The sequence below is a fragment of the Apium graveolens genome, chromosome 11 (assembly GCF_009905375.1).
Source record: "Apium graveolens cultivar Ventura chromosome 11, ASM990537v1, whole genome shotgun sequence".
Classification (NCBI taxonomy): domain Eukaryota; kingdom Viridiplantae; phylum Streptophyta; class Magnoliopsida; order Apiales; family Apiaceae; genus Apium; species Apium graveolens.
The window spans coordinates 126,683,096-126,827,274 of NC_133657.1; the positions used below are offsets into that span (position 1 = coordinate 126,683,096).

The 144,179-nt window shown below is 38.0% G+C and overlaps 3 protein-coding genes and 2 long non-coding RNA genes across 11 annotated transcripts; 2 read left to right on the top strand and 3 right to left on the bottom strand.

Annotated features, from left to right (window-relative positions):
* Positions 1 to 12,978: 12,978 nt before the first annotated feature.
* LOC141698548 (uncharacterized) lies at positions 12,979 to 29,600 on the bottom strand. Its single transcript, XR_012565152.1, has 3 exons — positions 28,938 to 29,600; positions 13,655 to 13,747; positions 12,979 to 13,449 (listed from the first exon to the last, which is right to left on the bottom strand). It is a non-coding gene; the product is annotated as an uncharacterized LOC141698548 (long non-coding RNA).
* LOC141698547 (uncharacterized) lies at positions 29,524 to 60,347 on the top strand. 2 transcript variants are annotated; one of them, XR_012565151.1, is made up of 4 exons: positions 29,524 to 29,652; positions 29,811 to 31,023; positions 58,973 to 59,507; positions 59,660 to 60,347. It is a non-coding gene; the product is annotated as an uncharacterized LOC141698547 (long non-coding RNA). The 2 variants fall into 2 exon arrangements; XR_012565150.1 differs by lacking the exon at positions 29,524 to 29,652 and having other exon boundaries at positions 29,678 to 31,023.
* Positions 60,348 to 61,684: 1,337 nt separating this feature from the next.
* LOC141695870 (uncharacterized) lies at positions 61,685 to 62,401 on the bottom strand. The gene has a single exon (XM_074500079.1). It carries the CDS (start codon positions 62,399 to 62,401, stop codon positions 61,685 to 61,687), a length of 717 nt encoding a protein of 238 aa, XP_074356180.1.
* A 38,216-nt stretch (positions 62,402 to 100,617) lies between these two features.
* LOC141697530 (beta-glucosidase 22-like) lies at positions 100,618 to 102,594 on the top strand. 3 transcript variants are annotated; one of them, XM_074501948.1, is made up of 6 exons: positions 100,618 to 100,755; positions 100,894 to 101,146; positions 101,238 to 101,353; positions 101,573 to 101,947; positions 102,041 to 102,110; positions 102,201 to 102,594. In XM_074501948.1, exons 2-6 carry the CDS (start codon positions 100,979 to 100,981, stop codon positions 102,228 to 102,230), a joined length of 759 nt encoding a protein of 252 aa, XP_074358049.1. In that variant the 5' UTR covers positions 100,618 to 100,755; positions 100,894 to 100,978; the 3' UTR covers positions 102,231 to 102,594. The 3 variants fall into 3 exon arrangements, with proteins under 3 accessions (XP_074358049.1, XP_074358050.1, XP_074358048.1); XM_074501949.1 differs by lacking the exon at positions 100,618 to 100,755 and having other exon boundaries at positions 100,773 to 101,146; positions 101,573 to 101,793; positions 101,919 to 101,947; XM_074501947.1 differs by lacking the exon at positions 100,618 to 100,755 and having other exon boundaries at positions 100,773 to 101,146.
* Positions 102,595 to 102,636: 42 nt separating this feature from the next.
* On the bottom strand, positions 102,637 to 109,099 carry LOC141697529 (E3 ubiquitin-protein ligase RFI2-like). 4 transcript variants are annotated; one of them, XM_074501944.1, is made up of 6 exons: positions 106,537 to 106,669; positions 104,850 to 105,099; positions 103,828 to 103,853; positions 103,648 to 103,758; positions 103,383 to 103,557; positions 102,637 to 103,274 (listed from the first exon to the last, which is right to left on the bottom strand). In XM_074501944.1, exons 1-6 carry the CDS (start codon positions 106,652 to 106,654, stop codon positions 102,887 to 102,889), a joined length of 1,068 nt encoding a protein of 355 aa, XP_074358045.1. In that variant the 5' UTR covers positions 106,655 to 106,669; the 3' UTR covers positions 102,637 to 102,886. The 4 variants fall into 4 exon arrangements, with proteins under 4 accessions (XP_074358045.1, XP_074358046.1, XP_074358044.1 ...); XM_074501945.1 differs by lacking the exon at positions 106,537 to 106,669 and adding an exon at positions 108,906 to 109,099 and having other exon boundaries at positions 103,383 to 103,758; XM_074501943.1 differs by having other exon boundaries at positions 103,383 to 103,758; positions 106,537 to 106,671.
* Between the last annotated feature and the right edge of the window lie 35,080 nt (positions 109,100 to 144,179).

The following is a 144,179-nucleotide window of genomic DNA, read 5'->3' on the forward strand; positions in this document are numbered from 1 at the left end:
TGATGAACTCATTACGGGAGTTTGCCGCACCAGGAAGACCACTTACGATGATCAGTCGTATTAGTGCAATCCCACCATTTTCTACATGTAGAGGAGAACCTGTCGGATTTACTTGTCAACCGAACACTGAACTCCTAAGGAATGGACCGCCTTAGCGGAACTTCCAGGCCATTTGGGCCAATATAATAAGGCTGGGCCGGCGCTACTCGACCACTTACGCCACTCCTAGTTCAGATGAAATCCATGACTCTGAAACGTAAAGCTCGTTCCCCCTTTCCCCAAGTAGAAACTTGTTGATACGGATCCACCAAGAAGTCGTATCTAGTTGGAAAGGAAAACTCACCGATATTTCCCAGGCGATGCCTGTTAATGGATTAACTTGTTCCAAGAATTTTACTTCCCGAGTATTGGGTAAATAATCAAAAACTCTTTTATCAACACAGCTACCTTGTTGCGAATATAAAACACACCACAGAGCCGGATCCCTCAGGTTTTGAGCGAGTATTTAAATCCCCTTCTAAAGGAGGATCTTAAATAAAAAATGAGTTTTGGGATCCGCTCTAACTTTTAAAAATCATTTTGAAGACTCGCAAAACATTTTAAAGAGTGTTTGGAATAATGCTGATTTAATAAAGTAAATCAGTCTCAATATAAAAGAAATATCTGAATATTATTATTTAAATAATATTCCCATAAAGAATAATTGAGGAAGAAGTTGGAAAACTTATACTTGAAATGAATAGTAAATAATCAAAGATATACTTATACGAAAGTAATATCTTATTTGAATAAAAAGTAAGTTTGATTTTCGACACATTATTCTTTAATAAAATAAAGAATATTATTAAGTAATAAGCGGAGTCATAATATCTCGAATGAATATTATAAAGAATATTCATTAAATAAAATAAAGAAGTCATACATCCTCAAATGAATATCCAAGTAATATTCAATAAATAATATAAAGGAGTCATAAGTCCTCGAATGAATATTCAAGATAATATTCATTAATAAAATAAAGTTATCGAATAAACCTTATTGGATTAATAGTTTTGAAAACTATAACCATATATATATATATATATATATATATTTATAAAATCTACTCGGGATCCTCGACTCCCGGTTTTAGAAAATATTTTCACCTTTGGGTCCCTATACTAAGGGTATATGCAAATTACCGCTATTCTCTAGCATAGGTATTATCAACTGAACCAACAGATATATATGGCAAGAATACGAAACAGGCATGCATATGTACCATATCACATGCTACAATATATCGCAAGAATTTGCTAATATAACCATCATGCATCTATTACAAGATAATGCATATACAAGTGTATACATCACAACAACAGTATAACGGGTAGAAAACTTGCCTGAGTGCTCCCGGATAGACTTAAGCTTAGAGTGGGTCCGATAACCTATGAACAAGAACATAAGTCGGAATTAAACCCCCGGTCGCTTAAGAAACCAGACTTTAACCATTTAGAGTCCTAACGTTCGCTTTCGCGCTTAACGATTTACTTAAGTCGCTCGAGTACCCTCGGCTCCACCATTTTTAATAAATTAACCATTACGAGTTTTAAGGAGATTCTTTCGCAAGTGTCTTACCAAATGCCTATTACACCTTACATAAATATTTCTTACCTCAATTAGTCATTTAAGGTCCTTAACTAAGGTTTCAAAGTAAGGCGAGGGGTAATGGTTCGGTCGCGAAACGCCGTTACTTAAAACGGTCGTTTCTCCTAAACCGTACATCGGAATCAAACGAACTACATATCAAAATGAAGCTCGTGACATGAACTATCTAAACATGGCAATGGTAAAAACCTAACATTGATTTCAAGGGTTCTGATGTTATGAACAAAAGCAGTCTAAAGTAAATCGGACATTACGACGGCTATGTTTACGCGATTTCCCAAATTTAAACCATTCCAAAACAACCACAATTCAACCACAAATCAATCATACAACCAACATCCATCCAAAACACACTCCAACAGCCCCAACACCTCAAGTTCTTCCTATTTATGTTATTCTCGTCATGAATTTAAACTATACTTAATTCCTTTAACAAATCAACAAGATTCAACATTCATACCACTACCACTACAACCCAAACTCTAAACAAACAAGCTTCATGCTTTATATATACTATACTACTCATAATCATTCCTAAATACTCAAAACTAAAGCTAGGGTTTAGAGTTTATACCTTCCTTGAAGCTTTTAATCCATGAAAGATCCTTGGAATGCCCATGGAAGCCTTAATCTAACCTCCTACAAGCTTGTTTTTTCAAAGAAATCAAGAACACAAAAATTAATTTCAAGAAAGTACTATTCACCATCTTCTTCCTTGATTTATAGAAAAAGATTGGCTTGGAATTAGAAGCTTAAACTTATAGGAAGTATGTAACTATCCATGGGGAAGCTTAGATAAATACCTTGCCAAATAGTAAGTGGTGGAGCTTGGATCTTCATTTTTGAAAAAGAGAAGCCGAGAGCTTCCTTGAAAATGGAGGAGTTTTTGTGTTTTGTTTGGTAAAAATGAAATGTTTGCTTGGTTGGTTGAATTTTGAATTTTTTTAGGTTAATTACCTAATTAACCTTGATTTTGTGTGGTTATAATTCAACCACACTTCCTTCCCTCCTATGTCATGCTTATGTCATCATGTGGTGTCATCCTTCCCTCTTTGTCCTCTTCCCATTGGTTGGATGACATCATCCCCTCTAATCTCTTTGATTAACTTCCTAATTGTTTGCCTAATGACCGCTGATCTGTTATACGGTTCGCTTAACTTTCGTTTTCGTTTATCGTTTGAGGGATCATACCCGGGATCTTATTACTTAGGTTCCCTTAACCTTTCTCAATATATTATATTCCTTTTATGATCCTCTCTTATAATCCTTTAATTTAAATCCTTCTTATCTTGTTACCTTATACTCAATTCTTTTCGTATCTAGTGGATTTCCGGGAAAAATCAAAGTGTTCGGAATTGGATTCTGACGATCTTTACATACACTTATATGCCATATAGAGTACTAATAAAATCTCAGAATATCCATAACAGAACCCCTACATAGTGTGGCATGAAAAGTTTTCCCATTCAGCAAAAACACTATTCATAAGGGTTTCAAAAATTTCCAAAAATTAGGGTTATTACATCGAATGATACTCGAGATCGATACACTACGTGATGACCTAAACTGTGTTTATATACTACACAGCTACAACAAATCAATCTAAGATATGCATTATCAAAAACTAACTGAAACTGATACATATCTTCAACTAAATAGATAAAGTCCTATAACTCAGACATAAAAGATATCTACTCCATAATACAAGGAACATAACAAATCTTCTAAGCTGACTGTCTTCAAATACTGATGACATCCAAATGCTGATGATATGTCAAATCCTGACGACACATCAGATACTGATGACACCCGAACAACCAGATCCTGAGATTCTTCTGATCATTGAGAATTCAATATGTAACATGGCTAAGTCGAGAATCATGATCTGTCTAACAATAATGATATGATCAACCGTTAGGATATGTTTATCCGTTGGAAGCGTCATTATCATCCGTTGATAATCTGTTCCATCATCCGTTGATACTTACATACGATATCCGTCGAAGCTATAACATATATCTGTTGATCAGCTTATCCATTGATGATGACTTGAATGACAAGTCAGAGCTGCGAGATAAATTAGAAGGTGTTGATTTATAGGATCATAGTTGATTTAAATATGTATAGAAAGTAGAAGAGTTATACTGTAACATATCTTGTAATTGATAGAGATTGATCGTAGCTGTGTAATATATAAACACTGAATAGGTTATCACAAAAGTGTGGAACTCGAGTATTCGTATAACCTAGCAGCTCTTAAGAATATTATTCTTGAGAGAGTTTTATAACAGTATATTAAAGATCAATATAAAATGTTCTTTGATCATCTGTGTTTACTTTACTTCCATAATACATCATTTTTTAAGTAATTATATCCAACCCCCCTTAAACAATTACTTTATTAGGCAACAAATGGTATCGGAGCGGTCAAATTAACTGATTAATTTAAAAAGGTCAAGATGTCTGGAAGTAAGTATGAAAGCATGAAAATTCCCATCCTGAAGAAAGCTGACTGCTCTACATGGATAGTAAATATGTTGATGTTCCTGGAAGCAATTGATGATGCAAATTTTGATATCATTAAATTGGGACCTCCTTATCCTATGGAAACTGTGGCTCTGACCCCAAATAGTCTCGAACACTATGTTAGAAAGCAAAAGTCAAAGTGGTCAGATGCTGAGAAAGCGTCAATGCTTAAGGATGCAAAAGTCAGGAATATTCTGCACAATAGTTTGGATAATATGATGTCCAAAATGGTGATTGCATGCAAGACTGCAAAAGAGATATATGATGCCTTGAAAATAAAGTGCCAAGGTACGATGGCAATAAAAAAGAATAGAAGAGCTGTTCTTGTGCAAGAATATGAGCAATTTAATGCCAAGGCTGATTAGTCAATTACTGACATCTATAATAGATTTCTGACGCTACCGAATGATCTATCATTGGGTAGAAAAGAGTATGATAGAGAAGACTTAAACACCAAGTTTCTGAAAACCCTTCCAGATGATTGGGATACACAAGCCTCAATAATCAGGCATCAATATGATCTTGATTCACTGACTTTGGATGAAGTGTATGGGATGCTGAAAAATCATGACTTGGAGCTTCAGCAAAGGAAGAATAAAAAGGGTCAGGATATGAAGGTTGTGGCTCTTAATGCTGAGACTCGTAAAGAAAGAAAAGATAAGTGAGAGGTTAAGAAGAAGAAGGAACATAGTGGAAGAGTCAGATACTGATGAATCATCGGATCCTGACATATATACTGATGAAGATTCTGAGATTGAACTGGATGATCCTCAAGTTGTTGAAATGGCTGCAATTCTGGTTAAAGGCTTTAAAAGGACGAGGTTTGCAAAACCATAAAGAAAAGGTGGTTTCAATAAAAAATTCTCTGGAGATGGATAAAGCAAATTCATAAAGAATGATGGACAGTACACCAAGGGAAGAAAGTTTGACAAGACCAAGGTGACATGTTACAACTGCAATGAAAGGGGGCATCTGGCTACTGAGTGCCCCAAGTCAACTAGAAAAGCTTTGGTCATAACAAACTCCAACATGGACTTGATGGACTCATCAGGAACTGATAATGATGATGAATGCTATGCACTCATGGCAACTCATGGAGAGGATACTTCAGGAACTGATAAGGTACCTTCAGTTGTATTCCCTGTTGATACTAATAATTTGTCTGAACTGAAAATTTTCTTATACTCTCTGCATGTCACTTTTAAATGTAAGACTATTGAATGTGATAGTTTGATTGCTGATAATTAAAAGCTTAGAGAAAGAAATGATTTCCTGGAAGCTGAGTTAGTATGCATGCATGAGAATGAAAAAGTATGTAAAAAGGCCCAACATAATGAAATTCAGATAAACATCAAATATGCTAGACTAGAGAAAGTTCATGAGAAAGAAAGAGAAGTGTTTAAAACATGGATGACTTCAGGAAGAAAAGTTCATAGTTTCATCAATGATAAGAATTGGAAAGAATGCCTAGATTATAATAAATTTACTGATAGGAATATCAATAAGGCTATTAGTAACACTACTCCTGTTAAGTTTGTAAGAACTAATGAAAATGGAGTGAAGTCTGTTTATGAAGTTGGTTCTACCTCTAAGAATCTTGATAAAAAGAAAGTTGAATCTAGAGTCTATGATAAAAAGAAAGAAGAGCCTAAAATACGAGAAATGAAAAGCAAAAATATAAGACTTCTTTCTAAAAGTCAGTTAGACAAGAAAATTTGTGAGGTAACTACTAAGACTCACAAATCTAGGTCCAAGAGAGGTAGAAATGGTAACCAAGGAAATAAGGAAAACAATTATAAGTACATTCCTGATGCTCTTTGGAAAGCTTGTTTTAACTGTGGTAATACTAATCATATTCTATTGATTGCAGTAAGCCTAAAAAGAAAGTCACTAAGATTCCTGAATCTAATATTAGTGGTATATCAGTACTTTATAAACCACAAAACCCTTGTTTTCATTATGATAGCAGTTGGCATTCTATTTACACTTGTAAAGATTATCATAGTTTGTATCACAATAATTATGATCCTTTACCTAAATTCAATAAAATTATTATTTTAAATAGAACTGCTAAATATAATGTGCATACATCTTATAGAGTTAAAAATGTTAAGATAAATTTTAATGGAGCAACTCCTGATAGATTAAATCCGGACAAGAAGTTTTCTACTGCAAGAATACATAAGATGTCCAAAAGGACCCAACAAGGGTGGGCACTTAAAAATTCTAATTGATTTTCATATTTCTAATTACAGGGAAATAAGAAGAATGTGCTTGTTTTGGCCAGTGGTTGTTCTGCACATATGACTGGAACTAAATCTCTGTTGTCAAAATATAAGGAGAAGGTTGGCCCAATGATTTTCTATGGTGATGGAAATGTAGGAAAAACACTAGGATATGGCAATATAATCATTGGAAATATCATCATCTCAAACATAGCTGTGGTAGATGGACTGATGCACAATTTGTTGAGTATCAGTCAAATTAGTGACAGAGGTTTCTATGTTGTGTTCTATGATGCTCACCGTGAAGTAATTTATAAGATCACAAAAAAGGTTGTTTTCAAAGCCTACAAATATGGAAACATTTATGAAGCCAAACTTTATGCAAATACTGATGGTCCTGAAACTTGCTTGGTCACTAAAGAATCAGTGAATAAAAGTTGGAAAAGAATGCACTCATGAAAAGGTTGCACTTGTAGTTTAAATAAGAAAAGAAGGAATATTATGATGATCTACAGTCAAGTTTGTGATAATGCACAAGTTGATGGGGAGCAACATAAATCAATTCAATCAGGAATGACAACACTGTTACAGGGGGAGTTCTGCATGGAACTAATGTTGTAGTTTAAATACTAATGATTTGTCAATTGTTGACAGTTTGATCAATGCTGGCGAGATTCTTGATTCAACCATGCAAATGCTGACGAGATTCTTGATTCAGCTTGTGATGGACAAGACATGACTTTTCTTAAAAAGGACGGTAACATTATTTCTTTCGTGATTTTAATTGTTACAATTTTGTTTTATTCTTTTTGGATAATCATGCTAAATTTGTCATCAGTATTCGTTTTATATTGGGAATAAAAGTATATAAAGAGATTTTTCTTTTGTTTGCTTAGATACGCGTAAGATCATGCATGTTATCTTTAACTTCCCAAGTCTTGTTTAATTATAAAATCACACTACCAATTTCTTTGATACTTCACATATTACTCAACACTTCATCTTTCTACACCAAAACTTTAAATCTTCCTTCATCACATACATTCAAATGGCTCAACCTCAATTCTATACCCGTAATAATAAAGTATATCTTCTGGTTTTTAATATGATGGAATGGAGGCTATACTTCGACTCTATTGCACTAAAAGTCCAGATCAGTGGTCAAGTTTTTCACCCGACTATAGTTCTAGAATCAGTTTATGATCATCTCTCCTAGGATAATCAGATGTAACTTCAATTCTTTACGATAGAAACCATCCTTGAAGAAGAACGAAGAGTAGAAGAGGCGGAACGATACCGCCGTGCAGCTCTAGAGCTGCAAGAGAATATTATTTCTCTTGTAGTCTCTATGTCTCGCATCTACCATAGGCGAGAGATGAGGAACAAGGAGGCAAACAAGAAGGCAAAGAAGGATTAGTTCTAGCTTCTAGGAGTTATGATTAGTTTCGTCTTTAAAATTTCTTGTACTTAAAATTTGATTATCAATGAAAATCTTTTGCTATTTATTCTGATGTTCAAATTACTATGAATGTTCATCTTAACTTTGTTGTTTGCATATGTGTTGATTGTTTAAATTCATACATGTTTTCTAAACATTACATACTTCTCATGTGCACAACTAAATATCATCAAGTTATTTCAATGTTAAAGAACAATTACAGAATACAGGCTTCAAGAAGAAATTAGATAACTTCAATCAAACAGTGATTTTATGACAACATAAATGGTACAGTTGTCCAAATCCTGAAACTATGGAACAAGGCACATCTAACCTTATTCCTAACCAAAGTGTTTCTTTTTCATCACTTAAATCTAAACACAATATCACCTCTGGTTCCTCCAAAAAGGATTCAGTTGTCAAAACAAAACCAATATCTAGGACTAATGTGTCTCAGAGACAATCAGGTTCAAAGATTAGTTCATATTCACCTAAATCATTGGAGAAACAAGGTGGAGAAAGGAAGAAAAAATGTTTCATCATTAACAAGCATAAATGAGAATGTAGCTAGAAAGAGAAGGACAACTACAACCTGTGTTAAGCTGGTAGATCAGTCATCAGACACTGAGAGTGACAGTGGTGGACCAATTGTGTTCAAGATGCTTTCTAGACCAGTGGAGGTTACTGGTGCTATTTCAGAAGAAGGCCAAATTTTATTTGCAGCTGATAAGCCTAAGAAAAGGAGACTATTCAAGGCAGCAGAAAGAGTTCAAAAGCAAATAAATGGTCTTAATGTATTGGCTGACATTGCTTTAGATCAGGTATCTCAAAATCCTGACAAGACATCATCAAATCCTGGCAGGCCTCAAGCAATTCCTAACAAAATAGTGTCAATTCTTGATCAGACAATTACTGATTTTCAAACAGCTAAAACTGTTGAAATTGTTATGGAAGTTGGTCTGCAGAAGTATGTAAAGAGAAAGGCAAAGACTTCAACAGTTTATGTCAGCAAAAAGACGAAACTTCAATCACCACAGAAGGGGTACAATACATAAGAACCATCTTCTTAATGTGAAGATGCACCTATTAATACCCCAACTTCACAAGAACCACCTGCTCAAAGTGTAGGTGCAAGCACTAAATCACAACTAACTATTCCTGACTTTGCTCAAGGAAGTCATAATTCGGTTGCTGATGATATTCATAAGACAGTACATGACAGGGAAGCTCATCAGAAGTACATTGCTATATTGGATGCTGTAATCAATGGTCCTATCTTTGAGGAAAGCACACAAGAACCTTCAGTTCAAAGGATTGAAGAAGCTTCTACACCTCAAGTCTCACAAGAACCAATAGTTCAAAGTACTGTTGTAGACTTAGTATCTAATCCTGACATAGGATCAATTCCTGATGAAGCTGTTCCCGAGTTTGTCAATCCTAATATACTTATCACATCTAAGGATGCTGCTAAAGCCATTTTGGTGTAACCACTCAAGGCCATACCAATGGTTTCTCCTGCTCAAGGTACAAATTCTTTACACTCTACTTTATCTTATAGAATGATTATAAATAGACCTATTACTAGGGATACCTCTATTTATATGACTACAAAACACTCCTCTTTTCCACCATTTATTTCTTCTTTTTCTAGAGAGTTGAGTATTTCTAGTGAGTTGGTGAGAAAAGATTTAGAGAAAAACGGAATTATTGAAAGGTAGTCTCCTGAACTGGAAAAATGAGAGGTAGAAAAGAGTGAAAACAGTGAGCTGCATATTACTATTGAAAGTAATATATGTGTGAGAAGTAATTAGACCACTTTAAAGCCCGGCAAAAAGCAGAATTTTTGATGGAAGAATGGGTGAACAGTAAGAACTAGCATTCTTATTGAGACGGAAACTAAGCTCCCACTCACGACCCATATAACAAGCTACAAGCATGAAACGTATGCTTGCAGAACTACCTCCCAGGATCTATAATTGCCTCAAAAGGTCCAAAGAGAGATATAGGTACTTATGGTTCTTTTCTTTCAGCATCTTCACAGGAATTTAATCCTTTTAAGTCAAATCTTATTTCAAAACTCAAAGTCATTTTCCGGTTCTGATAATGAGTTTGGAGATTCTGATGATAATCCTGATGATGCTACTCTAAAAGCTGGAATATAAGCATCAAAATTGTCCAATTTTGGTTCATCATTTGGTCATGCTTCTACTCTTATTGCTCATAGAACTCATGATTGGAATTATTCTTGGAGCTTACCCACTGAGAAGATTTCTCTAGAATCAGCTCAAACTTTAGCTGCTCATGCTGTTCATTTGGTTTCCAATCCTGATATGAAAGCCTCTATCAAGACCACAATAGTTTTAGTCAAAGGATTGCATTCTTCTGTTTCTATACTCAAACAAGAAAATGTTGTTCTTAGAGAAGAGAATGTTGATCTTTATGTGACTATTAAAGGTATAAACAAACACAATGGCTTGATAAAGAGGATGTTTAGCATGGAAACTAAGCAAGATCAAATGTCTGAGAAGTTGACAGCTCTGGAAGCTGGTCAGAATGTACCAAAGACAAAATGTCAACCTGAACCAGTTTTGAGGAAAAATGTCAATCCTGATGATGATCGTGATAAGCAAGCTAAGAAGACCTGATGTTATGATAGTTCAAACTGGATTTTAAGATGTTGTGATAGTTCAAACTGGATTTGGAATTCAAAATCAAACTAAACAGTCAACTCAAGTCTCTGAGGGTAGATCACATGTATCTAAACTAAAATTTTCTTTTGTTACTCCAAGTTCAATTCCTGACAACACAGATACAAGTTCTGATTATTTTCCTGACACTAACAGAGTGATAGTTATTCATGATTCTGTTAAAACTGGAGAGGAAGAAATTCTATTTCAGGTGGATTTACAGATTCTCTCTGCTTATGTTGAAGCTTTTAATACTGAAAATTTCAAGGAAGAAGAAATGGTTTTTGATAGAGAAGAAAGTGCACAGGAAGGAAAAATTAGAATTATTGTTGACAAAGCAAATCCGGCATACAGGAATATTCTTAGAAGATTAGAAAGGAATAGATGGAGGAGTACAGATATAAAGATGTTACATGAAAGAGCAGAAATGAGAGCTCAAATATTTCCAAAGATCAAGAACAGATAAAAATGGAGAAAAATTGATGATATCATTTATAGTATTAAATTGAGCTTTACTCCTTGAGGAATAAGGATAGATGGTTTACCTGGTTTTAATACCCTGATAAGCAGTCTTTTTTTGTTATCGTGGGTAACCCACAACCGCTACCCTTTGGGTGCGCACTGGGTAAACCCCACGAGCTCACACAATAGCCTGCAAACCATATGAACTAAGATAAACCGCATTTAAGCGACATGCTCTGACTCAGGAAGCATAATCATAAATTCTTCTCCCGTGGGATTTGAACCTGTGACCAAAAGGATAATCATCCCCTCTTTAACCAACTGAGCCAACCCTTGTGGGCGAGATAAGAAGACTTGGTTAGTACAAGAAAAGAATCCAAAGTTGATTGAACCATTCATAAGAGCTAGAATAGGACATCATGAAGCTAAACTTGTCAATTTAAAGTTGTCGAACTTCACTCTTGCTGATAGTCCTGGTCAGGAAGTAACTGCTGATCACTTGGATAGACTTGAAGCTGTGAAGATTATACTTGACAAACATGATGGTTCTGAACCTAAACATAAAATATTACTCTTATTATAAAATGATCAAGTTCAAGTTCTTTCACTTGATGAACTGATGATCATGTCAACTAAGGAACTGTAATACATATACTATTTTCTAAGAGTCGAAGATAGAACTTTAAGGGAATGGTCAAATATGATTCTTGCCAATATCAGAAAAAGGATACTACATGGTGGTCAATATTACTTTGGTTCATATATTCCTACATACATAAATTTCAGAGGGCAAGAATTCAACATGAAGATAGAAGGAGCTGTCATTGAAAATGTTCTTACACAAAGGCATATGACCATGAATCCTGATGGAAGAAGAACTTGTTATGTGTCACTGAAAAATATGATGACAGAAAGAGCTCAAATCAGAAATCTAAGAGCTGCTATCTATGAATTATCTGATAAAACAAAGTATGAGAAGAATTTGAAGATCAAGCTAGAAGATATTCTGTTGAAAAAGATTGATAAAAGAGTTAAAGTTTTTTTTCGGAGATATTGCAGAATTTATCAAGAAAAATGAAGATGAAAGTCTGAAATAGAGTATGCTTTACACTACCTATTTTGTCTATCTGGTTTTTCGCACTAGACAATTCTATTAGAATTTATGGTTATTCCGCAAAACATAAAATTGGGGGGGGGGGTTGTTGAGAATTGGCTAAGTTGAGAATCTGGATCTGTCTAAGAATCAGGATATGATCAACCGTCAGGATATGTTTATCCGTTGGAAACTTCATTATTATCCGTTGAAAATCTGTGAGTCATCCGTTGATACTTACATATGATATCCGTCGAAACTACATCATATATCCGTTGATCAGCTTATCCGTTGATAATGACTTGAATGACAAGTCAGAGCTGCAAGATAAATCAAAAAATGTTGATTTATAGGATCGTGGTTGATTAAGATATGTATAGAAAGTAGAAGAGTTATATTATAACATATCATGTAATTGATAGAGATTAATTGTAACTGTGTACTATATAAATACAAAATAGGTTATCACAAAAGTGTGGAACTCGAGTATTCGTATAACCTAGCCGCTCTTAAAAATATTGTTTTTGAGAGAGTTTTGTGACAGTTTATTAAAAATCAATATAAACTCTGATTTGATCATCTGTGTTTATTTTACTTCAATAATACATCAATTTATTAAATAATTTTATCCAACCTCCCCTTAAACAATTACTTTACTGGGAAACAGTATCAATAACTACAAATAGTAAGTGTAGTATATTATAAATTTGTTGGCTTTTGTTTAATGGCCAATTTTAAATTGAAATGAAGAAAAAAAACTTTTGGACGCTGATTACTTGATCCTCAATGAGGACATATAGTTTTATATGAATGACAATATTATTAGGAAAGGCAGTAGAATAAAAATCCAGATTAGTAAGAAAAGATCAATGATATTGAAGATTTTAAGTATACTGTACAAGAAAGTTATCTCTGCCCCAGGCCGGTGACTTATATTTAGTGTACACGAGTCTTGAACAATCAAAACATTAAAAATACACTAGGTCTGCTAGAAAAGTTTCTGAGAGCCAAAACTCTTACTATGTGGATGCAAGAAATGCAATAGGCTCAAGATGCTGGTGGCATTGCCATACTAGGTGGAGGGGAAAATTGTGTTTAATGGAACGATTTGATGATTTCTACTTCCCTGGTACAAAAGGTTTGCATATGCATGTTGTTCTCAACCTATGGTGTAACCATCCTTCTGATCTCCAAAGATGCATTGCCTAAAGTTGGATACCATTAGTGGAAGACCTTTGGTAAGAGGCACCTTGGGCTCCCAACCGAGAAGATCTTTTGCCTTTTTGATATCAGGTTTTCTCATGTGAGGGTCGTCCTCTGTGTTTGGCCTGAATTCTATCTTTGCTTTGGGTCTATTATTTCCTGGACCACCTGCATTTCCATAGGCAGTGCATTGCATTTATTATACTATACTATAACACGATTATTCTATAACTGTAAGGATTCTTTTTTAAAGATGTAAATCGACATGCCTAGACTATATCCATTATGAAAAAAATGTTATAGTCTAATAGCAATAGTAACATAAGCCTAAGTTTTTGTAAGTGTAAACTGTAAAAAGTCAAAGATAAGACACCTGAGCAAGTTCAAGCATGGTAAATTCTCCATGGTTTCCAAGATTGAAAGGTCCCGCATGTTCTCCTTCCATTAGGTGCATCAGACCCTCCACCTACGTGATTAAAAGTAGGGCTCCTAATTAACAGAGCTGTTCGTGAACAAAACTCGGGATTGACTCATTTAAGTGAACTCAGTTCAGTTTAAACGAGCCCGTCTTGAACATAAAAATGAACTCGGATAAATAAACGAGTCGAGCCGAACTTTTTGCCTGTTCGGCTCAGACTCGGCTCGTTTAGTTCGGACTCGGCTCGGACTCGGCTCGAACTCGGTAACTCGACTCGGCTCAGATAAAGTTTATATATTATAAATAATAAATTATTACTAATCACTTAAATATTTTTAATCGTACATTTTTTCATCATTTATTAATAATTTAATTATTTTAGAGATTCTGTTTATTTTTCTAATTTTAACACTTACTTTTTTCGTAAGTAAACTATCAAATTGTTAACATGATACATTCATATTCAATTATTCATATTTCATAAATATCATTAAATAAATTGTAATTTACATAAACCAAATTTAATTAAAATAATAAAATAAATAAAATTTGACATCGTCATTTTAAAATGTAATGAACACTTTATAAAGTTATGAATATCTCAATAATTTTAAATAAAGTTGGATATATTTTAAAAATCATCTTGAGAAATAAAATGATATAGCTAGATTAAGAAATAAGTGTAAAGTGTGAGTGTGCATATATAATTTTAAGGAAAAACTAGTAGTTGATCTCGATACAACTTGTAAAATTATAAATTATAATTTAAGGTTATTTGATTGAAAAATATATTCAAAATATTAGTGGAAAACTCGACTCCGCTCGAGTTCGGCTTAGTTCAGTTGTTCGTGAACAAACTTGTGTTCGGCTCGGGCTCGACTCATTTATAAACGTGTCGAGCTTGAACATCACTTTCCGCTCGTTTATTAAACTCGGCTCAGGTCGTTTTAAAAATAAATTAAGCTCCGCTCGGCTCGGACGAAATGCGGCTCAACTTTGTTCGTTTGCGGCTTTAATTAAAACTAAATCTTAGATAATAACGGTGTTCCTTAACCTTAAAGGACAACTAGATTTAGATTCTTAATCATTTGACGGAACTTGGCTACTAAATTAATCAAAAAGATTGGATTTTAAATGGTTATAGAGTCACATTTAGGACTCTAGGTAATGTTCTCTTAGTTTTGATAAATGACTTAAGAAAGTTCAGTTGCCCTGCCCTGTTGCTCCGCTCTAAATTTCTTCTCTTAATAATTGATCGTTACCATGACAATACTTTCTTGTGTGCTATTCATTCTTGTTCGGGCAGAGTTCAAATACTAAGACATCTGAGGGAGCATGAAACTTAAACATTTGACCATCATTCATAAAACATATATGACCCTTTACCATAAAAATTTGTCAGAGGGACCTCCGGAACAAACTTGGTTTTAGATGTTCTCCTTAATCTGATTATTACCAGATCGCTTAAGAAGTTCATCAGGTAATTCACTTAGGGAAACAATTACTATAGACAATATTAGAGGTAAGATCAATATATACTTCTCACCCTCTCTGAATCCTATCTCGAAGTGAGACATACTCTGTAGGTTCATAAGGTATTTGACATGTTCGGTGACAGTTTAATAACTAACATTGCTGAAAACACATAGGTGAAATGTGTCATAACTCATAACAACCATTCAATGCTAGTGAGGGTCTAAAAATGAAAATGTTTTGGGGTTTAAAAGAAATGAAGTTACGTATTCATTTACATGTGCACTACAATTTCTGAATGCAAATCACTATCTCACCTACTTGTGTTGGCACATTCATGTTCAAACTAAACTGCGACTAACATACCACTGCATAATCTTAACTAAGGACACTTACCAAATCAGAAACATATTGGAAACTTCTTGTTTGCTTCCCATCCCCATAAACTGTTAATGGCTCATTCCTCAGTGCTTGTAATTTCCAAAAAGTGATAGTAAGTGCAACTTCAGCGTGCCTGGCCAACTTTTCATATTATTAACCCCATAGTCCAGGCAAGTAAAATGAGGCCACAAATAAAAACTGGCCAATTTCTTCCAACCCTTCTCCCTAACTTTTCTTTTTTTTTTTTTAAATTTACTTTTTGCATTTTATAGGTACCATGTTCATTTAGATGCCAAAAGAAACGTAAATATATCATTTATTTCAGATTGGTATTCGTGCAATACAGTTGGGCTATGACCACCAAAGAGTCCACTGCCCTACTTTTTTATTCTCCTCCAGCACTAATAGAGAGGCCAAGTCCAGATTGCTCTAAACGAGGGGGGACTTGGGCAACAAAAACTGCACCGCTGCGGATGCTCTAAATGCTACAAATGTCGATAAAATGAACTTAAAAGAGTACTTAGGATAGAAATGATTAACTGCGCAACAAAATTGCTGACCACACGACCATCATCGATGTACATCCTAGGCCCATACATGTTAAATAACCTTGCAATTCTCACTGAAAGGCATATGTCATAGCCTACTCGTTTATTCGAGTATTTAACTCAACTCAAATAAGAATGTAATAAGTAAATAGTGGATCAATCATCAGAGAGATCTCACAAAGTAACATCTGTCAAAGAATAAAGAAACATTGTTCATCTGCAGACTTGAAGATTCACTGGAAGAAGTTCAAGAATTTGATCATGCCTCAGTGATTGTTATGGATAAAAAACCAAGGTTATTACTTGCTGTATTTAATACTAAGATTCGGGAGCTCAAGGCCTTTAATGGCTACTCTCGTACTTCGTGACTCAATCTGCCTTTACGAGATGCCTACGTATCTCTGTGAATTAGAGAATCAAGCCAAAAAACGTAGTTCTGATTGGTGGGGGTGAGACCCCTTATATAGATGTGGGAGTCCTTGAATTGGACTTGGTATAGGAGACTTGGTGGACAAGCCTCTGAATTAGGATAGACTTAGGAGTCCTAGGAAGTAGGAAGCTGATTCCTTATCCTTTTAGGTCCCCTTGAGGCTAATCTATAAGGATTTATATCCTTATCGGGACTCTTCTCAATAGCTGATTTTTCCCTTATTAATTAATTACGAAATTAATTAATAATTAGGGCTTTTGGGCCTTTTTTATTCCACCAGACATGATCTGGTCCATCAGGCTCAACCTTTCTGGTCTGAATACCATACACCTTCTTATTGGGTCCAGCAGCCCATTATTAATAAAATCAGGACTTATTTATCCCTATCATTTGCCCCCCAACTTTTGGGAAACATTGATTAGGTTTCACAGAAGTTAAATCTATTCGTTCCCTTACAGGGTTTCGTTTTTCCGTAAAGTGTGGAGCGACCTACACATTTACAGTGAATTTTCCTTTTATTCAGGAATTACCTTAATTTCCAGGAATTTTTCCCTTATTTCCGGGATTTTTCCCCAATTTTCTGGGATTTTTCCCTAATTTTCTGGGATTTTCCCTTAACTTCTGGGATTTATCCGTAATTTTCTGGATTTATCCGCAATTTTCTGGATTTATCCGCAATTTTCTGGATTTATCCGTAATTTTCTGGATTTATCCGCAATTTTCTGGATTTATCCGTAATTTCTGGTTTAAAATGCATACAAAATTGATTAGGATGCAGAAGAAATTGATCAGGATTCAGCCAAATCGATCAGAATTCCTGCTCAATTTCGATCAGGATCCTGATCGAATTAACTCAGGATCTTACACTCTGGTCGACAGGATTCCTGATCGATTTCGATCAGGGCTCTGATCGAATTGATCTTCAAAGTGACACCCTAGTCGACTGTTACACGTGCTTAATCGATCAGGATTCCTGATCGATTTCGATCAGGACTCTGATCGAATTAAGTGATTTTCTATCATTCTGATCGAATGGAATATCGATCAGGATTTTCTTCTGTGTCGATTAGGACTCTGATCGATCTTAGGGGATTTCTTCCCTCCTGTTCGAATAATATATCGACCAGGATTCTCTTTTGTATCGATCAGGACTCTGATCGATCTTAGGGGATTTCTTCCCTCCTGTTCGAATAATATATCGACCAGGATTCTCTTTTGTATCGATCAGGACTCTGATCGGATTTAGGGGATTTCTTCCCTTCTGTTCGAATAATATATCGATCAGGATTCTCTTTTGTATCGATCAGGACTCTGATCGATCTTAGGGGATTTCTTCCCTTCTGTTCGAATAATATATCGACCAGGATTCTCTTTTGTATCGATCAGGACTCTGATCGGATTTAGGGGATTTCTTCCCTTCTGTTCGAATAATATATCGATCAGGATTCTCTTTTGTATCGATCAGGACTCTGATCGGATTTAGGGGATTTCTTCCCTTCTGTTCGAATAATATATCGATCAGGATTCTCTTTTTGTATCGATCAGGACTCTGATCGATCCAGTTTAAAACTCTGGTCGATTTTTGACCATTCATTTTCCATATGAGCTTCTAGATTATTCCTGATATTTCTAGTAGACGGGCTTTTAGGTTGGGCCTGGCTAAATGGGCCTAGAAATGCCTCGTATTCCGAGCTTTTCGCCTATATAAGTGTAGTGTGAAGTGAGAATCCTCACTTCACTTCTCATTTCTCATTTTCTTCTACAAACTTCTCTAGAGTTCTCCCTTTGAGTAGGCGATTTCCGGCGAGCACACAGCCACCGTAGCTCCACCATTCTCAAGTATTTCTGGGTTTCAAGCTTTTAAACGAAGTATATCAATGGCGGACCGCGACTTGGCTCGTTTGCAGAAGATGAATGTCTCTAAAAGAGGTACAAACATTCAAATTCAATCTCCATATACTTCTCTCATTGACATGATTAACTCGAGAGGTGATGAATATCCTTCTCTATCTGAGTTAGATTCGTATAATCATGGTAACACTTTTCATGAGTTAGATGGTAGAATAGAGTCTATGAACACCCTGTACAGACTTCCACCCCACCTTAGGATCACTCCAGCCGCCCCTGGGGATAGGACTTGTAATTGGGAGGGGGATACCCTGTTCATTTATCGAGGAGCCCTGACCGCAGGTCTTAGGTTCCCATTCCACGAATTTATTCCTCGTTTATTAGCCGATATACAAATCAACCCTTGTCAACTCCCTCCCAACGCCTGGAGGAATATTATCTGTTTTATGGTCCTTTGTCTCAGGAATAACTTCCCTCTTTCCGTAGCTGTCTTTAGGAAAGTTTTCCAATTCTATAATAGCTCCATGAGTCAACCGGGATGGGTTTTAATTCGCCAACGACCCAAAGTTCCCCATATCTTTGATAGTAACTCTATAGTCGAGAACAACCCTAAATGGAGGGATGAGTTTGTGAGGCTGACCTGGGCTGGGGGTGATTGGGCCACACTCTTCCGTAGGCCATTTTGCAAGGTATCAGATGGTAGTCTTGGTAGTATCAGATTGACTGATGAGGAGGAGGTGGCCTACCAGGCCTTAATTTCAGATGATGGGAAAACGGATACCTGGACCCTTTTAGAGGAGTTTTCTTTGAAGAAAGTTGGTCTCTCCCAGGCCAGTGATAAGGGTAAATTTATACCTGCGTAATTATTTTTCCTTCTCTTTAATCGCACTTTTTCTTTTTTTTCTGGATTTTAATGTTCCTTCTACTTTTCCTTTCAGCTTGCGAGGCCATCAATAATGTTAACAGGCCTAAGGAGGGGGAGTCAGGCCGTCAGAAAAGGGCCAAGCTAAACAGGGACCCTAGGAGCAAACCTGACGGTCCTTCTTTTCTTAAGCCCCACGTCCCGGTGGTCGAGCTGGGGGACGATGTGGATCCTCCACTTAAGGCACATTCCTTCAGGCCTAACTGGGGCTTCAGGAGGAGTGATACGGTGGTTGGATCCACCAAACATGCTAAAGATTGGTCTTATCACTCCGTCACTCCCCATGACTTTACTGACATTGTTACGGGGAATGATATTGAGACTATTGAGCTTCTGGGTTCTCAAGCCCAAGCTGCGGTAATTTTCTTTCTCTCCTTCTTTGAATCCCAACTTTTTTGTATTCCAAAGAACTTGTGCTAACTCATACATATTTCTTTGCAGAGTAATACCTACTTCCAGGCGGCCCTCCATCAGGCTAGGTCCTGGAAGGGTAACTCAGATGTGTTTGAGAAAGAGATGAAGAAATGGGAGGAGAGAGCCAAGGTCCTGGAGAAGAAGCTGGACACGAAGAAAGAGGAGCTGGCTCAGGCTCATTCCGAGCTGGTGAAACTTAGGAGCGATAAGGATAAGCTCATCGATGACTACATGGATTCTGACAAGTTTAAGAATCTCATGGAGATTCATGATGAGGGTCTTTATTCCCTACAGTTTACTCAGGGATGGGACGCGGCCGTGAAGGCGGTTTCTGAGAAGTACCCGGGCTTAGTCGACCCTAAGGACTTTATAAGTCCTGAGCAGGCTGAGTCGGAGGACAGCATAGATGCCCTCTTTAACTCCCCTCAGCCAGATGATCGCATCTTGGATCCTAACACTGCTTCTCCTCCCGCTTCTCCTGCGAAGGACGCTGAAGGCGCTGATAAGGAGAAAGAGAATGAAGGCTCCCACATGGAGGAGTAGTTTTTCTATTCTGTAATTTGATCCTTAATTTATGTCTGGACTTTTGTTTGTATCAGATCTTATTACCCTCTGGGGTTATTTTATATGCTTCTTTCCTTATTCGTATTTTTCTCCTTTATCTTTCCGATACTTTAATATGCATTCAAGCTTGAACTAATTGGCCACACCAGTGTTATCACAACTCAAACATCCATAGGTTGAAATAATTTCGATTTCTTCAGTTTGAAGTCTGGTTTTTCAAAACCTTACATAGCATGGGTTCGACCCTAATCAATAATAACTAGACAATGTAAATTCTACTGGAATATAAAATCCTATGCAAGCAAAGCTTCCAGGTGCTTTTAAACCTACTTGTCACAATGACTAGTGAGAATCGTACTTCGCCTATCTTACACGTAGTAAACCTTCAGGTTTTGTGCGTGCCAGGTCCTCGGGACTTCAAAACCATCCATAGTCTCGAGCTTGTAGGTTCCTCTACCTTGAACACTCTTGACTCTGTACGGCCCTTCCCAATTTGGGGCAAGCTTCCCTTTTTGTCCTACACCAGATGCTTCTATCTTCCTCAAGACTAGATCGCCTTGTTTAAAAAACCTTTCTTTAACCCTTAAGTTGTAGTAGAATGAAGCTTTTTTCTGATATTCTACTATCTTTGCATGTGCTTTATCTCGCACTTCATCAATTAAATCCAGGGCTAATCTCTGCCCTTCCTCATTTTCTTTCTCATCGAAAGCCTGAATCCTTGGAGAGGAATGTGATATCTCCACAGGAACTACTGCTTCCGCCCCATATGCCAACATGAAAAGAGTTGCATCTGTCGTGACTCTACAGGTAGTCCTATAAGCCCATAATATGGGAAGTATCTCATCTACCCAATTATTTCTCGACTTTTCGATCCTCTTCTTTAGTCCATCCAGGATTATCCGATTTGCTACCTCTGCTTGTCCATTGGCTTGCGGGTGAGCCACAGAGGTGAATCGTAACTCGATTTCATTTTCTTCACAATACTTCTTGAATTCCTCATTGTTGAATTGTGTTCCATTGTCAGTGACGAGGATACGGGGAATTCCATATCGGCACATAATGTTTTCCCACAGGAATTGTGCAACGTGCTTAGTTGTGATTTTGGCCAAGGGCTTGGCTTCAATCCACTTGGTGAAATAATCAATGGCTACAATCAGAAATTTCCTTTGTGCCGTGGCCATAGGAAAAGGCCCTAGAATATCCATCCCCCACATGGCAAAGGGAATAGGCGAGTTGATAGAGGTCAGCATCTCGGGGGGTTGTCTAACAACTGGTGCATGCTTCTGACAGCGGTCACACTTCTTTACATATTCTTTGGCATCAGCCATCATTTCTGGCCAATAGAAGCCTAAACGAGTTATCTTATGAGCCAAGGCCCTGCCCCCCAAGTGTTGTCCACAAATACCTTCATGCACTTCTTCAAGAGCCAAGCGTGCCTCATCGGGCCTGAGACACCTCAAGTAAGGAACCACGAAAGATCTCTTATACAGAATTCCATCTATCAAGGAGTACCTTAGTGCTCGAACAATTAATTTTCGTGCTTCAGTTGCATCGCTTGGCAACCATCCAGTTTGAATGTGAGCCTTAATGGGATCGATCCATGACGCCCCCAGGCCTATGGGAGCCACAAGCTTAACATCTATGCTTCGTGTCTTCAAAACACGGAAGTACACACTTCCTGAACTTTCTTCAATCTCAGATGAAGCAAACTTTGATAGCGCATCTGCTTTAGCATTTTCTTCCCTTGGAATGTGTTCAACATGGCATTCATTAAATTGGGTCATCACAGCCCTTACTAGGCGAACATATTTAGCCATCGTATCATCTCTTGCCTCAAATTCTCCCTTTACCTGGGATATGATCAGCTTCGAGTCTCCACGGACCTTTAAGTTTTTGACTTTAAGTGTCCCAGCTAGACCAAGGCCAGCAATCAGGGCTTCATACTCTGCCTCATTATTTGTGGTTGGGAAGTCTAGCTTCATAGCATACTCAATTAAGAATCCATCAGGGCTTTGCAAAACCAATCCTGCTCCACTGGAGTTTGTTTTTGATGCCCCATCAAAATAGAGAACCCAATATTCTTTATCATCCTTCTCTTTGTGCCCATTGTCGACTCCCTTGTCTTGAGGTATGATATCTTCCTGCCCCCTGACTTCTTGGTTGGGTATGGTACATTCCACCACGAAGTCAGCTAGTGCCTGGGCTTTAATGGCCGTACGTGGCTTATACTTGAGATCGAACTCTCCCAACTCTATTGCCCACTTAATCAGTCTCCCACTTGCCTTGGGACTGTGAATGATATTTCTCAGTGGCTGATTTGTTAGCACTTCAATTTGGTGAGCTTGAAAATAAGGACGCAGCTTTCTTGAAGCCATTACCAAGGCTAAAGCGAATTTCTCAATGGCTGAATAATTTAACTCAGCACCATGCAAAATTTTGCTGACATAGTATACGGGTTTCTGGACTTTCAATTCCTCCTTAACCAACACCGCGCTCAAGGCGCTTCCTGAAACAGCCAAGTACAAGAATAAAACTTCACCCAGAACTGGCTTGGCCAACAACGGGGCCTGGCCCATATACTTCTTTAACTCTTCAAATGCCTTCTGATTTTCCTCACTCCATACAAAGTCCTTAATGTTCTTTAATGACTTGAAGAATGATAAGCACTTGTCTCCTGACTTGGAGATGAATCGTCCTAGCGCAGCAACCCTTCCTGTGAGTTTCTGAACATCCTTGACAGTTTTTGGGGGTTCCATGTCCAGGATTGCCTTTATTTTATCGGGGTTAGCCTCAATTCCCCTCTTTGAGACCATCAATCCCAAGAATTTTCCAGATCCTACTCCGAAAGCACACTTCGTAGGATTCAACATCATCTCGTGGTACCTCAGGACCTCAAAAGCTTCCCTCAAATGGGTTATATGATCAGTCTTTACTAGACTCTTGACTAGCATGTCATCAACATAGACTTCCATAGTCTTCCCAATAAGATCCTTAAAAATTTTATTCACCAACCTTTGATAGGTGGCTCCTGCATTCTTGAGACCAAACGCCATAACAAGATAACAATAAACACCAAAGTCAGTGATAAATGATACCTTTGGAATGTCATCCTTATGCATTTTGATCTGGTTGTATCCGCTAAACCCATCCATGAAACTCAGCATCTCATGTCCAGCGGTGGCATCAATCAAAGTATCAATTCTAGGCAGCGGAAAACAGTCTTTGGGGCATGCATCATTCAGATTGGTGAAGTCTATACACATCCTCCACTTTCCATTAGCCTTCTTCACCATTACAGGATTTGCTAACCACTCCGGAAATTGAATCTCCTCAATGAAACCAGCCTCTAAGAGCTTTTCCACTTCCTGCTTTATAGCCTCTTGTCTTTCCGGGGCAAAATTTCTTTTCTTTTGTTTCACTGTCTTCCGGCTTGGATCCACGTTTAACTTGTGAGTAATTAACTCCGGGTCTATGCCTGGCATATCAGCTGCTGACCATGCAAACACATCACTATTTTCTTGTAAAAATTTCACTAACTTCCCTCTAAGGGGCTCCTCTAATGTGGCTCCAATGAAAGTCATCCTCTCAGGATTCTTGGGATCTAAAGGAACCGAAACCAATTCTTCTGCTGGCCTTCCTCTATTCTCATCATTTTCTCGAACATCCATATCTTCAATAGGAAGAACCTGCCCCCCGACTCCATCTGCCCTCAAAGAGGCCACATAACAGCTTCTAGCCATTTTTTGATCTCCTCTCTCTTCTCCAATCCCGTTTCGGGTGGGAAACTTCATGACTGAATGGTATGAAGAGGGGACTGCCTTGAAGGCATGTATCCCTGTTCTCCCCACGATAGCATTATAAGTTGAACTAGCCTTTACCACCACAAAATCCAGCATCTGCGTTGCTTGCCTTGGCTCCGTACCTATGGTGGTTGGCAATTTAATTATCCCTTCCACAGGACATTCTACTCCAGCAAATCCATATATCGGCATGTCGGTTGGTGTCAACTGGGAGTCGTTATACCCCATCCTTAGAAAGGTGTCGTGGAGCAAGATATCCACAGAAGCACCATTATCCACAAGGACCCTCTTAACCGGGCTATTTCCTATTATCGGTGTTATGACCAGCGGGTCGTCATGGGGAAACTTCACACCCTCTAGGTCGGAATCATCAAAAGCCAATGTTACTTCTGTCCTGGCCCTCTTCGGGGCTTCTCCAACAATATGCATAACCTCCCTAGTATATGCCTTTCTGGAATTTTTGGACAATCCAGCAGCAGTTGGACCTCCAAAGATCGTGTTTATCACTGGCCCTCGAGGTCTCGGCCCTCCATAAATGGTGTTTATAACTGGTCCTCTAGGCTGGGGGTTTCGCCCCTGATCGTCTTGGTCCCTCCTACGATCTTCAAAGTTCTTCCTTTCATTATTATTTCTGTCCCCTCCATCTCCAGTATACTTGTTCAATCTTCCTTTTCGAATCAAAAATTCAATTTCATCTTTCAATTGCCTACACTCATCGGTGCCATGGCCAACATCTTTGTGAAACCTGCAATACTTGCCCTTATCTAGCTTGGCGGGATCAGCCTTCAAGGGCTTAGGCCAGCGAATATCTCTGTCTTTCTCAATCTCCATCAAAATTTGACTTCTGGGAGCATTCAGCTTAGCGTATTCAGTGAACTTTTGCCCAGGTCCTCCCTTCTTGGGGTTTGAATCAGGGTTTTGTTCGGTTCTAGGATATTTGTCCTTAGCAATATACTCCAAATCAGTTTTTCGTTTCTTGCCTCCAGTGGGCTCATTACTTACTACGGTCTTTCTCATACTTTCTTCAACCTTGATATACTTCCCTGCCCTCTCTTGGAGCTGCAACATGCTCTCAGGGGGTCGTTTGGCCAAAGACATCTTGAAAAACTCATCCCTAATTCCTTGTTGCAGTGCTATCATGGCTACCTTATCATCAAGGTCTGGGACTTTTAAAGCCTCCTTTGTAAAACGATTTAGGTAATCTCTTAAGGATTCCTTAGCTCCCTGCACAAGACTCATAAGAGATGCTGAACTTTTCTCATGGACTCTTCCACTGATGAATTGCTTAATAAAAGCCTGACTTAATTCTCTGAATGATCCAATAGAATTTGGGGGTAGGCGACTGTACCATCTTTGAGCCATACCCGACAGGGTTTGAGGGAAGGCCCGACATTTTATAGCATCATTCACGGGTTGCAGCAGCAGTGCATTAGAGAATGTCCTAACATGATTAGCGGGGTCTCCCGTGCCATCATAGGCTTTGATAGTGGGCATCTTGAATTTCCTTGAGATATGGGCATTCATTATCTCTTCTGTGAAGGGTGGAGTTGGATCATCAGGATCTCCAAGGGGAAGGAGATTGCTCGGATCAGTTCTTGGGACAGCAGCCCTTCTTCTTACCGGACCATCCAGGTCTATGATAGGAGGAGGATTTCTCCCCCTAGGAGGTATGTGGGGTCTGGTGGCTTGGTGAGCCTCCAAATCACGCCTCAGCCTTTGGATTTCAGCCTCATGAGCCCTGATCTTTTCCTGCACTTCTTGGGGATTCGCCCCTGGGGTGCTTTGGGGGCGTTGCCTTCCATCGGCTATTGGCTCTTTTCCAGGACGCCTCCTTCTCGGGGCCACTTCATCATCCGAAGATTCGGAGTCTCTCTCAGTGTATGGACCAGAAAATTCCCGATCCTCAGGGATAGGATCCAAACCTCGTATATAGGGGGGCGACCGCCCTCGTGCTTCGCTTCGCCCAGCATATCCGCTTCCTCCAACCTCAGGGTGAAGGGGCATCCCATAAGGGGGGTTAGTAGTAACAACAGTTGAATATTCATACCCGACGGGTCGAGAATTCACAGGTATATGTACTTGCTGAACTTGAGGATTCGTACCTTGAATAGTCGTGGGAGTTGTCCCTTGTGGCTGAGGTTGAGTTGCCCCTGTCTGGGCTTCCCCCTGAGTAGATGCATAAGTTGAATGGGGAGGAACCTCCACGGTTGATGAAATCACCTGGGTTGTCCCTGATGGTGTTCCCTCCTCCAGAGTGCTGGTTGTTCTCCGTGTTCTCGCCATGGTTGTTGTTCCTTCCCACAGACGGCGCCAAATGTTATGGATAAAAAACCAAGGTTATTACTTGTTGTATTTAATACTAAGATTCGGGAGCTCAAGGCCTTTAATGGCTGCTCTCGTACTTCGTGACTCAATCTGCCTTTACGAGATGCCTACGTATCTCTGTGAATTAGAGAATCAAGCCAAAAAACGTAGTTCTGATTGGTGGGGGTGAGACCCCTTATATAGATGTGGGAGTCCTTGAATTGGACTTGGTATAGGAGACTTGGTGGACAAGCCTCTGAATTAGGATAGACTTAGGAGTCCTAGGAAGTAGGAAGCTGATTCCTTATCCTTTTAGGTCCCCTTGAGGCTAATCTATAAGGATTTATATCCTTATCGGGACTCTTCTCAATAGCTGATTTTTCCCTTATTAATTAATTACGAAATTAATTAATAATTAGGGCTTTTGGGCCTTTTTTATTCCACCAGACATGATCTGGTCCATCAGGCTCAACCTTTCTGGTCTGAATACCATACACCTTCTTATTGGGTCCAGCAGCCCATTATTAATAAAATCAGGACTTATTTATCCCTATCAGTGATATAAATCAAGATCGTGGATTTAATCAAATGACAGAGATCTCGTCAAGGTATCATTTATTACAAGGATTCAATCAGAACAACAAAGTCAAGACATGAAGAAACGTCACGAAAGTTAGTCACTCATGAACCAGACAGTACATCGAGTGTCAGCATTGAAGTGGCGGAATTGATTCATAAGTCTCAGTGACTTTCAGAAGATTGTCAGAAGAATGGATGCTGCTCAGGGTTAGTATTAATTCTCTATTAATTAATTAAGTCATATAATTTAATTAAGAAAATAAATTATATCTGCAAGGATTAATTTATTGATTAATTGAATTAAATTGATTAATTAATTTAGAATTAATATTAAGGATTTACAGAATTTTAATTGGTTAAAATCTGTTTTAATTCTAAAAAGACAACTGATTGTACTAGTATGACAATCGGTATGACAATTGATAGTCATACCGAAAGTCATGCTAATTCAGTTGATTGTCTTGATAGAATTATTATTTAGATTAAAATCACTTATTAATTCAGTAAGACAATTTCATTTGAACTAATATGACAATCGGTATGACAATCAATAGTCATACCGAAAGTCTTGCTAGTTCATTTTAATTGTCTTGCTAGCTCTAAAAGATTGTCACACCGAAAGTATTATTGGACAAAGGATTGTCATACCAGTTCATTAATCTCGGCTGTGTTGATTAAAAAGCAGCAGAAGCATCCAATTAAAAAACACACATACAGAGAGCAATCAAACAGAAGCCAAGAACAAAAAGAGAACAAGCAGCCAAATATTTTATCTTATCTGCTAATTCAAGATTACAATTTCTAGCTTGTAAAGTTAAATCCAATCAACTAGAAATCACTCTCTTGTTCTTGTGTATCAATCTAGCGGATTAAAATCCCTAGAACTTAATCTCAAATCGCATTTAGCATTTGATCTTTTAATTACAAAAATAGAAAAAGTTCATGTCGAATTTATTCTAGATTTGTAATAATTGATTTGAGATTAATCCCTTGTAACCGATACCGTAGTTGTAACACCTTTCAAGTTTAATAAAAGTTTTATTTAACTTGAATTTTGTTTCACAATTTTATTCCGCATTTTATTCGACTAAACGGTATTGTTTGCATTCAACCCCCCTTCTACAAACAAATTGGGACCTAACACTCACCTATAAACAGTTAGAGATTTCGATTTATACACCAATGATACATCAGTATAAAAGACTCTTGACCATGCAGAGTAGGTTTGTCAAATAAGAAACATATACCTCAACTTTAACACCTCTATGGTAGTCCATTGTCAATATTTCAGTTGTCCTTTTACCTACATCATAACAACTCCTCACACCTAATAATTTTAAGTTTTAATTTAATACAACATCAAAGAAATTTTACAAATGATGTAATAAAAACTTGTACAACAGACCGTTAAATTAACATGTCAAGTTCAGTAATATATTAACCAGACACACTTACTATTATACAATTTAACCTAGTACAATCAAATAAATGCAAAATGGGCAAATAAATGACTCGATCACAGCCGTCCAGTTGCTGATGAATGAAGGATTTATCTGACAAGTAAAAGACACCGACTAGATCTACTTCAGCAAAGTCATAACCTTCACTAGGGACCACAATCATTCCACACGTGGCCTACCTGACTAGCGACTCACCAAACAAAGTGAAATACTACCCCAGATCCCAGTTCAAAAATTGTATGTTCAACCTCACGTTAGCCTAACCCCTTCTATACGCTTACAATGTGGCATTTTTCGATTCAGATTTCAGATTTTGAGTTTTGATGTTAATTTTGTGTGATAATTAAAATTTGATAAGATAAATTTAAGAAGTAAATCATAAAATATGGAACTAGATTTCAAATGATACAAGAGTTCGAAATTATTCAAAAGCACGTAAGGTGTGTGTGCATGAGTGTGTTTATTTAGTGTAAAAAATAAATAATAAGAAAAAAAATTGAAGCTTGTAAACGTACCAACAGGATTGACATTGCACCAATAAGTCTCAACCTGTGGATGTTGCAAAGGATCACCATAGACTTCACTAGTACTTGTTAACAATCATATTAAGAGTCCCAACCACATTCGTCTTGATCGTCTTAACCGGATTAAACTTATAATGAACCGGAGAAGTCGGACATGCAAGATGATAAATCTAATCAACTTCCAACAACAACGGCTCGACCACATCATGTTGAATAAGCTCAAACCTAGGGTTTCCAAAATGATGCATCACATTTTCTTTTCTCCCTGTAAAGAAATTATCAACCACAATCACATTGTCTCCTCTTGCCATCAAACGGTCCACTAAATGACTTCCAACAAAACCGGCCCCACCCGTGACAACAATTCTGAGGCCTTTAGTTTTGAGGCCTAAGGGTATTTTTCCACCGGAGTTAATAAATGGCGTGGCGGAGAATTAGTTCGTGGAGACGTAGTTTGTAAAAGTAGTAGGGTAAGTGTAATTGCTAGTTGAGGGTAGCTGTTGAAATTATGACACTCTCAAAATTATTGCAAGATTATTCTAGAAGTATTAAATATACTTACTTTGAATCTGGTTTATAAGTTCTATGTATCCGACTTTTAGTATTCTGCAGACTTAGTAAAATGTAAAGTCTGGACAATTTTGTAGAACTCTCTGGAAGATCATACACCGTACTATAAAATGGAAAACCATGTAATGCATCAAAGGTGAGCAATCAGTTTTATAAATCTCCTCTCCTTCCATAAACAAATATTACAACAAGTGGTATCAGAGCACAATCCATTTCGGCACAAACATTCTCTGCACTATAACAACATTCAGCACTATCTCTGTACTATAACATTATTTTATTTTTTCATGGCAGGTGTAAGCACAAATCTTATTCATGTATTCAAAGGAGAGAATTACGAGTTCTGGATTATAAAAATGAAAACTATCTTACGAGCTTATGAATTGTGGGATATTATCGAGAACGGAGTTCCAAAATCTACAGATCCTCAAGCTTCCCCACAATCATCCGGGTCATCAATAATTTCAGTAAATGAATCGCTAAAAAGGGATGCTGATGCACTAGCCAAAATACATCAAGCTGTTGCTGATTATATATTCCCCAGAATCATGAACACTACTTCTGCAAAATAAGCTTGGGACACATTGCAAGATGAATTTCAAGGTACTGTAAAAGTTCGAACAATCAAACTTCAAAGCTTACGAAGAGAATTCAAAAATCTATGTGATAGGGTACAAGATACCCGGATAGGCGTCGACCTGGACTAAAGGGAGACATGCTCAACCGATCTGCTAAGACCCCCCTCTCCCAGGCCAATCAAGCATAGGAGCCCAGGCCCGGGTCTACCCTGCCTCCCGGATCCGGATCTGCCTGCATACCCGGATCCGGATCGGGGCCAAAACCACAGTTAGGGAGGTCTCAGCAGAAACATCACATCCCACAACCCGCCAAGGAGGGGTACGTGGGCACGTGACTATGACAGCTATCAATAACCAACACCCCAGACAAGCACGGCGCGTGTCAGAGGCCGTTAGGACACTCTGGAGGTGGTCCTCCCATGCACACGTGTAAGCAATCTGCCCAAGGCAGGCGTCCTCCGCTCCCAAGATCCAACGACCCAGATTTAGAGGTAACTACCCTTAAACCCTACCTTGGGGCTATATATACCCCCAAGATGAAGGGTTTAGGGGTTGGAAAATAATTTCTCTTGCACTCACACATTCTCATACACTCAAAACACACAGCAGCCATCACATATAGACACACATACAGAGCAGCCTCTAAATTACATAAACATATATACTCTCATCTTCTCCAAAGCATGTTCTTATTCTCATACCGGAGGCGCCGTGGGAGTCAAACCCCCCTTCCGGTGTTGTTTTGCAGGCGCCCAACCAGCAGCTACACCTCACCCCCGCACAGAAGATCCAGGAATGCCGTCGGACGGAGCCGCCCGCTCACCGGAGTTATCATTTGGCGCTAGAAGGAGGGGGCTCCATCCTTGGGTCTCGGTGCCCCTGGATTCATCTTCATCAGCAAACTCTTGAGAGAGTCCACTTTCAAACCTGTAAGAACATAAACAACCAAACCCTTTCTTGAATATGAGTTTTCATTTTAACCACGTTTGTATGAGCTTCTTGCTTTAGGTCGTGTTTGTGTGAGCCCGCTCTTGTTTGTTAAGTTTTATTTGTTTAGGGTTTGATAATCTTGGTAATCTCGAAGCCTGGGGTTTAATAGTTTTGGTGGTTTAAAACCCAGAACTGTTTTGGCTTACGTATTTTCTTTTGTGTTCAAGAGCCTGCTGTTCTTGTTTGGTATTATTTTTAGCAAAACCCAGAAAGTTTGCTTGCTGTTATTCTGGAAAATTTTTGTAATATTCAAAAAAGCAACCTCAGATCCACATTTGTAGCCTCAAATCTTGGTCAGTTGTTTGTACAATTGTGGTAATGGCAAGAGCAGGAAAAAGTACAGCTGGTAGGCCCTCCGCCAGTACCCACATTCAGGATCAAGACCCCTCTCAAGTTCAAGAACCTGGGGGAGACAGGGAGACCTTCCAGGAGCAACCACTGACACAGCATACTCCAATCAGGGATGCTAGAAATGTCATAGAGCTAAATCAGTACAAGTACACCAATGTTCCAGTTGCAGAGGAGCATATGGCTAACTTAATAAGACATGAACTTGCTGAAGCAATCAGGCTCTACAGAGATGAACAAGCCCGGGCTCAGATGGAATTTGAGCAAGATGATGAGCAAGAAGAGTCCGGGGACTCTCAGCAATCCAGGAGATCTGTCTTCGACCGAATTGGGGCTAAGGCAAAAAAGAATCAAAAGGAGCCTAGCAAGAAGGAGACAGAAGCAACCAGAAAGAAAAAGCTAGAAGAAATCAGAGAAAAGATAAGAAAAGAGGAGGAGGAAAAGCTGGAGCAAAAAATTCAGAAAATAATGCAGATGGAGGAGGAGAGACTCCTAGCTAAAACAAAAGGAAAAAGAACACGGAGGGACCCTACCCCCGAACTCATTTCCGATGACGAAGAGGAGGGTCAGAAAGACCTCAAGGAAATGATCTACGAGCTCCAGAGAAAAATGGAGAAAGAATCCGGGGTGGAAGTTGGGGAAACCCTCACGCCCTTCAGCCACTCCCTAGAAGCCATCCCCCGACAGAAAAATCTCAAACACTACAACTTCGATTCTTTCGATGGGCTGGGGGATCCGGAAGAGCACCTCAACTATTTCGAACAGATAGCTCAGATATACTATTACAATGACTTGACGAAATCCAGATTCTTCGCCTCGACCCTCAAAGGGGGGGCTCAAAGATGGTTCAGCAGAATCCCATCAAGAAGCATCCACTCCTGGAAAGAATTCAGAGAAGCCTTCCTTAGAAGATTCAGAGCTAATAAAACACATGAAATGCACATGTGCCACCTGGAGACAATCCGCCAGTACGATAACGAAGCACTCTCAGCCTACATGCGGAGGTTTCAGGAAGCCATCAACAAAGTTTCGAATCCTGATGAAAGGGAGGCTCTAAGCATATTTCGAAGAAACCTGGATCCAGAACACAACGAGAGATATATTGTGGAATTGATAAACAAGGAACCCCAAAGCCTGGACGCTGCTTATTCTATGGCAGCCCGGTTCATAAAAGAAACGGATGTTCTCCAGGCAATGAGAATGACTCGGAATGGAGGGAACAGGAATAAATCTCCTGATGACCGACCGAAAGGGGGTTACCATCAGGAGAAAAAGTTCAAACAAAGAAACCAAACCCAGCAAACAAACGTTGTACAAAACACCCCAATATTCCAAAGATTGGGTCCTAAAACAGAATCCAAAAGTGATCCCGGTCCCCCTAGGCAGCAAAGGGAGCCTAGGCAAGAGCCAGAGTGGACACAACTAAACAGGACCCGGGAAGAGATATTGAAGGAGATCAAGGGAAAGCCATTCTACTATCCTCCAAAGCCAATGTAGACTCCCCCAGAGAGCAGGCCTTACAACAGACAGTGCGACTATCATGAAACCCATGGGCACAAGACTGAGAATTGTCTCTCTTTAAAATACTTCATTGAAGATCAAGTCAAGAAAGGCAACCTGAATCAATACATCTCAAGGGAGAAAAATCAGAGAGAGGAAAGGCAAAGAAAAGGTAAGAATGTGGTAAATGTGGTTCTGGGAGGCTCACACTCTCCCCCTAGGAGCCCGGGCTCAGGAGATGAGGTATTCTCAATCCAATCCTACCCGGAGATGATGATCTCATTCAGCAGCAAGGATTATGAAGGGGTCAACCCAAATCACAACGAAGCCTTGGTGGTAACACTTGATATCTTTGACAACGAAGTGAGAAGGATGCTGATTGATAATGGATCTTCAGTAAACATACTCTTCAAGCATACTGTGGACCGGATGAAGCTAGGGAGCGTGCGCTCAAATGAATGCCGAGAGGACCCTCTGTATGGGTTCGGGAACAACTTGGTCCCGATCCAAGGAACTTTGTACTTGCCAGTGATGTTTGGATCGGCCCCAAACCAAGTTACCCATGTGATTAAGTTCTACGTGATCAATACTCCCTCATCTTACAACGGCATAATCGGGCGCTCGGCCTTGACCATGATCTAAGCAATCACCTCGATATCACATTTGAAAATCAAATTCCCAACTCCAACCGGGGTAGGAGAAATCAAGGGAGACTATGAGGTAGCTGAAAGATGTTATAGCCAGGCTCTGGTAATGGCTGAGACCCACCAAGACAACAAGAGAAAGGCTGTCGTGCTCCGGAAATAGCAAAGCATTAAGAAACATCGCCAACAATCAAGGGATGATGGGAGAAAAGAAGTTCAGGTCATAGAGACCCTCTCAGATCCAAAAGCAACCAAACAAGGCTCAGAAGAGCAAGAAAGCAACCAAGTCACAGAAGGGATTGAATTGGGCCTAGGCATTGACCAAACCAACCCTACTGTGCAAGCAACCAACCCAGAAATGACTGAAGAAAGAAACAATAAAGAGATGACAGCCCAGGCTCAGATTTATATGAAAAAGAACACAGAGGCTCGGATCCAAAAGATTGTATCAGATACGGATCAATCCAAGATAGAGGCCGCTGTTGAAACAGAAACAATTCTGATCAGCACAAGCGATCCTTCAAAAAAGATAAAGATAGGATCCGAGCTCGAGGCTAATTTCAGAAAAGACCTGGTGCCACTACTCCAAGGGTACCCTGATATATTCGCTTGGACCCCGAAAGAAATGCCCGGGTTGGATGAATCCATAGCAATGCATAGCTTGGACGTCAACCCAGAGAGGAAGCCAGTCAAGCAAAAGAGAAGAAATTTTGCCCCGGAAAGGCAGAAAGCAATCGATGAAGAAATTGAGAAACTACTGAAAGCTGGAATAATATGCGAAGTCAAATACCCAGAATGGCTGGCAAATGTAGTGATGGTGAGAGGACCCTCTGTATGGGTTCGGGAACAACTTGGTCCCGATCCAAGGAACTTTGTACTTGCCAGTGATGTTTGGATCGGCCCCAAACCAAGTTACCCATGTGATTAAGTTCTACGTGATCAATACTCCCTCATCTTACAACGGCATAATTGGGCGCTCGGCCTTGACCATGATCTAAGCAATCACCTCGATATCACATTTGAAAATCAAATTCCCAACTCCAACCGGGGTAGGAGAAATCAAGGGAGACTATGAGGTAGCTGAAAGATGTTATAGCCAGGCTCTGGTAATGGCTGAGACCCACCAAGACAACAAGAGAAAGGCTGTCGTGCTCCGGAAACAGCAAAGCATTAAGAAACATCGCCAACAATCAAGGGATGATGGGAGAAAAGAAGTTCAGGTCATAGAGACCCTCTCAGATCCAAAAGCAACCAAACAAGGCTCAGAAGAGCAAGAAAGCAACCAAGTCACAGAAGGGATTGAATTGGGCCTAGACATTGACCAAACCAACCCTACTGTGCAAGCAACCAACCCAGAAATAACTGAAGAAAGAAACAATAAAGAGATGACAGCCCAGGCTCAGATTTATATGAAAAAGAACACAGAGGCTCGGATCCAAAAGATTGTATCAAATACGGATCAATCCAAGATAGAGGTCGCTGTTGAAACAGAAACAATTCTGATCAGCACAAGCGATCCTTCAAAAAAGATAAAGATAGGATCCGAGCTCGAGGCTAATTTCAGAAAAGACCTGGTGCCACTACTCCAAGGGTACCCTGATATATTCGCTTGGACCCCGAAAGAAATGCCCGGGTTGGATGAATCCATAGCAATGCATAGCTTGGACGTCAACCCAGAGAGGAAGCCAGTCAAGCAAAAGAGAAGAAATTTTGCCCCGGAAAGGCAGAAAGCAATCGATGAAGAAATTGAGAAACTACTGAAAGCTGGAATAATATGCGAAGTCAAATACCCAGAATGGCTGGCAAATGTAGTGATGGTGAAAAAACCAAACGGAAAGTGGAGAATGTGTATCGATTACACAGACTTGAACAGTGCATGCCCCAAAGACCCCTACCCCTTGCCAAATATTGATCAATTGATCGATGCAACCTCTGGGCACGTGATGCTAAGTTTCATGGACGCCTACTCAGGGTACAACCAGATCAAGATGAATCCCAAAGACATTCTAAAGACAGCCTTCATCACCCACAGGGCGGTCTATGCCTATGTAATGCTGTCGTTCGGATTGACTAATGCGGGAACAACATATCAAAGGGCAATGAATAAAATCTTCAAGGACCAGATTGGAAGGAACCTGGAATCCTATGTGGACGATATGATTGCAAAATCCACAAGCATCCCCGGGCACATAGGAGACCTGAGAGAATGCTTCGACAACTTGAGAAAATACTCACTCAGGCTCGATCCAGAAAAATGCACATTTGGAGTAGGGGCGGGAAAATTCCTTGGATTCATGATAAGCAACCGAGGAATTGAAGCCAACCCAGAAAAGATAAAGGAAATTCAAGAGATGAAGGCTCCCAGAACACAAAAAGATGTGCAGAAGCTAGCAAGATCACTAGCAGCACTCAGAAGATTCATCTTCAAGCTAGCTGAAAGATGCATACCCTTCTTTGACCTGTTAAAAGGAGCAACCAACACGAGAGAAGTTAATTGGAGCCCGGAATGCCAAAGCGCATTTGAAGAAATCAAAAGGTACCTTTCTCAACCCCCTGTGTTAACAAAAGCTCAACCCGGGGAACCCCTATCCCTTTACCTGTCAGCAGGGGCCCTGGCAGTTGGAGCAGCCTTGATCAGGGAAGAGAATGGCAAACAGCAACCAGTTTATTATGTGAGCCAAGCGCTAAAAGATGCAGAGACCCGGTACCCGAGGCTAGAAAAGTTTGCTTATGCCTTAGTCACAACATCCAGGAAACTCATACACTACTTCCAGGGAAGGGAGATACGAGTTGTAATAAATCAACCATTAAGGAAGATAATACACAAGCCAGATGTCTCAGGGAGGTTGGTAAATTGGGCAGTTGAGCTAAGTCAGTTCAATCTAAGTTTCTTTCCTAGAACAACAATCAAAGCCCAGGCTCTAGCTGATTTCATCATAGAATGCAATTTCCCAGAAGAAGAGCCCGTGCCCATGTGCATTGACCCTGAGAGAAACACAGATCAAGAAACAGAAGCCTGGACTCTCAAAGTTGATGGTTCTTCAACCAATGAAAGATCGGGAGCCGGGCTCATCCTAAAGAGCCCAGAAGGGTTCACAATCCAAACAGTAATCTCCTTTGCATTCTCAGCAACAAACAACCAAGCAGAGTACGAGGCCTTGATCGCAGGACTGAAGCTAGCAAGAACACTCAGGATCCAGAATCTCAAAATCTACAGCGACTCCCAGATCGTCGTAAAGCAAACAAATGGCGAGTACATAGCCAAGGATCCAGTTCTAGCCAAGTACCAGGCTCTGGTCCAAAGCTACCTCGCCTTGATACCAAAAATACAAGTCATCCAAATCTGCAGAGAGGAAAATTTAGAAGCTGATACACTATCTAAGCTTGTTCAAAATTCATCAGACCTGGATTGTTCCGTCTACTTCGAAGAATTACAGAAACCAAGCACAGATTCTGAGGAAGTCATGGAAATAGATAACAGTCCAAATTGGATGACCCCATTCATTAACTAATTAGAGAAGGGAGAGCTCTCGGAGGATAATGGGAAGGCGCAAAGGTTAAAGGCAAAAGCTTCAAAATTCTTCATGGAAGAGGGAATACTCTATCGCCGGACCTTCTCCTCCCCCATCCTCAAGTGCATAGGCCCAGGAGAGGCACAGTACTGCCTCATGGAAGTTCACGAAGGAATCTGCGGGGACCACATGTCCGCAAAAGCACTAGCTCATAAAATCATAAGGCAGGGGTACTACTGGCCTACTATCCATCAGGATTCAATAGACTTTGTGAAAAAATGCAAGGAATGCCAACTCTTCAGCAATGTGACACGGATAAGCCCAGTCCTACCTTCTTCAGTCTTGTCACCAATCCCATTTGTCCTATGGGGCATTGATATCATGGGACCCTTTCCCAGGGCCAGAGGAGACCTCAGGTACTTACTAGTCTCAATCGATTATATGACAAAATGGGTAGAGGCAAAGGCAATGAGAACAATAAACCAACAAGACTGCATCAAGTTCATGGACAACATATTGATGAGGTTCGGGATCCCGAGGGTACTGGTCTCAGATAATGGTCCACAGTTCGTTGGTTCAGAATTCGAATCCTACCTTCAAGAAAGGGGCATCCGACACAAGAAGTCATCAGTAGCCTACCCTCAAGGAAACGGCCAAGTTGAAGTAACAAACCGAATACTTCTCAGGGGGATAGAGAAGAGACTCAGGGAAAGCAAAACCAAAAGGCCAGAAGAATTTCCTAATGTACTTTGGGCATACAGAACAAGCCCCAGAACAAGCACAGGAGAAACCCCCTTCAAGCTGGCTTATGGAACTGAAGCCATGCTACCAATTGAAGTAGGATCCCCCTCCTATCGAGCAATCAACTTTGATGAGATAGCAAATGAGGAGGGGCTCAGAACGAATATTGAGCTAATTGATGAAGTCCGAGACCAGGCAGTGGCAAGAATGGAAAAATATAAGCAGAAAACAAGAGAGCACTTCAGCAAGAAGTCCCGGGTCAAAAACTTTCAAGTTGAAGACCTGGTACTTCGAGACACGGAAGCTTCAGACCCCACCAACACTGGAAAGCTAATGCCGAAGTGGGAAGGCCCATACAAAGTCAAGGAAGTTCTAAGGCCAGGGACATACAAGCTCATGAACATGGATGAGTCTGAAGTACCAAATACATGGCATGAACTCAGGCTTAGAAAGTTTTACCAGTAGAAAAAGCAACCAAAAGCAACCAGAACTTGTAGCCTATGGCAAGCAACCAATCTATGATCCTATATTTTGTATGAAAAAATTTGCAAATCAATGAAAAGAAATTTCCTTTCTCAGAAAGTTATTACTTTTAAATTACCAGTTATGGAAGAAAAAAAACCCGGGTACCTTCTCATACCCGGGTTAGAAGCAAAAAAAAAATGAAAGAAACCACTATTCGCTTAGAAAAAAACTAAGTAAATGGAGCAATCACCAATCCGGGTTAGACATACCCGGATTGAAAGCAAATTTCAAAGCAAAAAACAACCCGGATTAGCATTCAAATCCGGGTTGCAAACAACCAATATGTACTTAAATTTTCCAAGTACATAAAGCAGAAAAGCAAAAAACAACCCGGATTAGCATTCAAATCCGGGATGCAAACAAACATTATGTACTTAAATTTTCCAAGTACATAAAGCAAAAAAGCAAACATCAATCCGGGTTCAACATACCCGGATTGAAAGCAAAATTAAAAGCAAGTACATAAAGTAAAAAAGTAAGCATCAACCCGGACACTGTCCCATACCCGGACCAAACCCGATATGGACCCAGTCCAGATTAGGGGCAATAACAAGGATCCGGATTGCTCAAAAAGGAAAAACAACAGATAAGAAAAGCAAACATTTTCTACGACGAAAGAAAATTTCAAAGAAGGATCTGGATTAACATCAATCCGGAACAAATCCAAATATTACATATAGTTCAAATCCAAGTACGAAATCAAGAAATCCTAGAAATGAAATTACATGGGCTGGGCCCGACAAGCTTTGCAAAGCTGGTCCGGATCTAGAGGAAGCTGGGGCTCGGACCATCGTAGGGTTCCGGTTCACCTTGACCCTGCTCAACCGCAGCCTTTGCAGCAAGGAACTCCTGAATAAAGCTCTCCCAGGAAGCAAAGGGGTCAGTTTTGATATGGCGCTCGGCAACTACCCAGGACCTGCGCACCTCGGGAACCCCGGCCTGAGCAACCTCGAAGTCATAAACATCGCTGGCCTTGAACTCAGCAATGATGGCCTCCTTGTTCAGATTCTCTTTAGCAGCAAGCTCGGCCTTGAGCCTCTCAACTTCCTGGGCCAGCCCCTCGGCCCGGGTCTCCGAATTCTTCAGTTTCTCGTTCAACCCGGCCTCCACAACCCGGAACCCCTCCCGGGCCTCCTCCAGCTCACCCCTTAGGGAATCAGAAAGCATCTTCTCAGCTTTAGTCCGGTTGTTAGCCTCCTTGAGCTCCGTGAAGGCAACATCGGAGCAGATAGATATCGCACTCCCGAGCTGAGAAACAAAAAAAAAAGAGATTATAAGCAAAAAGTGGATTGGGGGGCATAATCCGGAACTACGGGATTAAAAATTCAGAAGTTACCTGCCCCCATTGACCTGTGACCCTTTTCAAGGCAGCAGCCATATTATAACCCTCAACCTCCTCCCAATCTTCCTCGGAGGGAATACTGGACATGAACCCGGCTAGGTCGATTAGAGTTTTGGTTCCTATCTTCACGGCCTCCCCATCCAGTCCCTTCCTCTCCGAGTCGCATATGACCCGGTCAACAACAACAGTTTTTCCGCGAGGAGGCTTTCCCGGGGCGGATTTCCTCTTCTTCGAAGGAGGTTCCTCATCAGAGATTTCCTGGACGTCTGGGTCCTTAGCCAGGGGAGCATTACCCGGATCAGCCACATTCTGGGGGGCAGAAGATTCGGCACCACCCTTTGCATCCGCAGATCCGGATCCGGTACCAGGGGCCCCCTTTGTTGTCTTGTATGCCAATCCCAATGAGTTAAAAGCTGCTGCATAAGCTGAAGAAGACATTATGGACCGGGATGCGGGGTTGTAATGCGGCAAACCTGAAAAATGGAAAAGGAAAACTATCACTATAGGATTGATAAAAATGCAAAGACTACCAAATCCGGAAATAGAATACTGCAGTAAGCCCGGACCATGTCAAGACGTTTTATGCAAATTAGCTACAAGTAAAAAACCAAAAGATATGGAAAAGCAGAGGGACCCGGATCAAAGACCAAAATAGACTTTGATCCGGACCAAAAATTACAAGATGCAAGCAAAAGGAAGGTAATCCGGTTCTCTAAGCTGGGATGGGGACCCGGATAAAAAAAACATTAAACAAGAACTTACAGCCAAGTTGGAACAGGAGTTTATGGTTCATGAACGTATCCCGGGTTGGCTGGAACCCGAGACTACCACAAAATTTTCTAATTTGATCTACAGCCTCCCCCTCTAAGATCTCTGGGTTGAACTTCGTCTTAACCTCCCCAGCTGTGAAATAAGGAAGATACTCCAAATCGTACCCCTTCAACATCAATATCTCCCCATTCCAATGTTTCAAAGAAGTCTGGTGCATAACCGGTTTGGACCTACCCGGACCAAATCCACACTCTGCTGCCCGGAATCTCAGCTCATAAAAAGGTTTCTGGCTTGACCTAGAAAGATAAAATATCTGGTGGAACAATTTGAAGGTAGGCATGAGCCCGGCCTTGTTGCAGCAAGCTATGAACCAAGTCATAGACTTTATTCCATTTGGAGTTATCTGCATGGGGGATATCCTATAGACATACTTACACAGGTGCTTGAGAAAAATATGGCAGCGTGGGCTCCACCCGGACCTTAAATGCTCCAGCCAGACCGGGACAAAACCATCTGCAGGACGATGAAAGATCCTCTCATACGGCTCGGGCCACCTCCAAGCGATATCAGGAGTCAACTGAAAAGCAGCCCGAATTGCCTTGTCCATATCACCCGGTTCAGCTTCAGCATAAAAATCCTTCAGCTGGTAATGATCCCGGCTGATCCCAAATGAAGCAAAAGCTGCCTCCAGGGCGCCCTGATCATAAACGCCCGGGTGGCCATCCTCGTGCCTCTCGTATCTGACTCGGGTATAGTATATGCTATCTTCAAACCCGGGTGGCTTTCTAACAAAGTGATATTTAATATCGGACCAGCGGCCATCCGAGGTGAAAATAACAGAGTTTTCTGGAAGCCTCTTGAACCAGAAGCTCGTAATTGTTCCCACGGACCCGGACCCCTTTCTAACCATCTCGCCCCGGATCTGTTCTCTACCAGACGAATCCGGATCACTCTCCTCGTCAGAAAAGTTGGGATAGCAGTTGTATACTTTCCTACCTCGCTCTTTGATCCGGACCATATACCTATTAAAATGAAGGTCAGTTAGTATGGGCCCTATAGATTTTATTTGTCTTCCTAAGTGGTCCGGATCAGGTACGTTATTTTATCATAACCTAATGATCCGGACCACCAATGCAAGTCCAACCCGGAAAAACATCAACGATCCGGATCATGTTAACTACAATCCACAAAAGCAAACCACCATGGACCCGGATCTTGATGGCAAATACCCAGATCCGGATCCATAACAACAAAAAACTTAAAGCAAAGCCCGTATACCCGGATCCCAATGACAAACAACCATGCCCGGATCAAAAGCAACCAAAAATAGATCAAAAAACCTAAGTCATACAATCCTACCATAAACCACCCCCAAATCCGGATCCTACACACCCAACCCGGATCAAAATCAAAACCCTAACCCACAAACAGTTAACCCAAGAATCAGCAAGCAAAATCCCCCCTTTTTACACATATATACACCTATTCAACCGAAGAACATCAAGAACATGTAGTGCAAAACCCAGAAAAATCCAAACAAAAGCAACCAAAATCAAACCAAAAACGCCCAAAAACCCTCAGATCTAAACATGCATAGTGAAAAAAAAAAGTCGTATCAAAAACAAAAAACAACAAAAACACTTATCCACGAAGAATAATACAAATCAAGGCACTTAGAATTCGGTGAAAACCGAAACAACTCTAAGAGAAATACGGTAAATACAAAGACGAAAGGAGAGAGACTTACAATTTGACTGGGAGCGAGAGCAAGAAACGGCAGAACGGCGGTGAAAAACTGAGCACCGAAAACCCAGAAGCTCCAAAACAATCCAAGAAAATTTAGAGAGAAAGAAGACGGAAGATGTGACTTTTCGTTTTTGGGGGAGAATAAAAAAGAAAAGAGAGGGCGGAGGCAGCTTTTTATAGGGGTAGGAGGGAGTTACTTCCCTGCCACGTGGCAACCAATGATTAGCCAACAGAGCAGTTACAATACATATATATGTATAATTACACACATATAAATGCAATTTAAAACCCATAATCATTATAGGCCGAGTTTTTAGGTAATAACTGCCTAAAAATTCAAATTCGTGGGAGGGAATAAACTGAAAGACGTTACAACTCCTCGCCTTTTCAAATTCCACGGCTCTTTACCCGGATCAAGAGCCCTAATCCGGATCATTGTCAGCCGGATACAGATTTGGAAGAGAAAATTACCCGAGATCAATCCGGATATCTCTACTATACCAGATCCGGATTGGGGGGCAACCAGGAGCGGAAATTTTTCTAAGGCATCAACTATTCTACCTTAATCCGGATTGGCATCTACTACACCAGATCCGGATTGGGGGGCAACCAGGAGCGGAAATTTTTCTGAAGCAACTTTTCTACCTAAATCCGGATTGGTATCCACTACACCAGATCCGGATTGGGTGGCAACCAGGAGCGAAAATTTTTCTAAGGCATCAACAATTCTACCTTAATCCAGATTGGCATCTACTACACCAGATCCGGATTGGGGGGCAACCAGGAGCGGAAATTTTTCTGAAGCAACTTTTCTACCTAAATCCGGATTGGTATCCACTACACCAGATCCAGATTGGGTGGCAACCAGGAGCGGAAATTTTTCTTTACTAAGCCAAACATGCAACCCAACTCTACTCCATCATCCAGAAATTCTGCATAAGGGAGTGGGGGGCAAATGATAGGGTACAAGATACCCGAATAGTCGTCGATCTGGACTAAAGGGAGACATGCTCAACCGATCTGCTAAGACCCCCCTCTCCCAGGCCAATCAAGCATAGGAGCCCAGGCCCGGGTCTACCCTGCCTCCCAGATCCGGATCTGCCTGCATACCCGGATCCGGATCGGGGCCAAAACCACAGTTAGGGAGGTCTCAGCAGAAATATCACATCCCACAACCCGCCAAGGAGGGGTACGTGGGCACGTGACTATGACAGCTATCAACAACCAACACCCCAGACAAGCACGGCGCGTGTCAGAGGCCGTTAGGACACTCTGGAGGTGGTCCTCCCATGGACACGTGTAAGCAATCTGCCCAAGCCAGGCGTCCTCCGCTCCCAAGATCCAACGACCCAGATTTAGAGGTAACTACCCCTAAACCCTACCTTGGGGATATATATACCCCCAAGTCTGAAGGGTTTAGGGGTTGGAAAATAATTTCTCTTGCACTCACACATTCTCATACACTCAAAACACACAGCAGCCATCACATATAGACACACATACAGAGCAGCCTCTAAATTACATAAACATATATACCCTCATCTTCTCCAAAGCCTGTTCTTATTTTCACACCGGAGGCGCCGTGGGAGCCAAACCCCCCTTCCGGTGTTGTTTTGCAGGCGCCCATCTAGCAGCTACACCTCACCCCCGCACAGAAGATCCAGGAACGCCGTCGGACGGAGCTGCCCGTTCACCGGAGTTATCAAGCTGCGTGATAGGCATAGAATAGTTGATCATCTTCTTCTTTTGTTTCCGTCACACTTGCTTGATGATTCTGTTTGAACCTGCATATTTGTTCTTTGTGTCCGAACTTCTTACAGACGTTGCACTGAGGTTTGCCTTTATGCCAGCAATCCTTTTCAAGATGATTTGACCTTTTGCAAATAGAGCAAGGAGGATATTTTGCCTTTTTTCACCTTCCTTTAAGCTGTTTGATATGCCTTTTCCTTTTACGAATTTCCTGCCTTTAGATTGAGGCAAATTCTTGTGTTGAGACTTTAATGCACCTTCAACAGTATGCTCCATTCGCTGAGAGATTCATTGTTCATGAGCTTGTAACGAACCAACTAGCTCAGTGACTGAAAGTTTAGAGATATCTGTTGATTCTTCGATAATTCCAACTATAGAATCATATTTATCTGTGAGAGAAATTAAATATTTATCAACCACTCTTTGATCTGAGATGTTGTCGCCATAATTCTTCATCTGGTTTACAAATCCCGACACACATGACGTATAATCATTGATCGACTCCCTATCTTTCATTCATAGTGATAACTCCGGTGAGCGGGCGGATCCGTCCGACGGCGTTCCTGGATCTTCTGTGCGGGGGTGAGGTGTAGCTGCTGGTTGGGTACCTGCAAAATAACACCGGAAGGGGGGTTTGGCTCCCACGGCGCCTCCGGTGTGAGAATAAGAACAGGCTTTGGAGAAGATGAGGGTATATATGTTTATGTAATTTAGAGGCTGCTCTGTATGTGTGTCTATATGTGATGGCTGCTGTGTGTTTTGAGTGTATGAGAATGTGTGAGTGCAAGAGAAATTATTTTCCAACCCCTAAACCCTTCAGCCTTGAGGGGTATATATAGCCCCAAGGTAGGGTTTAGGGGTAGTTACCTCTAAATCTGGGTCGTTGGATCTTGGGAGCGGAGGACGCCTGGCTTGGGCAGATTGCTTACACGTGTGCATGGGAGGACCACCTCCAGAGTGTCCTAACGGCCTCTGACACGCGCTGTGCTTGTCTGGGGTGTTAGTTGTTGATAGCTGTCATAGTCACGTGCCCACGTACCCCTCCTTGGCGGGTTGTGGGATGTGATGTTTCTGCTGAGACCTCCCTAACTGTGGTTTTGGCCCCGATCCGGATCCGGGTATGCAGGCAGATCCGGATCCGGGAGGCAGGGTAGACCCGGGCCTGGGCTCCTATGCTTGATTGGCCTGGGAGAGGGGGGTCTTAGCAGATCGGTTGAGCATGTCTCCCTTTAGTCCAGGTCGACTCCTATCCGGGTATCTTGTACCCTATCATTTGCCCCCACTCCCTCATGCAGAATTTCTGGATGAGGGAGTAGAGTTGGGTTGTATGTTTGGCTTAGTAAAGAAAAATTTCCGCTCCTGGTTGCCACCCAATCCGGATCTGGTGTAGTGGATACCAATCCGGATTTAGGTAGAAAAGTTGCTTCAGAAAAATTTCCGCTCCTGGTTGCCCCCCAATCCGGATCTGGTGTAGTAGATGCCAATCTGGATTAAGGTAGAATAGTTGATGCCTTAGAAAAATTTCCGCTCCTGGTTGCCACCCAATCCGGATCTGGTGTAGTGGATACCAATCCGGATTTAGGTAGAAAAGTTGCTTCAGAAAAATTTCCGCTCCTGGTTGCCCCCCAATCCGGATCTGGTGTAGTAGATGCCAATCCAGATTAAGGTAGAATAGTTGATGCCTTAGAAAAATTTTCGCTCCTGGTTGCCCCCCAATCCGGATCTGGTATAGTAGAGATATCCGGATTGATCTCGGGTAATTTTCTCTTCCAAATCTGTATCCGGCTGACAATGATCCGGATTAGGGCTCTTGATCCGGGTAAAGAGCCGTGGAATTTGAAAAGGCGAGGAGTTGTAACGTCTTTCATTTTATTCCCTCCCACGAATTTGAATTTTTGGGCAGTTATTACCTAAAAACTCGGCCCATAATGATTATGGGCTTTAAATTGCATTTATATGTGTGTAATTATACATATATATGTATTGTAACTACTCTGTTGGCTAATCATTGGTTACCACGTGGCAGGGGAGTAACTCCCTCCTACCCCTATAAAAAGCTGCCTCCGCCCTCTCTTTTCTTTTTTATTCTCCCCCAAAAACGAAAAGTCACATCTTCCGTCTTCTTTCTCTCTAAATTTTCTTGGATTGTTTTGGAGCTTCTGGGTTTTCGGTGCTCAATTTTTCACCGCCGTTCTGCCGTTTCTTGCTCTCGCTCCCAGTCAAATTGTAAGTCTCTCTCCTTTCGTCTTTGTATTTACCGTATTTCTCTTAGAGTTGTTTCGGTTTTCACTGAATTCTAAGTGCCTTGATTTGTATTCTTCTTCGTGGATAAGTGTTTTTGTTGTTTTTTGTTTTTGATATGACTTTTTTTTTCACTATGCATGTTTAGATCTGAGGGTTTTTGGGCGTTTTTGGTTTGATTTTGGTTGCTTTTGTTTGGATTTTTCTGGGTTTTGCACTACATGTTCTTGATGTTCTTCGGTTGAATAGGTGTATATATGTGTAAAAAGGGGGAATTTTGCTTGCTGATTCTTGGGTTAACTGTTTGTGGGTTAGGGTTTTGATTTTGATCTGGGTTGGGTGTGTAGGATCCGGATTTGGGGGTGGTTTATGGTAGGATTGTATGACTTAGGTTTTTTTATCTGTTTTTGGTTGCTTTTGATCCGGGCATGGTTGTTTGTCGTTGGGATCCGGGTATACGGGCTTTGCTTTAAGTTTTTTGTTGTTATGGATCCGGATCTGGGTATTTGCCATCAAGATCCGGGTCCATGGTGGTTTGCTTTTGTGGATTGTAGTTAACATAATCCGGATCGTTGATGTTTTTCCGGGTTGGACTTGCATTGGTGGTCCGGATCATTAGGTTATGATAAAATAACGTACCTGATGAAGATGAATCCAGGGGCACCGAGACCCAAGGATGGAGCCCCCTCCTTCTAGCGCCAAATGATAACTCTGGTGAGCGGGCGGCTCCGTCCGACGGCGTTCCTGGATCTTCTGTGCGGGGGTGAGGTGTAGCTGCTGGTTGGGCGCCTGCAAAACAACACCGGAAGGGGAGTTTGGCTCCCACGGCGCCTCCGGTGTGAGAATAAGAACAGGCTTTGGAGAAGATGAGGGTATATATGTTTATGTAATTTAGAGGCTGCTCTGTATGTGTGTCTATATGTGATGGCTGCTGTGTGTTTTGAGTGTATGAGAATGTGTGAGTGCAAGAGAAATTATTTTCCAACCCCTAAACCCTTCAGCCTTGGGGGTATATATAGCCCCAAGGTAGGGTTTAGGGGTAGTTACCTCTAAACTGGGTCTTTGGATCTTGGGAGCGGAGGACACCTGGCTTGGGCAGATTGCTTACACGTGTGCATGGGAGGACCACCTCCAGAGTGTCCTAACGGCCTCTGACACGCGCTGTGCTTGTCTGGGGTGTTAGTTGTTGATAGCTGTCATAGTCACGTGCCCACGTACCCCTCCTTGGCGGGTTGTGGGATGTGATGTTTCTGCTGAGACCTCCCTAACTGTGGTTTTGGCCCCGATCCGGATCCGGGTATGCAGGCAGATCCGGATCCGGGAGGCAGGGTAGACCCGGGCCTGGGCTCCTATGCTTGATTGGCCTGGGAGAGGGGGTCTTAGCAGATCGGTTGAGCATGTCTCCCTTTAGTCCAGGTCGACGCCTATCCGGGTATCTTGTACCCTATCACAGCTAGCACAAAGGGCGACGATACATGGCTAATTAATAGCAGTTGCACAACACATTTGGAAAAAAAATCAATGTTTCTTTACTGATCTAGATCCTGCAGTTAAAGTACCAGTTCGCATCAGTGATGGAGCACTGATTTAATCTCAAGGAAAATGTATCATGACTGTTGAAACTAAAAAAGGTATGCGCTTTATTAAAGATGTCCTTTATGTCCCAGGCTTGGATAAAAATCTGCTAAGTGTTCCTCAGATAATGGTAAATGGATATTCATTATTATTTGAAGGCAACAATTGTGCAATTTTTGATTCACATAAGAAGAAAATAGAAAGTGTGCAAATTCAAAAAAAACATTTCCAATTAAATGGAATTATCTTTTAAAAGTTTAATGATGACAAAGGCGGAAACAATTACTTCTTTGTGGCACAAACGTTTTAGACAGTGCAATATTCAGAATTTAAAGCTTCTCCACCAATGAAACATTGTGAAAGATTTTCCAGTCATCAAAAATCTGAAGAATGTTTGTGAAGGATGTCAACTTGGAAAAATGCATCGCCAGCCATTCCCAACAGGAGAAGCATGGAGAGCATCTCGAAAACTTTAACTGGTGCATACTGATGTCTGCTGTCCAATAAGAATGCCATCTTTGAATAATAGCAGATACTTTATTTTTTTATCGATGATTTCACCCACATGACTTGGGTCTATTTCTTAAAAGAAAGATCAGAAGTATTCTGTATATTTTCTAAGTTCAAAAAATAGGTGGAAAAATAAAGTGGATGCTCAATAGCAACACTACACAGTGATAGAGGTACTGAATATACTTCAAATCAGTTTAACAAATTTTGCGAAAATGAAGGCATCAACAGAAAACTTAGAGTCTCCTACACACCTGAGCAGAACGGTGTTTCAGAAAGAAAAAATAGAACCATCGTTGAAATGGCGAGATGCATGATCAAGAATAAGAAATTGCCAAATGAGTTCTGGGCTGAGGCAGTTTACACTTTTGTTTATCTCCAAAATAGAAGTGTTACCAAAGCTGTTAAAGGGAAGACTCTATTGGAAGCCTGGTGTGGACATAAGCCTTCTGTCAAACATCTCAAAGTTTTCGGTTCTCTATGTTATATGCATGTTCCATCTGCAAAGAGACACAAGCTAGATTCAAAGGAGGAAAGAGGAATATTTGTTGGTTATGGCTCTCAATCTAAGGGTTATAGAGTGTATAATCTACAAACTAAAGAAGTCACTATTAGCAGAGACATTATTTTTTATGAAGAAGCCTGCTGGAATTGGGAAGAAGACAAGCAGGAACCGACAAACAAAATTCTTCCATCATTTAATCATAGCGAAGAAGGTACTTCTCAGAATAGTCCAGATGTTTCAAATTAACATGAAAACGAAAAATCAACTCCAGTAAGGTTGAGATCATTAGATGACATTTATCAAAGCTTTCAAGAAGTGGAGCTCTCTGAAAATTGCAATTCTTTATATTTTGCAGCTTCTTCGTAACTGGAAGGTTCGTGTGCAGCAAGAAAGCAATTTTCAGAGAGCTCCACTTCTGGACAATTTTGATAAATGTCATCTAATGATCTCAACCTTACTGGAGTTGATTTTTCGTTTTCATGTTAATTTGAAACATCTGGACTATTCTGAGAAGTACCTTCTTCGCTATGATTAAATGATGGAAGAATGTGTTTATCAGTTCCTGCTTGTCTTCTTCCCAATTCCAACAGGCTTCTTCATCAAAAATAATGTCTTTGCTAATAGTGACTTCTTTAGTTTGTAGATTATCTGTAAATTTCTTTCTTGCTGCACACGAACCTGCCAGTTACGAAGAAGCTGCAAAACATAAAGAATGGCAATTTGCAATGGAGGAGGAGATACGAATGATAGAAAAAAATCAAACCTGGGAACTGGTTGATAAACCAAGTCACAAGGATATTGTTGGAGTGAAATGGATTTATAAGACAAAAACTAATCTTGATGGATCACTTCAAAAACTCAAAGCATGCCTCGTTCCTAAGGGTTTTACACAACAATTCGGAGTATATTATAACGAGACGTTTGCTCCTGTCTCAAGACAAGAAATGGTGAGAACAATCCTTGCACTAGCAACGCAACAAGGATGGAAAATTTATCAGCTTGACGTTAAATCTGCTTTTCTGAATGGATACCTTCAAGAAGAAATATATATCGAGCAACCACCAGGTTTTGTGGTAAAATGAAGTGAAAAAAAGGTCCTAAAATTAAAAAGACCTTGTACGGCCTCAAACAATCTCCACGAGCCTGGTACAGCCGAGTGGCTTCATTTTTTGCAAGCTATGGTTTTAGGAGGAGTTCTAGTGAACCTACTCTTTATGTTAAGGTTCAAGGCTCTAACATCATGATTATCTCTTTATATGTGGATGATCTAATTGTTACTGGAAGCAATTACAGCTTGATCTCGAAATTCAAAGAAGATATAAAAAAAGAATTCGAAATGACGGATCTTGGACTCATGAATTATTACATTGGGCAGGAGATCAATCAAACAAATGAAGGCATTTTTGTGTGTCAAGAAAAGTAAGCTAAAAATTTGCTAAATACAATATGGAAGGATGCAAGGTTATAAATACACCTCTAGTCCCAAATCAACAGTTAACTCTTAAAGATGGAGCTCCACATGCAGATCAGAAATTATACAGAAGTATTATTGGAAGTTTGTTATACTTGAAAGCAACTCTACCCGATATTATGTTCGCGACAAGGTACTACTAATTTTGGCATATGGTACAGACCAACAAAAGATGCAGAACTAGTTGGCTATACTGATAGTGACTGGGCTGGAACATAGGATGACATGAAAAGCACATTGGCTTATGCTTTCTTTCTAGGAAGTGGTGTTTTCTCGTGGCCATCACAGAAACAAGATATAGTGGCACAATCAACCGCTGAAGCAGAATATATTACTACGTGTGCAGCCGCAAAATCAAGCCGTTTGGCTAAGAATGATCTTAGATGATATGGGCAAAGCACAGCAGAATGCTACAAGGCTATACTGCGATAATAAATCAGCAAAATACATTGCTAGAAATCCAGTCCAACACCGTAAGACAAAGCATATCAAGATTGAATATCATTTTCTCAGAGAAGCACAAAGTGAAGGAGAGATTAATTTGATTCATTGCAGTACTACTTATCAAATTGCAGATATATTAACAAAGGTGTTACCAAAGACTAAATTTGAACACGTCCGTGACAAGCTCAGAGTACATGAGAAGAGTGTCAAGAAGGAGTGAAATTATGACACTCTCAAAAGTATTGCAAGATTATTCTAGAAGTATTAAATATAGTTACTTTGGATCTAATTTATAAGTTCTATGTATCAGAATTTTAGTATTCTGCAGACTTAGTAAAATGTAAAGTCTGGAGAATTTTGTAGAACTCTCTTGAAGATCATACAATGTACTATAAAATGGAAAACCATGTAATGCATCAAAAGTGAGCAATCAGTTTTATAAAACTCCTCTCCTTCCATAAACAAATATTATAACAAGAGTAACAAGGTGAAAAAAAGAGTGGCAATGACAATACCGATAAAAATGAAAAGTAAGCGTTGTTCTTTGAGATTGTAATATAGGGAATGCATGAGGAAATTATGCCATGATGGCTTGATAGGTTTAGGTGAATAAATGTTCGAGGTTTTTAGTGGATCGTGCCCCCGGAATATTAACTCCGATGCCATTTTTGTTATTTGGATGGTGGAATAGAAGTGGAGAGAGAGGGGTTGTGTAATAGAGGGAGAGAGGTGCGTGTATATAAGATATGTGTATGTGTAGGAAGGGAGAGGGGCAAAGGAGTAAAAGTCGACAGAGATTGTTGAAATATTTTTGCTCTGGGTGTCCTCGTTCATAGTGCTATCTATTATTCTCGTCTTTTTATTTTTTCATTTATTTTGTTACGTTTACACCCGTTAACATTAATTTATTGTTCGTTGGTTTATACAGCATAGAGTAGATTACAAATTTCATTATATTTTAAACAAAGTCAAGATCCTTGTGTATACCACATCTAACATAACATTATTTTTATGTTCGTCGAAAAAGAGCCAACTAAGCCTATGTACTATATATTAAATTATTAACATAAGCAATCTAAATAAGTTAATATTTTAATTTTAAATATTAGTATATAATAAAAACTTATGGTCAAGTTATCACCGGATTACGTCAACAATCAAGCGTTTAACACAAAATTCAGAACGTGTTCTGCTGTTTTAAATATTGAAAATTTAAGAAATAGTTGAGTTGAAGATTGCATGTATATGGAACTTCCTTGGAGCATATTCAAAATGGCGCCAAAAGTTTTAGCTCAAGACTTGTACATTATTGAAGATGATCTGTCTAGAATTTATTGAAGTTCACAAATCTTCATTAAAGCAATGAAGATAATAAAGTAGAAGAAACTGTAATAGAATTGTATACGAACAAGACTGTAAGTCTTTACATCTCAGCACAGAGGAAAATAGAAATAATTACAGAATGTTGTAACTGAATTGAATTAAAAAAGATCTACTAAAAGACTATTTATAGTTTGACTTGATTGGACTACTACTAGAGTCACTAATAGTATTAACACTCTTCCTTCATATTGGAATGTGATGAAGAAGACAACACGTTCAATCTGGAAAACAGATTCCAATGAGCTGAATATCGATGTATATCATAGTTGGATAAGACCGAGGAATAAGTATTTCTTTGAGCAACAAGTGCATCCAAGAGAGATCACAAGCAGTTTCAGCCGGTACATGTAATTCAAACTCAGCATTAGATTTAAAAACAACTCTTTGTTTCTTAGAATGCCAGTTCACTAAAGAAGTACCAAGTAGTATACAAAAATCAGATATACTTTGACTTGAATCAGGGTAATTAGCCCAATCACCATCACACAAAGCCTGCAGTCACAAATTTGAAGTTGCAGGGAAGAATAATCTCTGAAAAGAAGTGTCTTTAAGGTATCTAAGAACCCTTTGCACAACCAATAAATGAGGGACCCTGGGGACTTGTAAAAACTGGCTTAAGTGATGAACAATATAAGCAATGTCAGGTTGTGAAATAATGAGATATAATAATTTACCCACATATTTCCGGTAAACTGAAGGATTATCTAAAGGAAGACTTTCATCTAAAGATAATTTGACATTAGTTTCCAGAGGAAGAGATAGAGGTTTACTATCTTCAAGACCAACATCTACTAACAAGTCATGGAGGAATTTATGTTGGTGAATAAAATTCCAGAATCAGAAGAATTACTTCTAATCCAAGATAATACTTCACTAAACCTAAATCTTTTATAGTAAAAGACTGATCAAGAAAACTTTATCTTGGGAGATAAGATCAGAACATGTACCAGTCAAAAGAATATCATCAACATACACCAAATCTATGACAAAAATATCATGATGATTGAAGGTAAACATGGAGTAATCTGCAGTTGTTTGCTTGAAACTGAAAGTAAGCAAAGCTGCTCCTAGTTTCTTAAACCACAACCTGGAAGCTTGTTTTAAAGCGTAGATGCTTTTATTGAGACGACATACAAGAGGTACAATAGAATTATACTGAGGATGGCCTTGTGGAAGTCCCATGTACACTTCCTCGGGTAAATCTCCATGTAAAAAATTGTTATTTACATCAAGTTGATGCACAATCCAAGACTTAGCTGAAGCAATAGAAAGAATGGTCCTAACACTAACCATTTTGGCTACGGGTGCAAAAGTGTTATGATAATCCTCCCTTGTAGTTTGGGTGTAGCCTTTGGCCACCAAACGAGCCTTGAATTTATCAATATCACCATTAGCTAAGTACTTGACTCTGTAAACCCAACGACAACCCACAACCTTTTTATTCTGGGGTAAAGGCATGAGAGTCCATGTATTATTTGATGCTAAAGCAAGTAATTCCTTTTACATAGCCCCAATCCAACGAGAATCAGTTATAGCTTGGTTTTAGTTGTAAGGTTCCTTAACAATAACTTTACTGACAACACATGAATAAATTGTGCTAGGAACTTTAGAATAGAGACTAAAACCATATTTAGTTGCATCAATTGGACAATCTTACAGGACTGAAGTTGCAGAAATGTAGTTATTAGCAGAAATGGTTATAGAATAAACTGTATAATCTTTAAACCAAGAAGGCTGGATTTTTATGCGTAAAGATACACGAGGGGCTGGAACACTGGGCATGATAGATGGTAATGTATCGGGTAAATCAGCATAAACTGAATCAAGAGCAGGCTGAGCAGGGAAATCAACAGAGATTGAATCAGGAGTAGTGAGGGTTGATAATGAAGAATCATTAGAATTTTGTAATAAAAGATGAATTTCATGAACATGAGTGTCAAATTCATAACAAACTGGATCAGGAGGAATGAAGATGGGGGCAAATATAAAAGGATGAATGAAAGGAAATTAAGTTTCGTCAAAAATTACATGTATGGAAACATGAATAGTTGATGTGATAGGATCATACAGCTTATAACCTTTTTAATGGGATGGATAACCTATGAAAATTGTTTTAAGGGCACGAGCAACCAACTTATCACCTGAATGAAGTGACAAATATGCAAGACAACCAAACGCCTTTAAATGACCATAATCAGGTGGTTCTTTGAATAATTTGGTATAAAGAGTATCAAAATTTACCTTGGAGTTTGGCAATCGATTTATCAAATAGGTAGGGGTAAGTAAATAGTCTCCCCAAAAAATGGTAGAAAGTTTACTTTGAAATAAGAGTGCTCGAGTCATTTCAAGAAGATTTCGATGTCTTCTTTCAATCATTTTGTTGGGGGGTATATGGGCAAGAAGTTTAATGAATAATTCCATGTATGGAGAAAAAAGAAGACAATTATGAGCTTACAAACTCTCGGCCATTATCCGAACGAATGCACTTAATAGAACGCTTAAACTGACTTTGAACATAAAAATGGAAGTCCTGTAAAGCCTGAACAACGTGTTGTTTAGTGGGTAGAAGAATTGTCCATAAGGCTTTAGAATTGTAAGAAAATACTTGCAACCATTGCAAGTTGGGGTACGATAAGGTCCCCATAAATCACAATGCACAAGATCAAAGATGAAATCAGAATAAGAATGACTGATTGGAAATGGAAGTTTGCTCTGATTAGTTAAAGGGCAAGTATCACAAGATAGTTTATGAGAATCAGATTTTAATCCTGACAACAATGGTATTTTTGACATAATTCGACTAAGGACATGACCCAACCTTTGATGCCATAACAAAGGTATATATGCTGCAGCAATAGACAAAGCAACAGGAAATGAAGTAGATGAAGTGGAAGAATTACCAGGTTGATTTTGAAGCTGATATAGCCCTCCATCAAGTCTACCAAGAATCTGAGGACTGGTCTGGGATGGGTCCCGCATAACACACTCGTTGGTAGTAAAGTAAATGTGAGAATAAGTCTGTGAAGCCAATTTTCTAATAAAAAGCAAATTAAACTTAAAAGAAGGAACTAAGAGAACATCATGAATAACAGTGGAAATTGGCTTTAGCATAACAGATCCTGAATGAGTGATAATAGAAGTCGCTCCATTTAGAAAGTTAACTGAAATTGGTAATGGCAAAGCCTTAATGTCATGCATTGCTTTACTGTCACAACTCATGTGATTGGTAGCTCTAGTATCAAGTATCAACATTGCTTGATGAATCAGAAATAGCAGTCAAAGAGAATGTGGTACCTGCCACATTGTGTCCATATGTAAAAGGTGTGGAAGAGAATGAAGATTAAGGACCAGTATGATTCTTAGAAAGACACTGCATTAGTGTATTCATTTGTTGCTGCAGAACAACCATCTGAGAATTCAAATTAGAGGAACTCTCTGATGCAGCAGTTGGATGAAGAGAAGAACCAGAATCAAAACTTCCAGAAGATGTACTGATGTGCATAGAATGATCAGATTCTTGAGGCTGTGAAGTCTGGGGATTAGAAAAGACTCCAGTAGGCTTATTAAAAGGAATTTCCTTACCTTTGTTATTAGGATGATAAGGATTATCCAATGGATATCCTATCAATTTGAAACATTTATCTCGTGTGTGGTTTTTACCATGGCAATAGCTACATTCCAAAGAGCTTGAACTAGAAGGCTTATTTTGATGCTAAAAATGTTGTTTGGGCAAGCTAACCATCATAGCCAGTGGATAAGATGTAGTATGAACTTGAAGTTGCCTCTCTTCTTATTTAAGCACATAAGCTTGATTAAAAGAAGGTCAAGGGTTCATCATAATCAAATTTCCTCTAGTTGTAGTATAGCTTGTATGTAAGCCCATAAGGAATTGAATCAGCCTCTTCTTTTCTAGCAGTTCTTCCCAATTTTTAGTGGCACCACAAGTGCATTTAACAACTGGTTCTAAAGCACGTAATTCATCCCATAGGCCTTTAAGCTTGTGAAATTAAAACTCAATGGAATCATTGCCATGTTCTAACTTGAATAATTCTTTCTGCGTTTCATAGAACTTGTGACCACTAACAACCGAAAAATAATCATTAAGCTCATTCCAAACTTCAATGGCGTTGTCCATATAATTCATGCTATTGCTAATATCATCCAAAACGGTGTTAAGAATCCAAGTAATTACCATATAATTAAATCGTTTCCAGTGCAAAAAAAGCGAAGAATCAACAGCAGGAGCAATAAAATTTCCAGTTAAAATGACAAGTTTATTCTTAGCAGAAAGTGCTATTTGCAAAGAACGTTTCCAGCTACCAAAGTTATCAGATCTAGTAAGCTTCTTAGATATAAAAATCATACCAGGATGATCATTATTGTGCAAAAATAATGGATGCGTATTGACATTTATACTGGATACATCATCTGTGTTTGAAGAAAGAAGATCTAAATCACTTACATGTGTAGTAGTATTGGTAGGACGATGAGAATGATCACTTGATACAATATTGACATACGATTGATGTCGTACAGAAGCCATTAGAGTCACAGATCAGTGAATTGATCATATAAGATCAAATTAAAGTAAATCAAGAAAGATTGAGAGAGATCAATCAATCAAAGATTGAGAAAGATTGAGGGAGATTGAGAGAGAGATAGGGATCGAGATCGATTGAGAAGATAAAATCTGAGAGAGATCGAGATCGTAAGAATAAGATCGAAAAGAAAAATGAAAACAGATCGAAAATCAATCAATCACAAGAAAATGAATGAGAAGTATATGCAGAATAGCTTTGATACCATCTAGAGTTTATTGAAGTTCACAAATCTCCATTAAAGCAATGAAGATCAAGAAAGTAGAAGAAACTATAACAAAATTGTATACCCACAAGACTGTAAGTCTTTACATCTCAGTAGAGAGGAAAATAGAAATGATTACAGAATGTTGTAACTGAATAGAATTACAAAAGGTCTACTAAAAGAGTATTTATAGTTTGACTTGATTAGACTACTACTAGAGTCACTACTAGTATTAACAATCTGGATGAAAAAAAATATAAATATTTCCATCAAACACACATAACTTTTTATCTAGTTTAAATATACTTATTTGATATAAAACCAATTCGAAATTGCTACTATATGCAATCTCCCCATTCGGTGAAAGTGAAATGTAAAAGGAGCTGGGCTATGATTCCATGAATATTTTGATATGGATGGCAAAATAATCCAATATGAAAAATATTTGATTTGAAACCCGAAATTTTGAATATATCGAATCCGAAGTTTTGGATTTGAATTTTAAAGATACCAAACCGATACTCGATCCGAAATCCGAAACTCAATCCAAACCTGATTTAAATCCGAAATCCGATTAAAATCCAACACATAAATAATATATTATATACAATGATGTAAGATATAGCTTACATAATTTTATTGTATTATTTGAGTAGTAATATATCAATGTCAAAATTATTAAATGTAACTCTTTATTTCAATCTCATAATTAATTATTCAAGATGTACTTTTATGTATTTTAAAAAAATCATGATGGAATTAAATGGAATTAAAAAAATCATGATGTACTTTTTACTCCCTCCGTCCCGGCCAATTCTTTACGTTTGGTTTGGGAACGGTGGTTAAAAAATATGTATAAAGTAGTGAAAAAGCGAAAGAAAAGTGAGTGAAGTGGTGTGACCCATTAAATTTCAATATATTAAATGGAGATAGTGGAGTAAAAGTAGTGGGAAAAGGGAGGAAAAGTGGGAAAGTGGTGGGATCCATTGACTATTTATGGTAAGTTTTGAAATATAAAGAATTGGATGGAACATCCCATTAAGAAAACTGTAAGGAAATGGTTGGAACAGAGGGTATATATTTTAACATATCTTAGATTTTACTCGTCATATCAACATGTCCAAATGTAATATGTTTGACTACTTAGTAATTAATATATTTAATTTTAGTTATTATATATGATAAGTCTCGAGTATTATTAATATATAAGACTAATCTTTAAGGAGGTATTTTCTTTACTTAACTAGCCAACCCCTTAAAATGAGGTTGTTGTCTTATATTTATAGTGAGTCCCAAATGGGCTCTCTTTTACAAATGGGCCTTCTTGGGCATTACATCAAAGTCAATAATTATTCTACTTACAACTCCTTAGGTCGTCTTCGGGTAAATTAAAAAAGTGGGTTGATTTTAGTAATGGTTACAGGTACGGGGTTCGGGGTCCTAATGACCGGGTTTGGATGATGCCTGAATACGGTATGCATGGGATTTCTTTGTTATTTTTTGGGTTTGGGCTTCGACTGCCAATGCACCCATTCCAACTGGCTCTTTACGAGGCTATAGGGTGTTGTGTCGCACAGTTGGCCCCCAATTTTGTTGCTCAAGTAAATGGCTTTATCATTTTATGTCATGAGAAAGGTCGTGTTCCGATGAACCCGTTATTTTTTTATTTATGGGATCCGTTACCACGAAGGTCAGGTTTACTTTGATACGCGTCATAAACGAATGAAGATAGTTAGTGTCCGTTCATTGAACTCGGGGTATCACCCCAAGTGGTTGTATTTTGGTGGCCCTGATTTAGAGTTAGTTCAATCTTGTCGTAAGGTTAGTCGGGAGGCCCTTGATTCTTTGAATAAACTAGATAAGTATAATGCTGATTTTTTGGATGATTTCCATGGGGCGATGTCTCTTTATTTTCATTTGCAGTTGAAGGATAATGCATTTCTAGAGGGTCATTCTCGTAAGGCTATGTTCTCTTTTTTTTGCATTTGGATTAATATTTGTTTGTCCTTTTAGATATCTTTCTTTTTATGGATTTCTAATAAGGATTTCCCTTTTCTCTTTTCTTTTTTGTTATGCAGTTGCTAGGAGCTCTTTGAAGAATATTCTTGATAGCGGAGTTTGAGGAAAGAAAATGGACAAAGCTATGATGTTTTTTGTTTAGAAAGCGAGTGGTTCAGCACAGGAGGGGTCGAAGACTGGTTGCTTGAACGCCGGACCCTCGAAGGTTGGTAAATCTGTTTCAATCGAGTTGTTGGATGATAATGGGGATCGAGTTCTGGAGGACCAGGATGATGTTGTTGCAGATGATTTTGATATGCTAAATTGGAAGAGGCTACGCACGGATAATGATGGAATGAGAGTTGAAGCTGGTCGGGTTGCAACGAATGAGACCTTGACGATTGTTTGGGGAATGGTTTTATGAAGAGTTCTTCGGATGTCCATACTGTGAGGGACATTGTTCGTTTTGAGATCCAGCCTAATGAAAGATGGACCGGGGGTTCGACCGTGCCAAATCAAGCTTTTAGGGCTTTTCAGCTTCCTCAAGACATGGTGTCCTATTCTTCCAAGAAACATAGTGACTTGGTAGATAGGTGTATGAGTCATGCTAGCCGGGTATGTGCTCTTAATACTTATATTTCCTTTTCGTTTGGGTTTTTTCCTTTCGTTGTTTGGTTCATAGGTTTTATTTTGACCCCTGCACTTTTTTTGTTGCTTTTAGTTTCTCTCATATTTTACCTATATCCTAAACGAGTTTAAGAATGAAGGTGATGGGGAGTCCACCTCCCGGCTTAATGCTGATCTAGCCTCGATGTCTCGGGAGAAAAAAAAGTTTGAGGATTTGTCCTCAGGGGCGGAGCGTCGGGCTGACGAGTTGGCAGTGGCTAATACGAAGCTAAGTAAACAAGTTGGAGAGATGGAAGTAGAGCGTGGTGATGCTAATAAAAGGATTGCTGAGTTGGAGAAAGCTTTAAAGGATGTCACCCTATCGAGGGACGATGAGAGGGGAAGGCGTGATAAGGTGGTGAAGGATTTTGCAGACGTGATTTTTTCCAACAAGACGTTGATCAAAGATAATTGTCAGATGAATATTAATCTGGAAAAAAGTGTTGAATACATAGAAAAGGAATTGAGCGATGGGTATGGCCGCTGTTTAACCAGGTTGTCAGATGCCGGTATGGACATATCGGGTCATTCCTTCGAGGAGTACGTTCAGGATTTTTCTCGCGCGAATGTGACCCCTAGAGATCCTCCCCCACAGGATGCTGCTTGAAGGCGGGAAATGCCCCATAATGATGTAAAAGTATTTTGATCTCTGGAACTTGTTTATTAAGCGTTAGACTAATTTCCTGTTTGTCGTTGTTTATTTTGGACCTGTTCCTATCGAATTTCTTTTAAGGCATAAAAGTGATATGTCTGTAACTTGGGAGTTTGCTTTCCTATGGTATTATTATATGTTTTATTATTATTTACCTTAAGGGGCTTTATTGAGGTGTAGATGAGTTTAACAAAGCTCCTAGTTAGGAGGTTGTTACTGGTTAGTAACTGTATTAATAACATTAATCCTGAAAGAGAAACATGTTTGCAGATAGCAATTTTCAGGAGCTTTTGAAACATACAAGGAAAATCTTAAGTTACCACAATTTGGCTCTATTCTGTTTTAATTTGACTAATGGCTTCATATTTCAGTAGATGATTTGTAAGTATGTAGGTTTCAAAATTTGGTTTTTTTCCTCTTTGAAGGGATTGTTGAATAGCGGTGTTCGACAAGAAATGGACAAAGCTAATCACTTTGTTTCTATGGTTTTGATTTTGTTTGTCGCTGGGTAGTAGTTTCCAAACATAGCTTTGTTACTACCTTGACTTTGTTTTGGCTTGCAAACCTGGTGTCCTTTCTTTGTAAAAATGTTTGCCATTTATATTTTATGCCTTTAATTTCGCCAACTTGGTTTTTCTAATGTCAATTTCTGTTTGCATTATCTAACCTCTTTTTTTTTGAATTATGTCGTAGATTCGTGTATTTGCTTATTGTTTTGATTAGCTAGGAACGAAATCTTTTTTTAAGTTCGTACTCAACTGGTCTTGGATGTATCATAGTTTTGAAGCGCATGACTATTTGACGTGTAATTTGAAGTAAGTAACTCATGTATCGTGGTTTTTTTTATGAATCAGTATAAGATAAAGTAGATAGATAATGGAACTTGTTGCTTCCTGAAATAACTTAAAAGCTTTTATTGTCATAAATTAAGCATCCCTCGATGGGGATCTCATAACGACCCTCATTGCATCGAGGGTTAGTTTTTGGTATGTCAGTTATTGCCTCGGGGTTTCAAACATTACAAACAAAAGCAAATTACTGATAGAATTTCTTGAGATGCATGCCATTCCAGGCGTTTTTAATTGGCTGACCATTGAGATATGTGAGCTCATAAGTCCCCGCGCTAACAACCTTCGAAACCCGATATAGGCCTTCCCACATCGGCTTAAACTTTCCTGATACAACGAGCTATGATGCAGCAGAGTCTCGAAGGACAAGGTCACTAACCCTGAAGCTCTTGGTTTTGACTTTTTTGTTGAAGTATTTTGTAGTCTTCTCCTGCTATGCGATCATGTGGAGTCGAGACTCCTCTCTTATTTCTTCGAGCAAGTCGTTGTGAAAGCGTAAGCCTTCGAGTGTGAGAGAAGGGTCGAATACTTTGACTTGTGGGGAAATTAGGCTTACTTCGACAGGTAGGATGGCATCGACGCCATATGCGAGGTGGAAGTTTCACATGTTGCACTTCGGGGTGTCGTCATCTAGGACCATAGCACATTCGGGAGTTCATCAACCCAGCAACGGGGGATTTCTTTAATTCTTTTTTTAGGCCTTGTAGGATGGTTCTATTCGTTACTTCTGCGAGCCCATTAGCCTGTGGGTATGCAACTGAGGCCTTGATATATTGGATCTTTAGTTCTTCTAGAGCTTTCTCAAGCTTTGCTCCCACAAATTGTGTGCCATAACGGAAACTAAAATCCTTGGGATCCCAAAGAGAAACACAACATACTCCATGAAAAAACTTAATCATTTTTTTCTCTCTGATCTTGGAAAGGGGTTTTGCCTCAACCCATTTGGTCGCATAATCCACTGCTACTACGATATATTGGCACAATATTTTGACTTTGAAAAGGGCCCTACAATATCTATCCCCCACTGGAAAAAAGGGACATGGGGCGAGTATCGAGTTGAGCTCAGTCATGGGTCGATAGCTTACGTTCCCATGTAATTGACATGCTTGGCATTTTCTAACAAATTCCTCGTAATCTTTACGGATTATGGGCCAGTACAGTCCCTGTTTGATGATTTTAAGAGCCAGGTTCTTTCCTCCAAGGTGTTCACCGCAGATGCTAGTGTGTACCTCAACCATCGCTTGTTGAGCTTTCTCCGAGGTCAAACAACGGAGCAGTGGTTCAGATAATGAGCGTCGATACAAAGATGAGCCGACAACACAGTAGTTTCTTGCCTTAAACATGAGTGAACTGGCCTCGCTCTTTCCCTCGGGAAGTTTGTTGTCGAGGATATAGTCTAGAAATGGTTTTCGTCAGTCGAGGTTATTCTGAATCTGATTAACAGAAAGATCATCGATGGCAAGGGTCGTTAAGATGTCGATATATATTGAATCAAGTTTAGCAGGTAAATTGCAGGATGCTAACTTGGCAAGAGAGTCTGTCCACTGGTTTTCCTCCCTATCAACATTCGAGAGTCTCCATGAAGGGAATTTTTTGAGTAAATCTTGTGTCCCTGCAAAGTATTGAGCCATTATCTTATTATATGCCTTGAACTCCCTATTTATTTGTTTAGAGACCAGTTAAGAATCTCCAAATATGTCAATAATCTCAGTCTCGAGGTCCGCTACCAGCTTTAAGCCTGCGATTAGTGCCTCGTATCCGGCTACGTTGTATGTAGATGGGAATTCGAATTTGAGGGCTTGTTGGATCTTGAATCCTTCTGGGATGATTAGGATTATTTTTGCTCCTCCTAAATCGGCGGTCAAAGATTTGTTGATAAACAACAACCATGGTCTTAATTGATCTTCTTCAGATTTGTGCGCTTTGGCTTTGAATTGACATTCAGCAACAAAATCTGAGAGAAACTGAGCTTTGATCGTAGTTCGAGGTTTATACTTGATGTAAAATTGGCTTAGCTTGATGGTCCAAGCAACGAGTTTGCCCGTCATGTCGGGTTTGTGTAGGATTCTCTTCAGAAGTTGATTTGTGAGCACATGAATTTCCCTTTCTTGGAAGTAGTGTCGCAATTTTCGGCTGGCGATTACAAGGGCATAGACTAGCTTCCCAACCTGTGGATATCTTATCTCTGCATCTCGAAGTGAGTGACTAATGTAGTACACCGGGACTTCTTTTCCTTTATCAATCCGAACTAGGACTGCTGCGATGGTGTCATCAGAGGCTGAGAGGTATACCCGCAACGGCTCGCCTGGTAAAGGCCGAGTGAGGATGGGTGGGTTTATTAAGAATTTTTTTAACTCAGAGAAATTCTTTTCATAGTCATCATTCCATTCAAAATGCGAGGATTTGGAAGCTTTCTTTATTGCTGAGAAGAAAAGGAGTGCAGCGATACATCCAGTTACTTTTTGTAAATCCTTAATGGATCTTGGTTTCTCCATTTCCAAGATTGCTTTTATCTGAGACGGATCTGCTTCGATGCCTCTTTGGGTAACCAAGAATCCAAGGAATTTACCCGCGGTAAGACCGAACGAGCACTTGGCAGGGTTTAGCCGCATGTTGTTGTTTCTCGCATTCTCGAATATTTCACAAAGGCCGGACACATAGTCAGAGGAAACCTTCGATTTTGTAATCATGTCATCGACATATATCAGCATATTTCTTCAAATCTGTGAGGTGAATATCTTATCCATCATCTGTTGAAATATGGCCCCCACATTAATTAAACCAAAAGGCATCACTCGGTATCCGAAGACCCTTCGATGCGTGATGAATGCAGTTTGCTGCCAATCTTGGGAGTCCATCTTAATCTGCTTGTACCCTGGAAAGGCATCCATAAAAGAGAGGAGTTCATTTCCTGCTATCGCATCAATGAGCTGGTTGATGTTCGGCAGAGGGTAAAAGTCTTTGGGGAAAACCCTATTCACATCCGAGTAATCAATGCACATTCTCCACTTTCTGTAATTTTCTTGACCGGGACTACATTCGAGATCCATGTGGTGAATTGTACCGGTTCAATAAAACTGGCCTCGACTAGCCTATCAATCTCTTGGTCGATGGTGGCTCTTTTTTCGGTGGAGAATGTTTGGTGTCTCTGCCTTACCGGCCTGATGTTCTTGCTGATGTGTAGTGAATGTCGAGCGACGACCTCCGGGATCCCAGGAAAGTCCTTGGGGGGGTCCTAGGCGAAAATGTCAGAGAACTCTCGGATAAGGTTCATGATATCTTTCTTTAATAGTTCAGAGAGGTTTTTATCAATTCTTGTAGTTTTATCAGGATTTCCTTCAAATACTTCCACCTCTTCGGTTTCTTCGACAAGAGAGCAAAAGTTGATGGTGGGTGAGTCGACTAGCTCTCTGGGATCGATATCAAGTACTTGGTTAACTTTAGTTCTTCATCTACCATTTTCCTTGGAGAGACAGTGGTTAAATAGCATTGTCTTATTGTCGCCTGGTCACCGGTCATTTCTCCTATGCCAAAGTCTATGGGGAACTTCATTTTCAGATGGGAGATGGAGGTTATAGCTCGTAGGGAGGTGATCGTTGTTCGCCCTAATATGGCGTTGAAGCTAGAGGAAGCACTGATCACATAAAATTTGATCATCTTTCTCATCCCGATGGTGGCACCTAGGCGTATCATCTTGTTGCACGTAGTGGATAAGTTATCCCCGGTGAATCTTTTCTTCAATGAGGTTACTCAGTTGGAAGCATTGTTCAATTGTATGGCCGGTGTCTTCATGATAATCACAGTATCTGGAGCTTGGGGGCCTGCCAGGTTTCATGGGTCTCGGAGGACGGTAATCTGGCTCTGTTTTTAGTACCGCTAAAATTATCATTTTCTCGGTGTTGCGTTTCGTAAATTCTTTCTCAGCTAGACTACGGGGCTGCCAATCTCATTTTCTCCTATCCCTCGGGGGTGGTCAAGTGTACACGTTGGTGGTGACCGACGACGTTCTTGGAACCTTTCGTATGCAGGTGATCGCGGACTGTAACTACGGCGCCGTTCATATCTGGAAAAACATCGGAGAGATTGGATGCAGCTTACTGCTTCTTAGAGCATCATGCGATGTTCTATAATCTGAAATGCTGCTTGTAGGGTTTTTGGCCTTTTCTCAAAAATTTCTTCTAGAAGTAGCTCGTGTTGAGATTTATCGATACCCGCTGTCAGGAAGTTGACGGTCATTTGCTCTATTAGATCTTGGATCTCTGTTATCTCCTCTCTGAATCGAGTTAAGAAGCTTCGGAGGCTTTCACCTGAACGTTGGTGCATTGTCATTAAGGACGCTGTGACTTTTATTCCTTTATAATGTTAGATATATTTGATAATGTCATGTCTAATATGATTTATGTTTAGTTTTCAGATCTTAATTAAACAGGACAAATCAGTATTTAACTGGAAATCAGCACTTATACTGAAGTCATAACTTAATTTGTCAGAACTTAAGTTATCAGGAGATATTTATCAGGAGATAATATCAGGACTTAAAGAGACTTTCTGATAAGGAAGGCGGCTGATTGAAACGAAAGAAGATTATGACAAACACAAGAAGAGATATGCATGAAGAAGGAATTTTATGAAGAATAGAATACTTGGAAGAAAGGATAACCATTTGATATATTTTAGGAAGCAGAATTATATTCCATATCAATTAGTGATTATCTTGTAACTGTGTAGTATATAAACACAGATATAGGGTTTACAGTATATGTGTTATCATTATCGAGAATAATATTCATTGTAACCCTAGCAGCTCTCGTGATATTTGTTCATCACTGAGAGAGGACAGTTCCATATTGTAACAGAGTTTATTATATTGAATAAAGTCTGTTTTCTGTTACTTGTGTTCTTTAATTTGATTTGATTATGCTAAACACTGTATTCAACCCCCTTCTACAGTGTGTGTGACCTAACAAGTGGTATCAGAGCAGATCTGTTAACAAACAAATAGTTTAAGATCCAAAAATAATCATGTCTAAAGCAGAAACTCCAACCAAGTCCACCAAAACTGAAGAACCTCCAAAGACTCAAATCCATAGTCGATATGAGACTATTAGAGTTCCCATACTGAAACCATCTGAATATCCCATATGGAAGGTAAGGATGTTTATATTTCTGGAGGCTACAGATCCAGAATATCTTGACAGAATCAATGAAGGACCTCATAAGCCAACCAAACTCGCTATTGCAGTTGCAGGTCAACCAGCAAAGTATGTACCAAAGGAGAAGAGTGATTACACTGCTGAAGATATCTCTTCAATTGCTAAGGATGCTAATGTACGACACTTGCTGCATAGTGCCATTGATAATGTCATGTCAAATAGGGTAATTAATTGCAAGACTGCAAAGGAGATATGGGAAGCCTTGGAGACAAGATGCCAGGAAACTGATTCAATTAAGAAGAATAGGAAGATAATACTCACTCAAGAGTATGAACACTTTGACTCAAAGTCTGATGAGTCATTAACTAGTTTATATGACAGATTTGTCAAACTCTTGAATGATTTGTCACTAGTTGATAACGAATATGATCTTGAAGATTCAAATCTTAAATTCCTGTTAGCTCTTCCTGAAAGTTGGGATTTGAAAGCCACAACTATAAGAGACAACTATAATCTTGAAGAAACAACTCTTGATGAAATTTATGGGATGCTCAAGACTCATGAACTTGAGATGGAACAAAGAAGCAAGAGGAAAGGAGGAAAGTCAAGGACAGTTGCTCTTAAGGCTGAGGAGGAATCCCCCAAAGCAGCTATCTTAAAGAAAGGCAAGGGAAAAGCTCTCATCACAAAGTCTGATACTGAGTCATCAAGTTCTGATAGTGATGATGACTCAGAAACTGAAAGCTTACCTGAGATGGATGCTGATGAGGAGATGATGAAGCTGTGTGCTCTTATGGTCAAAGGAATCACAAGAATTACATACAGGAAATTCAGAAAGGGAAAGAAGTTTTCCAGGAAAGGTGCAAGTTCTGATAAGAAGAGTTTCAGAAAATCTGAAGGCAAAGAAGGAAAGTCTGACAGAGGAGATTACACAAATGTCAAATACTACAACTGTGGTGAGAAAGGCCACATATCTCCTGATTACAAGAAAGTGAAGAATGACAAAGGCAAGGCTCTTGTCACAAAGAAGAAAAGTTGGACAGACACTTCAGATTCTGAAAGTGAGGAGAACTATGTCTTGATGGAAAATGCTGATAGCAGTTCTGATGCTGCTGAGTTAAAGGTACCTCAAACTACTTATGCCTTTCATACTGATGATATTAATGAGTTGAGAACATATCTTAAAACCAAGTTTATTAGTTATAGAGATCAAACTTTAACATGTGAAAGATTAACTTCTGACAATCTTGCTTATAAAAAGAGAAATGATTATTTAGAAAAAGAGTTAGCCATGTTCCATCAAACTCAGAAAGATAGAGATGATGCTTTCTATGTTAGGGATGAAGTACTTAAAATGAATGAATCTCTAAAAACTGAGTTAGAAAAGGAAAGAGAGATTATCAGGACTTGGACTAACTCTGGCAAAACAACTCAGAATTTGTTAAGTAGTGGAAACTGGAAAGAAGGCTTAGGTTATGGAGATGATAAGAATGATAAAGGAACTGTAGAAATTGAGTCTATAGTTGTTAAACAAAAGCCAAAGGTAAAACCTGTTAAGTTTGTAGCTGTAAAGTCGGATACTGAGAAATCAGAAGTTAAAGAGGAATTAACTTCTGACAAACTAAAACAGGAAAAGCCAACTGAAGTTAACATATGCTTAATGACTAAGAAGCAGCTTAAGTACAAGCTAAAAGATGTTAAGAATGTAAACAAGGTAAAGTCACCTAGGAAAAATAGGAATGGAAAGGAAGGTGTGAATAAAAGCAATGATTATAAGCTTGTTCCTAATGCTCCTAGAAAAAACATGTCATAACTGTGAAAATTCTAACCTTCTGGCTTCTTTTTGCAGGAAGAATAAGAACATAAACTCCTTATCTTCAAAGTCAGGAGTTAAGAGTCAGTTTGTTAGATATAGGCCACAAAATCCTTGTTTTCATTGTGGTAGTTTATGACATTCCATTTATACTTGTAAGGAATATCATAGTTTTTACTATGATTATTATCAAATAAAACCTTCTTTAAAGAAAGTTAGCATTGTTCCTTCTAGTATAAGTTCTAATGCAAAGTCTGATACTGTAAATGCTGATAAGAAAACTGTTAACATAAACTCTGATGCTAAATCCGTTGCAAATGTTAAAAAACTTAATAAGGCCAAAGGATCCAAGCAAGTCTGGGTCCTTAAAACTAATCATTAGTGGTCTTTGTGATTGCAGGGCAACAGGAAAAACATCCTAGTTCTGGACAGTGGATGCTCAGGACACATGACTGGAAATAAAGCCCTGCTATCAGACTTTGTGGAGAAAGCTGGCCCAGGTGTTTCTTATGGAGATGGCAATATGGGAAAAACTCTGGGATATGGCAATATTAATCTTGGGAATGTCATCATTGAGAAAGTAGCTCTGGTCTCAGGATTTAAACATAATCTGCTCATTGTTAGTCAAATCTGTGACAGAGGTTATCATATGGATTTCTTTGAAGAACACTGTGAAGTTGTAAGCAAATCTACTGGCAAAGTTGTTCTGAAAGGATACAGGCATGGTAACATTTATAAAGCCAAGCTTTCAACAAGTACTGATGGTTCTGCAATCTGTCTGTTGAGTAGAGCATCAATTGAAGAAAGATGGAATTGGCACAAGAAACTCTCTTATTTAAATTTCAACAATATAAATAAACTAGTCAAGAAAGATCTTGTGAGAGGACTGCCAAAATCAGTATTTGCTCCTGATGGCCTTTGTGATTCATGTCAAAAGGCAAAACAAAGAAAATCTTCATTCAAGAGCAAGACTGAATCATCAATTCTTGAGCCTTATCACCTACTACATGTTGATCTATTTGGTCCAGTGAATGTCATGTCGATTGCAAAGAAGAAATATGTTATGGTCATAGTGGATGAGTTCACCAGATACACATGGGTGTATTTCTTGCACACAAAAAGTGAAACTGTATCTATTTTGATTGATCATGTCAAGCAACTGGATAAATTAGTCAAAGATTCTGTGAAGATCATAAGAAGTGATAATGGCACTGAGTTCAAAAATTTGATCATGGAAGAGTTCTGCAAAGACCATGGAATAAAGCAGGAATTTTCTGCTCCTAGAACTCCACAATAAAATGGAGTTGTTGAAAGAAAGAATAGAACTCTTATTGAAGCTGCACGAACTATGCTTGATGAAGCAAAGCTACCAACCTATTTTTGGGCTGAAACTGTGCAGACTGCTTGTTTTACTCAGAATGCAACACTCATTAACAAGCATGAAAAGACACCATATGAGATGGTGAAGAAAAAGAAGCCAAATCTGAAGTATTTTCATGTATTTGGATGCAAGTGTTTTGTTCTTAAGACTCATCCTGAACAGCTATCCAAATTTGATCTAAAAGCTGATGAAGGAATTTTTGTTGGATATCCACTTTCCACAAAAGCCTTCAGAGTCTACAATTTAAGAACAAGGATTGTCATGGAATCGATCAATGTCTCTTTTGATGATAAGAAGATTACTGGACTTGAAGATTTCAATGATCATGATCAGCTGAGATTTGAAAATGAAGTTTTAAATTATGATTCTGTTAATTCTGACAGTCCAAATCCTGACAGTCTAAATCCAGATACTGCAAACTCTGATGGATTAAACTCTAATGTTATTGAAACTATGGTGACTACGCCAAAGGAAGATGCACCTATGCAGGGGGAGCATACTGAAGATACAACCACATCTCAAGAAGCATCAGAACCTACAACTGGCTCTTCAAGTTCTGATTCATCAAGTTCTGATGAGCCAAGTTCTGATAATTCTGGAAACTTAAATAATGAAGGATCCAACTCAGAGAGCATAATTTCAGGGGGAGCATCAGAAAATGTTGATGAAGATAACGTGCATCATGGGGGAGCATCCAGTTCTAGAGAAAACCTTCCATCTGCAAGGAAGTGGAGTAATCACATACACCTGACTTTATTATTTGAAATCCTTCAAGATGCTAATTGGGTGTCAGAACTAGAACAGCTACTTCAAATGAATGTCTCTATAATTCTTTTCTTTCTCAGACTGAACCAAAGAAAGTGGAAGAAGCTCTTCAAGAAGCTAATTGGGTGCAAGCAATGCATGAAGATTTACACCAGTTGCTAGATTGGAAGTCATAAGGATATTTTTGGCTTATGCTGCTCACAAAAAGTTTACAGTCTTTCAAATGGATGTGAAAAGTGCTTTTCTCAATGGAGAATTGGAAGAGGAAGTATATGTTGAACAACCTCCAGGCTTTGTAGATTCCAAACTTCCAAATCATGTCTACAGGCTTGATAAAACACTTTATGGCCTTAAGCAAGCTCCAAGAGCATGGTATGATACTTTAGCTCAGTTTCTTCTGGAAAGTGAATTTAACAGAGGAACTATTGACAAATCACTGTTCTATCTCAACCATGGAAAGGACTTACTTTTGGTGCAAATATATGTTGATGATATCATTTTTGGTTCTATAAATGACAGGCTTTGCAAGAAGTTTGCCAAACTGATGCAGTCAAGATATCAAATAAGTATGATAGGGGAACTTAGCTATTTTCTGGGTCTTCAAGTCAAGAAGAATGAAGAAGGCACTTTTATTTGTCAATCCAAGTACACCAGAAATTTGCTGAAGAAATTTGGAATGCAAGATTGTTCAAGTGCATCCACTCACATGGCCACTGCAACAAAATTGGATAAGGATACTGGTACATCAGTAGATATTACTGATTACAGAGGTATGATTGGCTCACTACTCTATCTTACTGTAAGTAGACCTGATATCATGTATGCTACCTGTCTTTGTGCAAGATTTCAAGCAGATCCAAGAGAACCTCACTTAACAGCTGTGAAAAGAATTTTCAAATACCTTAAGGGTACAGCTGATCTGGGATTGTGGTATCCTAGAGAATCAAACTTTAAGCTAATAGGTTACTTAGATGCATATTTTGCAGGATGCAAAATTGACTGGAAAAGCACAAGTGGAAGCTGCCAATTTCTTGGAGGCAGATTAGTTTCTTGGATTAGCAAGAAACAAAAGTCAATTTCCACATCAACTGCAGAAGCAGAGTACATTGCTGCAGGAAGCTGTTGTGCACAGATTCTTTGGATGAAGAATCAGTTACTGGATTATGGGTTAACATATTTTAAAATCCCTATTTACTGTGATAATCAAAGTGCTATTTCTATGACAGGTAATCCAGTTCAACACCCAATGACAAAGCACATCAGCATTAGGTACCACTTCATAAGGGAACATGTGGATGAAGGTACAGTGGAATTTTATTTTATTCCAACCGATCAACAACTAGCAGATATCTTCACAAAACCACTATGTGAAGCTACTTTTACAAGATTGGTAAATGAACTTGGAATGGTTTCAGGTTCTTTCTCTAAATCTGATTATTTTATGTTCTATTACATCAGACTTTATGATCAGTATTTACAGATATTACTATCCTTGTGTATTATGTGCTTAATATGAAATTTTCTTAAGTGCTGATTGTTGTCTGATGTGAATTTATAAACTCTGATAGTGATATGCATGTTTCTGTGATTATTCACTCCAATGAGGATAACTGTGCTAGATGCTGACCTAGTAATCTCTAATATTCTAAAGGTCCCATGTTTGAAGTAATTGTTTATGTGGAAATCTTTTAACACAAGCAAATTCTGATATTGAGCTTAGTTAAGTTTACTTTGTCTATCTTATTACTAAGTCAAAAACTAGAATAATGCTTCTTATCTGTTAAGTTCTGATGTTAGTAAATCTGGTGAATGTACTAAGTGCTGATAAGCCTCAATTATCAAAAGAAAAAGAAAAGAAAAGAAAAGAAAAATCAGGTACTCCTTTGAGATCTAGAGTAAAAATGTGGAAGGGAAAACCTAAGTGCATTGCTGGTATTAAGTAATATGCATCAGAAAAGCAAAATAAAATTTTCTTGGTGACTTTTCACACTCTATGATTACTAGAGAAATACTCTGATAATAGCATAAATTCTGATAAGCAGTCGTGACTCACTTACACTGAGAAGCCACTGTAAAAAGGAATTTCAAAAGATGCATATAATGAGCATAAAACAGTTGAGGTGGACTCATGCATGAATTCATTCTATAGTAGACTTCAGAATAATGACAGATTTTGAGCAAAGTTCTTAGTTATGCCTTATTTCTAAGATGTACTGAAGTGAATCTGACGTTAATCTTTATCTGATATTTAGCTTATTGCACACACATACACTCCATGTGAATGATGAAAATTACTGTGGTGATAAATGTTATTTTAGATGAACAGTTTAAGTGTCAGATGCATAAATTCTGAGGAGAAGTTCAGATGGAAGTTCTGATGATTAAATTCTGATGAAACCATATCAGTAATTGTGTGAAGAATTACAGGAATAAAACATTCACTTTTCGAGTTAAGGTGCCATGTTCTGATGACTGTTAAGTTCTGATAAAAGTCTAAGTTCTGATATTAAATCCTGATTCTTTACTTGACTTATTTGTGGTTAAATCTGAAACAGTCATATTTAAAATCAGAATATGTTTGGGTGAGTTATAAACAGTCAACATAATTTGGGTTAGTGGTACTCGTTTATGCACAGTAATTCTTTTTTACTTGTTTCGTGTGCTCATTAACTCCTGTTTTAAGCTTCCAATGGCTGTCATTATTACTCATCGGTCTAGGGATACGAGGCTTTACTTCTATTCATTTCACATTCCCTGCATCCCTTAGTCTTCCCTTGTCTATATAACTGACCAAACATCCTTCAGTAAAAATCGATTCTTTCTTCTCTCAAACAATGGCTCAGTTTGGTTGGTTTTACAACTATGGCACCGACACTGTGCATATTTTTCAAAATGGAATTCCGACTGCATATCCTATCAACAACATTCCTCATAATCTCTGGATTCAATTTCCAGAGATAATTAAAAATGACTTGTTGACTGTCCAAAAAAATCTTCATCTCCGTGCTCTCAGTCAGCAAGAATGGATCATCCGTCTTGCAGTGCTTTTCGTCTGCAGCAACAGGAACTAGTCGATAGGATCTTCTTAGACTAGGACTAAAGCTGTTGATGTTAGGAATCGTAGATTAGGACTGTCTTGCAACTTTTACATGTAATTGCTAAATTTCATCGAATGTATTTGTTTGATATATTAATGAAAGTTTATTTTTTGCAAGATTTTGTCTCTGAGTCGTTTCATATTCTGATGAACTTTTAAATCCTGATACTAATCATATTTTGATGACCTTTTAAATTCTGATAATAGTCAAGTTCTGATGCTGACGTGGCAGTATTTATTTACTTGGTTTATTTTTGGAAATTTACCTCACTTGTCATATTTTTACAGAATATTGGTAAAGCAGTAATAATAGTTTATTTAGTGGGAACATTTTTTAAAACAATGTACATCCTTGATTAATGGGATTACTTGGTTAGTGGGATGGTTTTTCTCCTTGAAAAACTGCATGTGATAAGTAATGATTACTGAATACCCGTGCCCATTAATTATTTTTACTGCTGCATGTCTGACAGGTGTATCAACGGCTATTTTTTTTACCATGTATAAGTAAAAGAGAGAAAAGATTGTAAAATCTTTTATTGACTTTTATACTCTATCTCTCTCTTTTTACTCTTATTCTCTCTCATATTCACTGACGCTTTATCATACAGACAATTTATCAAACACCTTACAGGCAACCTTATTTCTCACTTATTTCTCATGGAACCTAAGGATTTAATTGTTGATGGAGCCAAGTTTGTACCTAACAACTATGCTGCAATCTTGAACAAGGCTGAAGCTCCATCTGATTTGCACTTTGTGCAAGATTTTTTAGCAAATAGTGAGATTGGGTATGCTTTGACCCAACCTCAAAATATTTCAAGCCAACAACTTCTGACGTTTTGGCAAACTGGGATTTTTGATGATGGTGGTGCTACTGGTACTCCAAGCATCGTTTTTGAAGTGAATGATGTTGAGCATGTGGTTACTCCTGGAGCAGTTCGTAAAGCTCTCCACTTACCGGAAGGATGTACATTCTCGACAGCGGAGGACCCTGTTCTATAGTAGCTCATGGCCGGTTGGGTTATGAGAAGAGTTTGGGTAAGTTTGGACAGTTGAAAAGGGCAAATATCAGGAAGGAATGGAGTTTTTTCTTCGATTGTATCACTAAAGCATTCGCCAATAAGTGCACCAACTTTGATGTCATTCCAATAATGAGTCAGCAAATCGGGTATGCTCTTATTCATCAAACTCACTTTGATTTTGCAAGTGTTGTGCTAGGTTTCATAGGGGATAGGATGACAGAAGATAGGAATGTAGTGTACTTTGCTAGATTCTGTCAGCTTATATATAATTTCTGTTGTGCTGATAAGCCCAACCTACCACTGATTTAATTCCATCCTTTAAGCTTGCAAAGAGGGCTTTTAATGATTTGTTAAATGCTGACATTAAGAAGAAAGTGGTTAGACCCTTACAGATACCTCAGTCTGTAAAACAGATTCTTGTAAATGCTGATCCTCAAACCTACACATCTGTTTACCCTGATGTTCAACCCACCAGCACATCCCAGCCACCACAACAACCATCAGAACATACCACTTCTCAACCTCAACTTACTCAACCCTCCATCAGAACATATTTCAAACCATCACAGACATCTCAACCTTCACCATCAGCACATCCTGTGAGGCCTTCATCTTCCAAACCTAAGAGGACAAAGAGTGTACCTCAGACACAACAGAAGAGAAGGAGGATTGTTCTGAGGGATGAGTCAGACAGTGAGGAACAGGTTCCAGTACCAGAACCTGTTGTTGTAGAAGCTGAGAAGGTCTCTTCTCAGAAGGATACTGGAATTGGGAGTTCTAGGCCGCTAAAAAGGTTTAGAAAGCTAAATTCTGATGATGCAGCTCCTACAGTCTCCTCAAAAGCTAAAAGAATTAAAACATTAGCTAAAAGGCCTGTAGATTCTGGTAAAGGACTGGAAGCAGCAGCTAAGGAAGGGGATCAGGAATCTCTGATCTCACAAGACCCTGTTGAAGCTAACAATTCTCCAAGCGCTGATCCAGATCTTCATGCAATCATCACTCTCCACTTCATAAGCCAGAAACAACTCATATTCCCACACCTCCAGTATCTCTAGTACATGCTGATAACCAGGGGCCAAGTGATGAAATTGACATCCATAACTTGGAAGTGCCTCAGGTTTTTTACTTAGAAGCTCCACCTACTCAAATCACTCCACCAACAACACCACTTCTTGATGTTGATTTCAATCTAGAATTTCCTACAACACCTTCTCTGCATCTAGATACTGAAGATCAGATGTGAAGTGAGCATCAGAATATGGCTGTTGATCAGAACTTAGTTGGAGATCAGCACTTAGAGGATGATGTTGAAGCCTCCATAGCCTCTCATATTATTCTTTTATCAGAGGATGCTAATGATGCTGATTCTATAAGTTCTGATGCTGCTAATGATGAAGTTACTAGTGAAGCTGCTGCTACAAATATAGATGCTGATGCAGCTGGTCCATCACGACATGCACATCAACAAACTGTTCATAAAGCTGAGATAGTCAAGAAGTTTGTTACAGGGGAAGCACAAGTACCTTGGAGTGAAACTCCTAGAGGACATGAGTGGACTAAGTAGTGGAACACAGTTAGTTCCGTTCCTTGTGAAAAGATTCTTGCTGAGCATCTTACAAAAGCTGATGAAATGCTGATAAATGATGATTTCATGTAACACCCCCAAATCCGGGGTCGGGGATCTGGGTTGTCATGAGTTCCATTTCCCTTAATAACACCCAATCTTAATAAACAATCAACTACTCCGTACTATGACCCCACAATATACACACACACGCCACAAGTTATAGTCTCATAGATGAATACAAAAAATAACACAAGTCATTTTATTCCACATTATAAGCCATTACACCTGAAGAGGGTTTCTGAATAAATTTACATTTCTTTGCCATTATTACAATTCATATAGATACATAAGTCCGGTACAACAAAAGTTGAAAGCCTAGCCTACTGATAGTTCCTACCTTAGCTACAACGGCATCAACGCCTACAGGAAACTGCGGAACGTTTCCTAACCGCTCACAAATTGGGAGCTTGATCATGTTCATCTTGTCACTCTGTTGTTGTGTGATGAAAGAAGAAAGTAAGGGTGAGCAACAAGTCCACCGAAATAATATGTATAATGAATAACAATATATGAGCATTCTCATAGCACTCATGAAAGTCTTGGTCAAGAAGAATTGAACCAAGTTAATATCTTAATGCGATCAAGTCGCAAAATATTCAGTATATATATACATATATACTTTTCACAATCTTTGAAATCCTCTGACATGTATAATATACACAGAGTTCCAGTTTATAACTGTATAAAAATATCATTGCAAGGTGATCTCATATATCTAACCTTAACTCCACATTTTTTTGAAAACCTTTGTCATTCATAAGATAATCATTAACTAGATATAAGTTGAAAAGATGAAGTTACAAGATACCCCAATATACTTATATCTTTTTCCGAATACTACTTGAACTACCACCGTTCAAGGTATATATAGTTCATCCCATAAATGAAGCTACACGACAAAACTTGTATAGAATCAATCTTTGAAATATCATCAAAATGAAATGAAGTTACGAGATACTTCATTTGATGAAAACATCATTTTGAAAACTCGACCCTGCAAACACTCAATAATCGCCCAGCCGTAGCCTTTCTATCGAAGTGCTCTGGGTAGTGTTGCAGAAATATCCAATTGGATGATGAACTCATTACGGGAGTTTGTCACGCTAGGAAGACCACTTACGATGATCAGTCGCAGTAGTGCAACCCCACCATTTTCTACATGTAGAGGAGAACAGTCGGATTTACTTGTCAACCGAACCCTGGACTCCTAAGGAATGGACCGTCTTAGCGGAACTTCCGGGCCATTTGGGCCAATAAATAAGGCTGGGCCGGCGCCACTCGACCACTTACGCCACTCCTAGTTCAGATGAAGTCCATGACTCTGAAACGTAAAGCTCGTCTCCCCTTTCCCCAAGTATGAACTTGTTGATACGACTCTACCAAGAAAGTCGCATCTAGTTGGAAAGAAAAACTCACCGATATTTCCCAGGCGATGCCTGTTAATGGATTAACTTATTCCAAGAATTTTACTTCCCGAGTGTTGGGTAAGTAATCAAAAACTCTTTTATCAAAACAGCAACCTTGTTGCGAATATAAGAATACATCACGGAGCCGGATCCCTAAGATTTTTGAGTGAGTATTTAAATCCCCTTCGAAAGGTAGATCTTAAATTTGAAAACGAGTTTTGGGATCCGCTCTAACTTTTAAAATCATTTTGAAGACTCGAAAACATTTTTAAGAATGTTTGGAGTAATGCTGATTTAATAAAATAAATCAGTCCCTATATATTAGAAAATATCTGAATATTATTATTTAAATAATATTCCCACAAGGATAATCCATATAAAAATAATTGAAGTAGAAGTTTTAAAACTTATACTTGAAATGAATAATAAATAACCAAAGATATACTTATACGAAAGTACGATCTTTATTTGAATAATCAAAAATAAGTTTGATTATCGAAACCTTATTCTTTAATAAAATAAAGAATATTATTTAATAAAAGAAGCGGAGTCATAAGTCCTCGAATGAATATTCAAAATAATATTCATTTAATAAAATAAGCAGAGTCATAAGTCCTCGAATGAATATTCAAAATAATATTCATTAAATAAAATAAAGTTATCGAATAAACCTTATTCGATTAATAGTTTTGAAAACTATATGTATATATATATAAATAAATATATATATATATATTATACTCGGGAACATCGACTCCCGGTTTAGAAAATGTTCACATTTGGGTCCCCTATACTAAGGGTATACGCAACTACTGCTTATCTCTAGCATAAGTATTATGCAACTTATAAGCATTTGAATCAACAATTAGATATCAAGATTATGAAATAGACATGCATATATACCATATCAGCATGCTTCAACATATCGCAAAATTTGCTAATAAAAATCATGCACTTATCACAAGATAATGCATATACATATATTTACATCACAACAACAGTATAACGGGTAGAAAACTTGCCTGAGTGCTCCGGGGTAGACTTAAGCTTAGAGTGGGTCCGGTAACCTATGAACAACAACATAAGCCGGAATTAAACCACGGTCGCTTAAGAAACTAGACTTTAACCAATTGAACCCTAACGTTTGCTTATGGTCATTTCTACGCTTAACAAATCACATAAGTCGTTCGAGTACCCTCGGCTCCACCATTTTTAATAAATTAGCCGTTATGAATTTTAAGGCGGCGCTTTCGCGAATACCCTACCAACTGTCTAGTCCACTTTAAATAATTGTTTCACACTCCAATTAGTCATTTAAGGGCCTTAACCAAGGTTTCAAAGTAAGGCGAGGGGTAATGGTTCGTTCGCGAAACGCCGTTACTTAAAACGGTCGTTTCTCCTAAACCGTACATCGGATTCAAGCGAACCATATATCAAAACGAAGCTCGTAACATGAACTATCTAAACATGGAAAAGGTTAGAATCTTTCAGTGAGTTCACGGGTCCTAAAGTTAAGAACAGGATAGTTATGGAAAATCGGGCATTATGACGTTTATGTTTACGCGATTTCCAATTTCATTAACACTCTAAATTATCATCAATTCATTCACAACCACCAATACAACAATATTCAACCATCATACTACAAACTTTGTCCCCAACTCCAAGTTTTCCCAATTTATCCAATCAATCAAAGACCCAATATTCAAAACCAATACAAATCCACCAAAACTACTTATAATCAAAGATCAAGCCTTAATACTAACAATGCTTCAATAAAACTTAATGGAATTATAAAATCAAAGCTAGGGTTTGAAGTTGATACCTTCCTTGGTTGGTGTTAAGTTCCTAGGAAGCCTTAGGGAGCCTTAATCTAACCTCCTACAAGCTTGATATTTCCAAAGAAATCAAGAACACAAAGTTAGGTTTTGAAGTTTCTAAAAGTCTGATTTAAATAACTGTAAAAATCAGGGTCTTACCATGCTTATTTGGACGAGACTTGTGAACAAGAGTTGTAGGCCATCTCAATACCTTTCCAAAGAGCTATAGAAGACAACATTTGAGTAAGTATTGAAGGAGATATGGTAGTTTTAAGTTGCTGCTCTGGTTTTGGCTGAGAGCATGGGAAGAAAAAGTGAAGTAAAAATGTTTCTAGTTTGATTAAATGATTTGTGTGGTGTTTATCTTGGTTACTTCCTTTTTTTTGTTTAATTAAATTTTTACCATGGTAAAAATTGTGTGGCTTATAATCAACCAACAAATCCTTCCCATTTGGTCATGCTTATGTCATTCACTTATGTCATCTTCCCACACTTGTCTTCTTCTTGTTGGTGTGATGACATCATCATCATTAACCTCTTTGATTAACTCCTAATTACTTGGCTAATGATCGATGATCTGTTATACGGTTCGCTTAACTTTCGTTCTCGTTTATCGTTTGAGGGATCATACCCAGGATTTTATTACTTGGGTTCCCTTAACCTTTCTCAATACATTAAATTCCTTTTATGATCCCCACTTATAATCCTTGAATTTAAATCCTTTTTATCCTGTTACCTTATACTCAATTCTTTCGATATCTGGTAGATTTTCGGGAAAAATCAAAGTGTTCGAATTTGGATTCTGACGATCTTTACATACACTTATATACCATATAGAGTACTAATAAGACCTCAGAATATCCATAAAAGAACTGCTACATTGTGTGGCATGAAAAGTTTTTTTATTCAGCATAATCAGAAAAATCACTATTCATAAGGTTTATAAAAAGTCCAAAATTTTTGGGGTTATTACAGTCTCCCCTCCTTAAAAGGATTCCGTCCCGGAATCAGATAGAAAATGAATAAGGATACTTTCTTAGCATTGCACTTTCTAACTCTCAAGTCAATTTTCCCATATTGTGGTTCTTCCACAAACCCTGACTAGCATGATAACCCTTCTTCTAAGCACTTGTCCATTTTTGATCTATAACCCTTCCTGGTTGCTCCATATAGGTTACGTCTGGTTGCATGTCTATGCGCTCATATGCCCCTATTTATCTGGCATCCGGATTACACTTCCTTAACATTGATATATGGAACACGTTATGAACTTGCTAAGGTTCGGGGTAAGGCTAGCTCATATGTTAACTTCCCAATACGACTTAATATATCCAAGGGTCCAACAATTCGTGGGCTTAGCTTTCCTTTCTTTCTGAACCACATCCATCCTTTCCAAGGGAATACCTATAACAGCACTAGGTCCCCTAGTTCTTATTCTTTGTCCTTTCGTGTCAAATCAACATACTTCTTATGTCCATCTTGGGCTACTACCAGCCGTCCTCTGATTAGATCTATTATATCCTTGGTCCTTTGGACTACTGTGGGTTCGAGCATCTTGCGCTCTACAACTTCATCCTAACATAAGGGAGATCGACATTGTCTTCCCTCAAGGATCTCATAAGGTGATACCTCGATACTGACATACGATCGATTATCGTAAGAAAACTCAATCCGCGTTAAGTGATCATTCCAAATTTCTTTCAAGTCTATTGTAGAGACTCTCATTATCTAATCTAGATCTACAGCTTTTGCTTCTCAATACCCACTCATTTCCAGTTCGTAATCGTTACTATCTTCCGTACCAAATTTTATACTGATTACACTTTTGCTCGTTAGCGTTCTATAATCTTTTAATAATCGCGTCAACCTTAGTATCACGAACGTGTTAGAATCGGAATACCACCATATATGGTACCACTTCATCTCTAGCTGCCTCCATCTTCGAAAGCTTGGTCCTTCATATAGAAGTAAAAGAATTTATTGAGAGATCACTATGATCATGAACACTTGTTACATTACATAGTTAGTACAGAAGGTGGCCAGCCTTTAGTACTTGACAAGCAATTAAATAATAGATGGTATCCTACTAGGCTTCTATCACACAGATAGATAGTCATTCGGCAATATCTCCCCTTCTGGAAGGGTTGTTCTTCTCAGCTTATATGAAATAAAAAGGAGAGAAAAGAATGAATTGAAGAGAATTGTATATATATAAAATATACAGCCACAAAATATCTGGCTTGGAATCTACCTCTGAACTATAGAGGTTTGTCATAGGAGAACAAAACATATACGTATATATATCAACATCAAGTATTATAGCATCGTATTTCACGTGTCTTAATATTTACTGTTCCGTCCATCATTCTATGGACCCATGCTCTTGCTCGAGCTTATAAACAATCACCTTTGAAACTCCCTTGACATCGAAAATCGAATCTGGGATTTCATTCTAGACGTCATCATTATTAGAATTCTATGCTTGCATCGCAACCTTCCTCGTATAGTAATACGACTCTCTATTGATAAGAAGGAATAAGTATTCAATAAGTAGATAATCGACTTAATTAGCCTATCAATGATAACTTATACACCACCACGACCCGATTAGTGGTACTCACTCTCAATATCCATTCCAATACAACTCTCACGGTTGTAAGTAATCGGCTCATTATTCGCAGAATCATTCCTGCATTACTATGGCCCACCGTTGACCTACTGTAGTCATTCATTTTCCATGAAGTTTTAATAGCTAACCATACGAAGTCCATTCATATCATATCGAATCCTTCTAAAGAGGTAACATAATCACCATTCATGATTCATGAAGAACATTCCTGATCTTGACGTACATACATGACATGAAGCAGATAAAATTGCAGAAGAGTTTCAATCAAAGCAACGATAGTAGGCTAATACCATTATTAACCATATTTCTTTACTGGGAGACATGAAGCTCAAAGGTTCATTTAGTCCTTTCGTAACATGCTCCTGGCTTATCTCAAGATAGGACCTTCTAAGATAGAAAGCCCGCTCACGGCGATTACATGAATTTAATCTTTACCAAACTACTATTACGGTTGAGTACCGCACAGTCATCAGAAGGAATGTCAATCTTTCACACCATAATACAACCTTCACGGAATTAACCATTATCACTGTATTCCTCTGGCACGAGCACTGATAATTGTCCTCTTATACTTAAAGTGTTGGCCACCTCTTTGGCCTTTTCTGATAGTAAAATTTCCTTACAATCAATGTCATTTTAACTACCTCCAACTAAATTTTCTACCTCATCTCAATCACTGCTTATGTGAAAATGCTTCTCTTAAGTCCTGGTGAGAAAAAAATCACCATTTTTCCATAAGTCATTGCCTTAGTCTTTAGATGTGAACATTGCCACGACTGACTCTGGATCATACTTAGGACGCCTCTTATCTTGGGTCCTTCTTGTTTTCACCAATCTCGGCCCTCATTAGATCGATCTATACTTTCTTATGGTTCAACACGTGCCCCACCTGGCATTATTATAATTACGCCATATTTCCTTCATCAAAATTTCTATTCTTGATTAGCTCTAACCGCCTCCTCTGGCGTATGTTGAGCTCTTTCTACATAAAAATGTACTAGAGCTCCTATGGTTTGTGTAAATCTTGCACTTCTCTACATACAAGTAGTGCCTCCAATCTTTAGGGAAAAAATATTACCACGAGTCCAAGCTCATGGGTGGGGATATCGAATTTTATATTCCCTTAATTGTCTTGACGCGTACGCGATTACCTTGTTGTGCTGTATAAGAAGCACCCTAATTCCTTATGCGAAGCGTCACTACACATCACAAAATCTCCTTTTCCATCCGACAACGCCATCATAGGGGCCGTCACCAATCTTTGCTTCAGTTCTTGAAAGTTGTTCTCGTATTTCTCTGTCCATTCGAACTTCTCAGTCTTATGAGTAAGTGCGTTAAAGGGGCTACTATCTTTACGAACTTGAACGAACCTCCGGTAGTAACCGGCCAATCCTACCTCTGGTAGTCGCCCTAACCATAGTCATCAATTCCTCAGTGGTCCTTTATTCATTCTTGTTAGGATCCTCCACGGGATTCTTCTGAGCAACAATCCCTTCTAGGATAACATCCTCAACCGCTACATCCTCAATATTAACATCATCCGGTCCCGCTTTAGGATGCTCTATCGGATCCATAATTTGATCTCCAATAAGTAATAAAACATCATCGCGTTGTTGATCCTCAACCTCAGGGTTCGGAGTCCCGCTACCATATACGATAACGAACTACGCTTCTATCACGATATTTATAAGGGTTCCCATAAGGGTTTTAACTATCAGTACTACGTTAGGTAGTCCGACTATGAACTTGGCAAGAGTTCTTATTATCTTAGTGAACTTATTATTTTAACGTCATATCATCTCTGAGGTTTATAACGCTTAGCTCTGATACCATTTCTGTAACACCCCCAAATCCGGGGTCGGGGATCCGGGTTGTCAGGAGTTCCATTTCCCTTGATAACACCCAATCTTAATAAACAATCAACTACTCCGTACTGTGACCCCACAATATACACACACACGCCACAAGTTATAGTCTCAGAGATGAATACCAAAAATAACACAAGTCATTTTATTCCACATTATAAGCCATTACACCTCAAGAGCGTTTCTGAATAAATTTACATTTCTTTGCCATTATTACAATTCATATAGATACATAAGTCCGGTACAACAAAAGTTGAAAGCCTAGCCTACTGGTAGTTCCTACCTCAGCTACAACGACATCAACGCCTACAGGAAACTGTGGAACGTTTCCTAACCGCTCACGAATTGGGAGCTTGATCCTGTTCATCTTGTCTTTCTGTTGTTGTGTGATGAAAGAAGAAAGCAAGGATGAGCAACAAGCCCACCGAAATAATATGTATAATGAATAACAATAAATGAGCATTCTCATAGCACTCATGAAAGTCTTAGTCAAGAAGAATTGAACCAAGTTGATATCTTAATGCGATCAAGTCGCAAAATATTCAGTATATATATACATATATACTTTTCACAATCTTTGAAATCCTCTAACATGTATAATATACACAGAGTTCCAGTTTATAACTGTATAAAAATATCATTGCAAGGTGATCTCATATATCTAACCTTGTCTCAACATTTTTCTGAAAACCTTTGTCATTCATAAGATAATCATTAACTAGATATGAGTTGAAAAGATGAAGTTACAAGATACTCCAATATACTTATATCTTTTTCTGAATACTACTTGAACTACCACCGTTCAAGGTATAAATAGTTCATCCCATAGATGAAGCTACACGACAAAACTTGTATAGAATCAATCTTTGAAATATCATCAAAATGAAATGAAGTTACGAGATACTTCATTTGATGAAAACATCATTTTGAAAACTCGACCTTGCCAACACTCAACAATCGCCCAGCCGTAGCCTTTCTATCGAAGTGCTCTAGGTAGTGTTGCAGAAATATCCAATTGGATGATGAACTCATTACGGGAGTTTGCCGCGCCAGGAAGACCACTTATGATGATCAGTCGCAGTAGTGCAACCCCGCCATTTTCTACATGTAGAGGAGAACAGTCGGATTTACTTGTCAACCAAACCCCGGACTCCTAAGGAATGGACCGTCTTAGCGGAACTTCCAGGCCATTTGGGCCAATAAATAAGGCTGGGCCGGCGCCACTCGACCACTTACGCCACTCCTAGTTCAGATGAAATCCATGACTCTGAAACGTAAAGCTCGTCTCCCCTTTCCCCAAGTAGAAACTTGTTGATACGACTCCACCAAGAAGTCGCATCTAGTTGGAAAGAAAAACTCACCGATATTTCCCAGGCGATGCCTGTTAATGGATTAACTTATTCCAAGAATTTTACTTCCCGAGTGTTGGATAAGTAATCAAAAACTCTTTTATCAAAACAGCAACCTTGTTGCGAATATAAGAATACATCACGGAGCCGGATCCCTCAGATTTTTGAGCGAGTATTTAAATCCCCTTCGAAAGGAAGATCTTAAATTTGAAAACGAGTTTTGGGATCCACTCTAACTTTTAAAATCATTTTGAAGACTCGAAAATATTTTTAAGAATGTTTGGAGTAATGCTGATTTAATAAAATAAATCAGTCCCGATATATTAGAAAATATCTGAATATTATTATTTAAATAATATTCCCACAAGAATAATCCTTATAAAAATAATTGAAGTAGAAGTTTTAAAACTTATACTTGAAATGAATAATAAATAACCAAAGATATACTTATACGAAAGTACGATCTTTATTTGAATAATCGAAAATAAGTTTGATTATCGAAACATTATTCTTTAATAAAATAAAGAATATTATTTAATAAAAGAAGCGGAGTCATAAGTCCTCGAATGAATATTCAAAATAATATTCATTTAATAAAATAAGCGGAGTCATAAGTGAAAGGAATATGTCCTAAGTCCAATCATGTATAAGGATTTAGGAATAACTTTTATGTAATCTGTTTTGATTTCATTGATATTAATAAAAGACTTGTTTTGTTTTTATTACGGGCTTTATCTATTTAAGTGTTTAAATAAGATATACCATAGTTTAGAGTAAAGCTTTTTATGGATTATGATGAGATCATAATAGTGAGACCTAAAAAGATGATAACTCTAAACTTAAATAGTTCCTGGTCATAGGATTACTAACTGGTAATTAATAATCCGCAAAGATCGGTACATACTATGCTTGCTTCATTATGAAGGATGTCTGTTCTCATAGACATTTGTGTGGTGACACTATAGCTAGTATGTAGGTGCTTATTATAGAATATGTTCACTGAACATGACTCGCACAGCTGAACAACTGATGGAGTTCACTCACGTATCAGCAGTTGTTCACATAGTGATAGTTGTACAAGTATCCTTAGACTTGAGGTCATCATAGTCATCTTGTGTACACTGAACTATGCTTTGGTTTAGTTCTTAGTCTTCAGGGATAATTATTAGGGCTCTTCTGGGTATAGGAATTTGTACGCGAAGATAGTGTATGATCAATAAAGGATCTACCCCTTCCAGTGAAGGAAGCGAATGTTCAAGGCTGATCCACTTATGCTAGTTCAGGAATCTCTGGCCAGAGTGAATGAAATTAGAAAGGAGTTTCTAATTTGCATAGAACTACACATAGTAAATGGTAAGCAAGTGATTGAATTAGATAGGCTTGACACGAGATCCATGCCTTGTATTTAATCGGGACATTGTAGGGTAGAAGGAGTTTATTGTACGGTAACTATTCACTGAATAGGTTCTTGGTATTCTAAGCAGTGAATTCATATTATCCGGATAGTCACGATATGCTGAGAAGTATCCCTCACAATGTAGAATAAATGTGATTAATTAATTAATCATATTTAATAAATTAGAGAATTTATATAAATAATGATAAAATAGTTTTATTATTATTTATTTCTACTACCGGCTTAATATTGAACCTACAGGGTCACACCATAAAAAGAGAATGATTTAATGGTGGAGGAATTAATTAATAATGGCTAATAATTATTTATTTATGAAATAAATAATTAATTGGCAAATTTAATAATTGATTAAATGAGATTTAATTGATTATAAATTAATTAAGAAAAGTTCTTAATATTATTAATTAAAGGATTTAATTTTTGGAAATTAAATCAAGAGAGAGAATTATTTCTAAAGTATTTAGAAAAAGGATTAATGATTAAAAGGTGTTTTAATTATTAATGAGAATAATAAATGGGATAATAATAATAATATTTATGGGAAAATTTCAGCTGAAAATTTTGCCTATAAATACACTATTATAGACCCTAATTTTATTCGAACCCACACAAAACCCAAAAAGTTTGGAAAACCCAATTCTCTCCACCTCCTTCCTCCTCCTTAACATCGTTTTCTTGGTGGATATCGGTGGAGTGCTTCACACTTGAGGAGCAAATGCTAAGGATCTCTGATCGTTGTCTCCGAATTATTTTAAAAGGTTAGATTCGATCCCTCGAATTTTTATTCACGATTTATATGCTTTTATTTGGATTTTGTATGTGTAAAAGTGTTTTGCCATGACCCCGCTGCGTTTAAAAATCCAACAATGGTATCAAAGCCAGGTTGTATGCATATAGATCTGTGGTAAAAATTTCAGAATTTTATGTGCTTGTATGAATTAATTATGATTTTTACAAGTTATATCATGGATTAATTTTGTCTGATGAGAAATCGTTTCTCAGAATAATTTTGAATGTTGATCTGGGTTCTACAAGTGTTGTAGATCGTCTGGGTATTTTTTTCATAATTTTATGATGTATAGATTTTTTATTATGAATTTTTGAAGTTATTGTAATTAAAATTCGTAATTAAATAAATCATATATATATATAAATTGTTTATAAGTATGTATATATATCTGTACAACATCTGTATGTTGTCTGTTGATGCTGTTGGCACGGAGAAGGACTGTCAGTACGGCGGCACACAGATCGAGGAAGAAGTGACGGCTGCTGCAGAAAAACAAAAAAAATAAAAAATAATAGGGGTGTCACGCATTCTGGGAATGCGTTACACACCTGTGACGCATTCACGGAATGCGTTACACCCTTAAATGGCTTAAAAGGTGTGTAATGCATCACCGGAATGCGTTACAGGGCTTGTAACGCGTTCTTGTAATGCGTTACAGCCCGTCTGTTGATTTTAAAATTGATTTTCTGGGAGTTTCGTAACTCCGTTTTGGGCGTGCAATATACCGTTGGATTCTTTTTTCTGAGACGGATCTAATGGAGTGATCAATTTTAGTTTATATAAAAGTTTTGAACTGTTTATATTCCATGAAGTGTTTTAAAGCTGTTTTTGATCGTTTGAATTGATTTTAAATGCTTCTTGTGATACATAGAGATGTATATTGCTTGTTCTAATGTGCTAGATGATGTAACATGCCTACCTTGATGTTTATTCATGTTGATATATGTGATATATGCTTAGTTTATCATGCGATGATAGATTTAGGTGAACTTAAATAAACATAAGGCGTTTGTTAGACAACCTAGTATAGTGAAATTGTTTCATAATCTTAATAATAATATTATGAATACAATCATGAGATTCTTGTTTTTATGAAACACGTAATTGAATATGAATTTTCGATATGAGAGAAAGGATGATTCTGTCAACAACATATTTCTATCTGTAAGAAAGGGTTATTAAGTGACGCCTCTTGACAATGCTCCACCCGATCTGGGAATCATCTGATTATTGATTATTGATTTGAAATATTTAATTTAAAAGGAAGAATCTCTTTATAATATGATTATGATTGTAACGTAATATAATCCCTCTAAAATTAAATAATATCAAGTAGTAATTGGCCAATGACACAACGGGCTTGCGTCGGTCATAGCCTTCCAACATGGTAGAAAGTAGTTCTTATTTTTGAATCATTGTCGTTTCGTGCCACAGCCGAGGGCTTTGATTTCGAAATAAAAAATACTTGTCTATTACATAGAGATGTGTACATTGAATAAGAATCTAAAGGTCGTTACGTGCCATAGCCGTGGGCCTTTGGGGACTGATTCAATTGTACGGAATGTTGGGTTAGACTTGACTTAGAATATTGAGTTTGTCGTGCCACAACCGTGACTCAATTATTCAAGAGGCTAAAGTTTGATTAGGGAATAACATTAGATGTAATTGACAAGAGTTGTCTGCCTATTGAACATTACATGGCGTTTCGTGCCACAGCCGGGGTTGTATAATGGAATGTAGGATCCCTATTCCCACTAGCATTATGAATGCTTAATTTTTCATGTAAGGGTTGAATAAATTAGGAAAACTAGTGGGAGCCACTTATGAATAAAGACCCAATTCATATAGTGTTTTGAAATGAAATCGAATATTTGCTAAGTGTTGTTATGTGTTTATCATTTACAGATTTACTTTGTACGTTATGTCTTCTGCACTATCACTCAGGAGTATACTAGATGCTCACAAATTGACTGGTCCTAATTATGCTGACTGGCTACGAAACTTGAGAATTGTTCTCAGGATTGAGAAGCTGGAATACGTGATTGACTCACCTAAGCCTACTGAACCTGCTAGTGATGCACATAATGATGAACATGTTGTGTATCGTAAGTGGATAGATGATGCAAATGTTGCTCAATGCATCATGCTAGCTTCCATGAACATTGAGCTACAGAAGCAACATGAGCATATAGATGCTCACACTATCCTCATGCATCTACAAGAGTTGTATGATGTGGCGGGGAGGACAGCTCAATATGAGATATCGAAGGAGCTGTTCGGTTGTAGGATGTCTGAGGGATCATCTGTGAATGACCATGTACTTAAGATGATCAATTTGATTGAACGTCTTGGACAACTTGGTTTTGTCATGGATGGGGAGCTGAGCCAAGACCTGGTCTTGCAATCGCTTCCGAGTTCGTTCTCGCAGTTTGTTGTGAACTTTTACATGAATAATTTGGATGTCAGCCTGCCTGAACTCCACAACATGTTGAAGACTGCGGAATCGAATTTTCCCCCTAAGAAGAGTTCTGTTCTTCTAATTGGTGAAGGTTCCAATCCTAAGAAAAGGAAGAGGAACCCTTCCAAGAAGAAGAAAGTAGGTGAGAAAACGCCGATTCCACCAAAAGCTGAAGACCCCAAGAGCAAAGTTGTTTGCTTTCACTATAACAAGGTGGGGCACTGGAAGAGGAACTGCAAGGTTTACCTTGCAGAATTGAAGAAGAAGAAGGGTAGTGAGACTACCGCTTCTGATTCAGGTATGTTCATGATAGAAATGAATATGTCATTAAATCAAATTTCTACTTGGGTATTAGATACCGCCTGTGGTTCTCAAATCTGCAATTTATTGCAGGGACCAAGGAGAAGTAGGACTCTTGAGGAAGAGGAGGTGATTCTACTGATGGAAATGGAGCAAGAGTTGCGGCTGAAGATGTAGAATCATTTCATTTACATAGGCCTACGGGCAAGACTATTGTTTGAAATAATTGTTATTTTGTTCCCTCGATTGTGAGGAATATTATTCCCATGTTAGACTTGGCTGGATTTTCATTTATTATTGAGAATAATGAATGTTCTATTCTTAGAGATAATATTCTTTATGGACGTGGTGCTTTAAATAATGGTCTGTATGTATGTGATATAATTTATTTCAGATTGAACAAACTAATAAAAGAAAAGGGATGATGAAAATCTCACTTTATAGTGGCATTGCAGTCTCCATTTAGTAGACATGGAGAGAGGGCTGTAAATTTGCTAGGAATGATACACACAGATGTATGTGGACCAATGTCTACGCAAGCCATGGGTGGATTTTCATACTTCATTACTTTCATAGATGATAGATCTGGATTCGGATATGTGTTTGATGAAACACAAGTCTGAGGCCTTTGAAAAGTTCAAAGAATATAAGTATGAAGTGGAGAAACAACCAAACATAGTATTATAACTCTTCGATTAGATCGAGGTGGTGAATACTTGAACGGAGAGTTTCTGGATTATCTCAAAGTAAATGGTATAGTCTCCCAGTGGACTCCTCCAGATTAGTATCTGAAAGGAGAAATCGAACTTTGTTAGACATAGTTCGGTCCATGATGAGCTATGCAAATCTTCCAGTATTCCTATGGGGTTAGGCATTGGAAACCTCAGCATATTTACTGAATAAGGTGCCTTCCAAAATCTGTTCCTCAAACTTCGTATGAGATATGGAAAGAAAGGAAACCGAGTCTTAAACACGTTAAGATTTGGGGATGTCCAGCTTATGTCAAGAAAGTTGACCCAGATAAGCTGGAATATCGATCCGGAAAATGTAGTTTTGTGGGATATCCTAAAGAGACTTTAGGGTATTACTTTTGCACCGATTATCGGGTGTTTGTCTCCAGACATGCTACCTTCTTGGAAAAGGAGTTTATCCTTGAAGGAAACAGTAGGAGTAAAATTGAACTTGATGAAGTTCAAGAAGCACAAATTACTACAAATCGAGTGGAAACACCTGTTCTGACTGAACAACCTTTTGTGGAACAGCCCATTCATAGGTCAGGGAGAGTGTCTCGCCAACCTGAGAGGTAATATGGCCTTGTCATTAAGAATGAAAATGAGTTGTCGATCATTAATGATGACGACCCTGTGACCTATAATGAGGCTATGAGTAGTGTTGACTCAGAGAAATGGCATAGTGCCATGAAATCCAGAATGGAATCTATGTATACGGTATATAAAAGATAGATTATAGCAGATGGCCAGGTGGAGACCTTTAAGGCCAGGCTTTTGGGAAAAGGATTCAAACAAAGGCAATGGATTGACTTTGATGAAACCTTTTACCTGTAGCCCTGTTAAAATAAGTTCGGATTTTGCTTGCGAATGCTGCTTACTACGACTATGTGATCTGGCAAATAGCCAGATGGTTTTCTTTCCAAGGGAAATGAAAACCTAGTGTGTAAGCTGCTGCGAACCATATGTGGTTTAAAGCAAGCTTCTCGAAAGATGGAACATTCGTTTTGATGAGACAATCAAAGAGTTTGATTTTATCAAAAAACGTAGATGAACCATGCGTCTACAAAAGGGTTAGTGGGAGCGCGGTAACATTTCTTGTATTGTATTGAATTAGAGTTGACACACATAATAACATAGCAGACCCACTCACAAAGCTACTTTATGAAAGTCACTTTGATCGTCATAAAGACAAGATGGGTATTAGATACCAGAGTGATTGGCTTTAGTACAAGTGGGAGATTGAAAGGAATATGTCCTAAGTCCAATCATGTATAAGGATTTAGGAATAACTTTTATGTAATCTATTTTGATTTCATTGATATTAATAAAAGACTTGTTTTGTTTTTATTACGGGCTTTATCTATTTAAGTGTTTAAATAAGATATACCATAATTTAGAGTAAAGCTTTTTATGGATTATGATGAGATCATAATAGTGAGACCTAAAAAGATGATAACTCTAAACTTAAATAGGTCCTGGTCATAGGATTACTAACTGGTAATTAATAATCCGCAAAGATCGGTACATACTATGCTTGCTTCATTATGAAGGATGTCTGTTCTCATAGACATTTGTGTGGTGACACTATAGCTAGTATGTAGGTGCTTATTATAGAATATGTTCACTGAACATGACTCGCACAGCTGAACAACTGATGGAGTTCACTCACGTGTCAGCAGTTGTTCACATAGTGATAGTTGTACAAGTATCCTTAGACTTGAGGTCATCATAGTCATCTTGTGTACACTGAACTATGCTTTGGTTTAGTTCTTAGTCTTCAGGGACAATTATTAGGGCTCTTCTGGGTATAGGAATTTGTACGCGAAGATAGTGTATGATCAATAAAGGATCTACCCCTTCCAGTGAAGGAAGCGAATGTTCAAGGCTGATCCACTTATGCTAGTTCAGGAATCTCTGGCCAAAGTGAATGAAATTAGAAAGGAGTTTCTAATTTGCATAGAACTACACATAGTAAATGGTAAGCAAGTGATTGAATTAGATAGGCTTGACACGAGATCCATGCCTTGTATTTAATCGGGACATTGTAGGGTAGAAGGAGTTTATTGTACGGTAACTATTCACTGAATAGGTTCTTGGTATTCTAAGCAGTGAATTCATATTATCCGGATAGTCACGATATGCTGAGAAGTATCCCTCACAATGTAGAATAAATGTGATTAATTAATTAATCATATTTAATAAATTAGAGAATTTATATAAATAATGATAAAATAGTTTTATTATTATTTATTTCTACTACCGGCTTAATATTGAACCTACAGGGTCACACCATAAAAAGAGAATGATTTAATGGTGGAGAAATTAATTAATAATGGCTAATAATTATTTATTTATGAAATAAATAATTAATTGGCAAATTTAATAATTGATTAAATGAGATTTAATTGATTATAAATTAATTAAGAAAAGTTCTTAATATTATTAATTAAAGGATTTAATTTTTGGAAATTAAATCAAGAGAGAGAATTATTTCTAAAGTGTTTAGAAAAAGGATTAATGATTAAAAGGTGTTTTAATTATTAATGAGAATAATAAATGGGATAATAATAATAATATTTATGGGAAAATTTCAGCTGAAAATTTTGCCTATAAATACACTATTATAGACCCTAATTTTATTCGAACCCACACAAAACCCAAAAAGTTTGGAAAACCCAACTCTCTCCACCTCCTTCCTCCTCCTTAACATCGTTTTCTTGGTGGATACCGGTGGAGTGCTTCACACTTGAGGAGCAACTGCTAAGGATCTCTGATCGTTGTCTTCGAAATATTTTAAAAGGTTAGATTCGATCCCTCGAATTTTTATTCACGATTTATATGCTTTTATTTGGATTTTGTATGTGTAAAAGTATTTTGCCATGACCCCGCTGCATTTAAAATCCAACAATAAGTCCTCGAATAAATATTCAAAATAATATTCATTAAATAAAATAAAGTTATCAAATAAACCTTATTCGATTAATAGTTTTGAAAACTATATCTATATACATATAAATAAATATATATATATATATTATACTCGGGAACATCGACTCCCGGTTTAGAAAATGTTCACCTTTGGGTCCCCTATACTAAGGGTATACGCAACTACTGTTTATCTCTAGCATAGGTATTATGCAACTTATAAGCATTTGAATCAACAATTAGATATCAAGATTACGAAACAGACATGCATATATACCATATCAGCATGCTCCAATATATCATAAAATTTGCTAATAACAATCATGCACTTATCACAAGATAATGCATATACATATATTTACATCACAACAACAGTATAACGGGTAGAAAACTTGCCTGAGTGCTCCGGGGTAGACTTAAGCTTAGAGTGGGTCCGGTAACCTATGAACAACAACATAAGCCGGAATTAAACCACGGTCGCTTAAGAAACTAGACTTTAACCAATTTAACCCTAAAGTTTGCTTATGGTCATTTCTACGCTTAACAAATCACATAAGTCGTTCGAGTACCCTCGGCTCCATCATTTTTAATAAATTAACCGATACGAATTTTAAGGCGACACTTTCGCGAATACCCTACCAACTGTCTAGTCCACTTTACATAATTGTTTCATACTCCAATTAGTCATTTAAGGGTCTTAACCAAGGTTTCAAAGTAAGGCGAGGGGTAATGGTTCGTTCGCGAAACGCCGTTACTTAAAACGGTCGTTTCTCCTAAACCGTACATCGGATTCAAGCGAACCACATATCAAAACGAAGCTCGTAACATGAACTATCTAAACATGGCAAAGGTTAGAATCTTTCAGTGAGTTCACGGGTCCTAAAGTTAAGAACAGAATAGTTAAGGAAAATCGGGCATTATGACGTTTATGTTTACGCGATTTCCAATTTAATTAATATTCTAAATTATCATCAATTCACTCACAACCACCAATACAACAATATTCAACCATAATACTAAAAACTCAGTCCCCAACTCCAAATTTTCCAAATTTATCCAACCAATCAAAGACCCAATATTCAAAAGCAATACAAATCCACCAAAACTACTTATAATCAAAGATCAAGCCTTAATACTAACAATGCTTCAATAAAACTTAATGGAATCATAAAATCAAAGCTAGGGTTTGAAGTTGATACCTTCCTTGGTAGGTGTTAAGTTTCTAGGAAGCCTTAGGGAGCCTTAATCTAACCTCCTACAAGCTTGATATTTCCAAAGAAATCAAGAACACAAAGTTAAGTTTTGAAGTTTCTAAAAGTCCGATTTAAAGAACTGTAAAAAGGAGGGTCTTACCATGCTTATTTGGACGAGACTTGTGAACAAGAGTTGTAGTCCATCTCAATACCTTTCCAACGAGCTATAGAACACAATATTTGAGTGAGTATTGAAGGAGATATGGTAGTTTTAAGTTGCTGCTCTGGTTTTGGCCGAGAGCAAGGGAAGAAAAAGTGAAGTAAAAATGTTTCTAGTTTGATTAAATGATTTGTGTGGTGTTTAGCTTGGTTACTTCCTTTTGTTTGTTTAATTAAATTGTTACCATGGTAAAAATTATGTGTCTTATAATCAACCAACAAATCCTTCTCATTTGGCCATGCTTATGTCATCCACTTATGTAATCTTCCCACACTTGTCTTCTTCTTGTTGGTGTGATGACATCATCATCATTAACCTCTTTGATTAACTCCTAATTACTTGGCTAATGATCGCTGATCTGTTATACGGTTCGCTTAACTTTCGTTCTCGTTTATCGTTTGAGGGATCATACCCGGGATTTTATTACTTGGGTTCCCTTAACCTTTCTCAATACATTATATTCCTTTTATGATCCCCTCTTATAATCCTTAAATTTAAATCATTTTTATCCTGTTATCTTATACTCAATTCTTTCGGTATCTGGTGGATTTTCGGGAAAAATCAAAGTGTTCGGATTTGGATTCTGACGATCTTTACATAGACTTATATACCATATAGAGTACTAATAAGACCTCAGAATATCCATAAAAGAACTGCTACATTGTGTGGCATGAAAAGTTTTCTTATTCAGCATAATCAGAAAAATCACTATTCATAAGGTTTACAAAAAGTCCAAATTTTTTGGGGTTATTACATTTCAAGGCACAGCTGAGAGTTACTGCATTGAGTACAAGGCATCTTCAAGGTCAACACTCAATAACTCATGACAAGGTGAATAAAATTCAAGAAAACATGATCCAGCAAGATATGAATTTGAAACTTGAAAAGAAAAGGTTTTTCCAACCTACCTTTGACAGAATTGCCAACATTGAGAAAACCCAAGAGAAGCAACAGTCTCAAATTGATGAAATTTTGAAGAATCAAGCTTCTCACCAATCTCAACTGAATTAGATCCAATCCTCAGTGGAATTGCTTGTCTCTCTTCTTTTACCTGCTGATGCCAAAAAGGGGGAGAAAGTAATTAAGTCCAAATGCAAACCTATCAAGACACTGAAGGGAAAGGATGATGAAAAAGATGACCATGGAAACTCTGGAATGGGTGGAGGTCATGGTCAAGGTAAAGGTTTTTCATCAAGTAAAGCTGGAACTACAAGTCAAAGAACAAGTTCTGATACTGGGAGAAGAATAAGTTCTTATACAGGTAAAAGGATAAGTTCTGATGAACTTCTGGAACTTGATGAGGAAATTTAAAGACGGTTATTTCTGAAAGAAAATCCAGGATTAGACTTTGAGAGTCTAAAGGAAGAAGAAGCTAGACTTAAGTTAGAAAAAGTCAACTCCAAATCTGAAGTTTCTGTTGTTGACAAGAACATTCCTAAGGCTAAAGGCATTGTGATAAAAGAAAGGATAAATCATGAGGCAACTAAGGCCAAATCACAAATGGAGATAGATCCAAGGTCCAAGGGCAAAGAAAAAGTTGGAGAACCTGTAAAGGTTTATGTGCCTGCTATGGATGAAGAAATATATGTTGAAGATGTTAATCTTACTCTGATTTCAAAGAAGATTTCTCAAACAACCTCTGACATGGCTCAAGTTGTTCAGAGTCAAGATATAGTAAGTTCTGATATGACACTGAAGCAAGCAACCTCTGACATAGCTCAAGTTGGCTTGATATCATAAGATAAGTTAAAGGAAACCTCTGATATTCCTCATGTAAAATCCTCAAAGTTACTCCTTCCAGGATTCACCAAAGCTAAACAGACTCAACCTTTGAAGACTGCAGCAAGTGGTTTTGAAGCAAGAGTTATTACAGGAAAGGAAGCAAGAGATAAATCTGGATTGGGTAGTGCTGATGAAAGAAGAGTACTGAACACAACCAATGATCCAATTTCCTTAAGTGAACCAGGTGTTGGAGCAACTCCTGAAAGATTGAATCGACTTGAAGCAGTACAGATGGTTTACCATACCTTCTTGAAAGAACACATCATGTTATATTTCAGGACAGATGGAAGGGTATACCATATTAGGGAGAATGCTATACCACTGAAGTATTTTGAGGAACTTGAACATGTTCGATTCCTACTTCAAGTGAAGAACAGATTAATAGAAAGTGCTGCAAATTATTTAAAAACTCAAATTCAGAGTTAGAAGAAGCTTTATTCTGTAAAGTCTGACAGCACATATTGTCCCAAGTACAGAGATCACAAGGGTGATATTGTCGAGATGAAGCCTAACTCTGCTAAGATTATAACTACCTTTCTGGGTTATAAGGCTGTGGAATTCAATCTTGAGTCTGACAAGGCGTATTTGATCAGATTAGATCAGGACATAAGAAAAGCTAAAATAAATGATCTCAGGGCTGCTATCTTTCAAATTGGTGAAGATATAGTTGAATTGAAGAATGCTAAAAGGAGGATGATTGATAAACTTAAATATGCTGAGAGATGTTTGTTAAAGAACTATCTCAAAACAACTCCTGACATCAAAGAGATCAGTAATTGAAGCCAAGTCAAGATCTACAACTGCTCAAATTCTGATGTGTATACAGACTGAAGCTGTTATCAGAAGTTAAAGATGGTAAAGCTACAAGGACTGTAAGTTGTAGTTATCTAGTCAAATTCTCATGCATTTGTACTTAAAGTTTTTAACATCATGAAATATCTGTTAATCTTGTATATTATGCTAATTCACAAGTTGGGGGGGGGATTGTTAGATATATTTGATAATGTCATGTCTAATATGATTTGTGTTTAGTTTTCAGATCTTACTTAAACAGGACAAATCAGTACTTAACTGGAAATCAGCACTTATACTGAAGTCAGAACTTAAGTTGTCAGAACTTAAGTTATCAGGAGATATTTATCAAGAGATAATATTAGGACTTAAGGAGACTTTCAGATAAGGAAGGCAGCTGATTGAAAGGAAAGAAGATTAAGACAAACGCAAGAAGAGATATGCATGAAGAAGGAGTTTTATGAAGAATAGAATACTTGGAAGAAAAGATAACTAGTTGATATATTTTAGGAAGCAGAATTATATTCCATATCAATTAGTGATTATCTTGTAACTGTGTAGTATATAAACACATACATAGTGTTTACACTATATGTGTTATCATTATCGAGAATAATATTCATTGTAACCCTAGCAGCTCTCGTGATATTTGTTCATCATTGAGAGAAGACAGTTCCAAATTGTAACAGAGTTTATTATATTGAATAAATTATGTTTTCTGTTACTTGTGTTCTTTAATTCGATTTGATTGTGCTAAACACTGTATTCAACCTCCTTCTACAGTGTGTGTGACCTAACATATAATTACTGGAGAATCGAGCTTGGAATTTACTTTTTAGCGTTGTTCATGAGTCAATGGACCGAGGTGGTAGATTGTTGTACCATCGAAGAGCTGTGCCTTGGAGGCATGTGGAGAAAAATTGACATCGAGCAATCTCTGAGTGACCAAAGAAGGCCATGCGGCCGTCAAAAGTGTTGAGAAATGCTAACGGGTCAGACGATCCGTCGAAATGATCGAGGGAAGGTGTTTTCAAAGTCCTGTCGATGCATATTTTCTCGAGAACCAGAGATAAAGGACTCTCACTAACAGTTTCAAATCCCGAACGATTGCGCATTATGGTACGTATCTGTGCTATTTTTTCTTGAATTTTAGCAAATTACTCATGGGAGATAGATTCTGTGGACTCAGTTCGCTGAGAGACGTCGGCAGACGATACTGTACATTGTCGACGCTCGCGCGGTTGTGAGTATGTCGACTCTGCTGATGGTCCATACTCGTATTTAGCGTCATCATCTTCGTCGTAGAATTCATCATCTTGCCCTTGGTTTTTTATCAACGCTTGTTGGAGCTCTCGGCGAAGGCGATGAATTTCACGCTATCGTTCGAGCTTGGCTTGGAGCATTCTAGTCTCACGTTCTAGAAGTTCGAGCTCTTCGTCGGAGTAAGGTAGATCCTCCGGGTCTTCATTGTTTTGAGTTTTTAACCTCTCAACTTTCTCGAGATGAAGTCGCATGTCGCTTGAAAGCACCTTTTTGCCCTTGGATGTCTGGATCCTTAATTGCTAATCTGATTTGAACTTTTTCTTCTTGTCTTGTTGATTTGCATTTGTTAAGTTCAGCGGCTGTTCATGAGACGCTCCCTCTGGTGGGGGAAATAAATATTTCGGCTTTAGAGTCGATTGTTTGAGTGGTTCTTGTTCACCTTGGTTTTTAGGATCGGCGGCGCCGTCTGTTCCTTCACCTGAGTTGGTCCGGCTGTTGTCGGATCAATTTCTTCCACGATCATATTTTGGTTGGATCTTCAGAGTAAACCCCTCCTTCTAGTGCCAAATGATAAGTCTCGATTATTATTAAATATATAGGACTAATCTTTAAGGAGGTATTTTCTTTACTTAATTAGTCAACCCTTTAAAATGAGGTTGTTGTCTTATATCTCCCAAATGGGCTCTCTTTTACAAATGGGCCTTCTTGGGCTTTACATCAAAGTCAATAATTATTCTAGTTACAACTCATTGGGTCGTCTTTCTTTGATCCAAGGCCCAACAATATATAAATATATATATAATTAATGATTGCATATATAAATAATATTAAATTTCATTAAAATATTCATAATCTTGAATAGCAGAAAAACTACCCGGTCCAATTCGAAACCCGACGGATTTGAATTTGAATATTCTAAAAATATTTAAATTTAAATTTAAATTTTACAATAACCGATTCAAACCCGAACCGTTTTTATCCTAATTTTGGTGCATTGGTTTTTAAGTCATAATCGAGCGCTTTTTCGATGCTTCTTTTCCGGTAAAAGTTGATAATGGCCAGTCTCCAACAAACATATGATTACTACTTACGTTTAGTACATTTTTTGCATGAGTTTAATGCACTGCTTGGCGAATATAACTCCATTTTTTTTGATAAAGACAAGAAAATGCACATTTTTGTTACAAAGAAGATTGCGAGAAATTGAGTTTTAGATTGTTTACAAGTGACTCCACTTCTTCGCTTAAACAAAGTTTTTAAAAAAAGTTAGTGATAGGATAATAATTTTACTTGGACTCCAACTTGGGTCACCAAAATTAGTCAGTTCATATAAATTGTTATTTGGACCCGGGCCTGTTTACCTAGTCCAGCTCCGGACCATCCCACGTCCACCGATCAAAGCAATTTCACTACCCATATCTCAAAAGGTCCAAAAAGGGTATAATACGTGAAGCGCAAGTCACAACTGATGATCTCACATGAAAATTGATAGTTGTGAATGGATGGGGAGAAACATCTCTTGTACTATCCCTAACCTGGAGACGCCCTAGGTGTCGTTCTGCTCCCAGGAATAAGCGACACTGATCGAAAGATACTAACCGCTAAACTCTATTTGTGGGCAATAAATAGAACAAGGAAAGAAGGTTTAGGGGTTATTTATTCTCTCCCACATCACTCTCATACACTCATATATACACAGTCACCTTACATTTCTATCTTCATCATCCAAAATCGAGTTTTTACTCTCACACCATAAGCGCCACGAGGTCAAAATCCGGCTCCGGCGTTGTAATCTAAATGCGTATCTACATACATGGTTGTGCAAATTTAAGGTTGAAGGAGCACCGTTCGAAGATGGGAAAACTCCTAGCATCTGGGACACCTTCACTCATAGTGGTGAGTGGGTATATGGATCAACAACTCTAATTCTCCTTTGTTTACTTGTACACTTCTGTAGATATGGTTTCTATTCGCCTTGAATGATCCAAAGTTTGCTATGAATGCGAAGTAGCTTCCATTAATTTGTGAACGCAGGAAGGATTTTGTTGCGTATGCTGATACATGTTTCAGAGAATTTGGGGACAGAGTTAGGCACTGGACTACCATTAATGAGATAAATATGTTGCCGATGTTAGGCTATGATGCAGGGATGATGCCTCCAAGGCGTTGTTCTTCATTCCATGGAATGAATTGTACACAAGGTACCTTGGATGAACCGTACAAGGTTGCTCATAATACTTTGTTAGCACATGCATTAGCTGCAAGACTGTACAAGCGAAAGTACAAGGTATTAAGACCATCAAGAATTCTTAAGATATGTTGTTTAGCTGTAGATACTTGAATGTACATATAATCACTGAAACTAACATCTGAGGCAGGCAGTACAACATGGTTTTGTCGGACTTAATGTGTTGGTATTTTGGTTTAGTCCTTGGACAAACACAACAGAAGACTTACTAGCAACTCAACGAGCCAATGAATATTATGTCGGTTGGTAAGTGCCAAACTTACCACAGTTGTAATTTTTTTGTGATTACTTCCAGTCACAAAAATTAGAATACTTACAAATGCATGACACCTCTCGGGGTCAACCCGGATATTATTCACCAGGCTATAATGCTAAAGTTTCCCCAAGTCATGACCATTATTTGAGGTTTTCTGCGTGTGATAGCCATATAAGTTGCATCTCCTTCATTTTTTTTCTAAATTTCAGGTTTGTGAATCCTTTAATGAATGGCGACTCTCCAGATGTGATCAAGAAAAATGCAGGTAAGAAGATTCCATCCTTCACCAAAACAGAATCTCTATGGCTGAAGGGTTCTTTGGATTTCGTGGGAGTGAACCATTATGCATCAGGATATATTAAGGATCAAACCATCAACCTTAATGTAGACAGCAGGGATGTGATGGCTGATATGGCAGTACAACTAATATGTACGTTAGTTTTTACACTGATACAATTTCATACACTAGCTGCAATTTGCTTACTGCGAAAACTTCTTGCTCAGAGCTTAAACCAACGATTCTCACTAAGCTTTCCTAACTACTTGCTGGTTCAGGGGGAGGAGATGGTACCGAACAATATCAGGTTTAAGGCTGATTAGGCAATGTCTTTATGTTTTTTCTCTTCTGCGCTGGTTTTGAATAATATGACAGAAACGTTTTGTACATATAATCCTAGGGGCTCACACACGTCCTGGAGTATTTCAAAGATGTCTATCGCAATCTTCCTGTTTACATCCATGAAAACGGTATCAATCTTTCTTCATCAATTTGCTCTTCTATCCTTGACCACATTTGAATCCTAGTACAATAAGAAAAGAAATATCTTTTGTCATTAGATATGTTGCAGTTTCTGCAAAGTATGCTGAACAAGGAAAAAAGATTACTGCGCAGAGGTATGCATCTTCCAAATAAATATCTGGAAGATACTCAATTGAAAACTGTGGAACGCACACATCCCAGTTTTGAAGAATAAAACACATTGCTCAGCTGTGTATAACCTCATATCCTTTGTTACGCAAGTCTCGAATGCGAAATTCATGCCTTTGTTACGTAGTTTGATATGGTATCGTGAACCAATGGTTTACAACCCTGGCATGTATCTAAATTCTAGAATTCTCACCTCTAGCTAATGTAAAAATGCTAGATTCCTATCTATGAGTGGTGAATATCTACATTTGTATGGAAACAATCCACTCTCATTTATTTGTATAAACAAACACCACACACATACAGGATTCACAATTTGCATATTAATTTCATGCAAAAAAAAAAAAGAAGAATTTCAGCTGGGATTTCTGGAATTTAGCTAGGAATTCTACCAAAAGTTTGCAAGAGTTATGCAAGCCACATGATCAACAAAACAGTGTTTCAGTTCTGGGACCAAGTGATGTATCAAGGATGTACTGTTTGAGCATGTGCAAACATGCTTGCTTATTTTAATAAAATCTTGACAGTTTGAAATTTTCGAGCACTATATTTGGCTAATAAATCCTTACAAGTTACATCCAAGAAACTAAACCTTCTATGGCCATTCCGGCCAAAAGTTACCAGACCTTTGGCTGGGATCTGCACCTCCATACCACTGTCGCTCTGGATCCCAACCCGATTCCCTATCAAATGGCATAACAGGGAAGCGAGACAAACGGTTCCTGTTTTCCAAATGTAGGTTTTGACTGCCCGGATAAGGAAAAATATTGGAAATCTCTTGAGGAGGAGCTGGTGTTGAAACAGGCATGCCTATAGGACCACTAAACCTGCTGGCACCAGGCATGATGGTCGGTAGGAGACTTGTAGGATTGCCTTGTGGAGGATGGCCGACATGTGAAACCTGGATCCTTTCATGGGGATAAGTGATACTTCCAGGATGATTCAGTGAAGAGACAATTAAACTTCCACCTCCTGGAAAAGAACTGTAATTAAAGAGGAAAAGGAAAAAAGAAACAAGGTTAGCATATTAGTTAATCCTCCGAAACATTAAAAGAGTAAAAAGGGGTATTAAAGGGTTCGAAGGGGCTTACCTATCACCGTAGAGGAAGGGAAGTGCAGAAGGTCCAGATCTTAATATAGCATCACTATCAACCCTTGTATTTCTCATTGTTGAAGGGTCTAAAACATGTTCAACACCATTGAGAAGGTTCCTATTAGCAGAAAGTGAAGGTAAATGACGACCCCCACTTTGATACTGAACATTCGCTGCGAGAAAGGGATTGAGATTATAAAGCTCATTTTGTCCAGATTGGCCATATATGTGATGATTGAAAATGAGATCATCCAAATTCTCACTTGCACGAGATATAGCATTGGGAATAGGTGGAACATGAACATGGGGATGGGCCATCGGTGATGCAGCCATATGTTCAGCAAATAGGGCATGGCTTCCCACTAACTCACGATCTGACTGACAAATCTAATTTAATATCTAAGTGTATGAAATTTTAAAGTAATCGAGTGAAATTTACTTACTCGGCGTTGGAGACGATTCCACTTGCCTGTAAGATTTTTAAAGCAACTAAACGTCAAAAAGAAGTTTATAAAATTTTGAACATAAAAAAAAATATATCAGCACAAGAAACAAATACAGATACTACACCATAGTTAAAAGTGACCGAAAAATAAATCCAATACAAAAAGTTTAAAAACCTAGAACTTTGAGTTCACCCCAACTCCACAACTTGACATGAGTTGGATATGATAATCATATGCAAAATAAATTACACAAACAGATGCCAAAAGGGGCTAGTGTCGAAGTTCAGGAAAATTGGTACAAAACTTAAGCCGATAAAAAACCTTGATGTCCAATCTAATATAGGCCGAGTACGTGTCCGACACAGCTGAGTACGTGGGTTGTGGGTGATTTCTGGAGGTCCGTTTTTCTTTTTGATATATATACATACACACACTCACACAGTCGCACATAAAATGTGTATTTACAGTGTGTGTGTGTGTGTGTATGAGGAGTTGAGGTTTAAAAGCTATATATAGCACGTACTCAGCCGTGTTGGTGCCGAGCCGTGTCGGCCCTGTGCGACACACATACGGCACCCTTTATGCTGTGTCCGTGCTTCCTAGCCCACAACCAAACCCCAATAAATTAAAAAAATTAAACTTGCATATTGCTCAAAAGAAATTTTACGCAAACTTAGATATTTCAGAAAATAACTATTTGTTTTAGCAGATAAGTAATCAGGGGTTACTACTAATTTTATAAGAAATTTAAGATATAACTTTCAACTGAATTATATATCTTAAACTTAAAAGTAAAATATATAATATCATTACTATAATCATATGAAACCTGAAAGAGCTATTAGCAGTCTCAAACAGATATTGTGAAGAACTATGAACTCCATAAGTTGTACGGAGGCCTATTACTTTGTACTGCATTGTCTGTTCCACATTACACGTTTTATAATAGATCTATAATTAAGTTAGCATAAGTTAACCATCTTTATTGTACTGCATCAGAAGGATGAAATTGTGCTTACTCAAACGATGAATCTCCTGTCATACCATTAAAGGTGCTTAAATCATCAGCAAAAAGATAATCATATAAATCTTCCCACTCCCAGTCATCAATACTGAAGTCGGGAAATGAAGAATACTCCCGGTCATTAATACTGAAGTCAGGAGATGAAGAAGTAGACGCATTTGCATATAGCCAAGATCCATCCTCAACATCACCGCAATTTGGGCACAACATTGCTCCCTCCATATTGAATGCTGAACCAATGCAATCTATATAGTGGCAAAAAAAATAAATTAGAACATAGTCACAGATACACAATTAAGTAAGAGTAATATACCACTGTAAAATATTAATGCTCTCAAGATGCACAAACATGAAACACATTCCTAAAGCAGAGATACTCATAAATTGAGTCATTCTTACTAGCAGATCACCACCAACTCAACAAAATAACTTAATTAATGCCACTTATATATATAATTTAAGAGATCTATAAACTTCTTGTTAGTAAACCCCTTTAAGATCCGAATTAAAATCTATAGCAACATCAATAAAGAATTCTTCCTTGCAATGAAACCCTATGGATTTAGGCAAAGAAAGAAAATTAAGAATTTATTTACTTATATGTTGGCACCAGGACACCAGCTAACTAAATACGAGAAGAAAGCTTCTGTCAACAAGCATCATCAGATAGGATTCCACGAAAGTACTAAGACAAGACGACTTAACCTAAAGGGTATTTATAATTATACCAATTTACAATTTTATAGCAGAATCCTGCATCGTTATAAACTTGTAATCTTTTAGCTGATGAAGCAACACATGAACAAGTGCTTTTACTTATTTTGAGAGACCTATTTGAAGCTTTTGACATGGGAGATCTCTAAAAACCAACTTACAACTTGACAGCTGAATCTCGCACTTTATAAACTTGCAATCATTTAACTGATAGAACAAGAAAATGCTTTTACTTGGTTCAAAATACATATTTCAATGTTCTGAGATGGCCGGTCTCTAATGGAAAATTACTTCAACTGCAGTTTTAACGAAATGACTGAAGCTAGATGAACCCCACTTATAAACATAATCTTAAAGAATAAGTAATTGATTCAAGATCAATCTAGCTAAATCAAGTGAAATTTATGATGTTTCTCAGAAACGAGACAGTAAAAACATTTTGTAAACTCATCAGCTTAAATTCCAAAAATAAAATATAATATAAATTTTATGCAAATGAAATTTGCCCAAATAAATAAATAAATATATATATATAAATATATATATATTTATATATTCGTTGTTCTCAAAACGAGTAATAAATTTAACTTGTAACCTCATCACCGTGCTCCACCACCTAAAAAAATTAAAGCTCTATCATTTCACAGAACTCAATTCTAATTTCAAATAAGACATAAATCAAAACCATATATACCTAACAAAATAACAGCCATTTAAAGGTTCGATATTAAACCGCATCGACAATTTACAATAAAAAAACTCAATACTAGTAGTACATGTACATACCAACACACAAATTACACACACACACAACACCAAAAACACCCCTTTTTAATTTTTCATATAAATTATAATCACGATTGAAATTACTAAACAACGTAACAGTACAAACAATTGAACAAACCACACATACCATGAACCTTACTAAACAATCATTCTCAATATTATAAAAGTACAACAAAAAATACCGAGGTGAAATTTGTGGCCACATTTGAGCTTAGCCACAGATCTTTCCTCGTGATCAGAAATCGACTCGAGGCATATTGAACACAGAAGCAACATATTCGCAGCTATTACACTATCCATGGCAACGAAATTCAAAGAAGATAGAAATGTGTCTGTATTAATTCAAACAGAGGGCAAGCATAGAAAGAGGTGAATTTTGTTATATTAATATATATCAAAAGAGATATATATTGTATAATATCTTCTCTAGATTTCGTAATCTGGTTATAGTGTATGTATTACTAATAATAATCGTTCGGTCAAGGTTAATTGACGGTCACGATCAGGCTGATTTTTACTATATATACAATAATATAATGGTAGGTATCTTATATTATCGAAATATGTAAAGAAAATTGAGTGGGGCCTTGTGTTTTAAATAAGATATAAAAAGATTATTTCAGATACACCAGGATTTTACGAACAAACACACAAATATACTTGACTAAAAAAATAAAAAGGATTTACATTTGTTCTCTTTGAAAAGTATAAGAATAACTGAAAACTAATAATATTTCAAACGTAAAATGCGGAAAGTAACATAAACTAATTAATAATTTAATAATTAGTTTTATGTTGGCAGCAGGCCTCTAGCAAATGAAATAAAGTAGTCGAAAGCTTCAGTCAACAGGAAACATCTGAAATGTAATACATGTGCATTCCCAACACACAAATAACACACACACAACACGAGAAAAATCCTTTTTTTAAATTTATATATAAATTACAATCACGATTGAAATAACTGACACCTTAACAACACAAACAATCAAACAAACCACACATTTCATAAACCTTAGTGAACAATCCTTTTCAATATTATAAAATCAGTAAAAATACCAAGATGAAATTTATGGCCACATTTGAGCTTAGCCATAGATCTTTCGCCGTGATCAGAGATCGACTCGAGGCATATTGAACAAACAAGCAACAAATTCTCAGCTATTATATTATCCATTGCAACAAAATTCAAAGAAGATAGAGATGTGTTTGTGTGTATTAATTCAAACAGAGGGCAAGCATAAAAGGAGATGAATTTAGTTATCTTAATATCTATAAGGAAAAATATATCTTGTAAAATATCTTTTCTGGATTTCATAATGTGATTATAGTGTATAGTTTACTGGTAATCGTTCTATCAAGGTTAATTGATGGTCAGAGTCAGGCTGATTGTTTCTATATTTACAAGAATATAACGGTAGGTATCTTATATTCTCGAAATATTTAAAAAAAATTGAGTGGGGTTTAGTGTTTTTTAAATAAGATACAAAAAGATTATTTCAGATACACCAGGGATTTTATTAACAAATATGCAAAGATACTCGACTTTAAAATAAAAAGGAGTTGTTTTTGTTCTTTTTAAAAAGTATAGGAGTAACTGAAAAGTAATAATATTTCAAATAAAAAAATGTGAAACTAACATAAAATGATAAATTGATTAATTAATTACATTTATTTTCGCAGCAGGCAACTAGCAGACTAAATAAGAGTAAAAAGCTTCCGTCACCAGATGATAAAATGCCACTAAAGTATTGAAACATGATGATGTTTAACATCAAACGATTCCATAATGAAATCAACTTAAGTTTGATTCCTGAATCTTGCATCTCCATAAACTAGTAATGGTTTAGCTGATGAAGCAGGACATGAACACATGTTTGTACATTATCATTAACTCCTTTAGGTACGATTGGATCTACCCGAAGGATCTATAGACAAACTTCTGAGATGGCTGATCACTAACAAATTAACCAAGCATAATAACTGTAGAAATTCATTTGTAGATAAGAAGAATAACACGGTTACCTTCCTCATCCCAATTAAACAAAGATTATTAATTTGGCAAATGGCAACTTAAGATTTCCAACAAGTATAAACTTGATGTTAATGCCATAAGTATTTGATCCAAGATCAACCTCACTAAACGAATAGAACAACGTACATATGACATGTAATATTTATTCCCTGAACTCATCAACATCCCTACATCATTTACAACAATTAAACCCTAGAATTCAATCATTAGATAATATAAAAACATTCTCAAACAGAGCAAAAACCATTTCATTTGTTTCCTCATTAGGGTTCTTCCATTTCAAGCTTCCGTAAAAACCCAGAGAGAAAATTTATGATCAAACAACTTAACAAATTATAAAAGCACCCAAAACAAAAATATGCATTTCACACTTCCATATAAAACCATATTCAAACTAAGTTAACACTATAGAAGCATAAATAAATAACCCTAATTAAACAAGCATTTTAAAAACTAACAACAGCAAAAATAATAACATAAATAAGTAATACAATATTAAAAAGGTCAAACAATTACCCAGATGAAAGTGATGGCCATATTTGAGCTTAGCAACAGATTTTCTTTGTAATTACACAGAGACAATAAACTCTCAGCTTTTATCATCCATAGAAACATAATTCAAACGCCATGTATATGTGTGTGTAGCCATATATATGTGTTTATAGCCACTATTCGATTCAGTACGTCACCTTTTCAGTTTCAATTGCCCAAAAAAATAATAGCTCCATTGTTAGGGTTAAATGGCCTATATTATAAATTTCAAATTATAATTTTTTAATTATTTTTTCATAATTTTATTTTTTTGAAATATATATTGTAAAATATTAGGTATATTCCAAATTTTATTTTTAAAAAAATTATAAAAAAATACTAATTTTATTCTTTTTTGGGAATTTATCAAAAACTAATTAATAAATATTATTAATTAATTAATTAATTATTAATATTAATTTTTCATATTTTAATAAATACATCTTATTATAAATTTATATTGCATATAAATTTAAAGGGAAATTTTCAAAAATATATTTAAAAAAGTTTAAAAAATGGGAAATTATTTAATGTTTTTTAGAATATTTGCAAGCGTACGCCAGTTGACTATACTAATTATTTAATTTTGCAAATATAGTTACGGCGACATCTTCTCTCTGATTCTACTGCAATTAATTAAACAAATCGTTGGAAACTAATTTGCAAATTGATAGAAGGTAACAATTAATTTTAATCTCTTTCTTTCGGTTGTTTATAACCCACTATACATATTGTGTTTCCGATTTGGTTTGATTTGAAAACAAAATCTTATTTGAATCTTCAAATATATAGAGTAATTTGATCTGTTTGAATTATAATTCAATTAAGTTTAATAGAAACCGTAAAATCTGAATTGAGTTGCTTGAGTTTATAGTTTTCATTTTTTTTGAAAAATTGGAGGATTAGTTTTAGGATATTGAATGAATCAAGTTGATCTAAGTTGAATTTTCTTCATTCGAGTTGCATATGAACTATGAAATCATGTGGTAAACATAGTTTCTAGTATACATAGTTTTTATTTTTTATGAGAATTCTGCTCTAGTTTTAGGCTCAGAAAGTGAACAACAGGATCTTTTTGGATTTTGTTTGAACTCAGTTGCATGTGAAGTGTGAAATCATGTGCTGAACTTAGTTTCTAGTTTGCGTATTTTTTTGATTTTTTAATATCCAAATCGATGTTATTTTCGACCTTTTGGAATGCTACCAAGTTCCATGTTGTGGTTTTAGTTGCATTGATTTTAGAAAAACTAAAAGCGTCAAAATGTGTTGTGAATTGAGTTGCACCTTTGAATTTTTATTTTTTTTAATGTCAAAATTGATGCTCTTTTCGGGCTTGTGGAATGCGACCAGGTCTATGCTCTGATTTTAATAGCATTGCTTTTGGATAAACTTAAAATATCAAATTGTGTTGTGAATTTAGTTGCGCCTCTGTATATATTTTTTTAATATTTAATGTCAAAATTGATGCTCTTTTCTGGCTTGTTGAATGCCACCGGATTCTATGCTCTGGTTTTTGTTGCATTGGTTTTAGAAGAACTTATAGTGTCGAATTGTGTTGTGAATTCAGTTGATCCTATGCATATTTTTTTGATTTTTTTAATGCCAAAATCGATGTTTGTTAGATATATTTGATAATGTCATGGCTAATATGATTTATGTTTAGATTTCAGATCTTACTTAACAGGACAAGTCAGTACTTAAACATTAATCAGTACTTATACTGGAAGTTAGGACTTAAGGATATCAGTACTTATATTATCAGGAGATAATCATCAGAAGTTAGATATCAGAACTTAAGTGCTGAAGGATGTTCAGATAAGGACAGTAGCTGATTAAAGGAAAGAAGATCGAGATAAACATATGAAGAGATATGCATGAAGAAGGAGTTCCGTGAAGAATGGAATACTTGGAAGAAAAGATATCTGATTGATATATTTTAGGAAGCAGAATTATATTCCATATCAATTAGCGATTATCTTGTAACTGTGTAGTATATAAACACAGACATAGGGTTTACACTATAAGTGTTATCATATTAGAGAAGATTATTTATTGTAACCCTAGCAGCTCTCGTGATATTTGTTCATCACTGAGAGGTAACAGTTCCATACTGTAACAGAGTTTATTTTTCAATAAAGTTTGTTTTCTGTTACTTAATATATTAAAGTTCGATTTGATTGTATTATACACTGTATTCACCCCCCCTCTATAGTGTGTGTGACCTAACAAGTGGTATCAGAGCTAATCTGTTAACACACATACAGTTAAAGATCCAAACACAATCATGTCTGACACAGAAACTCCAACTAAGCCTACCAAAACTGAAGAACCTCCAAAGACACAAATTCAAAGTCGGTATGAGACTATCAGAGTTCCCATACTGAGACCATCTGAATATCCCATATGGAAGGTAAGGATGACCATGTTCCTGGAAGCAACAGATCCAGAATACCTTGATAGAATCAAGGAAGGGCCTCACAAACCAACCAAGCTCGCTGTTGCAGTTGTAGGTGAAGCAGCAAAGACCGTACCAAAGGAGAAGAGTGATTATACTGCTGAAGATATAGCATCAATTGCTAAGGATGCTAAGGTACGACACTTACTGCATAGTGCCATTGATAATGTAATGTCAAACAGGGTAATCAACTGCAAGACTGCTAAGGAGATATGGGATGCTCTGGAAACAAGGTGTCAGGGAACTGACACAATTAAGAAGAACAGGAAGACAATACTCACTCAAGAGTATGAACATTTTGACTCAAAGACTAATGAGTCATTGAATGATTTATATGATAGATTTGTCAAACTTTTGAATGATTTGTCATTGGTTGATAAAGAGTATGATCTTGAAGATTCAAACCTTAAATTCCTCTTAGCTCTTCCTGAATGCTGGGATTTGAAGGCAATGCAATAAGAGACAACTACAATTTTGATGAAATAACTCTTGATGAAATCTATGGAATGCTCAAGACTCATGAACTTGAGATGGAACAAAGAAGCAAGAGGAAAGGAGGAAAGTCAAGGACAGTTGCTCTTAAGGCTAAGAAGAATCCCCCAAAGCAGCTTCCTCAAGGAAAGACAAGGGTAAAGCTCTTTTAATAAAGTCTGAAACTGAGTCATCAAGTTCTGAAAATGATGATGACTCAGATTCTGAAAGCTTGCCTGAGACTGATGCTGATGAGGAGATGATGAAGCTGTGTGCTCTTATGGTGAAAGGTATCACAAAGATTGTATACAGAAAGTTCAGGAAGGGAAAGAAGTTTTCCAGGAAAGGCATAAGTTCTGATAAGAAGAATTTCAGAAGATCTGAAGGCAGAGGAGGAAAGTCTGACAGAGGAGATTATACAAATGTTAAATGCTATAACTGTGGTGAGAAAGGCCACATATCTCCTGATTGCAAGAAGTCAAAGGGTGATAAAGGCAAGGCTCTTGTCACAAAGCAGAAAAGCTGGACAGACACCTCAGACTCTGAAAGTGAAGAGAACTATGCATTGATGGCAAATGCTGATAAAGAAAGTGCTGAGAGCAGTTCTGAAGCTGCTGATACAAAGGTACCTCAGTCTACTTATGCTTTTCATACTGATGATATTAATGAGTTGAGAAGATATCTTAAAACCATGTTTGTTAGTTATAGAGATCAAACTTTAACATGTGAAAGATTAACTTTTGAAAATCTTGCTTTTAAGAAAAGAAATGATTTCTTAGAAAAAGAGTTAGTTATGTTCCATCAAACTCAGAAGGATAGAGATGATGCTTTTTATGTAAGGGATGAAGTGCTAAAAATGAATGAATCTCTAAAAACTGAGTTAGAAAAGGAAAGAGAGATTATCAGGACTTGGACTAACTCTGGCAAAACAACTCAAAATTTGCTAAGTAGTGGAAACTGGAAAGAGGGCTTAGGTTATGGAGAGGATAAGAATGATAAAGGAACTGAAGAAATTAAGCCCGTTGTTAAGCAAAAGCCAAAGTTAAAACCTGTTAAGTTTGTAACTGTAAAGTCTGAAAATGAGAAATCAGAAGTTAAAGAGGAATTAACTTCTGACAAACTAAAACAGGAAAAGACAGCTGAAGTGAACATAGGCTTAATGACAAAGAAGCAGCTTAAGCATAAGCTGAAAGATGTTAAGAATGCAAACAAGGTAAAATCACCTAGGAAAAATAGGAATGGAAATGAAGGTGTGAATAAAAGCAATGATTATAAACCTGTTCCTGATGCTCCTAGGAAAACATGTCATAACTGTGGAAGTTCTAACCATCTGGCTTCTTTTTGCAGGAAGAATAAGAATATTAACTCCTTACCTTCAAAATCAGGAGTTAAGAGTCAGTCTGTTAGATACAAACCACAAAATCCTTATTTTCATTGTGGTAGTTTATGGCATTCCATTTATACTTGTAAGGAATATCATAGTTTGTACTATGATTATTATCAAATAAAACCTTCTTTGAAGAAAGTTTCCATTGTTTCTTCTAGTGTAAATTCTGATTCAAAGTCTGATAGTGTAAGTTCTGATAAGAAAAATGTTAACATAAACTTTGATGCTAAATCCGCTGCAAATGTTAACAAACTTAATAAGACCAAAGGATCCAAGAAAGTCTGGGTCCTTAAAACTAATAATTAGTGGTCTTTGTGATTGCAGGGCAACAGGAAAAACATTCTAGTTCTGGACAGTAGATGTTCAGGATATATGACTGGAAATAAGGCCCTGCTATCAGACTTTGTGGAGAAAGCTGGCCCAAGTGTTTCTTATGGAGATGGCAACATTGGAAAAACATTGGGATATGGCAATATCAATCTTGGAAATGTCATAATTAAAGAAGTAGCTCTGGTCTCAGGACTTAAACACAATCTGCTGAGTATAAGTCAAATCTGTGGCAGAGGTTATCATGTTGATTTCTTTGAAGAACACTGTGAAATTGTGAGTAAATCTAAAGGCAAAGTTGTTTTGAAAGGATACAGGCATGGTAACATTTATGAAGCTAAGCTTTCAACAAGTACTGATGGTTCTGCAATTTGTCTGATGAGTAGAGCATCAGTTGAAGAAAGCTGGAATTGGCACAAGAAACTCTCTCATTTAAATTTTAACAATATAAATGAACTGGTCAAGAAAGATCTTGTGAGAGGACTGCCAAAGTCAGTATTTGCTCCTGATGACCTTTGTGATTCCTGTCAGAAAGCCAAACAAAGAATATCTTCTTTTAAGAGCAAGACTGAATCATCAATTCTTGATCCTTATCATCTACTACATGTTGATCTATTTGGTCCAGTGAATGTCATGTCTATTGCAAAGAAGAAATATGCGTTGGTCATAGTGGATGAGTTCACCAGATACACATGGGTGTATTTCTTGCACACAAAAAGTGAAACTGCATCTATCTTGATTGATCATGTCAAACATCTGGATAAATTGGTTAAAGATTCTGTGAAAATTTTAAGGAGTGATAATGGCACTGAGTTCAAGAATTTGATAATGGAAGAGTTTTTCAAAAACCATGGAATAAAGCATGAATTTTCTGCTCCTGGAACTCCACAGCAAAATGGAGTTGTTGAAAGGAAGAATAGAACTATCATTGAAGCTGCACGTTCAATGCTTGAAGAAGCAAAGCTTCCAACCTATTTCTGGGCTGAAGCTGTGCAGACTGCTTGTTTTACTCAAAATGCAAAACTCATTAACAAGCATGGAAAAACACCATATGAGATGGTGAAGAAAAAGAAGCCAAATCTGAAATACTTTCATGTATTTGGATGCAAGTGTTTTGTTCTCAAGACTCATCCTGAACAGCTATCCAAGTTTGATCTAAAAGCTGATGAAGGAATCTTTGTTGGATATCCACTTTCCACAAAAGCCTTCAGAGTCTATAATTTGAGAACAAATATGGTCATGGAATCTATCAATGTCTCTTTTGATGACAAGAAGATTACTGGTCTTGAAGATTTCATTGACCATGATCAGCTGAGATTTGAAAATGAAGACTCAAATTCTGATACTGAAAATCCTGACAGTCTAAGTCCTGATACTGTAAACTCTGATGGATTAAACTCTGATGTTATTGAAACTGTGGTGACTACGTCAAAGGAAGATGCACCTATGCAGGGGGAGCATACTCAAGATCTTACCACATCTCAAGAAACATCAGAACATACATCTGGCTCTTCAAGTTCTGATTCGTCAAGTTCTGATAAGCCAAGTTCTGCCAGTGCTGAAAATCTAAATTCTGAAGTATCCAATTCAGAGAGCATAGTTTCAAGGGGAGCATCAGAAAATGAAAATGAAGACAGCATGGATCATGGGGGAGCATCCAGTTCTAGAGACAACCTTCCATCTGCAAGGAAGTGGACAAAATCACATACACCTGATTTGATAATTGGAAATCCTGATGCAGGTGTCAGAACTAGAACAGGTACTTCAAATGAATGTCTTTACAATTCTTTTCTCTCTCAGACTGAGCCAAAGAAAGTGGAAGAAGCTCTTCAAGATGCTGATTGGGTGCAAGCAATGCAGGAAGAGTTGAATGAATTTAAAAGAAACAAAGTCTGGACCCTAGTGCCAAGTCCAAAGAATAGATCTGTTGTTGGTACAAAGTGGGTATTCAGAAACAAAACTGACAGTGATGGCATAATTACAAGGAATAAGGCAAGGCTGGTTGCAAAAGGATATTCTTAACATGAGGGAATTGATTATGATGAAACATTTGCACCAGTTGCTAGGTTAGAAGCCATAAGGATATTTTTGGCTTATGCTGCTCACAAAAAGTTTACTGTCTTTCAAATGGATGTGAAAAGTGCTTTTCTCAATGGAGAATTGGAGGAGGAAGTATATGTTGAACAACCTCCAGGCTTTGTAGATTCCAAACATCCAGATTATGTCTACAGGCTTGATAAAGCACTTTATGGACTTAAGCAAGCTCCTAGGGCATGGTATGAGACTTTAGCTCAGTTTCTTCTGGAAAGTGGATTCAACAGAGGAACAATAGACAAAACACTGTTCTACCTCAACCATGGAAAGGACTTACTTCTGGTCCAGATTTATGTTGATGATATAATTTTTGGTTCTACAAATGACAGACTTTGCAAGAAGTTTGCCAAACTGATGTAGTCAAAATATCAGATGAGTATGATGGGGGAACTTAGCTATTTTCTGGGCCTTCAAGTCAAGCAGAATGAAGAAGGCACTTTTATTTGTCAAACTAAGTACACCAGAAACTTGCTGAAGAAATTTGGAATGCAAGATTGTTCAAGTGCATCCACTCCCATGGCCACTGCAACAAAACTGGATAAGGATACTGGTAAATCAGTAGATATTACTGATTACAGAGGTATGATTGGCTCTCTACTCTATCTAACTGCTAGTAGACCTGATATCATGTATGCTACCTGTCTTTGTGCAAGATTTCAAGCAGATCCAAGAGAACCTCACTTAACAGCTGTGAAAAGAATTTTTAAGTATCTTAAAGGAACAGCTGATCTGGGATTGTGGTATCCTAGAGAATCAGATTTTAAACTAATAGGTTACTCAGATGCAGATTTTGCAGGTTGCAAAATTGACAGGAAAAGCACAAGTGGAAGCTGCCAATTCCTTGGAGGCAGATTGGTTTCTTGGTTCAGCAAGAAACAAAAGTCAATTTCTACATCAACTGCAGAAGCAGAGTATATTGCTGCAGGAAGCTGTTGTGCATAGATTCTTTGGATGAAGAATCAGTTACTGGATTATGGGTTAACATATTTCAAAATCCCTATTTACTGTGATAATCAAAGTGCTATTGCTATGACAGGTAATCCAGTTCAACACTCTATGACAAAGCACATCAACATCAGGTACCACTTCATAAGGGAACATATGGATGAAGGTACAGTGGAATTGCACTTTGTTCCAACAGATCAACAACTAGCAGATATCTTCACAAAACCACTGTGTGAAGCCACTTTTACAAAATTGGTAAATGAACTTGGAATGGTTTCAGGTTCTTTTTCTAAATCTATCTAGTTTTGTTCTGATGCATCAGACTTTATGATCAGTCTTTACAGAATGTAATCTCTTTGTGTATTCTTTGATTAATTGATAAATGTTTTTAAGTACTGACTGTTGTCTGATATATGTTTCTAAACTCTGATAAGTGATATGTCTGTCTAAGTAACCATTCAATCCTATGAGGATAACTGTGCTAGATACTGACCTAGTAGTCTTCATTAAACAAATGATCCCATGTAAGAAGTAATTATTTCTGTGGAAATTTTATGACACAAGCAAATTCTGATAATTGAGCTTAGTTGAGTTTACTTTGTGTATCTTATTACTAAGTCACAAATTAGAATAATGCTACTCATCTGTTAAGTTCTGATACTAGTAAAACTGCTGAATGTACTAAGTGCTGATAAACCTCACTTATCAAAAAAAAAACCAAAAGGATCAAAGAATAAAATCAGGTACTCCTTTGAGATCTAGAGTAAAAATATGGAAGGGACGACCCAAGAGCATTGCTGGTATTAAGTAAATATGCATTAGAAAAGCAAAATATTTTCTTGGTGACTTTTCACACTCTATGATTACTGGAGAAATACTCTGATAATAGCATAAATTCTGATAAGCAGTTGTGACTCACTTACACTGAGAAGCCACTGTAAAATAGAATTTAAAAAGATGCATAAAATTAGCACAAAACAGTTGAGGTGGACTCAACATGAACTCATTCATCAGTAGGTTTCAGGATAATGACAGCTCTTTAGCAAAATTTTAGTTATGCCTTATTTCTAAGATGTACTGAAGTGAATCAGACTTTACTCTTTGTCTGCTATTTAGCTTAATGCACACACTAACCACTCCATATGAATGATGAAAATCACTGTGGTGATCTATGTTGTTTTAGATGAACAGTCATTGTGTCACCTTGCACTAATTCTGAGGACAAGTTCTGGTTGCATATTCTGAAGATTAAGTTCTGAAGAGTATAACTCAGAACTTGTATGAGGATTTAATCAGATAAGCATTCCTTTTTCGAGTTAAGAAATTATGTTCTGATGACTGTTAAGTTCTGATATAAGTCTAAGTTCTGATATTACAGTCTAAATTCTTTACTTGACTTATCTGTGGATAAAATTTGATAACAATCTCGGCTCAAACTAGAATATGTTGAAGTGGAAGATTAATAGTCACTATGGTTAGGGTTAATGGTATTCGTACTTGAACAGTCTACTTTTGCTTGTTACTTGTGCGCATTAAACCATGTTTTCTCTTTCCAATGAATGTTATTCTTTTTCAAAGTCTGGGGAGACGAAGTAGAATTAATTCTACCTGTCAGCATTAAATTCCTTTGCGTCTCCTGGCATTCACTTGCCTATATAAGCAACCTCTTCACATCAGCCTTCTCATCAAATTCTTTCTCACAAACTTACCTTCATACTTATTCTTTCAAAAACACAATGGTCAGATACAACATGTTTTTGAATTACCAAACATTTAATATGGAGCTAAGCTGTGCTGATTGGCAGCAGGAATGGCACGTCACGACCAATCCTGAGGAGATATGGGACTCTGTCCTACAGGAAGTACTGAACCACCTCCTGTTCTTCTATATGGATTACCATCGCCATCTGGAGCGATTGGAGGAGGAAAGGCTGGAAGCTCTCCGCCAGCAAGAGCGAATCATCCGACTCGCCATTCTGTTTGTCGAGAGTAGGAAAAAGAAATGATTTATTTTCTTCTTCCTGTTTTTCTTCATCATCAGCCTTGCCATGCTTCTTGAGCTAGGACTAAGGCTGTTGATGTTAGGGTTAGTAGCTTAGGGAAATCTTGTATAAGTACTGATGTAATTTCAATTTCATGAATGTATTCTCTTGATATATTAATGAAATTTGTTTTTGTTTCAAGATTTTGTCTCTAAGTTATTGTGTAATGCATTGATAAATCTTGATAATTATTCATATTCTGATGACCATATAAATTCTGTTTTAATTTAAGTTCTGATTTTCCTTTATCAGTACTTACTCATATAATTTATCTTGGTCATTTTCACTTGAATTCTTTTCAGAATATTAATGATGCAGTGAAAAAATAATTAAATCAGTGGGAACGGTTTCAATTTTGAATTAAAACTGTTTCACCTTGAATAATGGAATTTCTGGGTAAGTGAAACGGTTTTTCCTTGAAAACAGGCAAGTGGGCAAGTAATGATTACTGTTTTCTCGCGCCCAGTAACTATCCGTTATTACTGCATGTCTGACAGGTGTCCAACGGTAACATTTTTTTCCAGAGTATAAGTACGACAGAGAGAGGATTTCTTTAATCTTTTATTTCCTTCATACTTTTTCTCTCTACTTGCTTTTACTCTCTTTCTCTCTTCTTCTCACGTTGGTTTTTCATACAGACATTTTATCAAACACCTAACAGGCACTTTTACATCTCAATTTTTCACATGGCACCTAAGGATTTAATCATTGATGGAGCTAAGTTTGTTCCAAACAACTATGCTGCAATTCTTGATCATGCTGTAGCTCCATCTGAATTGCATTTTGTGCAAGATCTTCTTGCACACAGTGAGATTGGGTATGCATTAACCCAGCCTTCAGTCTTTTCGAGCCAACAAGTTCTGACGTTTTGGCGGACTGGGCACTTTGATGATGGTGGTAGACATGGCACTCCTAGTATTGTTTTCGAAGTGGGTGATTCTTCTTATGCAGTTACTCCTGGTACAATACGCAAGGCTCTATATCTCCCAGACGGTTGTACCTTTTCAATTCCAGAAGAATCAGCTCTTCAGGAGTTAATGGCAAATTTGGGGTATGAAAAGAGTTTGCCAAAACTTGGGCAGTTGAAACGGGCTCATATCAGACGAGAATGGAGCTTCTTCTTCGACTGCATCACTAAAGCTTTTGGGAACAAATGTTCGAATTTTGATGCTATCCCAATTCTGAGTCAACACATCGGGTATGCTATTATAAATCAAACTCATTTTGATTTTGCAACTGGTATAATTGGTTTTATTGGGGATAGGATGACAGAGGATAGGAATGTTGTCTATTTTGCTAGATTATGTCAACTTATTTATACTTTTTGTACTGATGAATCTCAATTAGTCAGTTCCTCAACCCCGCCTTTTAAAGTTGCAAAACGTTACTTTAATGACATGATAAATGCTGACACTAAGAAATCAGTGGTTAGACCATTACAGATTCCTCAGTCTGTAAAACAGATCCTAGTAAATGCTGATCCTGATACTTATAGATCTGTTTACTCTGATGTCCAACCAACAACAAACACTCAAAAACCATCATCCTCAGCACCTACCACTCATTCTACTCAACCTACCCTCAGGAAATATCTCAAATCCTATCTCTCCACTTCACAGACTGTTCAACCCTCATCCTCAGCACCTACTGTGAAGCCTTCATCCTCCAAGCCAAAGAGGACAAAGATTGTTCCTCAAACACCTCAAAAGAGAAGGAGGATTGCCTTGAGAGATGAATCTGATACTGAGGACCAGGTTCCTTCTTCAGAACCTGTTGTAGGTGAAGCTGAGAAAGAGATTTATCAGAAGGATTCTGGAATTGGGGGATCTAGGCTTCTCAAAAGGCTTAGAAGAATGACAATTCCTGAAACTCCCAAGGAATCCAAATCAACAACGAGATACAAGAAACAGAGGGCAAAAAGGCCAGTTTCAGATGATGAAGAGGAAGCAGCTAAGGAAGGGGATCAGGAATCTCTGATCTCACAAGACAAGGAATTCGCTACAGTCACTTCTTCTCCATCAACTACATCTAAGGAAGCTGTTTCTGAAAAGGCTAACACACCATCTGTGTCTCCTGTTGATCCAGGCACAAGTGCTGATATTGATGTTCAAACCTTGGTTGTGCCTGAAGTAATTCTCTTAGAAGCTCCAACAGCAACTAATCCTTCACCAACACCTGTTAATGATGCTGTTCAAACTCCAGAGTTATCTACAACACCTTCTCTGCATCATGATGCTGATGATCAGACTTTAGGTGAGCATCAGGATTTGGCTGTTGATCAGAACTTAGAACCAGATCAGCAACTAGAGGATGTTGAAGCCTCCATTGCTACTCACACTGTTGTTTTATCAGAAGATACTGATTCTGTAAGTTCTGATGCTACAAATGCTGGAGATACTGGTGATGCTGCTACAAATGCAGATGCTGATGCAGCAGGTCCTTCAGGACATGCTCCTCAACAAACTACTCTTAAGTCTGAACTTGTTAAGAAGTTTGTTACCAGAGAAGCACCAGTGCCTTGGAGTGAAACTCCTGCAGGACAGGAGTGGACTAAGGAATGGAACTCAGTCACCTGTGTTCCAACTGTACAGAATCTGGCTAAGCAATTGACAAAAGCTGATGAGATGTTAAATACTAATGATTTCAAAACACAGCTTAGAGTCACTACATTGAGTACTAAACATTTACAAGGTCTTCGTTCAAATACTCATGCAGAGTTACATCTCTTAAGGGAAGAACTAATGAAGCAAGAACAAGTTCACAAGATTGATAAGAAAAAGTTCTTCCAACCTACCTTTGACAGGATTGCTTATATTGAGAAGACTCAAGATAATCAACAAGCTCAGATTGATGATATTCTAAAAAATCAAGCTTCTCAGCAATCACAACTTAATGAAATCCAATCTTTAGTGGAATTGCTTGTCTCTCTTCTATTACCTGCTGATGCCAAAAAGGGGGAGAAAGTAATTAAGTCCAAATGCAAGACTGACAAGACACTGAAAGGTAAGGATGATGGAAAAGATGATCGAGGAAGCTCTGGAATGGGTAGAGGTCATAGTCAAGGTAGAGGATTCATATAAAGACAAGCTAGTCACTGGACAAGTTCTGATACTGGGAAAAGAATAAGTTCTGCTACTGGTAAAAGGATAAGTTCTGATGAACTTTTAGATCTTGATGAGGAAATGTCAAGACAGTTATTTCTTCAGGAAAATCCAGGAATGGACTTGGAGAGTTTAATTAAAGAAGAAGCCAGGCTTAAATCAGAGAAAGTCACATCTAAATCTGAAGCTTCTGGTAAAAAGCCACTTCCAAAACTCAAAGGCATTGTGATCAAAGAAAGGACACATTCTGAAGCAACATTGGCTAGATCACAACCACAGATAGATCCAAGATCCAAGGGTAAAGAAAAGGTTGGTGAACCTATCAAGGTTTATGTACCTCCTGGGGATGAAGAAATTACTGATGAAAAGGATGATCTTGCTCTGACTTCAAGAAAAGTTCTTAAAACAACCTCTGACATGGCTCAAGTTATTCAGAGTCAAGAAATTGGAAGTTCTGATATTCAGAAGAAGCAAGTAACCTCTGACATAGCTCAAGTTAACTTGATATCAGAAGATAGACCATAGACACTCCTACCAGGATTCACTAAAGCAAAACAGACTCAACCTTTGAAGACTACTGCAAGTGGTTTCGAAGCAAGAGTAGTTACTGGAAAGGAAGCAAGAGATAAAACTTGATTGGGAAGTGCTGATGAAAGGAGAATATAGAACACTACCAATGATCCAACTTCCTTGAGTGAACCAGGTATTGGAGCAACTCCTGAGAGATTGAATCAACTGGAATCTGTACAAATGGTTTACCATACCTACTTGAAAGAATACATCTTGTTGTATTTCATGACAGATGGTAGGGTTTATCATATAAGGCAAAATGCCATTCCGTTGAAGTATTTTGAAGAATTGGAGCATGTACTATTCTTACTTCAAGTGGATGACAGATTGACAGGGACTGCTGCAAACTATTTGAAGGATCAGATTCAGAGACAGAAAAGGCTTTATTCTGTTAAGTTTGACAGCACATACGTTCCAAAGTACAGAGATCACAAGGGTGATATAGTTGAAATGAAGCCCAATTCTGCTCAAATTATAACTACCTTTCTAGGGTACAGGGCTGTGGAATTCAATCTTGAGTCTGATAAAGCTTATTTGATCAGACTGGATCAGGATATAAGAAAAGCAAAGATCAATGATCTCAGAGCTGCAATCTTTCAAATTGGTGAAGATACTGCAGACCTTAAAGATGCCAAAAGGAGAATGATTGATGAACTTAGATATGCTGAGAGATGTTTGTTGAAGAACTATCTCAGAACAACTCCTGACATCAAAGAGATCAGATAATGAAGCCAAGTCAAAGATCTACAACTGCTTAAATTCTGATATTTGAACAGACTGAAGTTGTTATCAGAAGTTAAATATTGGTAAAGCTTTAAGGACTGTAAGTTGTAGTTATCTAGTCTAATTCTCATGCATTTGTACTTAATGTTTTTGACATCATCAAATATCTGTTAACCTTGTATATTATGCTAATTTACAAGTTGGGGGAGATTGTTAGATATATTTGATAATGTCATGGCTAATATGATTTATGTTTAGATTTCAGATCTTACTTAACATGACAAGTCAGTACTTAACCATTAATCAGTACTTATACTGGAAGTCAGGACTTAAGGATATCAATACTTATATTATCAGGAGATAATCATCAGAAGTTAGATATCAGAACTTAAGTGCTGAAGGACGTTCAGATAAGGACAATAGCTGATTAAAGAAAAGAAGATCGAGATAAACATAAGAAGAGATATGCACGAAGAAGGAGTTCCGTGAAGAATGGAATACTTGGAAGAAAAGATATCAGATTGATATATTTTAGGAAGCAAAATTATATTCCATATCAATTAGCGATTATCTTGTAACTGTGTAGTATATAAACACAGACATAGGGTTTACACTATAAGTGTTATCATATTAGAGAAGATTATTTATTGTAACCCTAGCAGCTCTCGTGATATTTGTTCATCACTGAGAGGTAACAGTTCCATACTGTAATAGAGTTTATTATTTCAATAAAGTTTGTTTTCTGTTACTTAAGATATTAAAGTTCGATTTTATTGTATTATACACTGTATTCACCCCCCTCTACAGTGTGTGTGACCTAACAATGTTGTTTTCGGCCTTGCTGAATGCTACCGGGTTCTATACTGTAAATTTAGTAGTACTGGTTTTAAAAGAACTTAAAGTGTCGAATTTTGTTGTGAATTAAGTTGCACCTCTAAATATTTTATTGATTTTTTAATGTCAAAATGGATGCTCTTTTCGGGCTTGTTGAATGCCACCAGGTTATATGCTCTGGTTTTAGTTGCATTGATTTTAGAAGAACTTAAATTGTCGAATTGTGTTGTGAATTCAGTTGCGCCTCTGCATGTTCTTTTTTTGATTTTTTAATATCAAAATCGATATTCTTTTCGGCCTTTTGGAATGCGACCAAGTTTATGCTTTGATTTTAATTGCATTGCTTTTAGACAAATTTAAAGTGTCAATTTCTGTCGTGAATTGAGTTGATTTTATGTTATAATCCATATTTTTAATTCCCATTGACCCAAAGGGGGGAAACCGATTTCAAATTAGAGGTTAAGGGTCCGGGCCCTAAACCCTGAACCCTAAACCTAAATTTGTCCCTAAATCCCGAAGGAACAGTTTTATTCTAAAAACCTTAAAACGATGAACCCCAAAGGTTAATAGGATCGACCCAAATGGGGAAAACCGGTTTCAAATTAGAGGTTTTCCCTTAATCCGGGGAAACAGGTTTATTCTAAAAATCCTAAAATGATGAACCCCAAAGGCTAACCAGATCAATCCAAAGGGGGGAAACCAGTTTCAAATTAGAGGTTTAGGCTCTATGGTTTAGGCCTTAAATCCCTAAACCATGCACCCTAAACCCTAATTTGTCCCTTAATCCCAGGGGAACGGATTTATTCTAAAAACCCTGGAATAATGAACCCCAAAGGTTAACCGTATAAACCCAAATGGGGAAACCAGTTTCAAATTACATATTATAGGAAAAAACCCTATGATATATGCAAATTAGTATTAATTTTGACCTTTTATACAACCCATTAAAAAAGTTTGAAATAAAAAATATTATATTATATGCAACAATCCATGCAACTAATGTTGTAACTTACAACTAGTTACAATCTACTATGCAACCTGTTATGGATAAAAACTTAGGGTGTATTAACTGCTGTATTTATTACTAAGGTGCGGGAGCTCAAGGCCTTTAATGGCTACTCTCGTGTTTCGTAGCTTAAATCTGCCTTTACGAGATGCCTACGTATCTCTGTGAATTAGAAAATCAAGCTAAAAACGTAGTTCTGATTGGTGGGGGTGAGACCCCTTATATAGGTGTGGCTCACCTCGAATTAGATTTGGTCTAAGAGACTTTGTGGACAAGTCTCAGAATTATAATGGACTTTGGAGTCCTAAGAAGTAGGAAATTGATTCTTTATCCTATGAGGTCTTTTGGATGCTGATCCACAATGTTCCGGACCTTTAGTATGACTTTTTTAGTGGCTGATTTTTACCACACTTATCAACTACAAAAATAGTAAATATTGTGGGCCATTCGGGCCTTCTTTGTTCCATCAGGCCTGATCTGGTCCATCAAGCCTGATCAATGTGTTATCCTTCTTGGTCTGAATGTCATACATCTTCTCAATGGGCCTTGTACGTAGCCCAGACCTTGTATCAAAGTCAAGGCTTATATATCCCGATGAAGCTGATTTACCCTGGATATTAATTAATAACAAAATTAATTAATATTCAGGGCTTTAGTATTATCCCATTTCTCGTAATCAATGCGATATTAATTACGCAATCAGGGTTTATTTTATTCCCTATCATTTGCCCCCCAAATTCTGGGAAACCGTAAAAGATTTCTCAGAAGCTAAGTTCATTTATTCCCTTACAGGGTATCGTTTTTTGTAAAGTGTGGAGCGACCTACACATTTACAACAATTCGCCTTGTACGTGGCTTCAGGGTTGTTTTGAAACCTCCCCATTACTTTATTTACCTTATTCTCATTATATAGAGGTTTCTGGCTTCTTAATTTTTGGGACTTTTCTCTATTTTTCAGGAATTTTCCCTTTTCAGCTTTTTTTTCGACCGGGATCCTAGTCATTAATTCTACCTTGATTCTGGTCGACTATTTTGCCAGCTATTGGAGCCTGGTCGAATATAAACGACTAGGATTCACGACCAGGTATTCGACCTGGATCCTGGTCGAATTCATGACCTGGATTCTGGTCGAATTTTTGGTCATTTGTTGGCTCCTGTTCGAAAGACTTCGACCTCAATTCACGACCTGGATCTCGACCAGGGTTCTGGTCGAAGTTATTCATATTTCGAGCTCAATCCTGGTCTGTCAAAATTAAATTTATGGGCCTCCCGTTTGAAGATTTTCGAACAGAATTGACGACCTGAGCTACAACCTCAATCCTGGTCAATTTTTGCTTTTAATTTAGGGTTCTTATTCGTAGGTTTTTGAACAGAATTGACGACCTGGGCTACGACGTCAATCCTGGTCTCTTTGATGGGTGTTTTTCAGGCTCTTGTTCGAAAGATTTCGAACAGGACTCACGACCTCATCTACGACCTCAATCCTGGTCTTTCTTTGGACTAGAAATTTGTATTGAACTGGGCTTTTCCTAATCCAATTTGGATTTGGGCCTGGGCTTTTCCTAATCCAATTTGGATTTGGGCCTGGGCTTTTCCTAATCCAATTTGGATTTGGGCCTGGATTTGGGCCTGTATAATTCTTGAGAACCTTCCGGGGTTCTTTGGAAACTTATAGAATTCCTTAGAAAGTTCTGAAAGTTGGGCTTTTTACCTTGGGCCTTCACTTAATGGGCTTTTGTGTCCCTTTGTCTTCTTCTCCTTTCCTATATAAATGAGTGAGTGAACGTGTTCACTCCTCACTTCTCATTTCTCAATTCCCTACCTCTCTTCTTCTTCTCAAAAACCTTAGAGGCTTAAGGAAAACTGTAGGTCGGAGATCAAGTTTTTCAAAGCTTTCTTTCTAGAAATCCAGCCCTATTTCGAGCATCATTCCAGGTAAGATAGATACTCTCTTACTCTATTAATTTTTCTGCACTTTTTATGCATAGAGTTTGTGTTTAAAATTGTTCTTCTTCTGTTTTCTTCAGATGGCAGATAAGAGAATAACTCGTTTGGCCAAGATGAATGTGGCCAAAAAGTCGAACGAGGTCCCTATTCGATCAAGGTATACTTCCTTGATTGACATGATCAACACCCGAGGGGACGGATATCTGTCCGACGCTCATCTGGATGCGTTTGATCACGTCAACTTTTTCGGGATCCAAAGGAGTTGGACAAAATGAGGTCTTTCTTCAGGGTCAAGGAGCCATACAAGTTGGTTTCTGCAGGTCCGGCCGACAGGGCTTGCCACTGGAAGAAGGACTCCTTATGTGTCTTTAGGGACACCTTGAGGGCAGGTATCAGACTTTCTTTTCATCCACTTATTCCAGTCTTCCTAGCAGATGTGGGCATAAGCCCTTGCCAACTCCCTCCAAACTCTTGGAGGTTGATCCTTTGCTTCTTGTTGAAATGCGCCAAACATGACGTACCCCCTACGGTCGCCGTGTTTAGAAAGATTTTTCAGTTCAAGGGTTTCTCTGAACCAGCGCCCCACCATTCCTCACATCATGAATGGGAAGTCCATCCCTGATAACAACTTGGGGTGGAAGAAAGAGTTCTCTATGTTCACTGGGAAAGCGGTGACTAGGGGACGCTTTTTCGCTCATTCTTTGGGCAAGTTGTTGACGGCAGCCCAAACAATATCATTTTGACTAAGGAGGAGGCTAAGGCCTTTAATCTCCTTACCCAGGATAACGGGACATCCCATTCATGGGACCTTATTAGAGAGATGGTCCTCGTGGAACGTGGTCTTTCTCCCGTTCCTATGAAACGTAAATTCCCTTCCTTTTTAGTTGTTTTATGTTATTTTTGCCTTTTACTTTACTATCTTTTCAATTCCTTTTTCTTTAATTTATGCAGTGGCAGAAAAGATTGAAGAGGCTACCAAGCCTAAGGACCTGGAAACAACCAGGATGAAGCGCGCTGGAAAGGTCTTTAAGGACCCGCGCCTTGGGGATCGCTTCCCTGAGTTTCTGCTTCAAGCAAGAGAAGGGGACGAAGAAGGCCCCAACCAACCCTTGCGTACAAAAATAGAAGCTAGGGGCCTTCTTCCAACCCACTTGGGGAATCCTGGGAAAAGACACGATCATTGGCAATATGAAACACGCCAAAGAATGGTCAATCCAGTCTATTTCCCTGATAGACTACCAAGACTTTTTCCTCCAACAGGACTTGGAGGCTAATGAGATTTTTGGTGCTCAGGCCCTAGCGACGGTAACTTTTCTTTTGTCATAATTTTCCTTACTTGTCGCACTCATTTTTTCTTTATTCCTTTCAGGAAAATGTCCATTTTCAAGGGGCGCTTCACCAGGATAAGGCTTGGAAGGTTGGTTTAGAAGACACAACCAAGAGACTGGATGAGGCCAACCAACAAATTGAAAACCTCAAGGCCCAACTTTCCTCCTCAACCTCTAACCTGGAAACGGCTCGGGCTGAGATAGTGATTTTTAAAGATGAAAAAGAAAAAGCCTTCGATACCTGGATGGACTCTCAGGAGTTCAAAGATCTGATGGTGAAGCAAGACGCCCTCCTTCATCCTGTTAGCTATAAGGAAGGCTAGGACGCCACTGTAGAGGCTATTCAGGACGAGTTTCCTGAAATTCTTGAGAAATATCTCTTTCCTTGTCCTTAGCAAGTCCCCTTGGAGGCGTAACTAATAAGCTGGTTGATCTTATTAAGGAAGGTAATTCTGCCCCTTCATCTGCTCAGGGAGCCTCCTCATTCAGAGTGCCATTGGGGAGCCAGGTCCAAGGTCAGAAAAGGAAGGAGATTGAGTCTAGCTCAGGGGAGTATGAATCCTCTTCTAAAGAAGAATATATCCCTATTGCTAAGAAAGCCAAGGTGGAGGAGCCTACAAAGGAAACTCCCCAACCGACGGCGACTGAAGATTCAGCCGAAGAGACTTCAACGGGGACCTCTTCAGAAACTTCCGAGGAAGCTTCTGATGGGCCAACTCAGAAAACTTCTGAGGAAAGTTCCAAGAATGGCTCCGGCAGCAGCTCTGGGGAGGATTCTGTGCCTTCTAAGCCAAATGCCTAATTCCTTTCCCTTATGTAATCTACTTTACTTCAAATGTTTTCAGACTTTGTAATAGACTTTTCATGGTTTTACTTGTCTTGTTTAATTTTGTCAAGTAATCAAATTTCAAGTAACTAAGGCATTATCATAACTTAACCTTTCAAGTTCCTCATGACTTTAACTCAAGTTTATAACTTGGTTTTTTCAGAATCTAACAATTCAGCAAACTGGATCAAACTGAATGAATTGTATTATAACTTGGGCTTTTTAACACCTTACATGAAATGGGTTCAACCCTGATAAAACTAAAACATAACTCCTATTGAATCTATAAAAAATCCTAAGCGAGCAAAACTTCCAGGTGCTTTTGAACCTTGTTAACACCACTATAGCAAGTACAAGCTATAGATAGTAAATTTTCAGGTTTTGAGCATGCCAAGTTCGAGGTAGTTCTTCTCCATCCATGGTCTCCAACTTGTAAGATTCTCTCCCTTGAATGCTCTTAACCTTGTATGGCCCTTCCCAATTCGGGGTGAGTTTTCCTTTCTGCCCTACTCCAGAGGCTTCCACCTTTCTTAAAACCAAGTTACCCTGCTTCAATAACCTTTCTTTTACTCTTAAGTTGTAATAGAATGAGGCCTTTTTCTGATACTCAACTATCTTGGCATGCGCCTCGTCACGTACTTCATCAATCAGGTCCAGGGCTAGCCTTTGTCCTTCCTGATTTTCTTATACATTGTACGCTTGGATTCTGGGAGATGAGTGCGATATCTCCACAGGAACAACCGCTTCTGCTCCATATGCCAACATAAAGGGCGTTGCTCCAGTTGTGACTCTATAAGTAGTCCGATAAGCCCAAAGTATCGGGAGTACTTCATCCGCCCAATTATTTCTGAATTTCTCGATCCTTTTCTTCAGCCCATCTAGAATTATGTGATTTGCCACTTCTGCTTGTCCATTGGCTTGTGGATGTGCTACGGAGGTGAACCGTAACTTGATTTCATTCTCCTCACAATACTTCCTGAACTCTTCATTATTGAGCTGTGTTCCATTATCGGTGACTAGGATTCGGGGAATTCCATATCTACACATGATATTTTCCACAGGAATTGTGCAACCAGTTTAGTTCTGATCTTAGCCAAAGGCTTGGATTCAATCCACTTAATGAAACAATCTATAGCTATAATCAGGAATTTCCTTTGTGCTGTGGCCATGAGAAATGGCCCAAGTATATCTATTCCTCACATAGCAAAAGGGATGGGAGAATTAATGGAAGTCATCATATCAGGAGGTTGTCGAACAACTGGTGCATGTTTCTGACAACGTTCACACTTCCTCACGTAGTCTTTGGCATCTGCCATCATCTCTGGCCAATAAAAGCCTAAATAGGTCATCTTATGTGCCAGTTCTGCCCCCAAGTGTTGCCCACAGATTCCTTCGTGTACTTCTTCAAGAGCCAAACGTGTCTCATCAGGTCTGAGACATCTTAAATAAGGAACCACATAAGATCTTTTATACAAAATTCCGTCAATCAAGGAATACCTCAGTGCTCGCACGACCAACTTTCGGGCTTCAGTCACATTATTCGAGAGCAAACCAGTTTGAATATGGGCCTTAATAGGATCTATCCATTATGTCCCCAACCCTATAGGGGCTACAAGCTTAACATCAATGCTCCATATTTTCAAAATGCGGAAGTACACACTTCCTGAGCTCTTCTCTATCTCTGATGAAGCAGACTTAGACAGCGCATCTGCCTTAGCATTTTCCTCCCTCGGAATGTGTTCAACATGGCATTCATCGAACTGAGTCATCACAGCCCTTACTAGGCAGACATACCCAGCCATTGTTTCATCTCTTGCCTCAAACTCTCTCTTGACCTTGGATTTGACCAGCTTTGAATCTCCATAAATTTTCAAGTTCTTGACCCTCAATGTCCCTGCTAGGCCAAGGCCAACTATTAGATCTTCATACTCAGCTTCATTATTTGTGGTTGGGAAGTCTAACTTCATAGCATGTTCAATCAAGAACCCATCTGGGCTTTGTAAAACTAGCCCTGCCCCACTCGAATTTGTTTTTGATGCTCCATCAAAATAGAGAACCCAGTGTTCCTTCTCTTTAAAGCCCTTTTCTTTGTTACCTTCCGTGTCTTGAGGTATAGTATCTTCCAGCCCCCCGACTTCTTGGTTGGGGATGGTACATTCAACCACGAAGTCAGCCAAAGCCCGGGCTTTTATCGCTGTTCGTGGTTTATACTTTATGTTGAATTCTCCCAACTGAATAGCCCATTTAATCAGCCTTCCACTAGTTTAGGACTATGAATAATGTTTCTCAAAGGTTAATTCGTTAGCACTTCAATTTTATGAGCTTGGAAGTAAGGACGCAACTTCCTTAAGGTCATCACCAGGGCTAGAGCAAATTTTTCAATAGTCAAATAATTCAACTCAACTCCGTGCAAGATTTTACTGACATAATATATGGGTTTCTGGACTTTAAGTTCCTCCTTAACCAATACAGCGCTCAAGGCATTCTCTGAGATAGCCAAATATAGGTACAAAACCTCATTCAGAGCTGGCTTGGCCAACAACGGGGCTTGAGCTATATACTTCTTTAATCCCTCAAACGCTTCCTGGATTTCCTCAGTCCATACGAAATCTTTAACCTTCTTAAAGGATTTAAAGAATGACAAGCACTTGTCTCCAGATTTGGAGATGAATTGTCCTAGAGCTACAACTCTTCTAGTGAGTTTTTGAACGTCCTTTATGGAGCACGGTGGTTCCATATCCAGGATAACCTTTATTTTATCAGGACTGGCCTCGATTCCTCTCTTAGAGACCATCCGTCCCTAAAACTTTCCAGTCCCCACTCCGAAAGCACACTTTGCAGGATTTAGCATCATTTTGTGATATCTCAAAACCTTAAAAGCTTCCCTCAAATGGGTTATGTGATCAGTCTTTTCCAAACTCTTGACTAACATGACGTTAATATAAACTTCCATAGTTTTGCCAATAAGATCCTTGAAAATTTTATTTACTAACCTTTGATAGGTAGCTCCTGCATTCTTGAGACCAAATGCCATAACAAGATAACAAAATACACAAAAGTCAGTGTTGAATGATACCTTAGGGATGTCATCCTTATGCTTCTTGATATGATTGTATCCACTGAATCCATCCATAAAACTCAGCATCTCGTGACCAGTAGTAGCATCTATCAATGTGTTTATCCTTTTCAACAGGAAACAATCCTTGGGGTATGCTTCATTCAAATCGGTGAAATCCACGCACATTCTCCATTTTTCATTAGCCTTCTTTACCATCACAGGGTTTGCCAACCATTCCAGAAACTGTATCTTCTCAATGAAACCAGCCTCTAAGAGCTTTTCTACTTCTTGCATAATAACTTCCTGCCTCTCTGGAGCAAAACTTCTTTTCTTTTGCTTCACAGTCTTTCGATTTAGATTCACGTTCAGCTTGTGAGTGATTAATTCCGGGTCTATGCCAGGTATAGCAGCTGCTAACCATGCGAATACATCACTATTCTCTTGTAAAAACCTCACCAATTTCCCTCTAAGGGACTCCTCTAGTGATGCTCCAATGAAAGTTACTTTCTCAGGATCCTCGGGAGCCAAAGGAATCGGAACCAAATCTTCTGCTAGCTTCCCTCTTTTCTTGTTGTTCTCACGAATATCCATATCTTCAATAGGAAGAACCTGCCCTCCAGCTCCATCTGCCCTAAGAGAGGCCACATAACAACTCCTTTCCATATTTTGATCTCCTCTCCCTTCTCTAATCCCATTCCGGGTGGGAAACTTTATCACTGAATGGTAAGAAGAAGGGACTGCCTTGAAAACATGTATTCCCGTTCTTCCCATGATTGTATTGTAAGTTGATCCAGCCCTTACCACTACGAAGTCTAACATCTGTGTTGCTTGTCTTGGTTCCTGACCTATGGTCATCGGTAACTTAATTATCCCTTCCATGGGGCATTCCACTCCAGCAAATCCATATATCGGCATATCAGTTGGGGTTAATTGAGAATTATTATAACCCATCCTTATAAAGGTATCATGAAGCAAAATGTCCACTGAGGCACCATTATCTACAAGGACCCTCTTCACTGGGCTGTTCCCTATTATTGGTATTATTATCAGAGGATCGTCGTGTGGAAATTTAACACCCTCCAAATCAGAATCATCGAACGTCATTGTCTTTCCTGTCCTAGCCCTCTTTGGAGCTTCCCCGACAATATGCATAACTTCTCTAGTATAAGCTTTCCTTGAGTTTATGGATGAACCTGCAGCAGTTGGTCCTCCAAAAATCGTATTTATCACTGGCCCTCGGGGTCGTGGTCCTCCAAAGATTGCATTTATCATTGGTCCCCTAGGATGGGGATTTCGCCTATGATCGTCTTGATCCCTCCTACGATCATCGAAATTCTTTCTTTCATTGTTATTCATATCCCCTCCATCTCCGGTATACTTGCTCAGCCTTGCTTTTTGAATGAGGAACTCTATCTCATCTTTCAATTGTCTACACTCATCGGTGTCATGACCAGCATCCTTGTGAAATCTGCAATATTTGCTTTTATCTAGCTTGGTAGGATCAGCCTTCAGGGGCTTAGGCCAACGAACATCTCTATCTTTCTCGATCTCTATCAAGATCTGACTTCTAGGAGCGTTCAACTTAGCATATTCAGTGAACTTTTATCCAAGTCCTCCCTTCTTTGGGGTTAAATCAGTGCTTTGCTCAGTTTTAGGATACTTATACGGAGCAATATATTCTAGATCAGTCTTTCGCTTCTTGCCACCAGCAGGCTCATTGCTCACTACTGTCTTTCTCATGCTTTCCTCCACTATGATGTACATCCCGACCCTGTCTTGGAGCTGTATCATTCTTTCAAGGGGGCGCTTGGATAACGACATCTTGAAGAACTCGTCCCTAGTTCCCTGCTGCAGTTCTATCATCACTACCTTATCATCAAGGTCTGGGACCTTCAAAGCTTCCTTGGTGAAATGATTCAGATAGTCTCTCAAAGACTCTTTTGCTCCCTGCACAATGCTCATGAGGGATGCTAAACTTTTCTCATGCACTCTCCCACTGATGAATTGCTTGATAAAAGCTTGACTTAGATCTTTGAAGGACCCAATAGAATTTGGAGGCAAACGGCTATACCATCTTTGAGCCATTCCCGACAGGGTTTGAGGAAATACCCGACACTTAATGGCATCATTCATGGGCAGCAGCAACAGTGCATTAGAGAATGTCCTGACATGATTATCGAGATCTCTAGTGCAATCATAAGCTTTGATGGTGGGCATCTTAAACTTCCTTGAGATATGGGCATCATTATCTCTTCAGTGAATGGTGGAGTTGGATCATCAGGATCTCCTAGGGGTAGAAGATCACTTGGATCAACCCTTGGGACAATAGCCCTTCTTTGTTGTGGACCATCCAGGTCTATGATTGGAGGAGGACTTATCCCCCTAGGAGGTAGTGGGGGTCTTGGGGTCAGGTGCGACTCCAGGTCACGCTTCAAACTTTAAATCTTAGCCTCGTGAGCCCTAATTCTCTCATGCACTTCTTGGGGATTCATCCCTCGGGTGCTCCTAGGATGCTGATTACCATCAGGCACCAGCTCTTAGCCAGTGCACCTCCTTCTTGGAGCCACATCTTCACCCGAGGATTCAGAATCTCTCGCAGTGTAAGGACCAAAGAATTCTTGATCCTCCGGGATAGGAGCCAACCCGCGTATGTAGGGGGCGTCTGCCCTTGCGCTTCACTCTGATTTACATGTCCACTTCCTCCAACCTCAGGGTACAGGGGCATCCTATAAGGGAGGGGGGTTAGTGGTCACAATAGTGGAATACTCATACCCAATGGGTCGAGGATTCACAGGTGCATGTAGCTGCTGAAATTGGGTTTTCTTCCCTTGAGAAGCCGGGGGTTTCGTCCCTTATAGAGCCGGGGGATTCGTCCCTTGTGGAGCCAGGGGATTCGTCCCTTGTGGCTGAGGCTCGGTTGCCCCTATCAGGGTTCCTCCTTGTGCAGAGGCATAGGACGAGTGTGGGGGTATCTCCACCGTTGATGAAATCATTTGAGTTATTCCAGCTGGTGTTCCTTCAGAGGCGCTGTTTCCACTCCGTGTTCTTGCCATGGTTGTTGTTATGCTTTCCCATAGACGGCGCCAAATGTTATGGATAAAAACTTAGGGTGTATTAACTGCTATATTTATTAATTTATTTGCAATATTTTATTTCCATTTGCCAAGTAGTTTATTTTTTGTACACAAGTATTAGTTAACATATTAGAGGCAAAGTAAATTAACATGTATGCTTTCAAGATTATGTCTATTCATTTATCAAATTATTACTTAAATACATCTTGATTAAAAGATTATCTTGAAGCACAAGACATACTAAGTAATTCTAAACTCTCATAAAGAAGTTCTATGGTTCTAATAATAATAATGATGACAACTTTTCGTATTTTCGTCAATAATAATATGTCCCATCATGCATAAATTCACGATACTTAAAACATTAAGTATAAAGAGTTAATAAAATATTAAATAAATTTGAAGTCTTCGTCGTCGTGTTTCCCGTCAAAAAACATTCTTGTAATTTGTTATGATTATTTTCAATCGAGAAACAATAATCATTTCATCGTTTTCAGTCCAGAAATATTGTCTTAAATTATCATTGTCGTTTTCCAGTCGAGAAACTATAACTGGGTCATTGTTGTTGTAATATCCCAGTCCAATATCGATAAGAATAAGAGTTTTTGAGACCTTTATATATACAAGTCAACAACTAATGTGTACCAAATTACTAGCTTTTTGAACTGACATGTTGTAACGACCGAGGAATTACGCTGGTATTATATTATAATAATGATAAAGTATGTGTATTATGATGTGATTAAATGTGTAAGTTGTTAAACCCTAACTGCTATGTGTTATGTGTTGGCTGTTTTGATCCAAACGTGTTTTGGATATTTATTGAACGTTTTATCGTCAGTTATATATATTATATCAAAACCTGTACAGCTCAAAACTATGTTTTAAAAGCCCGTATTTCAAACAAAATCATTGGCCCTATTTTGCCAAAAATGCCCTATACCATATCGCTATTCTGAACCCCTAGACGTTTTACCAATTGACCTTTTTCGCGAAAAACGACTTTTCCGGATCCCTTCGGGTACCAAAAACCCCACAAAAATTATATTTTTATTTTTATATGATCATGAAATTATCATATATCATTTTTCTTTGTATTTTTGTATTTTTTCACAATTTTTGGGAATTTTTAGTATTTATTTTGTATTTATTGGACATTTAAAAATTCAATAATAATACCCAAAAATTATAAAAATTGGGGCCAAATATTTTTAATAGGAGTGTAATTAGACCCTTAATTTTACTTAGGGGTATTATCATCATAAATATAAATACCTGAATTATTATTAATTAAATCAGTTAATTACAATTAAAAATCAGGAAAAAAATAAAAAGAAAAAGAAAAGGAATTAGGGTTAGGGTTTGGTGAAGAACAGGGCAACAGAATCAAAGCTGATTTTCATCGTGATTCCGGAGTCCAAATCGTTAGTGTAAGTACTCGTTTTGAAGCTTATGATCTGTAATTTTCGATTATGTAAGTGTTTTTGATGTTTGATTGATCGAACTGAAAGTTTATATTTTCGGGTTTTTAATCGCGAACTCGGGTTTGATTTTCTGGTTGTTGTTTGATGTTTTGATGATTACGAGCGTGTAGATCGTCGTTTTGTGAGTCGATTGGCACCGGTTTCGTCGAGGTTGGTGTACATTTTGAGCTCGCTGGAGTTCCGCCGCCGCCGCCGCGTTTCTCAGGTTTCCGGCGGTTGTAGTCGACGAGGACGAAGGAGGAACAGAAGGGGAGCGTCGTTGTGTTGCTGTGCGTCGAAAACGCAGAAAGAACGAATGGAATCGAACGTTTTCGTCTCGCCGGAAAATCTCCGCCGGCGTCGGATTCTGGGCAGTGGCCGGTGTTCTTCGTGACCCGATCGGGTCGAAGACGACCCGGTTGCAACCCGGTTTCGACCCGGTTTCGATCCAAAAACCCCCAATCTGTTTTTTTGATTTCTGTTTCTGAATTTTTATTATTTAATTCTATTTTATAAAAACAAAAATTAGATTTATTAATTCTAAAAATCAATTAAAAATTAATTTTGAATTCTGAAAATAGTATTATTAATTTCTAAATTATTTTATTAAATTATAAATTCGAATTTATTTATTTATTTAATTATTTAATTATTTATCTAATTATTTATTAATTATTTAATTAATTAATAATTGGATAATTAATTAATAATTAGGTAATTAATTAATAAATAAGGATTAGAAATAATTAAGAAATGTGATTAATAATCTAATAATTAGTTAATAGTGCAAATAATGATTCGATAATTAGAATTATTATTCGAGCGCTAGTTATTCGATTAATATTGTAATAATTATTCGTATCGTATAATTAGATATTAGTAACTAATTGATTAGCGAATCGTATAAGTCTCGAAAGTAATTTAATATTCGATAATTATGCGGGAATTGCGAGTAATTCGTAGTTATACAAGTAATTAATCGTTAAGTGATCTATAATTTGAATAATTCGTAGTTATTCGATAAATAGCGTATCGGTTAATTAAGTTGATTGATTATTTGTAAATAATCGATCTAATCGAATAAATATCGATAAGTTATAAATATTATAATAAACTGTGATTAATCCTAATAATTAGGGATTTATTATTTTAAATTATTAAATAAGTATTTATTAATTATTTATTAGTTATTTATTTATTAAATATTTAAAAAGTGATTAATTATTTCGATAATTAATCACATGATTTTCAATAAATCATAACTTCTTCATTTTAACTCCAAAAATTATAAAAAAATTATTTTTGACTTTGATTTTTCTTAAATAATTATTTAAAAATTATTTTAGGATTTTAAAGGTTGTAATAATTATTTATATTGAATAATAAATTGAATCATCAGTGTTTAATTCATAACAATTCAACCGTTAGTCCGATTTAAGTGAAACGAAGACCCCTAGACTCAGAAAAATGAGACAAATCCAATAAAAATAGTTGTAAGTTATAATTTCTTCCGAAAAAGAGTGGTTTGGTGATAATTGATAGTTCGTAAGTCCTAATAGGGGTATAATTGAGCCGAATAAATCCCGAAAAATTATAATAAAATCAGATAAGACTAGTAATGCAGGTATAAGCCTAGAATTGATTCTAAAAATAATTATAAATCCAGAAATTAATTATGTGCTTTACGTGCTACGTGCTTTATGTGATTATGTGAATAGATGTGCTGTATAAATGTATGTATATATATGCGAGTCAGATAGAAACGCATGGGTAGACTGATAAGGTTACGTGATATCAATTCAAGATACACGTATATAGTAAGTTATCTAAACACCTATCTTTCCATGATTTATTCAGTGTTAGCAAGGCAGAGCAAGCTAGGGTCAGAAGGCAGTGAGTTAAACCAGGTTAAGTACGCGCAAGGCAAGTTTTTCCCCTATTCTAAATTCAGAATAGTGATTTATATTTCTTTTCTATCGTATCAATTCTCTTTGATAATTATTGTTCATATACACTGTTACCCAGTTATTATTGCTTGTTCCAGTTTCATTTCAATTCTTGATTTACCCAATTTATTGAATTCCCTGTTCATATTTCAATTCCTTTACCCAACATATACTCTGGTATATCCTGGTGTTGGGATATATCAATAGCATACCGATTGTTCCGGATGCTCAGCCTTGGACTGGATGGTTACTATAAAGGCTGAGTTTTTCCCAGACCATTAATTAATAGGCCATAGTTGCCTGAGTACTCCTTATGTTGGTTGGGTCTATGCAGTTGGGTATAGATCCGCACTATATTCTGACTGATCAGCAGATTATAGTGCATATATTGGTTCTTGTTTCCAGTCTTGTTCATTTGGCACTCGCCATCATTGGCAAATTACTATTCGATACAGATATAGATGGTTGTTACAACCAGCAGCTTATTATTTCTCTCATTTCTCTTTGTCTATACCATATATATATTTTTGCAGGCTTGTTGAGCAATTTTGGCTCATCCCTTTTTATTATTACTCCTATTATTTTACAGTTAAGGTAGAGAATGAAACCCATCAGGACCCGCATAGTCAAGAAGCGAGTCAAGCAGCGGGACCCTCTTATACCAAGAGTGTTCCTTCCTATTCCCGAAGAGAGCTTTGAATTGCCAGATCAGGTGTAGCAGGATAAGTAGTAATGTTGGGTTGAATAAAATTCTTGTGTAGTTTGAATAAAAGTTGTGTAGTGAAACTGTAGATAGAATAAAGTTTTGTATCAAAGATAGTTCTTGAGAAAGATTTTATTTAGTTGGGTTTGTAATAAAGTGTAGTGCGTGATTCTTGTTTTCAAACTCAGACCTTAAAAGATCCTGAGTAGTGATAGTTCGGGGTAATTATTATATTTATATTTCACTTGTACAGGTATAGTTGGTAATTGTTGTTAATAATGCCCCAAATCTATACCCCGGATTTAGAGGGTGTTATAGTTGGCATCAGAGCTTAGGTTTGACCTTTGAAAACAAGAACGTTAGGGTTAAGATAAGATAGGAAAATGAGATAGGATGAGAGTAAGAGTGTTAGGATTGTTTGTCTATGTGATTAGAAGTTATGAGTTGTAGGATTGTGATTTGATTGTTTTTGTGTTATTATTTTTATGTATATTAGATGGCTTCTTTATCATCGTCTACGGAGAGGACCGAGACAGATCCAGTGGATGCACCGGTAGTAGCCCCAGTGTCAGAGCAGATCTTACCTCCATTGCCACCTGAGCCAGCACCAGATATACCACTTCCCCCAGAGGTACCAGGTTTTGCAGATTATTTTCCATACTTTGAGCCAGAGATACCAGATATTCCACCATTAGAGTTTCCGATATTTGATATTCCTGATATGGTTGATCTTCCGCAGTGGGAGGATTTAGAGCCTCAGATTCCGATGCCACCAGTCGAGATTCCAGAGATGCCACAGATGGAGCCAGAGGCAGAGCCGCCAGTGTATGCGCCTATGGAGCAGCCTGTCTTATTTCCTGCCCCATTAGCCATTTATGCACCTATTCCGAGAGTTTATCAGTTTCCTCAACCGGAGTTTATGGATGAGATCGTGGTAGATGGACCATTACCTTCTCGAGGTTCCAGCACTGATCTTCGTGAGCATCATACCGTGACTTATCAGCGTTTTCAGGCAGAGAGGGAGGAGAGGATTAGATGGCAGAACCAGTGTAGAGAGATCCTTGGATTGTATGAGATGCAGACAGATGGATCAGATGTTTAATCTCATGCAACAGCAGATGTTGATGATGCAACAACAAATGTAGCAACAACAACAGCAGTTCCAGCAACAGATGTTACAGCAAGCCGCTCATCCAGGATATCAAATACCACCAGCAGCACCTACGACTACTTTCAAGCAATTTCAGTCGGTGAAGCCATCGAAATTTATGGGTTCCACGGATCCTACAAAAGCGAGAGCTTGGATGAAAGAGATGGAAAAAGGCTTTTTTGTTGGTAAAGGTTGAGGAAGAGCAGAAGACGGATTTCGCTAGCTATTTCCTAAAAGGCGAAGCTAATTACTGGTGGGAATCGAAGAAAGCTTTGGAAGAAGAAGGTGTGGTGACCTGGAATAGATTCACTGATCTTTTCTTGGAGAAATATTTTCCTCATTTTATGAAGAACCAGATGGAGATCAAGTTCCTGGAGCTGAAACAAGACAACTTATCGGTTGCGGATTATGAGACCAAGTTTATTGAATTGGCAAGGTTTGTTCCAGAGCAGGTGGATACGGACGAGAAGCGGGCCAAGAGATTTCAGCAAGGACTGAAACCATGGATTCGTAGCAGGGTAGCTGTGTTTGAATTGACAACTTATACGGCTGTTGTTCAGAAGGCTATGATTATTGAAGGAGAAAGCGAAGCAGCTCAGAAAGAGAAAGGACCAGAGAATTTTCAGAATCGTTTCAACAAAAGGCCGGGATTTCAAGCTCGAGGAAAAGTAAACTTTAGGAGGCCAGAACAAAACAACCAGAGGATGGGTAATCGACTACCTGCCCCAACTCAGCAAAGGCTTATTCGACCGCCTGTACCTGATTGCAGAACGTGTGGTAGAAAGCATACGGGAATTTGCAATAAGCCAAATGTCACGTGTTTCAAGTGCAAGCAAAGGGGACACTATTCTGGAGAATGTCCGATGGGAAAGCAGAAGTTACTTGTTTTCAATGTGGGAGAAAAGGACATATCGTCAGAGACTACAGAGGAATTGCAATGGCTGCTACTATTCCAAGAGTTTTAGCATTACCTCCACCTCCACTACCACAGCAAAATTAGCCCAGAGCAAGGACTTTCAACATGTCAATGAAGGAAGCGGTACAGAGTCCAAATGTGGTTACAGGTACACTCCCTGTAAATTTCGTAAATGCTTTGGTATTGATTGATTCAGGAGCTACTAGATCTTTTATTTCTGAATCTTTTATCTCTAAGATAGATTGTGAAGTTCAGTGGTTGGATGAAGTGTTAGTCATAAAATTAGCAAATAATGATCAGGTTGCAGTAGATCGAGTATGCCCGAGTTGTGATATTGAGATAGGGAGATGTCATTTTTCAGTTGATTTGATACCTTTTAGGTTAGGGGAGTTTGATGTTATTTTAGGAATGGATTGGCTATCTAGTAATAATGCTCAAATTGACTGTGCGAATAAGAGAGTGAAATTGCAAACTGAAGAAAATGAAATGGTAATATTTAAAGGTGAGAAGCAAAAGCAGATATTCCTATCAATAATGCATACGAGAAGATTGCTACGTCAAGGATGTCAAGCTTATTTAGCCTATGTACGGGATGCTGATAAGAGAAATTTGAAGATTGAAAATATTCCTGTAGTTTGTGAATTTCTTGATGTTTTTCCAGACGAATTACCAGGACTTCCACCAGATCGAGAAATCGAGTTCACTATTGACTTGACGCCAGGGACCGAACCAATTTAGAAAGCTCCATATCGAATGACACCTGTTGAAATGAGGGAATTAGCAAAGCAGTTACAAGAACTTCTTGACAAAGGAATTATAAGGCCAAGTGTATCCCCATGGGGTGCGCCAGTATTGTTCGTGAAAAAGAATGATGGTAGTATGCGACTGTGTATTGATTATCGTGAGCTGAACAAGTTAACTATCAAGAATAAATATCCTTTACCTCGCATCGATGATTTATTTGATCAACTAAAAGGAGCAGTATGGTTTTCGAAAATTGACTTACGATCAGGCTATCATCATGTTAAAGATCAAGGCCGAAGATATTCCAAAGACAGCGTTTAGAACAAGGTACGGACATTATGAATTTCTTGTGATGGCTTTTGGATTGACGAATGCACCTGCAGCATTTATGGATTTGATGAATCGAATATTCAAGAAGTATTTGGATAAGTTTATCATTGTATTTATTGATGACATCTTGATCTACTCAAAGACGGAAGAAGAGCATGCAGCGCATTTAAGAACGACATTGGAGATATTACGAAAGGAGCTGCTTTATGCAAAATTTTCAAAATGTGAATTTTGGTTGAAAGAAGTGCAGTTTCTAGGGAATATCATCAGTAGAGAAGGCATTCAAGTTGATCCAGTAAAGATTGAAGCTGTGTTGAATTGGGAAAGACCAAAGACGCCGACAGAGGTTCGAAGTTTCTTAGGATTGGCAGGATATTATCGAAGATTTGTCAAAGATTTTGCGAAGATAGCGACGCTGCTGACCAAGTTAACTCGACAAAGTGAAAAGTTTGAATGAAATGGTAAGTGTGAAGAAAGTTTTCAAGAATTGAAGAATCGGTTGGTGAGTGCACCAGTATTAGTACTGCCAGACGAGCAAGGAAATTTTGTTATTTACAGTGACGCTTCATATCGCGGTTTAGGATGTGTGTTGATGCAACATGGTAACGTCATTGCATATGCGTCGAGACAACTTAAACCTCATGAGCAGAAATATCCTACGCATGATCTGGAATTGGCAGCAATTTTATTTGCATTGAAGCTTTGGAGACACTATCTGTATGGTGAAAAATGCGAAATCTACACGGATCATAAAAGTCTGAAGTATATCTTCACGCAAAAGGAACTAAACATGCGACAACGTCGATGGCTGGAATTAATTAAAGATTATGATGTTACAATCAGTTATCATCCAGGAAAAGCAAATGTTGTAGCAGATGCACTAAGCAGAAAAGAAAGATTGAATCGGTTAACTTCATGTGAAGAATTGGTTAAAGAATTTGACAAATTGGAAATTGAGATTCGTATACCTCATGAATCTGCAGGAACTATTTACGCTATGACTTTTCAACCAGGGTTGCTAGAAAAGATTCGCCATTGTCAAGATAAAGTGATGAGTCAAGACGACAACTTAACAGGAGAAGAGATTACAACTCAGAAAGATAATGAAGGAATTTTACGTTTTGCGTCAAGAATCTGGATCCCTAACGTGGCAGAATTAAAAGAAGAAATTATGCGAGATGCGCACAATTCGAAGTATTCCATTCATCCAGGAAGCACGAAAATGTATCGCGATTTGAAGGAAAACTTTTGGTGGCCGAATATGAAGAAGGAGATAGCAGAATGGGTGAGTAAATGCTACACATGCCAGCGAGTTAAAGCAGAGCATCAACGTCCGAGTGGGTTATTGCAACCATTAGACATTCCAGAATGGAAATGGGAACATCTAGCGATGGATTTCGTAGTGGGACTTCCAAGGACGAAAGCCAATCACGATGCAATTTGGGTTATTATTGATCGATTGACGAAATCAGCACATTTTCTTCCAATTGATGAGAGATTTTCATTGGACAAGCTAGTGCACTTATATCTTAAAGAAATTGTGATGCGTCATGGAGTACCAGTATCAATTGTATCGGATCGAGATCCTCGTTTCAATTCAAGATTTTGGAGACAATTCCAAGAATGTCTAGGAACGAAGTTGAATATGAGTACAGCCTATCATCCGCAAACTGACGGTCAAAGTGAAAGGATAATTCAAACGATTGAAGACATGCTACGAGTTTGTGCGATCGATTTTGAAGGTAGTTGGGATGAACATTTACCCCTAGTGGAATTTTCTTATAATAATAGCTATCACGCCAGTATTGGAATGCCACCG

Excerpts from the sequence above, each read along its gene's own strand:
- LOC141695870 (XM_074500079.1), bottom strand. The coding sequence starts at position 62,401 with ATGTTTAAGGCAAGAAACTACTGTGTTGTCGGCTCATCTTTGTATCGA.
- LOC141697530 (XM_074501948.1), top strand. The coding sequence starts at position 100,979 with ATGTTGCCGATGTTAGGCTATGATGCAGGGATGATGCCTCCAAGGCGT. Across the intron at positions 101,354-101,572 it reads AATGAATATTATGTCGGTTG|GTTTGTGAATCCTTTAATGA; the intron begins GTAAGTGCCAAA and ends TCTAAATTTCAG. Across the intron at positions 102,111-102,200 it reads TGTTTACATCCATGAAAACG|ATATGTTGCAGTTTCTGCAA; the intron begins GTATCAATCTTT and ends TTTTGTCATTAG.
- LOC141697529 (XM_074501943.1), bottom strand. The coding sequence starts at position 106,654 with ATGGATAGTGTAATAGCTGCGAATATGTTGCTTCTGTGTTCAATATGC. Across the intron at positions 105,100-106,536 it reads TGGCCACAAATTTCACCTCG|ATTGCATTGGTTCAGCATTC; the intron begins GTATTTTTTGTT and ends GCCACTATATAG. Across the intron at positions 103,759-103,827 it reads GGAATCGTCTCCAACGCCGA|ATCGTGAGTTAGTGGGAAGC; the intron begins GTAAGTAAATTT and ends TTTGTCAGTCAG.